At 37.3% G+C, this 110,495-nt stretch overlaps 5 protein-coding genes across 10 annotated transcripts; 3 read left to right on the top strand and 2 right to left on the bottom strand.

Moving 5' to 3' along the window:
• The first annotated feature begins 39,840 nt into the window (after positions 1-39,840).
• LOC141586298 (putative ubiquitin-like-specific protease 2B) lies at positions 39,841-51,690 on the top strand. Its single transcript, XM_074407481.1, has 16 exons — positions 39,841-40,136; positions 42,610-42,932; positions 43,027-43,120; positions 43,236-43,285; positions 43,481-43,675; positions 43,775-43,850; positions 44,036-44,138; positions 44,387-44,458; positions 44,569-44,700; positions 45,849-46,049; positions 46,149-46,204; positions 46,296-46,389; positions 47,280-47,370; positions 48,600-48,719; positions 49,654-50,052; positions 50,935-51,690. The coding sequence occupies exons 1-16, from the start codon at positions 40,010-40,012 to the stop codon at positions 51,442-51,444; spliced, it is 2,643 nt and encodes an 880-aa protein (XP_074263582.1). The 5' UTR covers positions 39,841-40,009; the 3' UTR covers positions 51,445-51,690.
• Positions 51,691-55,837: 4,147 nt separating this feature from the next.
• On the top strand, positions 55,838-60,867 carry LOC141586297 (GDP-mannose transporter GONST5-like). Of its 2 annotated transcripts, none has more exons than XM_074407480.1 (5): positions 55,838-56,341; positions 57,891-58,140; positions 58,237-58,444; positions 59,668-59,899; positions 60,475-60,867. In XM_074407480.1, the coding sequence occupies exons 1-5, from the start codon at positions 56,234-56,236 to the stop codon at positions 60,697-60,699; spliced, it is 1,023 nt and encodes a 340-aa protein (XP_074263581.1). In that variant the 5' UTR covers positions 55,838-56,233; the 3' UTR covers positions 60,700-60,867. The 2 variants fall into 2 exon arrangements, 1 of the variants encoding a protein (XP_074263581.1); XR_012519504.1 differs by having other exon boundaries at positions 55,858-56,341; positions 59,668-60,275; positions 60,358-60,867.
• A 317-nt stretch (positions 60,868-61,184) lies between these two features.
• LOC141586296 (uncharacterized) lies at positions 61,185-72,563 on the bottom strand. 3 transcript variants are annotated; one of them, XM_074407478.1, is made up of 18 exons: positions 72,002-72,563; positions 71,305-71,373; positions 70,377-70,434; positions 69,811-69,980; positions 69,381-69,548; positions 68,965-69,258; positions 68,738-68,799; positions 68,061-68,145; positions 67,694-67,903; positions 66,912-66,971; positions 65,821-65,900; positions 65,409-65,731; positions 65,196-65,287; positions 64,963-65,092; positions 62,898-64,579; positions 62,517-62,809; positions 61,796-61,978; positions 61,185-61,707 (listed from the first exon to the last, which is right to left on the bottom strand). In XM_074407478.1, the coding sequence occupies exons 1-18, from the start codon at positions 72,317-72,319 to the stop codon at positions 61,602-61,604; spliced, it is 4,383 nt and encodes a 1,460-aa protein (XP_074263579.1). In that variant the 5' UTR covers positions 72,320-72,563; the 3' UTR covers positions 61,185-61,601. The 3 variants fall into 3 exon arrangements, with proteins under 3 accessions (XP_074263579.1, XP_074263578.1, XP_074263580.1); XM_074407477.1 differs by having other exon boundaries at positions 68,738-68,802; positions 72,002-72,555; XM_074407479.1 differs by having other exon boundaries at positions 61,796-61,969; positions 68,738-68,802; positions 72,002-72,555.
• A 23,813-nt stretch (positions 72,564-96,376) lies between these two features.
• On the top strand, positions 96,377-101,512 carry LOC141586295 (general transcription and DNA repair factor IIH subunit TFB4). 3 transcript variants are annotated; one of them, XM_074407476.1, is made up of 12 exons: positions 96,377-96,620; positions 96,897-96,988; positions 97,086-97,362; positions 97,455-97,501; positions 97,907-97,944; positions 98,048-98,093; positions 98,691-98,744; positions 98,827-98,895; positions 99,047-99,123; positions 99,258-99,353; positions 100,410-100,527; positions 101,491-101,512. In XM_074407476.1, the coding sequence occupies exons 1-11, from the start codon at positions 96,581-96,583 to the stop codon at positions 100,477-100,479; spliced, it is 906 nt and encodes a 301-aa protein (XP_074263577.1). In that variant the 5' UTR covers positions 96,377-96,580; the 3' UTR covers positions 100,480-100,527; positions 101,491-101,512. The 3 variants fall into 3 exon arrangements, with proteins under 3 accessions (XP_074263577.1, XP_074263576.1, XP_074263575.1); XM_074407475.1 differs by lacking the exon at positions 101,491-101,512 and adding an exon at positions 100,794-100,824; XM_074407474.1 differs by lacking the exon at positions 101,491-101,512 and adding an exon at positions 100,616-100,824.
• A 1,225-nt stretch (positions 101,513-102,737) lies between these two features.
• Positions 102,738-106,368, bottom strand: LOC141586294 (WAT1-related protein At4g08300-like). Its single transcript, XM_074407473.1, has 7 exons — positions 106,050-106,368; positions 105,885-105,947; positions 105,648-105,764; positions 104,441-104,684; positions 104,163-104,321; positions 103,731-103,882; positions 102,738-103,275 (listed from the first exon to the last, which is right to left on the bottom strand). The coding sequence occupies exons 1-7, from the start codon at positions 106,247-106,249 to the stop codon at positions 103,083-103,085; spliced, it is 1,128 nt and encodes a 375-aa protein (XP_074263574.1). The 5' UTR covers positions 106,250-106,368; the 3' UTR covers positions 102,738-103,082.
• Positions 106,369-110,495: the final 4,127 nt, after the last annotated feature.

Below are 110,495 nucleotides of genomic sequence, written 5' to 3'. Positions count from 1 at the left end.
AAAATGGTAACAAAATGGGTTAGTGGAGAAAGGGGACCACATGAATAGTGTTGCAGAGAGAGAAAAAGTGGGTACTTTGTGAGGTAAAATGGTATCCGTCACTCAAGAGTGACGGATATGTGTCGTCACAAACAAGAATTTGTGTTCTTACATTTTCTTTTTATATTCTCGTTTGCTTTTTGAAGGACAAAGTTTTCGAACTTTGACGGTTAATTTCTTGAAAAATAAAAAACTTAAATTTATAGAAATTCAAATTTTACATTTATTATCAAAATATAGTTTGCATGTTGAGGTGGATGTGCAGACATACAAGGAAAGATCGGTTAAGGAATGGGGTGATTAGGAAAAAGGTAAAAGTGGCGCCAGTAGAGGACAAGATGATGGAAAACTGACTAAGATGGTTTGGCCATGTGAGAAAGAGACCTATGGACGCACCAGTTAGGAGGCTGGAGACTTGAGAACGGAAAAGGTCCCTAGAGGTAGAGGAAGATCGAGACAGACATGGTTGAGAGTGATAGAGCATGATATGAGATTTTTGGGGCTTGAGGAGAGTGGTGACGGAGAGGGCACAATGGAGGGAAAGGATACATGTGGATTTTTAGTATTTGATGTTTTTTGACATATTTAGTGTTTTTTTTATTTAATTTAAAGAAATTAAATTATTTATTTTTCTCTTCTTTATTACACTTTTACCACCACTTTCTTATAGATTTTACTTGGTTTACTTTTAAGGCATTTCGGATCCTTAATTCTATTTCGGTTTTTTAATAAAAAATCGTTTTAATCTTTTCTCTCGATTTAAATTTTAAGTTTTTATAAAAGAAATCCGGAATTCGATTTTAAAACCCCTAAGTTTACCTTGACTTTTCATTACATTTTCGTTCTCCCTTTTTGTTTTTCATTTTCCCTTTTTTATTCGCATTTTGAGGCGTGCGTTCACCCATGGACGGTTCAAAAGGATGATTTATGTCAACCGACCCCAAATCATTTTGGGATTAAGGCTCTGATGTTGTTGTTGTATCAAAATATAGTTTGCAAGATATTTTTTTCTGACGAAAAAAAGTTAACATATAGACGTCTAAATATACGGTCAAACTTTCACCTTGGAGAACCCTAATAAAGTAAATGGAAAGATAAAAAATGGAGGACGCATTTGCGTAGTGAGGGTACTCCCGTATATAGAACTGGAAAACATGCTTTTATGATATTCCTCTGTCCCGGTCATTTGTTATCCTTTTTTATATTGGGGAGTCTCAGTCAATTGTTATCTTTTCTATTTTAATAATAAACTTAATCAGCAATTTGATCATTCATACCCAATTTGTTCCACTTGTCATCAAGTAATTGACTCCTTCCTTTTTCCTTGATCTTAATTTGTGTCAAAACCAAAGAATAACAATTGACCAGACGGAGGGAATATATTATAGAGTTTAATAACTCATTTAATTGATATTTTCTAATATACTCCGTATTTATATATTGCTACTTGTATGAGATTATAAGCCTAAAAATAAATTATAAATAAGCTAAATATTTAAGAAAGTAAAAAATATGTACGGAGTAGTTTGTTAGGTTACCAACCAAACAAAAGATGCATGAACACATTACTCAATAGTCAATTCTATTCACCTTCTTGGGGTTCCTAGCATCCTTTTAACTTTTAAGCATTCACTGAACTTGTCTCTTGTGGTTGTTCGGAATTGAAGAAATGAAGACCTATTTGATTGCCTAATTCATACGTAGTACACAAATTCTCATTTGTGATGGGCATATTCGTCGTAAACTTGCGATGGGTTAAGTATTACTCACTTTGATAGAAAAAGACAAGTTATTTGGGATTCCCTATGCTTTGTCTTATCTAACCAAGTGAGATAACTTGACCTATTAGAAGTTTGCGACGGATATATCCGTCGCAAGAGAGACTTATTGTTCATAGTAAGCGGAATTTTCCATAGAACTTTAATCCCTACATTAATGTAAGAATTCATTTATCCATCCCTCTTGGTAAGTTGAAGTTTTCACATGAATCCGAGTTTGCACATCCAGCAACCAAACAACGCTTATGCAGTGCACGTGTATTACAAATTCATGGTAAACCATAAACATCCTAAGAACCATCTTCCCATGGTAAACCAAATATGTCCCAAATCTCTATTTTTTTCAATTCCTATCATTTTCAATGCACGCAAACTTAGAAGATAATCAAACAACCTCTAATGAGCTAATAAATTAATAACATTTGGCACTGGTGGAATTGGGGGGCTAGCAGGGGCGCTCCCTAATTTTCCGAATTTTTAGTTAAATTTTTCGAAAATATTTTAAGTGTGTCTTATATCATTACCAATTCAGCCCCCCTAAAAATTTTTCGCCCGCTAAGTTCGAATCCTGGCTTCGCCACTGACATTTGGTCTCCTTTCAAACGACTCATTTTCGTCTAAAGGTTTCAGACGATCATATGTGACCCATTTACAATCAAATGTGACCCTTTTTTTGACAAAAGTTTACCTGAATAACAAACACTAATTACAATATTTCATCGTTAAATGATTACATTTACCATAAAAATGGTCACATAAAGTTGTTCTAAAACTCTGAAATAAAATAGTCCGTCTAAAATAAGAATCAAGTGAATTAAAAACTTCATCCCAAATGGAAAATATAGAAGAAAACTTTATGTTCTATGATAGAGGTGTCATATGTGTGCTGTACTGCTGTGTTTGGGTTTAACGAGTGCACCAAACCCTGCCCTACGACATGACCATGGCACGGGTTTTAGGGACTTGGGATATAAGGTCAGGCCCAAAAGTTTGTTAAACTAGGTCGAAATATAGAGATTGGGCCACCTGATCACTTTAGTATAAGTACTTCGTTACCATTTAATTACCCAATTGCTAAAGGTCGTCGACACATTATTTCGTTGACAAGTTTTATGAACTTTTATAATTACCCTTTTACTTTGGAACATTTCAATTCAAATACCGACAAACAATTGAATAGACAAATCGAAATTAGTAACTAATATCGAATAACAAATAATTGAAGTACCTTTATTTTGATCCACGATTCGAAAAACGTTAAACTAATCGAAGTAGAATAACAAACAATTGAAGTTAAATGAAGGGAGTAATAATGGTACGTTTATAAATTTGATCCCTCACCTACTTAACAACTCATAAAGTGAAAATTTTCGTAAAATATTGGAATTATTACTTTTTTATTTATTTATATGTAATAAAACAATCAAGGTCACATGAAATATATTGGTCTGGTATTATTTATCCGGCGTTGTAATATCATGAGGATTGATTTACTTTGTTTTTTTTTTTTTGTTCCTGGGTGATAGGGGACCTAGGAAAAATCGTTTAATAATTAGTTTACTTTCGGTTTTCAAAATCGTTTTAATCTTTATTCTCGATCTAAATTCTAAGTTTTTATAAAAGAAATCCGGACTTCAATTTTAAAATTTATAAGTTTACCTGATTTTTGTATTATGTTTCACTCCCCTTTTTTCACTTTTTCTATTCTATTTTTTCGCATTTTTGAGGTGTGCGTTCACCCATGGACGGTTCTAAAGGATGATTTATGTCAGCCAACCCCAATCATTTTGGGATTAAGCCTCTGATGCTATTGTTGTTGTTGTTGGGTGATAAGGGTACCCGCATCAATTACCTCACGTCAATGACGTAGCTACCTTAGGGCCAGACTGGGCCCTTGCCCGGGTAGGTTTAAGATTTATTTTGAGTACTCCCTAAGATAAATTGCATGAGTAGTATAGTGGTTACGTTGTTTGTCTAGTGGAAGCAAGATTGCAGGCATGTTTTTCCAATATTTTGATAGAACTTCTCACTTTGGGCCTTCATGGCTTATGCGTTTTTTGGGCCTTTCAACTTTCTTTTTTCATTTTTTATATTTTCTTGTGGATAGTATAACAGAAAAAACTATTTTAAATCTTATCACTTTGGGCCTTGGCGGCCTATATGTTTTGTAGGCCTTTCAACTTTCTTTTTTCATTTTTTATATTTTCTTGTGGATACTCTGGATAGTATGACACAAGAAACCGTTTTAAATGAAAGTAAAATGAGTAAGTTACAAAAAAGGCACTTATAATAAACTGTAACTTGAAATTTTGAAAGTCCAATATTTCAAAATGACGATAAATATTATACTCGTTGTTGAGCTGTAATGATAACTTTTTTTCAATGTTCGTATCTGTTATGCGCGGAAGCGTGTTGAGACGATATAAAAACAATAGCAAAATAAAGAACACAAGAATTTACGTGGTTCACTATCAATATGATAGCTACGTCCACAAGGGCCAGGGAAATATTTCACTATGTATGGAGAGAATTACAGATTACAAAAGACGAGCCCTCAAACTTGCCTCACCAAGTTTTCTACCTTTCTCTCTCTTAATTAACCTAGAATATAGTCGGGTCTTTATATAGTATTATTCCACCCAAAACTATATACCTAAACTAATTAGGAGACTAATTAAATAAACTTAGGAAACTAAACTTAGGAATCACAAAAGTGACGTCCAAAGTAAACATAAAATAACAAATTGGTGGACCCCGCACACTTCCTAATACCAATCAAAAAAAACCACGTAGCATAGAATGGAAAATAAAGCCAACGCCATATTCCAGGAATACTTGCGACCCGCGAACTCGAACGTTGCTCCCCCTTATTTTCTTCCTCAGTCTATTTTTGCTCTATCTTTTAATCTCACTCTCACATACCCAAAACCGAATACGACTCGGACGAGTCATATTCTAACAATCTCCACCTTGACTCGGACAGTCGGATCTACAAACAACTTCCAGTCAACTGAGCCCTCCATCATAGTCACACTATGATTGCCGATACCAGTCTCAAACCATGAGAAACCGTGCTAGCTCCACCTTAGCCAAGATGAGCTACACTATAGCCGAACCGACCCACGCCGAGTCAAATGCCTACGCCGAGGCATGGACGCCCCCGTCGGGGCTCCCTACCTGTGCTCGCGCCGGAGCACTCACACCCATGCCAGGGTGATCCCGCGCCCTCATCGGGACGCGCTAGCTAACTGGTGACTCCCCATAAAATCACCTCTCAACCCAACATCTTCTGGCTTAGACTTGTTGCTTGAGACAAAATAGCTACCTTTTAGTATATAAGGCTCGAAATTTCCAAACCTTATCATACCACTCCGCAACTGAAAGACTCTTTGTTGTTCTTCTTGACGATCTGTTTTATCAACCCGGCCTTTAGGAGTATCCCCTAACTCCACCTTCCCGTTGACACAATCATCCTCAACACAAGACGAACTCTTCAATCCGGTTGTTGAACTTCTTCTTGTTGATCCTGATCCATCGACCACTAGAGCCTCGGCAAGCTCCACCTCACCTTTGACATCATCAACTATCAAACCAGAAGCAAGATTCAACCCCTCTAGACCAACATGCCTAGTATGACTCACCTCTACATTACCACAATGTTTAGAAGGTGACATCCCCTTAGTCAATGCCTTACCTTGTAAAAGATACAAGTTACCTGCACTTGACTTCACACCACGAAGCAACTCCCATGGACCCTTGCACACACTCAATACTCCACCTTTTCCTTGAAATCGAAAACCCCTCCTGTCTAACATTCCAAGAGAAATAAGATAACTCTTAAGTTGTGGAACATGCCTTACACCCTTGAGATATCTAACCTTTCCATCATGCATTAAAAACTTCACGAGCCTACTCCAATGACCTCACAAACCGCTCCATCACCCATTGTAACAAAGGCTCTATGATGACTATATGTCAGAAATATCCCCCGTTTAGAACACATGTGAGATGTGCATCCACTATCAAGAACCCATCTATCACCTAGATGCTTCTTTTCTTGGACCACCAATGCTAGATCATCCTCGTAGTCGTAATCACTTTTTGATTGTTGTGCAAACCGCAAAAAGAAGCAAAATTTCCCTTCTTTGGCTTAGGACATTCTAACTTCCAATGACCCTTTTCCCCACAATTATGGCAATAATCACTAGAACTTGGTCCCTTTGACTTAGGCCTATAAGACTTCTTCTTTTTCCCTCCAAACAACCGTTTTCTTTTACTCGCTTTAGCAACCAATCCCAAAGCCCGATTATCTACCACAACATTAGTTGCCTTCCGGCGTAACTCCCAGTGTGTGAGCGACGACTTCACCTCCTCTAGGGTCAAAGTCTCCTTACCCACCACAAGTGACTCTACAAAGTTCTCATATGATAACGGTAAAGAAACTAACAAAATAAGCGCAAAGATCCTCATCTTCTATCTTAACATCTAAATTACGTAGATCTAGTAAAATAGAGTTAAGCTTATCTAGATGATCCCGAAGTGACATACCTTCTTGCATTCTGAGGCCAAACAAACGTTGTTTCAATAACAATTTATTGGTGAGTGTTTTAGTCATATAAAGACTCTCCGCTTTTGCCCACAAGCCACCGGTTTCCTCACCCGCAACTTCTCGTAATAACGTCGTCCGCCGGACATAACAAGATTGTAGCATGAGCCCTTTCCTCCATTGTTACCAACTCAGGATCCTCAGTCAACCGTGATGGACGACTCACAACTGGCCACCGCTCCTGCGGTAGTCTTTGTCACCTTTGTGGAGAAACCCGGCGTCAACGGTCTCCAGATACACTGCTGCTTAAGCAAAGCCCTCATCTTTATCTGCCATAGTCCGAAATTATTCCTTCCCGTAAATCTGTCGATCTTTGTAGCTAACTGTTGTGCCATCATCTCTCCCAGATCAAATAACCTAGCTCAGATGCCAATTGTTATGCGCGGAAGCGTGTTGAGACGATATAAAAACAATAGCAAAATAAAGAACACAAGAATTTACGTGGTTCACTATCAATATGATAGCTACGTCCACAAGAGCCAGGGAAATATTTCACTATGTATGGAGGGAATTACAGATTACAAAAGACGAGCCCTCAAACTTGCCTCACCAAGTTTTCTACCTTTCTCTCTCTTAATTAACCTAGAATATAGTCGGGTCTTTATATAGTATTATTCCACCCAAAACTATATACCTAAACTAATTAGGAGACTAATTAAATAAACTTAGGAAACTAAACTTAGGAATCACAAAAGTGACGTCCAAAGTAAACATAAAATAACAAATTGGTGGACCCCGCACACTTCCTAATACCAATCAAAAAAAACCACGTAGCATAGAATGGAAAATAAAGCCAACGCCATATTCCAGGAATACTTGCGACCCGCGAACTCGAACGTTGCTCCCCCTTATTTTCTTCCTCAGTCTATTTTTGCTCTATCTTTTAATCTCACTCTCACATACCCAAAACCGAATACGACTCGGACGAGTCATATTCTAACAGTATCGATTTTGTTCGCAAATTAATATGTATTGAGTAATGTTTTTCTTTAAAAACATGTACTTTGTATATAAACAATAGTAAAAAACGTTACTCAACTTACGGAGTAATGTTTAAAATTCGGCTCCACCTGGAATTATATCTTGACTACGTCCCTGTCTCAGGTGCATACGGGTAAAAGTCTCGGGTATACATAATAGCCTAAAAACCACGTATATCAGGTAAGCCGTTCGAGAGTGACAGGCTCGAAGTGTAGAAAGCGTATACTCAATCCATAAACACTCCACAAAATTGCCTTTAGAAATTTCTCCCAAGTTTTAACCATTACATACACTCCACCCTCGCGGATAACTTTGTTTTAAATTCTTATATTGAAAATTGAAAATAAATGAGCTCAGTAAATTTGAAAAGATAACTAGTTCTATTACTCGTGTAATACACGTGATTATTTTGATTTTCTTCTTTGAATTTTCTCTTAGTTCCATAGCCGCTAGAAGACCACGGAAATCACCTTGTTAGTTGTGACAATTCAACCACAAATAGGATCCTACATTCTGTTGTACAGTAACATTGTACAACAGGCCCATATATTATATATATCTATCTAAGCCCAATAAAAATAAAAATAAGTTATACGCATCTCCTTTTTCCCTAATTCTGATTTCTCTTCAGTCGACAAACCCTCTTCTTTCCCTTCTCTAAATTTCTCTTAAATGACAGTCGACAAATCTCTCTTCTCCATAATTTTGATTCTAAAAGGGTGAAAGGGAAGCAATTTACATCATCATCAAGGAGGACAAACGCATCTAACAATATTTCGTGAACGAGAAGCAATTTATATCATCATCAGGAAGGAAAAATGCATCTAACAATACTTTGAGGTAAATTTCTACACCAATGATACGGACTATTATTATAAGAATACGAACTAAAAAATATGAGCACCAAAAAATACGAGCTATTAAGATAAGAATATGAGCTAATGTAAAAAGAATACGAGCTTAAAAGGATCACAAACTTAAAAAAACGAGCACGGAAGCATACGAGCTATTAAGATAAGAATACGAGCTCAAGTAAAAAGAACACGAGCTTAAAAATACGAGCACATAAGAATGCGAGCTATTAAGATAAGAATACGAGTTAATGTAAAAAGAATACGAGCTTAAAATGATCATGAGCTTTAAAATACGAGCACATTAGAATACGAGATATTCAGATAAGAATACGAGCTAATGTTAAAATAATACGAGCTTTAACTATTTTCATGCATTATAAATTTTGCATAAAAAATTTCCTTCAAGATGATGCTCAGTTCCGCATAGTCAATTAATTATAATAATTTAAAAGGGGAGATGATTCATTAACTAAATGATGGAGGAAGATGAAGAGAAGTTAGAAAAATATGGAAACAGTCAGAGAGAGAATGAGGGATTAGATTGAAAATTGAATAATGTTACCCTTTTTTTTTACAAAAATATTTGAAAAAAGACTAAAATAAACCTTGGATGTACAATGCTCATTGTACATCCAGTTGTATAGTCTTGGATACATCAAATAGTTGTCTGGTGTTTTATATGAAGTACCTAATACTTATTGAAGTCTCGTTTAAGAAAATAAAATCTTATTTTACAATTTTAAGATCTAAAAAATGTCTGAGCCAAATTCTATTTATGATTTTAATTGTGTAAGAGTTACAATTCTACTTGGATTTTTCATTATGTAGAACTTAAACACGATCTTAAAAACCTACAAGTCTATCACTCGATTCTACATTAGTACGGAGTACATTGCAATAAATAATTTTGAATTTTTTTGAGGTACCACTATGTTTTCCGGAATTCTTACATGTACCTTTCGTTTTTTTTTTAAATCATCCTATATACCCTTCAACTTAACAAAGTTTTCGTCAAATAGGCTAATTACTACGGAGTATGATTTGTTTTTTTTTTAGTGATTAACATTTCCTAGAAAGATGGTCGTTGTACAAGTGACCATTCACTTCACGGATCAATATATATTCTGCAGAGAAATCAAGTAAAAGTGTCAAAACATAACTGTTAAAATAGGCATGTTGCAAAAGTTTGGTTAGCTAACGAACATTTTACGAAATTTATAGGTATATCAAATGATTTTTAGGAAATAAAGGAAACATACATGTTAAAATCTTAAAAAAAAAACACAGGATAATATTATTCCCAAATTGTTTTCATGAACTAAATATAATTGGACAGTTACTGTGAAAATGATATATGTTAATGTATCGAGATTTTAATGTGGAGATTTTTTATACTTGTTCGAATTCAAACCAGGTTCGTTAACTTTTCCGTTGTTCTTACTGTGTATGAAGCAAAACGTTGTTAACCAAACTCCTTAGAATATCTACATACCGAGTATGATAATTATAAGACCACAAATAGACAATGTAGGGAACTTTTAGAGAATTAGTTAATACTCTACTAGTATAGATCCCGCGCATTAATGCGCGGTATTTATAGAGTTTTTACTTTTTAGTTTATTACGTATTCATTCCAAATTTATACCTTTACATTTTCATATATGACCTCATTGAATTTGTATGAATTGTATTTTGGTTTAAGAAAAAATTTAAACTGCAAAACTAATAAAAAAACTGAGTATGACATAAAATCTTTTTTTTTTATCAGAAAGTTAATGATTTCATTTTATAACTTTTCTTAAATTTTCTTAATGAATTTTTTTTCACGAAGCTAATAGTATTAGTTTATTTTATTGTTTTATGCATCAAGTGATTTTCTAAGAAAATTTAGCAATTTTGAATTTTACAATTTATACCCTTTTTATTTTATTTTAATTAAAACATTGTAATTACAATTTAGAATTTAATGAAAAAATCGTGCTTAAAGATAATAGTTTAGTTGTACAAAAAAAAGATAGTAGTTTAATGGGAAAATCTCATTTCTTTCCTTATATAAAGGAATTAGTTTAGAGGGAAAACTTTTGAAAATTTTTATTCTCTTAGTAGTAGGGGGATTTAAATTAGTAGTATAGCACAATTATGGGTGAATAACAAATAAATCCAAAGTTGAAGTTAAATACAAATTAACATTAACAACAAATGATGGTTTGGACTTGTTTCTGCGCACGAGTTCTTCTCTTGCAAGCTCATCTACTCTGCTGCTCATGCATGTTTCATACGTAGTTTTTCATTTGTAAGCTTTATTCCATCTTTCTCTATATTTTTTCTTGGTTGCCTTGTTGCTACCTCATGGGAAGAGAAAAAGAAAATAGATATTATTCCGTACAACAATCAAATGAACTTTGGAGAAAATGAAGAACCCAACGATAAAATATTCATATTAGAACAAACGTTTATCAAAAGCATAAAGAAAGACGGATACTTAGCTAATGTTTCGTCCATCTCTCATCCATTTTATGACGTTGTCAGGTGCTACGAATGCTTTATAAATTGTACACGAATGAACCCTACAAATGAAAATAAAAATATGTCAGAAAAACACATGGAAATATATTTCAACAAAATCATAGATTAGACGGAAAAAAATTAACGGCAACAATTTTGAGTATTGGGTAATAATCAATCGATGATATTTTCACAATGTTTACATACATAGTCTTTTTGTATGATGACATCAATCTCCAAATCTATGGAAAGAGTTTAAATAGTACTACTAATAAGTACTCGTAATTAATACTCTATTTACAGTAGTAGTTCAAACTTTTTAAATTATGAAGGAGATGAAAAGAGAAATGAACTAAAGGAAATTAATTGGACTAATATAAGCCTCGGAAGGTTAAAGGATTCATTCATTTAGAGCATTAACTTGCTACGAGGATTGGCGTTTTAATTTATAAAAATCAAAGTGAAGAATTTTTATCATACACAAAAGTAGTAATTAAACCCCTTAACTTTAGTGAATGGTGAAATTTGGCCTCTTAAGTTTGATATGTAACAATTAAACCCCTTAACTTTCACCAAAAGTGAAATTAAATCCTATTTTATAAATTTTACTAAATTTTGATCATAAAATCAATTTATAATCCATTTTATTAACTATATAAAATGTATTTTTTTTTAAATAAGGAATTTTACATTACATATTAAATTTTAAGAATTATTTCTTATAATTTTACAGTATTTAGATAATTTATTACACATGTATGAATATATCTACAATTTTATACCATTTACTAAATATGTATGTAAAAATGATCATCATCAAAAATTAATAAACTGTGTAGAGATTAGTAAAATTGAAATTAGTAGTTTTAGGTATTCAATAAATTTTATAATATTAGAATAAAATTATTTTGGTTTAAATACTTGAGAAAATTTATAAAATAGGGTTTAATCTCACTAGCACAAATACTATCCTACAACCAGTTGTATAATAGGATTGTACAACCGCCTCATAGTTGTTGAGCTCTTACGCAAAGTTGTTGAGCTATTTTACAAGTTATTGAGCTATTTTGCGAAATTATTGAGCTTAATATATATAATTATTATGGTAAGCTCAATAACTTTGTACCATAGCTCAATAATTTTGTTAATGTAACTCGACAACTTTGTAACAACGCCCAGTTACATTAACTAAGTTGTATATACAACCAGTTGTATAATATATTAATTGATCTCACTAGTGGCTTGATTTTGGTGAAAGTTAAGGGGCTTGATTTTCACAAATACTATCCTACAACTAGTTGTATAATAACTATGTATAACCGCGTCAAAGTTATCGAACTCTCACATAAAATTGTTGAGTTATTTTACAAGTTATTGAGCTATTTTACGAAGTTATTGAGCTTAATAATTATTTTGTTAAGTTCAACAACTTTGTATCATAACTCAATAATTTTGTTAATAGAGCTCGACAACTTTGTAACAAAGCTCCACAACACTGAATAAGTCGTATATACAACCGATTGTATAATACATTAAGGCATGTATTATACCTTAACATGTTTTTTTTATAATATTATATAGTAGATATATAGATTTGTTATATACAGTTGACATGTGATAATATTTTTCTATTTATTTTTCCTTTTAGAACCTTAACCGATTCATTAACATGTTCTATTAAAAAATCAACTAAAATGTAAATTTTAATTAAAAATTAAAAGTTACATAACTAACTCATGAAATACTTAATATGCACAATTAATTTAAGAGTAATGATGGTATAATGACGTTTTTGTACGAAATTTTAGTAAAGTCTATGTATATATGGAAGGGTAGTTTAGTAAATTAATTGGTTGTAAGGTGACATCACAACATGCTAGAAAATTGAAATACTTGACAATAAGGCACTCAACATGCCTTTTAATACTCTTACTAGTTTTGAATCCCGTGCAATGCACGGGTTAGCTTTGGAGATTAGCATTTGTTATATACTTCGTATATTCTAGATGATTTGTACTTCGGGGAAATTAGTCATAGTACTCATATTAAAACAAATGATTCTTTCACCTAGCTAGCAGCACCGAAATATTTATTTATAATTCTTTCACTAATAATTATACTACATCAATTAGCACATTTTCGTTCATTACATAATCAAAAGAATAATCTTTGTTCACTACAAACATCCACTTAGTGACCTTCACACAATTTCCTCGGATCATGATCTACCAAAGCTTAAACTCTCTTCATGACTATCAAATATCTTAAATCTTCAAGATTAGAATAGTATCAAAGAAATAATATCATAATGGTAATAAAATAATGTTGGGAAATGGGAAATTGAGAAGCCACCATGCTGTTGTTGGAGTAGACTCAATTTGCCTTTCTTTGGCTTGAATAACCACTCACTCGGATGTCTTCATGTCCGTGTGTAACCCACCGAGGCACATTCTTGTTCATCACAAAATTTAATAAAATAAAACAAAAATGTTTTTGTTAGATAACAATAAAACAAAATTACAATTAGCGATAAATTAGAGAAGAAAAGAAACGCAAAAAAAAAAAATCAAAAATCACAAAGATTTATATATAGAAAACTCACAGAATAAATATTTCATGATGTTGTGAACTATTCAATAGTCACTAAACACAAACAAAAAACAATAAATTTTACTCTACCAAATCGAGAAGTATCAGAAGATTTCTATGCGTTGTATACCATAGGATTGTCAAATTTTAATGGTTTGACGGAGGATTTAGGTAACTAAAATATTAAATTCGCATTTAAAGTTGAGGCATATGGATCAAAGTCTCAATTAATAAAGAAACGGATGTGAGAATAAATATATAAATGGTTATTTTATCCATTGAGCTTCCCCAAATCAATATTTGCTTTCTAAATATTACTATTAATTAATGAATAGAGCCTAATAATTTTTTTCTTTTTTTTTTTAAGTTGAGTAATAGATAAAGTTAATTATTGTATGTTAGGTGGCTTGGATTTAGAGCATGACACGTGTCACTTTAAAAGGCACTCAACATGCCTTTTTATGTTATTATATAGATTTATAGATAATAACTAGTTCTTTTACCCGTGAAATTCACGGGATCGTTATTTCACGGGATCGTTTATGTTGCAGTGTAATAAGGACCGAGATAGTACATGTGCTCTAATTCCACTAAAATACATGGTTAATAGTCAATACATGGCAGTAACATCGTTCAAGAGATTTGCATTTGTTAAATGTAGCATTACAATTTGACCTCCTTATCTATTTGCTCTAACAAACTCCACTATAAATATCGTATAGTATGCAAGACGCTCTAGAAAATGGGATGGACCAAAATTTAACACGTTTCAAAGCCAACGAACTAAAAATTCTCCTTTGTTGCTTAAATTTGCAGCATGTTTGGTTGAACTTTGTATATATCATTTCTTCAAGTACCCGATAATATCCTCCAATAAGCAATATCCTGAAATGTTAAATAAAGAGTCTCACAAAATAACCATAACATATAAGATGATATGCAAGAATGAAATTGCAAGAGATAGACCTAGTTTTTCTCTCTAAATGATATGTGCTTTTATCACGTGTTTCTTGTTTTTTTTGTGTGTATATATATTTTCACGTAATCAGACATTATTTTCATGTAACTTGGGTTTATCATACATAAACATAGCATTCCTCCCATTAACCGATAGATTATAACAGTCAGATGAATAATAATTAGTACTTTAGAACATTTGTAATTTTAAATTTTGTTTCACATACCTGTGATTCAACTATTCGTCACATAGATTTATGCCTTGATTAATGTGATGTACCTCTGCTGAAATAATGTTGTAAAATTAGTATTAGAAGTAAACTGTAAATAAGTTTTGATCATGCTTTCATCAAATTAACTTGTTTGATCCCTACAAACCTATGTAAGATTTTTTTTTATGTTCTTCCCCTGAAAGTCATTTATTGTAATTTAAAATCATAAACTACCCAAAAAAACATTAAATCTAGTAGAAGTAATGGAAAATGAAAACAACGCATCAAGTAATAATTAGTTAAGTAGCCAGTAAATCGTTAATTCTATGAATTTGTTCTTCCTCTACAAGAAGATTACCTTCTAAAACCTCTTTATATTAGTTGTAACCTGTAAACAAACACCCAAAGGAAAGATCAAATATTGATGCAAGAACTTGAGAAGAGTCGTCTAAGAGGTAATTACAAGAGTTTGAATATGATTGTTATGTGCTACCTTGGAATCACAAAACTTGGGTTAACATTAGCGAGAAGTAACCTAATAACGCAATCCAATATAAACAACGCACGGAGTTCATTTGTGCAAGCACTTTGTGGGGGTAATTTACAACTTCAATTTGAAAGAGTAGTCTAAGCAATCGGAAATCGAAGATGAAAAGAGAAAGACGGACATACCAAACACTACGCAGCTACAAAGAAAGGGGAATTGGTAGATATTGATCAGAACACCGACAACTACTGTTGGGGTTGGTGTCCTTAACAGTTAGTGCAAGGACTTATAAACCTCTAAAAGGATCAAAGGGCATACTTTGGTATTATTATCAGTTGATCCACGTTTATCAATAACGGTTGGCTTGCTAGATAAGTTTGACGTTATTGTCATACAGATGGCGGTGATCAACTGGTCCCTAAAAGTCACACCTATAGGATACGTTCGAGAGATGTGACGGTATGAAAATACTGTCATGTAGATGCCAAAATTGACTAACCAGTTAGTCCGAGTTATTTGACTAGTAATTAGTCAAATATGTGATGTTGAGATATTATATTTAATACGGATTAAATATCATGGGCTAAGGCGAATTAACCAGTTAATTCGTAAAATTAAATATACGTGATTTATATTTAATTAAATGTATATTAAAAATAATTATACAATACTGTTTTGTCGGACACGTATTAATAATTCAGCTAACCCGTATTATTAGCTGATGCCTTAATTTCCGATAACCGATAACAGTTTATAATATAAACCCGTCATATACATTTTAGCATTTGGCGAACTGGACCTCGAGCTAAAATTAAGAGGAAGTGGAAGCCCACTTCCCCATGCATGCACTCGGTCCGGCCGAACCAAACAAAAGGAGAGACTCCCTCTCCTTTTGACCTAGACAATTTCATTTGCGAAAAACTAGGGTTTTGAAGAGTATTCTTCTCGAAAAACCCGAGATCTCTCATCTCGACAAAACTCACATCAGTTCTCCCTATATTGCAAGGCAATCGGAGAACACTGTACTAGCACAAGGGCATATCTCGGACAAAGTCTTGGGTGTAACGATTAGGAGGAAATCGCTTTGATTTACTTTTTTCGCCGCAATTTTAAAGGACCCGAGGTTATTTCTATACATTAATCATTTCATTGTGTTTATCGTTTTATGACTATAAATTGCATGTTTAAATTTACGTTATAGTCCTGCAATTTAAGGGGTAGTATACGGATATTAACCCTCAAGTGGTATCAGAGCGAGGCCACGTGAATTTTTCATGTGTTTTTCATAAAACGTTTTTTTTGAAACGATGATTTTCTGCTTTGAAAACCGTGCCTAGTATACACGGCAGATTTTTTTTCAAACCGTGTCATGTATTACACGGTAATTTCATGTTTTGTCAATTGTCAAATTTGTTTTAATGCGTTTTTGATCATATTTGCAATTGATTTTGTATCGAAATATGTTTTCACGAGGGTTTTGAATTTTCCAGAGATTTTAGCACTCGATCGACCATGTTTTTAATCGATCGAGTGGCTTTTCTCAGATATTTTTGCTCGATCGAGTCCTGCCGCTGTACTCGATCGACCCATTCAAAATTTTTTGCTCGATCGAGTCCTTGCCGTACTCGATCGACCGCTTTCAAAACCCTCCGCTCGATCGAGTTGTCCTCGCATCTTGGATCGAGCAGATTTGCTGATATAGGTACTCGATCGACCTCCAGGTTAGTCGATCGAGTACTCCCGATTAGCATACCCCTCGATCGACTTGCGAGTTCATCGATCGAGTTCCTTTGTTCCTCGATCGAGCACTTGTGTCCCTGGATCGAGGGATTTCGTTTTAACACTTTGAAAATTTGTTTCTTTTGATTTAAATTTTCTTTTGGCTTCTATATGTACTTTATACGGATATAGTACACTCGCTTAATAGTGAATCGGTTCACTCACGTACCATATAGTTGTTTTAAAGCGTCTTTAAAATGACGGATTATAATGGATTAAAATTAAATGATAGAAGCGGTTTTATCACATGAATTTTAATCATTAAAAGGTGGTTTGGATAAATTTAACATAATTATGGAATTATGTCACGAATGAATTTGTTTTTAGTTGATGCATTTTTATTTATCGTTAATTTATGAATGCCGTGAATGCCTTTTAATTACGTATTTAATTTTTACAAACGGTTGTAACTTAGTGTGGCCTTAGTAGAACGTGTTACCGTAATGATGGAACACGGTCTTGGTTGTATTTTGAGATCTTGTATCTCCGTTTTGGATTTTTCACTTGTAATTACAGTTTTAATTAGAATGTAAATAGGTTTATATTTTGTAATTATAAATTTGTAATTTTTGAGAAGACCAAAGATGGAGACCGATGCTCACTCCCGCTACTTGGATCAAGATGGAACATCAAGACAAGCTTTTCGGGTCCAACGGTGGATTCCAAAGTTGTATTATGTTCTTTTACTAGGATAGGCCACACTAGGAAATTTTTATTTACGTTTTGCATTACTTTATTTATTCATTGTTACGATAATTTGCATCATTTTCCGCCTAAAAACCAAACCACCTAATTATTGCATGAAAACTGACACATATAGAGGTCACGAGTTAGTTTTCATTGACATTCTCATGTCACACGTTTTAAGCCATCATCCAAATAAATTCATTCACGACAGACGCTAGTTATTCGTTCACTTAAAATGAATTATAATTTGTTGATGGGATCTTCCTCGTATAAACTAAAATTGAGAACGGTCTTTATAGGTCAAACTCCAATGAGTCCCTTCTTCGTCGGTAGGCATACTATGACCCCTTCTACGTCGGGTAAGTTGGAACCAATTGACCTATTTTATCTCAACACTATGGTCACTCGTACGATCCTGTGATCATGGTGGACTATAGATAGGATTTACGGAAATCTATCGACCAAGAGTTCTTCCGGAAGAATTAGCTAAACAGTTGGCTTATCAATTTACTGAAATTGAGTCTTGGGATCACTTGTATCATTCTTGAGGGAGATCAATTATGCAAGTGCAAGAGTCTACATGTTTAAAATGAATTTTAAAATAGACTTAAATCACCTCGATGAGTTGCTTATTTCGTTTTGTTTTTCCTTCTTTTTCAGTGTAGATCACGTATTAAACTGCTAAACAACAAATGGCTGGTTCAAGTGATAACCCAATGCCAAGTGCCACATTGGACCGTGAGTCCTGGCTTAGGATCTTCATGAGTCAGATGAATCGCCTACTCGACAAGAATGACGGATCCAACTTCGCGGACTGGGAGGCGGCATTACGGAATGCTGCCGCTGCTGACGGAAAGCTCAGATATCTGCTTGAGCCCATGCCGTTAAACCCAGGCCCCACGGCTGGAATAAACGAGATCGACAAGTATAACGATTTCGCTTTAGAAGCGGGTGCGGTAAAGAACGTACTCATTTTTGCAATGGAACCCAATTTGCATAAACGCTTCATAGCCCAAGGTGCAAACAAGATTTTCACCACGCTCACTAAGGAATTCTCGAAAGCACCGAGAATCGTGACCTATGAGCATACCACTCGCTTCTTTGATGCGAGACTCCGAAAAGGCCAACCGGTTAGCCCACACATTCTCAAAGATGATTGAGAATGTCGAGAAACTGAGACCTTTAATCGTAACATCAGCGAGAATATTGTTATCGACCGTATTCTTCACTCACTCCACGATGGTTATTCGCAATTTAGAGCGAATTACTATATGAATGATTTGAAGAAAACCCCCATGAATTGCACTCCTCCTCGTACATGCACCGAGAAGGACATGAAGTTCGATGGGAGTTCGAAACAGGATGTTCTCGTTGTGTCAAACAAAGGGAAAGGTAAGGGCAAAGCTCCGGCAAACCTAACAAAGAGGTAAGGCGAAGTTCAAGAAGTCGGGTTCGGGAAGAGTGGTCCTGGTGAGGCGAGTAACTCATCGAGGCATGACAAAGAGCAAGAGTGAAAACATGGAATGCCATCATTGCCACAAGATCTGGCATTGAGACGCACATGTCCTGTTTATCATGAGGACTTAAAGGCAGGTCGTGTTAAACCCGGTATGTCTTCTCTCTCTCTACTTTTATTCATATGATTGAGATTAACCACGCAAGTTACGGAACTTGGGTACTTGATACCGGTTGTGGTTCTCATCTGTGTAATCATGTGCGGGGGCTCCGAAACATCGAACCCCTCGTAAAGGGTGAGGTGGACCTGCGTGTTGGGAATGGAGCAAGAGTAGCTGCCATCTCCAAGGGGACATATGTGATCCAGCTTCCAAGCGGATTTGAGTTATCATTATATGATTGCTATTATGTTCCTAGTCTTTCGAAAAACATTATTTCATTTAAGCTTGATAAACTTGGTTTTTCATTTGTAATAGAAAACAATGCTTGCATTTTCTCATTACACGATATGATTTACTGACAAGGCGATTTCCATGAACGGAATTTATGTTTTAGATCGGACCTGGAAATATTACACGTAATGAATAAAAAGTTAAAGGTTGGTGACAAAGATCAAACGTATCTATGGCACTGTTGTATGGGACACATTAATGAGAAACGCGTAAAACAGCTCATCAAACATGGAGCTATCTCGGCCTTTGATTTTCAATCATTTGGCACGTGTGAATCATGTCTCATCGGTAAGATGACTCCTATTTCCTTCAAAGGTGTTGGAATGCGCGCTGCCGACCTATTAGGACTCATACACACGGATGTATGTGGCCCTATGTCAATCACCGCACGAGAAGGCTATAGGTATTTCATCACTTTCATGGACGATTTGAGTAGATATGGCTATGTCTACTTAATGAAGCACAAAAGTGAATCCTTTGAGAAATTCAAGGAATACCAAAATAGGGTACAGAACCTATTAGGTAGAAAGATTAAAACACTGCGTTCGGATCGTGGTGGCGAGTATCTTTCTCACGAGTTTGATCAACACCTAAAGGACCGTGGGATTGCCCTACGCTTAACTCCACCGAACACCTCAAATGAATGGTGTGTCCGAACGGAGAAATCGAACACTACTTGATATGGTTCGATCCATGATGAGTCACACGGTTTTACCTGATTCATTATGGGGTTATGCTCTCTTGTCACCGCTCTAATACTTAACCAAGTCCGTCTAAAGTCATTGACAAGACTCCATATGAACTATGGAAAGGAACGGTCCCTAACTTGTCCTTTATACGGGTTTGGGGCTGCGAGGCTTATGTCAAGTGGAGACCAAGATAAGCTCGCCCGCGATCGGTCAAGACATACTTTATAGGTTATCCTAAAGGATCACGTGGTCATTACTTCTATTCGCCAACCGAACAACGTGTTTTTGTTGCGGCTAGTGCGACATTCTTAGAGAAGGAATTTCTCGAGAGTGCAAAGAGTGATAGAACCTTCGACCTGTCGGAGATTCCAGAACCAAACACCGAGCAACCATTGGAGGAACCTGTTCCTTCAATCCCGGCTGCGGTGAATATTCCTGAGGAACCTAGGAGGTCGGGAAGAGTCTCTATTCCTCCGGACAGATACATTGGTATGGTCGAGGAACATGATATAGATGACGTTCTACTCTTAACGAGTAGTGAACCCGCAACCTATAAAGGTGCCATGACCAGTTCTGACTCAAAGCTATGGCTTGAGGCCATGCAATCCGAGATGGACTCCATGTATGAGAACAACGTGTGGAATCTTGTTGACTTACCTGCAAAGGTTCGTCCCCTTCAATGCAAATGGCTTTACAAGATAAAGCATTCTGTGGAAGGTCAGCAAGACATCTACAAAGCACGACTAGTTGCAAAAGGTTTCACCCAAGTGCCAGGTTTGCACTACGATGAGATTTTTGCACCCGTAGTTATCTTTGCGTTCCATTCGGATTATCTTAGCGATCGTCGCTTTTCATGACTATGAAATTTGGCAAATGGATGTGAAAACCGCCTTCTTAAACGGCTTTTTGGAGGAAGAGTTGTACATGGTACAACCCGAAGGTTTCATCGATCCTGAACATCCTAAGAAAGTATGCAAGCTTAAGCGTTCCATTTATGGACTTAAGCAAGCATCACGGAGTTGGAATCATCGCTTCGACCAAGTGATAAAAGAAAATGGATTTACTCGATCGGTCGAGGAACCATGTCTATATATCAAGTCGAGTGGGAGCAAGATTGTCTTCCTAATATTATATGTTGACGACATACTCCCGATTGGGAATGACATACCTCTCTTAACTTCGGTGAAAGTATGGTTGAAAAACCATTTCCAGGATGAAAGATCCGGGAGAGGCACAGAGAATTCTAGGCATCCGTATCTATCGAGATAGATCACGACGGATGTTATCTCTCGATCAGAGTCTTACATAGACAAAGTCCTAGAGAGATTCAAAGATGACTAACTCCAAGAAGGGGTTTCTTCCTATGGCTCCGGGGTGCATTTGAGCAAGTCTCGTGCACCGAGACACCGGAAGAGAAAGAGCGCATGACACGGATTCCTTATGCTTCGGCTATAGGATCAATCATGTATGCCATGATATGCACACGTCCGGACGTGGCATATGCATTGAGTATGACAAGTCGATTCCAACAAAGAACCAGGTGAACCACATTGGTTGGTCATCAAGAACATTCTTAAGTACCTCCGGAGGACTAAAGATTGGGCATTGACTTATGGAGGCTCTCAAACGCTATGCGCAACCGTTCTGCAGATGCTAGCTTCCAAACGGATCGTGATGACTCAAATCTCAGGTCAGGATTCGTTTTTACTCTTAATGGCGCTGCATCACCGGAAGAGTTCGAAACAAATCATTCTTACAGCAGATTCTACGACCGAGTCCGAGTACTATGCGTCGCGTCCTGCTACAAAGGAAGCGATATGGATGCGTCAATTCTTACATGGACTATCCGTAGTGCCTAGTTCGAATGACCCGATCACCATCTATTGCGACAATAGTGGTGCCATCTTCCAAGCTAAGGAGCCTAAGTCTAGCAACAAGTCTAGACATGTACAACGGAAAGCTCATCTAATCCGGGATTACGTGGAGCAAAAGACAGTAGTGATAGAAAAGATTGCTACAGATGACAACATAGCAGATCCTCTCACTAAAGCATTACGACAAGATAAGCATGAAGGGCACGTTAATTCCATGGGAATCAAACGTGTTCCTAAGTTGTAGTACTCTTTTATGGATCAGATTCATTCTCCTTTGTACTCTATACGACATCATCGTTTTGATATTTTATATATATATATATTTTGTTTTTCATGTGGAATTGTACGACGATTTTGAACACCACAAAGTGAACTGAACAAACATCATATCTTGTTAGTCCTTAATTGCCCACATGAGCTGATAACTCTGGCAATTATTTTGTGACGTTGGTTGATGGTGGGTTCAACGAGCCATAAGTCAACCGGTTGACTGACCAATCACAGAGGCGATTTATACGGATATTTCGTAGGACACCATTGTGACATCGACGTGGAGTCCTAAATGTTTTATAACATTCGTCCATTTCCCTTTTATAAACACCACACAAGAGTAGTATAATGCCAAAATCGCTGGAATGTGAAAGGTGGGAAATGAGAAGGAATATAAATGTTTAATTTGGAGTAATGGTGTTTCATTGATGGAGACATTGAAGGGGTATAATTAAGGACTGATATATATATTTTTTTCATATAACTACAATGAGGATTGAATGTGCTCAAAACGCATGGTTGGGTAAATGTCTTATTAGATGCCAAGTGTTTAAATACCATTAAGCGTGTAATTTAATTAGGCCGTTTTAGGATGAATGAGTAGACAAACAGACAAATAATCAAGAAGTATGAGGTGTTTAGATTCCAATAAACCTAGAATGTTCTGTTCAAAGTAATGACCTCCTACACAGGGTAAAAATAGCTTCAAGCAGCGCCACGTGGCATTCACATATAACTACTCAAGTTACCCTTTTTATGTTATTATATAGATTATGATTATTATCAATTAAGGATACGAATATCTAACTATAAATGAAAAAAAGGATACGAATATATAGCAACGTAATAGTTGGAATATGCGTTAGGATTCACTAGAGTAGATACTTACTTTTATACTGTATTCTTTACTCGAACCGGTAAAGAAATTAGTTTTTACCTTTTTATATGTATATGTATGTTAATAGTGTCCTATATGCATACCTAAAAAAGAAAAATTATACGGCACACCTTGCATACCATATTATCGTACACCCCAATCAATGAGAATACGTAATTTTTATTTCACTTATATTATGTTTAGTTAATCATGATAATTGGTAAACTGGTAAATATTATCTGTTCCGGGTGTAATTCCAGAGCAGTGTTGTTTATCACGCAAGCTTGGTGAATGGATGTCCTTCCTTGCCTTGACTCTTCCTCTCGGTCTCTCCTGAAACGATGAACAAACTGAGGGCTCGGCTTTGCACCGAGCGTACTCACTTCGACGCTCAAGTCAGTGAACTTAAAGGGATTAAGTAGTATGTTACTTGACAAAGTATATTGTAGAGAGATAAGGGAGTTTTTACCAGATGAATAGTGAGTTTTAGGTTAGATTGTGGATCCTTTCCTCAATGAGGGTTTAGGAGTATTTATAGACTTTCACCTTTTGTCACGTAGTGACCAAGTGGGCCAAGTGGCGTAGCAGGTGGAAAGTCTGTTCTACCCTCGGCCGAGGGACCCATGGCAGGCCGGCTGACTCCATGCCGAGGGGTCTTGGATATGAGTACGCGGATATGTCTCCCGGCTGGCGGTTGCCCAGCCGAGACCCAAGTGACCGGCCGACAAAGTCGCGTTGGTTAGGCGGTCTAACATGTTGACTTGCTGTCTCTTGATCTTTGACCTTGCTCAATATGTTGACTCGGTCAGCGGGTGCAGAATATGCCCCATCAATTTGCCCCCAGCGTAGTCTATGCCGTGGTATGGACCTTCGAAGAGTGTTGAGCGTATTCTGCGCAAGTTGAGATTTCTTCCCCGGCTTCTTCTTCCCCGGCTTGCTCCTGGCCGTACCGTACTATATCCCCCCTCCGCATGGATGTGCAATGGACATTAAATGTGGAAAAGAAGATGTCGCTGTCCGGCGGGTCCAAGGTTGAGAGTGCCGGATGCTTTGATTGCCCCCGACCGGTGCTGCCAAGCTTGGTGGATCAGCTGGCCGTTTGGCAAGTGGATAAGGAGCGTGTTGAAGAAGATACGTCGATTGGCATTCCGCCAAGTAGCGTGTCAAAGAAGATTGGTAACTGTTGTGACGATTGACATTTCGTGGCTGCATGCTTGACATGTGTCTCGTTGTTGATTGGTTGACGCTTCATGGGCTTTGCCCTGATTGGTCGGATTGAGTGGGTTTTGCCCTATAAATAGGAGAGTTAGCCCCTGAATTTGGCCTTCCAAATTCATTTTCTCAAAAAATTTTCTTATTCTTGCTTAATTTTCTTTGACGAAACTTCTCTCTAGTCTTCGAAGCGTTACTCGGCGTAACACTCTTCCCAAGGTAAACAAACAAATTTTCCAAATTTTTAATTGTTTAAGTTTTTGTTGTGAACATGTCTTCTGCTGATACCGGACCTAGTACTCTTGCGCCGGGGGGTTCCCCGTCGCGCCTTGATGAAGAGGTGGCACTAGCCGCCGTCCCTATAAGGTCCGGGGGCCCTAGGTCTCCTTCTCCTGAGGTTGATGATCATTATTTGGATGGTTTCTCGGATGATGACGATGGTGATGATGACGGTGATGATGACGGTGATGATGAGGAGAGGACTCATCCTGCTGAGGAGAGGCAGCAAATCCTGGACCACGGCGACGCCTGTAAGATCGGCCCTGATCGTGCTTGGACCCATAAGTTCGCCAGTTGCTCTGGTCCTGAGTTTTTCGAACATCATTTCTCCTTCGGCAGGGAGTATAAGATTGTTATTCCTAGAGAGGGTCAGGCCGTCTGTTGCCCTCCCCCGGGTTGCATCGGCGTATACATGAGACACCTGGAGTATGAGCTCTGGTTTCCTCTCAATACATACGTTGCTGCAATAATTGGGGCGATGAACGTCGCTGTGGCACAGTTGCATCCGCTGGCCATTCGGACGATTCTTGGCTTTGTGTGGCTATGCCAGTTTAAGGGGGAGGCCCCAACGGTGAACCTATTCCGCCGGCTTCATCACCTTCGACTGAATGTCCAAGGTGGCAGGGGGTGGTATAGCATACAGACCGAGCCAGGTTATTTCACCGTCCCCAAGCTCACTTCCTGCAAGGACTGGAAGAAACGGTGGGTATATGTTGAGGTTCCAGGGGATTATCCACTGCCTCGGTCCTTCCAGCACCAAGTCAATTTGCGGTGTGAGAGCAGAGGGGAGCGTGAGAAATATGTCTCCCGGGGCAAGCTTAAGATGGACGCCTTGAAGGTCCCTCTTAATGCGGACGAAAAACGGGCAATGAAGCTATTTGAGACTGAGAAGGATGGGACGCCGAAGGGATGGATACCCCCGACGCAGATCATTCTTCAAGATGAGCCGCTCTGCCACGTCGGCCTCATACCGGCCCTAGCGCAGGGTGAGTAGGGTCGGTGTGAGGCCCATCTCTGCTTTTAATGTTTCTGTTTTTGAACCTTGATTTATTTCTTTTATCTAACTCTTGCTTCGTTTCTTTTACAGACCGTTTTGGCCCGGATCTGTCTGAGGAAATCCTCTTGAAGATGGGACTTGACAAAGACAAGAACGTTGTTGAGATGCATCCGAAGGCTGATACGCGTGATCGCAGACCGGCGCCAAACGACCTTATGGACTAGCAGTTGAAGGGCCTAGATACGACGGCGGCCCAGGCGAGGGTTGCTGGTAACATACCGCGCCGAACGCGAAAAACAAAGTCTACGGCGGCGACGGCGTCAACATCGCTTCCACCTCCACTCCTTCACCCAAAAGGAGACGGTGGAGATCGTTGATATTACCGAGGAGGAGGTCACCTTGGCAAAGTGGAATCTCCTCTCTTCCGCAAGAGAAAAGAGACTCATCGCTGCCGCTGCTGCTGCTTTCTATCACTACTCTGCTATCGCTACCGAGGCCGGCAAAGAAATGGGTCCTCCGGCCAAGAAGGCCAAGCCTGGCATGGATCTATCCCGTGGCTCGAGACTTAGCTTCGGTTCATTAGGCGTTCCTGGTGACAGCTCTCCGTATGTCCATGAATGTTGACATGGATGCTTTGATTGAATTTTTTGTAGATCAACCGCCGCCGTCTCACCTGGACAGACCGTTGAACGCAGCGTCCGAGAAGCGACCTGCGCAGACGGGTGGTAAAGATGCCACCGTCGTCTCCTCCTTCCCGGCCTACCCCCACCCGCATTAGGTCGGAGGGCCTAAGTTTGTCCAGGATCTTTGTCGAAGTGGGCTGAGGTGGCCGGTGCTCATATTGTGGAGCAAGAAAAGGCTATGGTCAAGTTGCCCCCACGCCTTGAGCGGCTCAGCTTGAGCTCGCCGCTGGCGAAGGAAGCCGAGAGGGCCAAGGCCGAGGGAAAAGGCGGTCCTTTCTCGAGCGAAAACTTAGGGAGGACGCTGAAAAGGCGATCCTTCTTTGAGAGAGCCAAGGTTGAGGTCATGGGGTGGCCGCTAAGTCACTGGAGGAGCGTGACAAGCTTCAGGCCGTCGCCGACTTCAATGCTACGAAGAGGGCCGAATGGAAGTCCATGTTTAAGGCCCAGGGAAGGTGCTTGAATATGAAGGCTATCATCGCCCGTAGGGAGTTGGACATTGAGACGCTCCAAAGCAAGATTCTTCCTAACATGTGCGCCCAATACCGGGACCTGGCCGAAGAAGCCGCCAAGGAAGTGATAGGGGAGCTCTTTCTTGATGGCTCATTTCCGTGGCAAAAGTTTGACGAGCTGCTTGATAACAAGCTTGAAGCTAAGGAGAAGGTCGCGGAGAAGAAGGCCGCTGAGGAGGCAAGGGTGAAGAAGGAGGAAGAGGAGGCCGCGGAGAAGGCGGCCCATGCTGAGAAGGCGAAGGCGGCCAAGGAGGAGGAGGCCGAGAGAATGAGGGCAACCGAGGTCGCCGAGGCTGAAGCCGCCAAGACATTTCGGTCGCCTACCAAAGATGATGTCTTCTTGCGTCGCCGATGGCAAGCAAGAACAGCATAGGGAGACGGGGCGGTCGTCACCAGTTCACCCGGCATCTCGGATAGCTTCAATGTCGGGGCCAATTATTAAGCCTTTCCTCCCTGCCATCTTTTGGCGCTTCAAATGATATGTCTGTAACCTTTTGTTCTTCTTTTCCTTGTTTTTTGTAAAACTTTGGTAGGTTGTGTTTTGGCTTATCCCTATGGGGACGGCCGTCGTCTGTATTCTCCTTACTTGTAATCATTTTCAATAAAGCTTTTTTATTGGCCCTCGGCTTGGCCGGGGCTTTGATCACAATCCTTCACTTGTCTTCTTACGTTATTAATTGAGCGCTTTTTCGTTTTTACCTTCGGCCTGGCCGAGGCAGTTAGAATGCGTATCTCAACTGTGTTTAACGTAAACATGTTGGCATGTTGGTCGCTTCCTCTTTCACTCTCGGTCTGGCCGAGGCGTCCGATTTGCGCTTCCCAACCGCCGCTGTGAACATGTTAGCGTATCGACCGTTGTGTCCCCTGCCAGGCCTTCGGTTGGCCGAGGCGGCTAGAGGTTACGGCTCGACAGCGTTCGTATCTGTAGACATATTGATCGTTTCCTCTGCCAGGCCTTCGGTTGGCCGAGGCGGCTAGAATTGCGTCTCAACTGTACTTATACGTTCCTAAGGCATGTTGGTCGCTTTCGCGAGTATCAATCGTACCAGTAGTGATCGCTGTGGCGTCTACTTCTTGGGGTGACTGCCCGGTTTATACCGTGGCGTCTACCTCGATATGACTACGGGGGAAATAAACACTTTGATGGAAAACTTGGATGATTTTTCAATAGCTATAAACACGCGTGGGGGTGCCAACAACAGTTTTTGGACACCTCCGCCGCTATACAAAGTATTTCCTGAGGTTGTCAGTGTTCCAATGGCTCATCAAAGGCACACCCTCCATATCTCATCACCGGTATGTACCCGGCCTCATTTCTTCAACCACTTTGTAAGGACCCTCCTGAGTTGGCCGTCAATTTACTATGAATGTTTCCTTTGTTGGTGGCGGGCGACTTTCTTAGGACTAGATCCCCTACTTTTAAGTCCCTTTTGTGGACTCTTCGATTTGTAGGCTCTTCTCATTCGGTTTTGGTATCTTTGCCAAGTTGAGGCGTGCCGTATCTCGGCTTTCTTCGACCAGGTCTAGGGAGGTTCTCAGACCTTCCTCATTTTCAACCGGGTTAAAGGTGGCCGTTCCGAATGTTGGCACCGCCGCTTCAATTAGCGGATCGCCTTGGACCCGTAGACTAAGTGGAATGGACTGTACCCGTTGCTTCTTTCTCCGTGGTCCGGAGGGACCACAGGGGACGCGGATAGTTCATCGGCCCATCTTCCCTTTAGGTCTTCAACTTTCTTCTTCAAACCGTTGAGGATTGTTTTATTGGCGCCTCCGCTTTGTCCTTTGCTCTTCCGTGGGTGGGGACGGAGGAGTATGCAAATTTGATACCAAGTTCCTCCAACCAGTTCATTATTGTGTCACTCCAAAACTCTCGGTCGTGGTCAAATACCATGACTTGGGGTAACTCAAAACGAGTTATGACATTTTCCCATATTACCTTTCTTACGGCCGCCGTGGTCTTGGCAGGTACCGCTACAGCTTCAACCCATTTGGTGAAGTAGTCAATGGCGACAATCAAGTACTTTCTTCCTCCGGATGCCGTTGGAAATGGCCCTAGTAGATCCATCTCCCACTGTGCAAAAGGAAGGGGACTAAGTACCGGCTGCAGGTCTCGGGACGGTGCATGTATCACCGGAGCATGCATTTGACAGTTGTTGCACTTTTTGGTTTTGGCTCTGGAATCCTCAAGCATGGTGGGCCAGAAGTAGCCGGCTCGAAGAGCTTTGTGGGCTAGTGTTCTTGCCCCCATGTGATGACCACAGATGCCTTCGTGAATTTCTGTCAGTATGAGTTCCGCGTCGGCTGGGCCGACACATTTCAAGAGTGGCCTTATCACGGACCTCCTGTATAATTCTCCTTCAAACACCAAGTACCTTGCTGCGATCCTTTTTATCTTTTGTGAGAGACTGCGGTCCTCCGGTAACTCATTCATCAGTTTGTACTTCATTATCGGAGTCATCCACGTTGTCTCGGCCTTTATGTCGCCCACCATGCCGACGGTCTCAGTAATGCTTTTGGCATTCCTGATGTCCACCAGCACGGTTCGACTGACATTCTTGATGGTTGAACTGGCAAGCTTTGAAAGAGCGTCGGCTCGGTTGTTCTCAGACCTGGTAATGCATTGTATCTGGAAAGATTTCAATTTTGAAGTGTCAGCTTTTACCCTTTCCAGGTATCTTACCATCCCGTCGTCTCGAGTTTCGTACTCTCCTCTGATTTGATTAGCCACTAAAAGTGAATCTGTTTTCAAAATGATGTGTTCCGCCCCGGCAGCTCTAGCTAGCTAGACTCCAGTTATCACCGCCTCGTATTCGGATTCGTTGTTTGAGGCCGAGAAGGTAAATTTCAAGGCGTACTCAAACTCGTCCTCGTTTGGGTTGATAATTAGTATTCCGGCTCCTGAGCTGTTAGCCGTGGAGGACCCGTCGGTGTATACTTCCCATACTCCGGGGTTTGGCTCTTCTTGATATGTGCACTCGGCCAGGAAGTCTGCAAGTGCTTGTCCCTTTATCGAGGGCCTCGGCTTGTATTGAATGCCGAAGCGGATAGCTCTCGCCCATTTGATGAGGCTGCCGGATTGCTCAAATTTTTCCAATGCTTTCTCCAATGGTTGGTCGGTTAAGACCGCACGGATGTGCGTCAAGTAAGGTTTCGGTTTCCTTGCGGCAACGACGACAAAGAAAGGTCGCTTTTTCAATCAGCGGGTAATTTCTTTCGGCGGCAACAATGTATGGTGACAAAGTAGATTGGGTGTTGTTTGTCTTCTTCTCTCGATGATCACGGCCTTGACCGTGGCCGAGGTAATGCTTCTATGTATAGATATAGCGTCTCCCCAAAGATCGGCCGACAGGGGTTGGGAGAGTTTGAAGATGAGCTTTCAGATTGCACGAAAGGCATGTGCTCTGTTCCTCCCCCACCAAGTCTTTATTTCCCTTCAACACTTTGAAGAATGGGTGCTCTTGTCGGCCGACCGAGAGATAAAACGGGCTAGAGCCGCCATCCTCCCGGCCAACATCATAACCTCTTTTCGATTCCTCGGCTCCGGCAGTCCAGTGTTGCTTGGACTTTTTCTCGGATTGGCATCAATTCCCCTGGCGCCAAAGCACGCCGAGGAACTTACCCGACGGACACCGAAGTTGCACTTCATTGGGTTAAGTTTCATCTTGTATTTCCTTAGTGAACAAAATGTCTCGTGTAAATCGGCTAAGTGCTCGTTTATCGGACTTGCTTTTTACAATAGCATCGTCGACGTAAGCCTCAATGTTTCGCCCTTTTTGAATTTGGAACACTTTGTCCACCAGTCTTGTGTAAGTTGCGCCGGCGTTTTTCAAACCGAACGGCATCATTTTATACATGTATGTGCCGTTACTTATGATGAATGCGCACTTAGGCATGTCTTCTTGCCATGAATACCGATGATACCCGAGAAGGCGTCCAAAGCAGGCTCAAGATAGTGTAGCTGCCGTGGCGTCGATTAAACTATCTATTCGAGGCAAAGGATAGCAATCTTTGGGGCACGCTTTATTAAGATTGGTAAAATCTACACACATCCTCCACGCTCCCGATGATTTCTTCACCATTACAACATTAGCTAACCACTCAGGATAAGTACAAGGCATGATAAAGCCCGCCGCTAGTAATTTATCTACCTCGGCTTTGATGGCCTCATCCTTCTCGGTGAGGAGTTCCTCATCTTCCGCTTGACAGGCGGCGGTGGAGAGTACGTTCAGCTTGTGAACAATTACCTCCCGGCTCACGCCCGGCATCTCGGCTGCTTGAGTAAGCGAAGACGTCTTTGTTCTTCCTCGCAGGTCTGGAGAGAGCGGCCCGAATTTTGGCTCCAGGTTGACACCGACGATTCACGGTGCGCCCTGGGTCAATTTCCACTTCTTCGGTCTCCGCTCCTTTGACCTTGCCGACAGTGGCATCCATGAGGTCGCCCTCCCGTTGTAAGGATGGGATTTTCCCCTTCTCGACTTATTCGCCACTTTGAGGATCGCATGTTGCACCCTCTCGCGATATCCGGACGTTGACTACTTCGTCTTTTTCGTCCTTTGAGACGAGACATACATCGTGTCGGGGCCTGGATGGACATTCTGCATCGGCCTCGCTCGAGTGACTCGCCTATGAGAACGTTGTAGGCGGACGAGCCGTCAATGACCACGAACTCAGATAGGACGTTCTTAGCCGCGTTCCCCTCGCCGAACATCACCGGCATCGATTGACCCCTGGGGTACCAGGCCGACCGGAAAAAGCGTACAATGGATTGGTGCGGGGGCTCAAGTCCTCAATCTTCGACCGAGATTGAGAAAGCACTCTCTCGAACATAATGTTCGTGTAGGCGCCCGTGTCAATCGTGCACTTTTTGACCAGGTGGTTGGCTATGTCCAAGTGGACTACAAGTGGGTCGTTGTGCGGGGCGATGACTCCCTCGTAGTCCTTCTTCCCAATAGTCATATCGGGGATGTTGGAAGCGGGGATCGCTTTTTTGGGCACAAAGTTGATGGCCTGATATAGCTCGTTCAGGTGCCGTTTGTGCCCATGAGCGGACCCACCGTTCTCGTTGCCCCGATGACAACATGGATTACTCCTATCCGTTCAAAGACGGATTTTTGATTTAATGTGCCGGTATTAGTCTTTTGGCCTCCAAAGAACATATTTGCTGAGGCTCCCCTTCCGGATCGCTCTTCAATGGCATTCTTCGATGCCTAGCTTGTCGATTAAGTGACCGGTGTGACCGTGGTACTCACAAGATCGGCTCGTGTCACCGTCCCCGCCTTGGGAGGCCTTTCCCACTTCGACCCTCGTTCTTGCTCGGGAGAAGACCTCGGCAGCAGATACGACCCGGTGTGACCACCATTGTACCGCTTTTGGTAGTAGGGTCCCGAACTCCCCGGCGCCCGCCGAGTTCTTTCTGGCGGACTTGTCGGATCGTGACCTATTATTGTCACGGCGTCCTTCATCCGGTTGTCCTCCCGGCGCTCTTTCTCTCTGGGTGCCGGCCTCGGCTGTGGCCTACCCATGTCTTGTGATAGTCCTCCACCTTTATGGCTTGGTCGGCCATCTTCTGGCGGAGTCTGGGCTCGGCCTCCGCACTTGATGAGCTCGTTCTTTAAGTCCCCTCTTGGGAGGCCTTTCATCGGTCGGCCGCCGCTCATTGTTCGGCTCACGAATCTGCTGAACCTTGGCATCGAACCTCTTTACATAACTTCGGAGAGACTCGCCCCCTCCCCGTCTAATAGTCGAGATCCGATGTCTCGACGGCCTCCTCTTATCGGGAATATCTTGGGCCAAAATGTGTCCCTTAGGTCGGCATAACAGTATACCGACCCATCGGGTAGCCCCTTGTACCAACTTTGTGCCATCCCATGCAGAGTCGTTGGGAAGACTCGGCACCAAACCTCATTAGGTTGCTCCCACACCGACATGTAGGACTCGAAAGCCTCGGCATGGTCGGTTGGGTCGCTTTCTCCTTTGTATGATATGGGTGGCAACTTTAGCTTAGTCGGCACCGGGACCTCAAGGACATAGTCACTGAGGGGCTGTCTGACCACGTGTCGAACGACACGCGCGACGGCTCCTCGCATCCTTAGTCCGGCTCCTCTCCCCGTGGCGGAAGGGCTTCTTCTCCGACTCGGTGAGTCGGACTTCTTTCACTCCTCCGGGGCGGGCCTCGTAGGTGCCGCGGCGACGCCGTCCTCTCGCGAGTGCGGGAAGGACTCAGTGTCCGCCACTGGCACTGGGGTTCCCAGCGTCTTGACATGGTCGACTTCCTCTAATGCTCCGTTCAAGTTTCTGATTCACTTTTTGGACCCTGGTCTCCTGGGGTACCGCCGCTCTTGTCGTCGTGACAAAGGTGTGAGTCGGCGTGCTACCCATTAGGTCCGGGATTAGCTTTAGTTTAGCCGCATCAACCACATGTCCCATGATAGTGACTTGGTCGGTGGCGGTGTTTACGGTATTATTGGCATCCCGAACGCCGGCTGAATTACTCGGCCGGTGGGGGACTGCCCAATCCCAGAATTGTGGACTGTATCATCCTGGCAGAATTCGGTTTCGTCAGTCACAACTATTTCTTGTTGCTTTGACATTTTCTTAGCTTGTTGGGTGGGTTTTGTGTTTTTTTTTTTGTAAGGGATTTGACTAGCTTCTAGTATCTTTTCCCACAGACGGCGCCAATTGTTCCGGGTGTAATTCCAGAGCAGTGTTGTTTACCACGCAAGCTTGGTGAATGGATGTCCTTCCTTGCTTTGACTCTTCCCCTCGGTCTCTCCTGAAACGATGAACAAACTGAGGGCTCGGCTTTGCACCGAGCGTACTCACTCCGACGCTCAAGTCAGTGAACTTAAAGGGATTAAGTAGTATGTTACTTGACAAAGTATATTGTAGAGAGATAAGGGAGTTTTTACCAGATGAATAGTGAGTTTTAGGTTAGATTGTGGATCCTTTCCTCAATGAGGGTTGAGGAGTATTTATAGACTTTCACCTTTTGTCACGTAGTGGCCAAGTGGGCCAAGTGGCGTAGCAGGTGGAAAGTCTGTTCTACCCTCGGCCGAGGGACCCATGGCAGGCCGGCTGACTCCATGCCGAGGGGTCTTGGATATGAGTACGCGGATATGTCTCCCTGTGGCGGTTGCCCACCGAGACCCAGTGACCGCCGACAATTCGCGTTTGATTAAGGGCGGTCTAACATGTTGACTTGCTGTCTCTTGATCTTTGACCTTGCTCAATATGTTGACTCGGTCAGCGGGTGCAGAATATGCCCCATCATTATCAATTGCAATCTTCTCATTATATGTTGAGTATGATTACCTGGTACACAGTTGTACTTTAAAATTTCTCTTTAAATAGTAGATCTCTTTTAAGCGTTAAGACTGTTTTAAATGCAAAACAGGTCTAAAAATGTCTTTACCACTTATCATTAAATGGTCACTTTTTTATTAGAAAGCGATGATATTTTTGGGTGATGCTCATTTATGGACTAATTTTACTCCCTCATGAACGTGAATGAACATTATACCCCTTTTATTTATTTTAATGACTTCATTTTTCTCCAATTCATTGATTATACCACCAGTTGTACGGTGTAGAATTTGAGTTTTGTAAGAAAGAATCCGAGTTCTATTTTAAAGAATACGAGCTTTATTAGATAGTATCTGATTCCATCCATTTACAACAACGATAACATCGGAGCCTTAACCCCAAAATGATTTGGGGTCGGCTGACTTGAATAATCTTTTAGAACTGTCCATGGGTGAACGCACACCTCAAAAATGCGATAAAATTGAAAAACAAAAGGGGAGTGAAACATAATACAAAAGCTAGGTAAACTTATAAGTTTTAAAATCGAATTCCAGATTTATTTTATAAAAACTCGGAATTTAAATCGAGAATAAAGATTAAAACGATTTTGAAAACCGAACTAAAACTCAATGGTCCGGAATACCTTAAAAGTTAACCAAGTATTAATATATAAGAAAGTTGTTGGTAAAACGGTGTAATAAATCCGAAAAGAACAAATAAATTTTTTAAAATTAAATAAAAACATTGAATTTTTCAAATAATGTCAAATACTAAAAATCCACATGTATCATTGCCTTCCATTGTGCCCTCTCCGTTCCCATTCCCTCATCAAGTCCGGGAAATCTCATATCGTGCTGTATCACTCTCATACATGTCTGTTTTGGACTCCCTCTACCCCTAGCAACCCCTTTTTTGTTTTCCAGGTTTACAACCTCCTTTCTAGTGCGTTCATAGGTCTCATTCTCACATGGTCAAACCATCTTAGTCGATTTTCCATCATCTCGTCCTCTATTGGCGCCACTTGCACCTTTTCCCTAATCACCTCGTTCCTTAATCGATCTTTCCTTGTATGGTCGCACATTCAACTCAACATACGCATCTCCGCCACACTCATCTTTTGAATGTGAATGTTTCATGGCCCAATACTCGGAGCCGTAAAGTAAGGCAGGCCTAATCGCCGTGTGATAAAATTTTCCCTTTAATCTTTGGGCCATATCTGTATCGCATAAAAACCCTGTAACACTTTTCCATTTCAACCATCCCGCTTTAATTCCGTGAGCCACATCTCTGTCTAACTCCCCATCTTTTTGAATAATAGATCTTTGATATCTAAAGAAATCCAACCCTTCAACAACATTTCCATCGAAAGTAATACTCCCCACCTCTGTCGATCTCGACCCCGCCACGTTACTGAACTGACACCTCAAATACTCGGTCTTACTCCTACTCAGCCTAAACCCACAAGTCCCCAGATTTTGCCTCCACATATGCTCTGAAAAAATACACATAAGCTCGATTTGTTTTACCTTGGTTGTATTATGCTCATATACAACTGGATGTATAATCCTATTTGTACATTTTCTCTTCATTTCAATCTCAATTGATCATCTGCGTGCGAATCAAAATCATAGTCGTAAACTAATTCCCATAAAAAATGACAAGAATTCGACAAAATTTTCAAACTTGAAATATAATTAGGTTGTTAAGTTACATTAGAACCCAAAAAATTGAAAAGAGGATTACTTGAAACCAAAAAGTTACAAGTTCTGGAAAGAGAGTGAATTGATTTTCAACATTGTAAGAATAATTGTAGTTTTAAATGTATGCATTCTAATGAATTGAGCAACCGCCTTGGTGGTCATGCCCCCTCACATGCGACCATCTTGCCTACCACCGCAGCACATCCATACGACGCAAGACTCAGATCATAAATTTTCAATTGACAATTATTTCTACAAACCATAATTTCATTAGTCTAAATCAATACATATATATAAAGCAGAAACTTTTCGAGCGATATTAGAGAGTCCAGCTTTTTTAGAATTTCTAACAAGAGTAGATTTCGAAAAAAAGATTAATAAAATTATCCTAATAAAATTAGATTTCTTAATATTTTAATAAAATTATCCCAATATAAGTAGGTAATACTCAAAATACACAATGTAACTAATTATATGGCATACTGAAAATTAAGAATGATAATTTAATTGATTAAGTAAAAAATGTTTGGCAAACTAATGAAACATAGCTGGTTTTTTTTTTGGTAAAATGATACTCCAAAAGTACATAATAAGTTCTCTATATTTAATATTTTAAATTGGAGGAATAAAAAACACATGTAACTTATTTCTCACTGCTACTCTTATTTTGGCAAATAATGTATCTATCAAGTATTACAAAAAAATTTAAGATAAGTGAAATTTTGGTCAAAAGCTTATTTCTTTGAAACAAAGCCTAAATATGAGATTTTTCATAATCTTCCGACCTTCCTCATATCTAAGTAATTAGTTCTTTTTTTTTTTCTGCCAATGTTTACTTATTTTTTACCCTATTATTAGGAGTTGATCTCAAGTTCCTTTTTTAATTTTATAATCTCCATTATAGCTATTGGTTCAGAATAAGTTTTAACAATTAAGCATTGTAACACAAAGTACATATATACTCCAAAATCATGAAAAACAGAACAAAAAATTATCGTTAACTCTACAATAAGAAAAAACATTTGTCTTGGATATAGCGAATATAAATCAATCTTTACGCTCAAATTGAATTTTAAATCATGCCAACCATAGGTGTTATATATGGGTAGAATAATATCATAATTGTTTGAGAAAGCTGTAGAATATACGAGTATATGACATTTAAATGGAACAAAACTATTTTAAGATCTCTCCAAGTTGAAGCGGTTATGGTTTTGAAATTTTTTACTTGCGACAACGAGAAGTTAGTTGGTGTAGACTTTGGGAGTAAGATTCATTATCTTTTAGGAATTTCACACTAAATGTACTTTATCCTCATTGCTTCTACACAGTCGTCAAAACGGAAGTTTGACCATGATTTTCGACATATTAATGGTCAAAGTTATAAAAGTTTGACCTCTAAGAAACAAGGTGGAAGATGTTTAAGAAGAGAAGGTAGTATACATGAAGAATTTTTTAATATAACTCATAATGGTATGCTCTACCAAGTGTGGTATACCGGTTATGTTGTTAAGAAACATTAACTCCGTAAGAGGATTATCTAACGGGATCTGTCTTATTATCAATCGCCTTGGAAAATTCATAGTAGAAGCGAATATACTTACAGATTCCAAAGTCGGCAAAAGGTACTAAACCCGAGGATAGTAATGACTTCCTCGGATACAAATATTCCTTTCATTCTTAAGCAGAGACAATATACGTCGAGGCCATGCTATGTAGACGTGACAAACAGATCTGGTCATGTCGAATTCAGGTGTCACATTTAAATGGATCATAAACTCTTCAACAAAAACTCGACCCAATTAAATCTCGTGTCGTGTTCGTGTCGATCCAGTTACATTAATGGGTCATCAAGCCTCAACCTTAACCCCTTAATTTCGTGTCATAGTTTCGTGTCATTTTAATATTTGGAAAGTGTAAGTATATTTATGTAAGGATCAAGAAAAATTGGGATTAATTTAGTAGATAGGTTATTCGGGTCGGGTCCGTGTGTACAATGCTCAACCTAAACCTAGCCCAATTAAATCTCGTGTCGTGTTCGTGTCGACCGGCTTGTATAAATGGGTCTTTAAATGTCAACCCAAACCCGTTAATTTCATGCCGAATTCGTGTCATGGCATTAATTGTCGGTTCTAATGGTGTGCCATGACAATAAACAAGAGTTAGGAACAGTGACAAAATCATGTTTAAATTTATCTGTCAAAATCAGTTTTTATTAATGGCCAGCTTTATGTAGAAGCGTTCATCCAAGAGATTAAGGTTCTACATTGATGATAGAGACCAAATGTATCAAGGCCACAAGAAGGACATTGTTTATAAAGAAGTTTTCACAATTTGCCAAATTAAGATGTTGTATCATATATTTTGCATGAAGTTTTTAAGGATAAGTAGTTAAAGACTATTTCGGTTAAAAACTAATGGTGCTTAGACAGTAAGAACGGTAACACTATAATCCAACTATATCTCTGAATGTTAGTATACAACTGATATAGTTAAATACCAAATGCCACAACACTTTAGTTGCGTTTTTGTTATAGGAACGGATGATTAATTTGTCCTCATCTAAATCAACCTCCGAAATTTTGTTTGCTCCTATTGTTAACATAGTTTGACTTTTTGTTAAATTTAATAGTTTTCTATTACAAGACCATGGAAACGTAAAATAATGTTTTCAACGGTGCCATAAAATATATACTACGAACTGACATTATTATACTAACTTGGTAACCCGACTATTTAAAAAAAATGACATAAACTACTAACTGATGTTGTCACATATGATACAACTAGGTGCCCGTGCATTCTCTGCAATTGAATCAGAGATATTTTAATTGTGTTTAAAGATTACTAGTTCTATTGAAATTCAGTTTGGATTTGATTTTGCGAGATGTTTATACGGAGCAAATACTATTATTTGTAAATAGTCAAGTTAAAATTATGTTGTAAGATATCTAACATTTTGTGTTAACGCACTAAATATATATAATTATGATACATGCTGTTTTTTGTAACATCATTCAGTTTTGTGTAGTTGTAAAATAATTTGAAAACATGTCTCCGTTAAGACCGTTATTAAGGGTTCATATTGGTGAGCTCCACCGTGTTTATAGAGAGAGCGTTTTGTATTTAATTAAAAACCGGTTGTGTATGTAACGATGAAAAAGCTAGCTACATACGGAGTACTAATTACTATAACTATGTTACTTGATGTTATACTAATCGATGACAAAACTTTTATGCTAAAAGCAATAACGATTTTTTTTTTCATCAATGACAATATAGTATGACTTTTTTTTATTAACTTAAAATAGATTTTAAAAAATAATCCTAATGGGAGGCCCGTGCATCGCACGGGCTTTCCAACTAGTAGTTTAATATACCTGTAACATCGTTAATAAAGTAATTACAAGTAAATACAAAAATTTCTCAAAAAAAAAATACAAATTACTGTATTACTTATTCGACATGAGAACTAGCGTCAATAGTTGATTAATTAATTTTAATCGAAAATGGAGCAATCCCAGACAATTATTTCTACAAACCATAATTTGGGGAAAGGGTAAGGTATGAAAAACAACTGATAAAAAGTCCGTGAAAGAGGAGGGTACGTTCATAAATGAACAATTACGATATTTTTTCGTCTTAAGTTAAGACCCACCGTCTATAAGACCATGCCCAAGCAAGGTCAATTGCTAGGTCATGACCTTGCTTGGTCACACTAATCACCACTTAATTAGAAAATTATGGTGACCTTTGGAGAGTGGAGGTCAATTTGTGACCTTTGGTGGAGCAAATTGACCAAACTCGTGACCTATATGTGGCGATATATGATTGGTTGACAATATTAATAATTAATAAAAAAAATATGTATGAAAAAGGTGATATAATGTGGAGAGATGTAATTGGTTGAAAATAAAAAATGAAAAATGATTGAGTTGGTGACCTAGGTCGTAACCTTCTGCGTGGGAGAGTGAAAGTAGGTCAAGATAAATAAAGTGAGATTAAGAGTAAAACCGGGTCGCGACCTAATTAGCGCGACCTGTGCTTGGGGATGGTCTAAGGTGACTTATATTACTCATAATTCTACTTCGAAACGTTTCATTCATTTTCATAAACTTTTCGCAATCCCAGACACACAACAGTCAACGACTCTCGTTCTCTCTCCTTCTAAATCCCCAATTGCGTGCAAAATTAGGGTTTACCACTTTTCCCCAAATCAATTAATTTCAATCGAAAATGAAGCAATCAACGCGCAGTGAAGAAGACGAAGATGTGTTTGAATTCAGAGACGAAGACAATCCGGAACCTTTTCCATGGTCGGCGATTTACTCAAATCTCGCTAGACCTAATTCGAATGATCACGGTATAATTATACTCACACTCCTTCAATTTTGCGACAATTTAATTATGTACAGTATCCTATGTATTAATTGTAGTGAATTTGTGCTTTGTTGTTCTCTCAATTAGCTGCATTCTCAGTTACTTTCTAATTCTAGTGATTCAGGTCGACTAACATGAATCATCATGCGAAACTGTTAAGGCACGGCGACTCTATACTTGTGAAAAGATTGAATGTAGTGTGTAAGACATCTGTGATCAAGCTCAGTTTAGGGGAAAATAATAGTAATTATTGATTCGTGTATTAATTACTACTTCCTCCGCCTCAATCATTTGTTTACCTTTGATTAAAATAACCCTCACAATGAATATAAATGGTAAAGAAATGACTGAGACGGAACGAGTACATTGTTAACAGTTTTCATTGTTTGCTGCTATAAATGAAAGCCAGTCAAGCTTTCCTAGCATTTTCACATCATTTGCTTTGTTTCGCTTGTGATTATTTTGCTATAATCCACACCCCCACCCACTTGCAATGTAAATCCTCGAGGACTTCAGCACCAAATTTTAAACTAATAAAAGGAAGATAATCGGATAGGTTTAATTGTTTATCCCTGCATTAACTTAGTAATGATCATGAATTTATTCATGCGAGCTCATTATATAACTACCATTCCAGGTGAAATCTGGAGTTTTAACTTTTAACTCTCTCTTATCTGCCATTTTTGAATCTTTTATATACAAAGCAACTTTTGAACTCCTAGAGGACTGTTATTTTTTCGTTTGTATTAAGTTTCTATCAAAGAAGATCCTGAGGAAAACGGGAAAGTGCGGGTTCAAACCTAAAAAAAATGTTATTATCATAAGGCGGTAAAAATGTTGTTATGTGCTTATTTTTTTATATTTTTGTTAAAATCAACTGCCTATGCATAGCAATTAGTTGTATTTATAAAGGTTTTATGTTCCCATTTGTCCTTTTGATTAATGCAATGACTTGTTTAAAAAAAATGCTTGTGTTAAGCAATGAGTCAATGCTTTTTAAAAAAAAAAAATGAAAAATTGAAGTTAGCATCTCAATGTTGATGTTAAGAACTTTCTATATTTGTAAAATATCAAGCTAGTAGCTTACCATTGGAATTAGCATAAATGTGATTGGGTTGCAAGCATACTAGCTCTAGTGCTCTACCCAGCTTAAGTAGCATGGTTTGAAGAAAGTAAAAAATAACCTGTCATGGGTGAAAGTAATAAAGTGGGACCCATGCAAGCTACAAGGTTTGTAGCCCACAACTGAGGGAGTATTTAGCTAATAAGCAAAAGGTGGCATGTCAAGCTACAATGTGTTGTAGCTGTCCATTGGAGATCTGGTTGTTGGATGGAGAAACATAGTGTTTAGTGGTGAGTATGTAGCATTTGTGGGGATCTTTTTGGATCATTGCACATGAATCTTGATTAATTTGTTTTTATATCAAACGTGTCTTTGATGGATGTAATCAGAACAGGGAAAAATGGTAAATTTCCTCTTTTTTGAGCTTAAGTGAGAGAGGGACTAAGCGAGGGAAAGATATATGCAACTAACATTTTTTTCATGGTCAACCATCTGGTTTGTATGTCTTTAAGAGACGTATATTTGGAATAAATGGAGGATGGGGTAATCATCATTTTGATTAGTTTGTTTTTTTGACAAATCTTGGTTCCATTAATAGAGAGAGGTATATGGCGCAACTATTGCACCCTCTTCCTCATTTCTGTATATTCCTGCATCATTACTTTCCTTCGTTTGTAGTTTATTTAAGCTCTATTACCCTAGTAACAATTACCTCCACACCAAGCAGGCACTGGTAGTACGAATATTGATGGGTTATGTTCCACATTAGGACACCAGCATTGTGTTTCTTTGGCTTACTCTGTATCTATTGATAATACCATGTCATGGTTTAGAACTTCGTGTGAATAAATGTATTGTTCGTTCATGTTCTAGCTTATTGTTTTAATCTTTTTTTCATTACTCATTTGGATCTTTGAAATTTGAATTCTAAACTTTCTAGTTGATCGGCAACTAGTATAGATCCCACGCGAATACGCGGTATTTTAGATAGAGACATTAAAGAAAATAATAATAAAAATGATATTTAACTCAATTTGAAATTTAATTATAAATTTATTATAATTAATATTTTGTATTAATCGGTGGAGAAGGGAAAACTCAGTATAATCCAGATGTAAATATAATATAATAAAAGCCCAATAACAGATATGATATAATAAAAGCACAATTACAGATATGATATAATAAAAGCACAATTACATATATGATATAATAAAAGCACAATTACATATATGATATAATAAAAGCACAATTATAGCCAAATTCATTAAGGCGGGAAAATTTTGAAGAATTCTTATTCTTTTAGTATAAGGGGGATTTTGTCTGCTAGTTTCTTTAAGCGGGGTCGAGGAACTTATCGGCTTTGATTCTGTTTTCACCTTTTTTTAAACAGAGTCACCTGGGACTGGGGCTCTCGTTAAGGAAATCCCCACTGTTACACTCGATGATGATGACGACGACGACAATAATTACAGTTATTCTACCGATGATAGCTCAGCTGGTCCTCTAGAGTCACCACAAAAACTTGGCTGTGAATTGTCGGAAGGCTTCTGTCCGATGTCAGACAGATTTGTAAAACAGCATTGCGGTTTTACTGACATCAGCGTTGATCAGAAAAATAGACTCTCCAGCATGCAGATGAAAGTTTTCACCCAGCTCGGACCTCTGCCTGATCAGAAAAATAGACTCTCCAGCATCCCAGAATCATCATGCGGTGTAAGCTTTTCTTTGATTCTATTTGTCATGTTCTAAATCATGCGTTTATTCTTGAATATGAATTCATAATTATATATTATATATAATCTTGCAGGATGGTGCTGTTTATTTTGGAGAGTTGGATAGTAATGACATGGTTCAAGACAGCTATCCTTCAACCCCTAATTCTGAGCTGGAAGAGAATAATGGTATTCTTATGTTGCTTGTTGGCCTTTTAACTTTTTTGATACCTCCTAAACAAGTGCACACACTTTGTATTCTTTGAACTTATTGGGCGTTAATTTTGTTAATAATGTATTCTAGATCCAACAGTTGGGCAAGCTCACAGTCAGTCATTTTATGATTTGGATATGGTAATTGCTAAACCATTCTCCCTCCTTTCCACCCTTTCAAATAATAATTTTTTCATACGTTGGATTGGCTTTTCGAAAGTGTGGTTGGTTTCAGAAAAGTAATTATCAGTGAAGATGCTAACATTGTTGGGCGCTCTCCCGATGATAGAGATTATCTCTTACTTTTGTTTGTCTCATGTGTAATATGCATGGCAGGATTTAATTGATGCTATTGCAATTCACACGGACTATGTTGCATATGGTGACAAATATTTTCCAGCATCCCTGATATTGATCTCAGGGGACTCCATTAAATTGAAGACACAGGCCTTAGAAGAGGAGTCTGAAGCATCTAGCTCCGAATGGAAAGTTGATGATATTCTTAATATTGAGACTCAGTGTAGTAGCTTGGTTAGTTTCATTAAACACATTGTGAAATGATATTCTCTCTCACACTCTTATAGTCTTATGTGGAGCATGTTGAAGTAGATAATTGGTATTGCTTTTCAGGCCAATGTAGCAAAAGTGAGAATTCGACTGTTGGCAAAAGATTCATCTCATGCAGAAATTGCCAACAAAACCTCAGGTCTGTCTTTCTTGTCTGACATTTGCTTGGTTTGGCTCACTTTTTGATCTATTTTCATTAGATTTCTTTCTGTATTTTGGAATAACAATCTACTCCCAATTTAAGAACGCTGTGGTTGTGGAGTACCTTAGATTTTGCTTGTGATTGCTCATGAATTATTTTAACGCCTCTTGAGTCATGTGCAGGCGCTGAAGTGGTGGAACTTTTGGTTCCCAATTGGTCCCAGCAGAAACAGCACATTATGTCACTACGAGTGAGACACAATGCCGTCTTAGGCATGGGGAATGAGTGAGTGTTATTTTTACAACATGTGAATGCCATTCGTACCAAATTTGCATTTTTAGTCTACTTTTGGTGTTTGGCATAGTATGTTGTGATTTTGAGGCTTTGTTATTTATATCTCTTCAGTTTGTCACTTACCTTCTATTACACATTCATATGAGAACTAGGAATTAACTTTATGATGATTATTCACGCACATGAACTTTTGGGAGATTAGTTATGACGTTTCTCACGACTGCATCATTGACACGTAGCATTACAATTTACGATGGAGATGCTGATCCGTTAGGGGATAGTGAGTCTTCTTCCGACCCTTATATTCCCAAGTAAGTAAACTTGTTGACTTTTTTTCTTTTCATAAATTCTGTTACCTTTTCACTTTTCTTTTGGAGAATGCTTAGATTTTGCTCTAGTTTCTAAATATGACTTAAATCAGTTTCGAGGAACCTTTTGAAGAAGTTGTCTACCCAAAAGGTGAATTAGATGCTGTATCTGTCAGAAAGAGTGATGTTGATCTATTGCAGCCTGAAGTCTTCGTGAATGATACAATCATCGACTTCTACATTACGTAAGTATTGATGCCTTCTAGCTGGCATTTATTACAGATTGACGCTAATTCATATAGTAGTGCTTTGTTTGTTTGATTGTTTTTTTATTTAGATCACTGGAAGTTACATCCTACATGTTGGAATATAGTGTAGCTTCTTTCTAATCCCATTTTCAGTTGCTTTTATAAAAGCGGAACGTGGTTATTCAGAGTACACAGCGACTTTTCTCACTTGGAAGATCTTATTAATTATCATGAATAGAGGAGTGGATATATCATTCATAGGAGATAAGTATAAATGCACTAGCTTCATACAAAGTTTTTTGTTTATTAAGATACAGAAGGACCTTTCAAGTTTTTAAGGGCTCCTTGAAACAAGGCTTGTAAATGTGAAGTGTGAACACGTGGAGGACCTTTAGTGTTATCTAAGTCAACGAGTATTCTTTAGTTTTTGATATTTATCGGCTCAATTATTGACTTCATTTTCCTTTAGTTTAAAAGAGTGTGCCCAATTTAGACGCTAGAAAAAACACCACGGTGCCTTGTAGATAGGATCAACTAGCGAGACGCACCACTGACCACTGTGCATTTTTTATATTTTTTTTTACCTCTAGCTCTTTTATTATGTCCTTTTCCTTGCCACATTATCCCTAGGTTTATTTATGCCTTCTTTAAAATCGCAAAGCGGTACTCAACAAAAACATTATTATCCTAGCGCCTTGGGGGCCCTTTCAAAGACTCAAATGGTGAGTTGGGGGGTTTCAGATGTGTGCAACCTTCCCCTTATGTCAACAATACAGAGGAGAGATTGTTTTCTGCATGATTCATGATGATAGTTGCTTGAAGATTGCAAAGAATGGCTTCAATGTAACAATATATAAAGTGCAGACTGTCGAGTGAGCCAATTTGATAAACAAAGAATAGGTAATCTTTGGTTCAATTGGAAATGGTTCAATTTGTTTGCAAGAATAGTGCGCCTTGCCTGTTGTCTCTATGAGGCATGCGTTTTTGCCTCGTCCCTCATCGCCTTACAAAACTTCAGATTTTCTTCGATTACGCAAAGCAGAATTTGTTTAGTACAATGCTTTTCAATAATTTATGGTCGTGCAATATCAATTTCCTTTATTTGTGCGTTGATGCATACACTTCTAAACTTGCATCCTTAACAGGTTCTTGAGGAATGGAATTCCCCACGAACGAAGGCATAATTTTCATTTTTTCAGTAGCTTCTTCTTCCGAAAGCTGGCTGATCTGGACAAAAATCCTTCCAGTGTTTCTGATGGTAAGGCTGCTTTTCAGCGGGTTCGGCGGTGGACAAGAAAAGTTAACATTTTTGAGAAGGACTACATATTCATACCAGTTAATTACAAGTATGGAGACAGTCACACTGCTGTGTGTATTAATGGTTTATGTATTTGTTTTGTTAAATAATCTGCTGGGCATTAACCGGATTGTTGCTTGTATTTCAGTCTACACTGGAGTTTGGTAGTCTTATGTCATCCTGGTGAAGTTGCCAACTTCAATGGTGAGTGTCTTGGGGAAGTGTAGAAATATATTAACATCATAGTTTTGGTAGTAACTGTTATGATCTTTACTTGTATTTGGTGGTCACTCAGATGAGGACATAAATGAAGCTTTGAAGGTTCCTTGTATATTGCATATGGATTCTATCAGAGGAAGTCATGCAGGGTTGAAGGATCTTTTTCAGAGGTACTTTGATTGCTGTTTGGTTCATTTAGGCTTTGTTTGTATTCAATAGGAGGAGATAGGGGGTGAGGTAGGGGTCAAGGGTGTTTTAAACACTCCATTTTCGTCAAACCCAATTACATTTCAAAGAAGGGATATGCCCCATCCCCCCCTCCCCCGGTTCCTCCGAATCCCTTCATTCAAACAAGGCTAAGTGCGTGCTTGAGGTAGAACACTAGTGATGTCATTTATGGTTTCTGGTGTGTTTGTTCTGATCTCAAATATCAGCATATATTTGTTGTACCCTAAGCTTTTATGTCGTAAGTAGAATGCGAGTCTGAATTTTGATTATACGGACAATTTAGTTCTGGACCGTGTGCGCGCGCTGGTGCAACACAGCAGCAGTATGAGTAATTTGAGGATCTTTGCTTCAGTATTAAATTTTTTACTGGGAAAAAGCATGGACTTTGGCTAATGTGGCCATTCGTTGAAACATAGTCTTTATCAGGGAAGGACAGCATCTAATTCCTCTAAGCTTCTCATTTTGGTTTGTGGTTGATCTTGTACACATAAGTTTGCTTGTTCCAAATTTTGTTGCCGTATTTTGTTTGCTGAAACTCCTGGGTTGTGGTATTGTTTACTTTGCCTCAAGAATTGTTGTTCGTTCTTCATTTCTAGCTGAAATAAATTTATCAGAAAAGAAATTTGTGCTCTTATATTTTTTCCGGCATTGATATCTATTGTCCATCGTCCCCCTCCCCTCTTCTATTGAGTGCCTTGTTTGTTTTGTATTAGAAAAAGAATGTGGTTACATATCTTACTATGTTGATGAGAAATCCTTTTGCTCTCTTATGAGTTCTATGTAATAGAGTATGTCTTTCTAATGAACATTTGATATTTTGTTGAACCGGCAGTTATCTCTTGGAAGAGTGGAGAGAAAGGGGAAAGGACACTGCTGAGGATATCGCTTCGAAATTTTTAAATTTAAGGTTTCTTTCACTTGAGGTACATCTTTAAACCATTCCTGTTTCCACTTTCTATCTTTAATGTTCAGATTTTTGGGTAGATGAAGTTAAGCTCTTACTGTGTATACCCAAGTTAAGGAGTTAATTTCCCTCAAAAAAAAAAAAGTTAAGGAGTTAATGCTCCATTAGTTGGACAATGTAAGCGGGAACCTTTGAGGTGTTGTGGTAATTTTTTGTATTAACATGTTGGTAGGGGAATGACCTGGAAATGGAAATTAGATGTAACACAATAATTTCTCATGCTCTTCACTCTAATTTTCAAGCCTCAAGAGTCATTAGTCTAGGATTTTGACAGTTACGATTTACAAATTTACGGTTCTCTAGGTGATTTTATGTTTATTCAAAGATGTTTTCATATGTATTAAGTTTTTTTTTTTTTTTTTTAAAAAAATGAACATGGTTCAGAACTAGATGCGATTCTTGGATTTGGTCCATGGGGTGCATGAAATCAACACAATGGTAGTAACAGATCCACGTTTCCGATGGAAATTCAAGTTTTTAAACATAAAAATTTCTAGTATAACTACTAATGTGTCTGACCTTTCCCAGTGTCAAACTTTGTACCGTGTAATTTTTTTTTCAATGCCAACACTCTTTTTCTGTTATGACTCCCAATCTGATTTAAAAGAGAAGAAATTTGAACAATTTTTTTTGTCAATTTCCATAATTATTAAATATATCCCTAAGTGTATTCGGTTCCAAATTTTGCTCATGCTCATCATTATGAGTATAACAAAAATGTTACCATATCAAAGCCACTAAATTGAACAAATATGACCACGCCGGCATGCCCTTACCCTTGTTTGGTTGGGCAAAATATACGGAGTATATAACAGTATAACACAATGGTAATTAATATTATTTGCTCACGACAAGGTTTGAACCCATGACCTCAAACTTAAAGATACTATCCACAACTACTACAACAGAATTAGCATGCTTATTTACTACACTGAATATTATTTATTTCTTAAAAAATAGGGTATGAACTATGAAGTTGCACCCACTATAAAAACGCCACGTTCAAACCAAATCGGACACTGAACCATGCAACATTGCTCAAACTCACTTGTAAGGAAGTCAGTTCACCTGCCTTCATTATTACATGTGTATTAAAGCATGTATATGTTCAAAAAAATTCAGCCATATATATGTTTTTAGACTTGATACATGTCATTGCATTAACTCCAAGTTTATTTTCTGAGCCAGCTGCCACAGCAAGAAAATTGTTCTGACTGCGGTCTCTTCTTGCTTCATTATGCCGAACTTTTTATAGACGAAGCACCTCTAAACTTCAGCCCTTTCCGGATCAATAAGTTTGACCATTTTGTGAGTTTTCTACTCTTGCTAAGTCTTTGCTATTTCTGGTAGCTCTCTTTTATCCAGTTAGTTCATTTTTATGTAATAAATGATTTAAAGTATTTTTAAGGTACTCATGGCTATGATGGGTTTAAAGTTCAATGGGTCTTTGACATCTTTGTTGGTCCATATTTGGCTATCAACTGAACTTCATTCTTTGCAAGACATTAAGAGGAATATTAGAACATTACTTGCATAGTACAAGAACATTACCTCAAAAACTCAAAGGCTCCTCCTGCATATGGCGGGGTAAGGGGGTGGGTCGGATGTACACAATTAACCGTTGTGTTGAAATCACGAAGAAGCTGTTCCACCTAAGTCATGTGAAAATTACATTTAAAATTGCATCCATTTCACAATACAAGAAGTGCAAGTAGCTAAGTGAACTGTTTTGCTTTATTTCATCACATACCCAAGCCAAAATAAAGCGAGTATTTGTATCACTGCATGGTAAATTGGTAATAGACTGATCGCTAACTTTTTGATGGCCACACACTTTTACTTACGGGTTTAATTGGCTCCTTATCATGTGCCCAATGGGCACATGATAAGGAGCCAATTAAGGAAATAATTACACCAATATATCATGAGATTTTGAATAGTGAACTCATAACTACCATACTTAGAGAATTAATGGTGTAATTATTTCCTTAATTGGCTTCTTAACATGTGCCCATTGGGCACCCCTTATTGATATCATTAGATTTATTTCACTCTTTTGCTTTATTGCCTTTACATAGTTACCTAAGATATAGGTTTGTTTCATATACATCCTGCTTTATTATTGCCTCTACTTTTTATTCATTGATATTCTTAGATTTATTTTACTCGTGATTATACTTAGATACTGGTTGTGCAAGTTTCTTTCTGTAAGAGTTCTCTGTTGTTTATGGAACATTTGCAGCTAAAGCAGGACTGGTTTGTGCCTGCTGAAGCGTCTCTTAAGCGTGCACATATCCAGAGATTGATTTATGAACTCCTAAAAAGTCGCTCCCATGAATGTGTTTCATCTTCTAGAAACAATTTATCGCATTCCCCAGCGTTACCGGTTAATAAAGAGAATGACAATGGGATTGAAATAATATCAGAGAAAAGAAGCCCTGAGAAAACTTGGAATGGGAGTGCTTTTTATACGGAACCAGTTCTGGATATGGACATTGGTCTACTTAATATGTCATTACAAAGGCCTTCCGGTTGTATTGATAGCTCGGATTCGGGAATGACAGAGCTTCTTGAGCCTTGTCAACTTTATGGTCAGAGAGCATCCCTTGGGCAATTAGGAGTTTCTCTGTCTTCCATTACGGTGAGTGCTCTGCTGCTAGACATGCAAATTTAAGGAAGTGAATGGAATTTGTATTGTTTTATGTGAAGTTCCCACTTTCTGACATATTTTTCTCACAAAGACTTGTAAAAGGCTTCCTTGCACAAGTTTTGTATACAACTATTTTATTAGAAAAAAAAATAATACTTCATCCATAACTACATGCTGTTCCCGTTTGACTTTATGCAGTCTTCTAGGTGCTACTTTTAACCGTGTGTCTTTGTATGTATATATTATAATTTTTTTGTCGAAAATATATTTTTGAGAAACTTATGGGAACATTACGGAGGAAGTATATCATTAGCTACCCTTTAAGTACCACCGGTGGCGGTGGCCAGCCATCTAAGCCAGTGATCATTTTTCTATTATTGGTAACCATTTTTTGACATTGACCCTGATTCATCGAGTATCAGTTAATAACCCCTTTTACATTATTGTTATAATTTAAACCTTCACGAAAGTGGTAATTAGCCCCCTTAACTTTGGCCAATTGTGAGATTATATGTGACCCTTTGTCTTAATTGTAATGCAGTTCTACATAAAGATAATATAATAATTCCATTATACAAACTTTGACGGTTGATCTCTGGCTTGTTTTGATTGTTGAATCTGATTGTGACCGAAACTCAGTTCCTACTTTTAACCTTTTTAGTGGTTGATCAACTGCTACCAGGGTTTCTTCTGATTTTCTTCTTCTAGTTTTAATAAATTTGTATCTATCACTTAACTTTTTAACAGCAAAGCTGAAAGAATCCCCTCTTTTGCGATGCACAGTTGCGCACAAATGCACGACTTCGGATTTATGAATTTGTCTGTAATCGTTGTATCCCAAAACTGAAATGTTTTCATCTATTGTTACTACAGGAGGTCAAAATTGACGGGGATCTTGCTCATCCCGATCTGGGTCAAATGGAACTTGAGTCAATAGATAGAGCGGAAGAGCCCCACATTGATTCTTCATCTCAAGATCATAACCAAAGATTTCAACGGAATCCTGAGGATGCTTCATCGTCCGACTCTCGCTCTTGTGACAACTCTAGTGAAAAAACAAGGATACGTGAGTGCCAGAATGAGGATAAGGTTCAACCATATAAAACTGTGGATAGTCAAATAGGCTTCGACTCGGCTCCTGGTGATATAATTGAGACCCCACCTGATGATGCTCAGGATCTGGCTGAGATTCCTGAGAAGAATAGCAACCATGATCAGGTGAGTGCATTATTCTCGAACCTCGAGGGAGCAGTCAATGAATCTCGGGAAGAACTCGTCAACAATGATGATGAGAGATGGATAGTTGAGAATTCTCCTGAAGACCAAGACAGACCTGCAAAAAGAGTAAGGTGGTCGTTTGAAAACTTGCCCCGAAAGTGTTAAGATCTGGGCTTATAATAGACGTAATTGTTCATAATTAATATATATTGGTTCTTTTAGTCTGCCATGGAATGTGAATATCTTCAGGGTTTGAAAATGGCAAAGCTAATGCAATTTAAAAAATGTTCAATTTTTTGGGTCAAGGAAATAGTGGTAATCAAGCTTTAGGAAATTATCGTCATGTATATTATGTCTGGTTTCGAAAACCCAGTTAAATCAACCGATAATTGTATGGACCGTTTGGTCTCGTGAGAGATTGTTGTACGGCGTTATGACTTGTTATTGTCATCATTAAGTGAATCAGTGAATGGCATAACACGGTTTAAGACTCCAAGGCACAATGATCTCAGTTGAGTTCGTGTGTGTGTGAAATCGTCTACTCATGAGTCATTACCAATTAATTAATGTAAGACTTTTGCGCATTGTCAAAAAAAAAAAAATTACTCGTATCAATGAGAATTGCATGCCACATAAACGGAAACAATCGGGATTGTCATTCCCAAAGTTCAAGTAAAGGTCAATCATACCTAACATTGCCGCAATTGTGAAGATTTGATGTTCAAGTTTTTCTTACAAAAAGCCTAAGCTTATTGCGTAATTGAGCACCTCCCATAATTTTCACGTGCTATTGTGCTAATGCAAAGTTGTCATTGGAGCTGCTCTTTAACATGTCCAATCCAATTGAACACTTCACACTAATTTCCATGTGTCTTTTGTTGAGGCGGGTGGATCGAATTGACATCTACTATACTCCCTCCCATCCAAACCAAAGGTAACATGGGAGGGAGCACAAGTTTTAAGAAAATGGAGAAAAAGTAAGGGTAATATTGGAATTAAAGTAGGACCACTTGTAGCTTAATTAAAGGAGGGCCACAAATATGATGGTATTTTCTGTAAATAATAAGGGTGTATGAGGGGTCTTTAGTCATGTTTTTTACCAAATAAGGAATGGGTAGTTTGGTTTGGATGGTACGAATAAGGTAAGTGTTACCTTTGGTTTGGATGGGAGGGAGTATTATAGTAGACATTTATAACAATTGGGGCAGTTTCCTTTTAGGTACCGACGATAATTTAATGGGTAGATTACTCCCAAGTTTGGCTTTTTCATTCGCAAGAGCCAAAAATCGTACATCTGAAGTCTGAACACTTGTTTAAGAGCTGAGAGCCCTTATTACTCGCACCAGCTAACTTTGGTATTTAGCAAATTCCTTAAATAACCTTCTTTGCAATAGGTGTGACTGTTGTATTATTGTAACGATCTATCCTATTTTAGTTTGTAATAGATTGATTTCGCTAACTACAAGTCTCGGTCTAGATTGAGTCTGTACATTTAAGAATACAAAATGTTTAATTCACTAACAAAAGTAATTATTATAAGCATTTAATCAAAGTCGACTTGAGGACCAACTTGAGCCATTCGGGTAGACCTGGCAAAACGGGTCACTTGGGTCGGGTACGGGTCGGGTCTGTTTGGGTCAAGTCATTTCGGGCCTGCCACATATTTCGGGTCGGGTTGGGTCGGATCGGGTCACTTTCGGGTTTCGGGTCATTTTCGGGTGACCTGTTGTCGGGTCGTTTTCGGGTATAGGCCATTTTGGGTCGGGTTGCTTTTGAGTGAATGGCTAAGCACTTAAGTTAATACTATTTTGATTACGAAATGCTATTTTGCAAATTTAACCATTTATTAGGGATTATTGTAACCAATGAAACTTTATTTTGATATATATAGTATTAATAGGAGTTAGTACTAGTCGTTTCGGGTCATTTTGGGTCACTTCAAGTCATTTGGATTAGGTAAGTTATGAGTCGGGTCTTTTCGGATTGGGTCACCTCGGGTCGGGTCAACATTGGGTCAGACAATATTCGGGTCGGGTCTGGGTCGGGTCGGGTCAATTCGGGTTTCGGGTCATATTCGGGTCAAGCAAGTTCGGGTCTTGGGTCAGCCTTTTCGGATCGGGTCATTCGGGTTAGACCCATTTTACCAGGTCTACATTCGGGTCATACTTCCGTCATTGAACAAATGAGATACATTGGTCCTATTTCGAAGAACTAGCTAGTTTTCTTTCCTTGAAAAGAAAAAAAAAAATCATTTTCTTGATGAGAATATTGCAAATGTAACTGTATATAAGAATTGGCTAGTCTTGACTCTTGAATCTTGATTGACAAAATCGGAATATTCAGCTGTTAGTGCTTCCACATCAACTATCTCAGTGACACATTCTCTCCTCAAAGTTGACTTGTCCAAATGCATGTCTACACTTTTAGTCTTTTACGCAATGCTACTACACAAAATCTCATTTGTGACGTCACGTATCCGTTACTTTGGAGTGACGGATACCATTTTCCCTCACAAATGACCCATATAGAGGAGAGAGGGAAGCACATAAGAGTGCCCCCACCTTGTCCCCCTATTCGTTTTGTGAGTGACATTATTCATCACTTGCTCCGACCCATTTTCAGCAAGATTTATTGATGCTACTAAACTACGGTCATTGTACATATAACAGAAAAATATGACCACTTTTTAATAAAATATACTTCTACATCAACTAAAATCAATGACTCATTAACAGTTTTATTACACCAGATATAATCAGGGGGTGTTTAAGGCTCTGGGCAATCACGGACGGCAGAATTGAACCTCCATTTTTTGCCATCGAATTTACAAGCTTTACGGATGAAATTCAATACAAACCTCGACGTATAATATACTTGTATATTCATATTTGGAGCCTCATTTTTTTTTATGTTACACCGGACCTTCATTTACTTTAAGACGCTCCTAAAGGAGTTGACAATGGTGCCTCGTGCTTTCCTCCAAAATTGGTCGGCCCAAGCACGGATATTGGGCTGGCAGTGTCGTGCCGTGCTTGTCCCACTCACCCCAACCCCCGTCGCGGCCCGCTTCTGGCATGCCCAATTTCGTGCTCGGGCCATGCCTGGTCCATGGGTTGTTCGTGCCTGACACGTGGCCGGCCCATGTGCCTTAAGTTTATTTTATTTTTTTTAAAAAAATTATTTTATAATTGCTGTATTTTTAGTACTTTTTGTTTAATAAATAATGAATTGTTATATATTTTCTCATATTCTAAATAATCTTCCCTATTTCATTTTTCGTCTATTCACAATATCTTCCCTATTTCTTTTTTTTGGTAAAGTTTTATGTTTATTTTAATCACCCCACCCTACAACAATACCCCACAATTCTTATACTTTATATATTTTAATCACCTCGCCCCATAACACTACCCACAATACCTTCCCTCTCTCTAATTACCTCATCTCACAACAATACTTTATGCTTATTTTAATCAAACCCCTTAAAGTTTGTGCCAATGCCGAATAGGGAAGATTATCCAGAATAGGAGGGAGTAGTTGTTTTATAATTGCTATAATTTTTAGTACATTCGCGCCAATTCCCGGGCCGTGCTGTGCCTGATTCGTGCCGGACCCACTCGTGCTTGGGCACGAAGATTTGAAGAAAATAGCGTCGGAGTCCGCCTCAAGCACGATCGTGTCGGGTCCGTGCTACCTCGTAGAACTCGCCATGCCATGTCGTGCCTTCCCCGGAGCCGTGCCATGTCGTGCCGCCCGCCAGCCCACAGCCTAAATTGCTACCCCCCAGACCTAGATATAATTATCTTCAAATCATACCATCAACTTTAATAATTCTAGACACACATATCTCAAACTCAAACTCTAATCACAAAAAAAGCAAACAAAAAACTAATCTTGTAAGTATTAGACTATTCACTAAAACTTGGGAGAGACGGTCTCTCACTAAGTTATTGAAAGATCAATTTTTCGTACCCTTTTATTTGTATTTCGTACTCCTTTTGTTGTTGATCGTAACATAGTAATTTCGTACCTATTTACATAATAAATGTACCCATTTTATCATTAATCATGATTTGTATCTATTTTATTACCTTTAGTACCACTTTTTCTTAAAATTGTATAATGGTTTCTCAATAAAGCTTATTAAAAGACCGTCTCTCAGGAGACCTACTCTAGACTATTAACATACCAAAATCATACCACCCACCTCATGTAGTCATGTGTCTTGGACTCTTGGTCTCTTGGACTAGTAAAACACAAATTCTCATTGAAGACATGACATATCCGTCACAAGCTGAAGACGGATATCATTTTACTTCACAATGTATTCACTTTTTCTCTCTCTGCAACACTATTCATGTGGTCCCCTTTCTCCACTAACCCATTTTGTTACCATTTTATCTCACAAAATATCCGTCACAAATGGTAACCCGTCACAAGGGAGACCAATTGCTAGTAAAAATTGTTACACATGAGAAAAGAACCTCCTTCTCTTCACCTTCACAATAACGCCCTTCCCCCAAACCCATTAAAATTTGTTTAATATAAATAATTAATTACTCAATTTTATTATTTAATTACTCATCTCCTCTCTCCCCCTTTGCCACCATCTTACTCTCCATGACACTCCCACCTTTATGTTTCTCCATATAAATTCATTCTTTTCATCTTTTTAACAAATCTTCCCTTCTTATTTTCATTTCTCACTCTCATTTCCATGGTGTGATTCAAACACCCACCTACTTAAAACTACAACACCCCCAAAATAATCACACATTCATCCAATTTTTCTTAATTTTTTTTAAAAAAATTCTCTCTTTTTAAGAGAGTGATTACCTTGTTGAATTGGGTTTTTGATTTTAAGAAGTGGGTTTGTTTTACTTTTTGGAAATAACTTTGATCTTAGTATAAAGTTTGGATCTTTTGTTTGATAATTTAGGAGTTTTAAGTTAATATGGATGAAGGCTTGTGTAATTGGGGTGTGTTTCGATCTCTTCTCGCAATTTTGCAATGGTGGGCTTTTAATGTTACTGTTATCATCATGAATAAATGGATCTTTCAGGTTATTTTTATTTAATTTCTTTGATATTATCTGAATTTTGTTATATTTTGTTCTTAATTTTGTTTTACATTTGTGTTCTGTTAATGATGTTCTGATTTGTGTTAAATTTTGTTTCTATTTAGTGATGAATTATTGTGTTTAATTTTGCTTATTTGAGCTGTTGTGGGTTAATCAATCAAATTTGTGTTACATTTTGTTGTTTTAATATATTATTAGGCGTTTTAAATAATGGTTAATTCGTAGAATTGAACAGTTTTGTGTTCATAAAAACTTTTTTTTGTTGGTGATGCGTTACTAATGATATATGCATCATAAAATTTCCATTTTTGTTTGATTTAATGCTCCAAATGAGCTTCTAATGTGTCTGTTGATGACCCATTAAATTGCCTGGCAATACCCCGAGCGAGGCTGGCTCAGCTGTCTGTAGAGGATACTCCTGTCTCTTGGTCACACCAAATAGTGTGTTAGTTGATCACCTCAACGCGTTTCATATTTGTGCTAGACTGACAATATGCGAGTTCCGTTTGGACTTAATTATTGTGCCAGTTTAGGCTTGTAATCAACATTTGAGCGTCTGTAATTTGAAATGTTAATTAAATTTTGTTTTGATATGTTATGCTTTGCGAAGGATATACATTCATTAATATCGGAATGAGGTTACTGCTTCATTTCAATCACAAGTCTGAGTATCATTCTTGGTGATAGTAACCTTGTAAGTAGCCCCTTGTGATTTTAGTATGGCATATGGTGTACTGGTACTAGTTAAGTAAAAAAGACATTCCAAGGGATCTAGATCAACTGGAGCTATATTGTGGTAAAGAATTACAAGTAGACGTTAGCTAGCATAATTGATATATTTTGTAAGGGTGGTATACTTGGGCTCAAAATCTTAACCGGTGAGCATCTTAATTGCTCTTGTAACTCCCTTGACGCTTGGTATTGTGGTATTTTCATAGAATGGTTAGGTCAGGACTCAGGACCATTCTATGCGAAGGGAATAATTCATAGGCAATTGGAAGGTGGACATACTCAATGCTTGTAGTATGGGTGCACTAGAGCAGCTAGAACTATCGTACTATTCTCTATAAAGGCATCATGGTGTGTACATGGGAGGTTTATGTCAGGATCATTGCTTAAAGGGTACAAGTAATAATCATTTAGGAAGTGGGCAAACTAATGCTTACATTAGGAGGGATACTAGAGCAACTGCTGGCTACAGGCTTGGAGACATTATGGGTTTTCACCAGAGAGTTTATCCGGATCATCGCCTTTTCAAGGCATAACATATATGTAGTACTCTGATGAGAAATTGACAAGCTCATGCTTATAGTAGTTTCGTTGATTAAAATGATTGGTGCCACATTTCTGTAAATATATTTGGATCATATAGATTTGTCCATAAGTCGCATTATATCTGTCATGGTCTTCCTGTGCATTATCCTGTATTTTCTCGATTTTCTCAGTGTTCGTAATTCTTGTAAATGTTATTTTGCAAGTTCGATGATCTAATATTATCATTTTTTTTTTGTACTGGACCTTGGTGGATCAGAAACTAGATTTCAAGTTCCCTCTTACCGTATCCTGCATTCACTTCATATGCTCCTCTATTGGAGCCTTTGTGGCAATTAAGATCCTGAAGATAAAACCATTGATAGCAGTTGATGCCGAGGGTCGTTGGAAAAGGATCTTCCCCATGTCAGTTGTGTTTTGCATCAACATTGTCTTGGGGAATGTGAGCTTACGCTACATACCGGTCTCCTTTATGCAGACTATTAAGTCATTTACACCTGCTACAACAGGTTAGTTGGGAACACTGTCTACAACTTTTTATTTATCAGCATTTGTGAAAAAACAAACAAACTATTTCTCGATGATGAAACATATATTTGGAACAGTTATTTTGCAGTGGTTGGTCTGGAGAAAGCAGTTCGACTGGAAAATCTGGGCTGCATTGGTCCCAATCGTTGGAGGGATTCTTCTGACTTCTATTACAGAGCTTAGCTTTAACATGTTTGGATTTTTAGCCGCATTATTTGGTTGTTTGGCTACTTCTACCAAAACTATTCTAGCTGAATCTCTTTTGCATGGATACAAATTTGATAGGTACCATCTCTTTCCTCATTCTTGATCGCCTTTCTTTACCTTCGGCCAGTTTGTTGAATTTTCGGCTTAAAGATTTCGTTTTGTTAGTAGTTTTTGTCCATTTGTTTTGGACATGATGGCCTTCTACTCAAATAACTGGAGGGATTACATTTGACTTAGATTTCTAAATATTTTATCTGAGAATAACATCTAACTGTCTTGTATGGCAGCAAAACATGACAACATTACTGTCATGATAGTTATCTAATTTATCCATCGTTATTAATTTTACGTAATTTATTTTCACAGTACACCTTTTACTCATTACAGTATTTTTGTCACCAAACTTTCCATTTGCATACCCCTCACTACAAAACTTCAAACCTAATTCTCTCTACCTTAATCCCATCCAACTTTCTTCTAATTCTTCAATGTTGAATGATTATTCTAGTATATAACAGGTATTTAATTCATTAATTCATTATTACTAATTAAATTGACTCTTTCTTAATTTTTTTTATCTTTTTTAATTAGAGTTTATGTTAAAATTAATTGGTGTCACCGTCGATATGGGTAGGCGTAGGCGGCGAGAAGGCCAGCAAAGATGATGATGATCACATGGCCGTTCGAGAAAGGCTTACATTTTATAAAAAAAAATAGCAGTCCTCATAGCAATGGCATACGTAGTACTGCAATTAACAGTAGTGCTCTATGTAGTCATGTTTACGCAGTACAAGAATTAATAACCCCCTCCCCAATTAAATAACCTATTCAGTCGACGAACCACGGCAACCACCTCCCCACAACGCCGACAATAATAGTCATTGGATGGTGAAGTTTAGAGGAGAATGGGTGTGTAAATTTAGAGATAATAGATTAGAGAGAAATTAGAGAGGGAAAATGGAAGGGGAAAATGAGAGGGGTATAATTGTCAACAATGTACTGCGATGAGTAAAATGTGTACTGCGGAAATCAGGACCCTAATTTTATTATGATTATAAATTTATAGGACTATGATCAAGGTTTGTTTTTAAATTTCAAGTGGGAATAGTGAGTCGTCCAAAATGGAAAAATGGTAAATTTGTAGACCTGGAGTGAGTATCAGCCAATTTCTTAGCGTGGTCCCTTTTCTTAGCGTGGTTCTGTCTATATCTTCACATTCCCGACATTTCCCGTTCGCCGGTCTGCTTTTGAGTTGGTAATTTGCATGAAACCTGATCCCAGTGCGTTCATTTTGTGTACAGCATTAATACAGTGTTCTACATGGCACCTTTTGCAACTTGTATATTAGCAGTACCGGCTTTGGTACTTGAGGGACCTGGAGTTATAGTATGGCTGAATACATACCCTTCCGTCTTCCATTCCTTAATCATCATCTTTGGCTCTGGAGTGTTGGCTTTCTGTCTCAATTTCTCCATCTTTTACGTCATTCATTCTACTACCGCTGTCACATTCAATGTCGCTGGAAATCTCAAGGTATACATTTACAGTTTATGGCTCTTGGAACTCTCAGTTGTTATCTTGCACTCGAATATACTTGCTTTTTTGGTAGAACCATTTGTTTTTTTTTTCTGTCCCGTAATTGGGAACCATAAGGCTAGTTTCCGTCCTGACATGTTTTGAACCCAATTATAACTTCTATCATCCCTCGATGATTTTACCCATTAAGCTAGCTGACATGTGCAAGTGCGCAACATTGTGCATAAACTTGACACACGTCACTCGGGTCAAGTCATTTTGGGTTTAAGTGTGTTTGTGTGTTTTATTGGGTAGTTTCCACATATGGGTTCGAGGCATGTAGAGGTCACTTCAGGTCAATTTTGCTCATTAAGGAACTATTTTCAAGACTTTGGTAGATTATTGGTAGTCTTGAGTGTCTTGTCTTGAGACTTGCCAAAGTCTTGTCTCAAGACTACCAGTAATTTTACCCTTAGTTCGCATACTGGTCTGGTAAGTTAGCAAGGTTTAATTGTGCATTGTAGACTTGTAGAGAAAATGAAACACCGTGATTCGAACTTTGTTAACATTTTTAACCCTTAACTCGTGTTCAGGTTGCAGTTGCTGTCCTAGTTTCATGGCTCATCTTCAAAAACCCAATATCGGGTTTAAATGCTCTAGGGTGTGGCATAACACTGATAGGATGCACTTTCTATGGCTATGTGAGGCACATGCTATCACAACAATCACAAGGAGGAACCCCAAGGACGCCTAGAACGCCTCGGAGTCGGACGGAGATGGTCCCCCTTGTACCTGAGAAGTTGGATGACAAGGTCTAACCCATTTTCCATGTGAGGCCCAGATGGCTGAAGACGGTTATCCTAGGATGCGGGTAGAAAGTGAGGACGATGATGATGATGGTTCGTGCTTGTGTAGACTAATGACATTCATATATTTGCGATAGGTGTTTTTTTTTACCCTCTATATACAACAATTTTAGTCTCAAATGATACGCTCGAAGGAACAATGAAAAGTATAGAAACCGGGGAGAGCGCTACAATAAACAAACAATATGCTAAGCAGAAATTTATTGGACTTGAGAGGGTTAAAGTAAATCATCATATCACTAAATCTCAGACAATTTCATGATAATCTTACATACACGGTCAATCGCGTCTTTTATTTAAGTCATTTCTAAACGTTTGATTAAAATATACCTTTCATGTATTTAACAAATGAATGGAAATGAAACAAGGAAGGAATATTTTCTCCTCTTCCGGATCAAGGTTACAGAGGACAAACAATGACGACCACCAACAAAATGTGTAAATAACAAAAATGCGACCAATTAATTAAATCTCTGACCAACTTGATTCATATGGAACTTATATTTATGGCTGCTAAGGACTAAAAATACATGAATCGATGAACAATTACATATTTCAACTATTTCTGAACACGAATGGCCTACTGCTATCCTGCTCTCCTTTAATCTCAGCACCTGTGCAGTTGTCTGAACACGAATCGAGTAATGTTGGCCTAATGCTATCTGACTTTCCTTCAATCTCGGCACCTGTGCAGTTGTGCAGTTGTCTGAACACTTTACCAACGGTGATTGCAAGGACTGACTGCTGAAATCAACAGTGCCACTTCATGAAACTTCACTTAGAAGTCAGTGAGCTATCTACATCAACCATCTTGTAATAAACATGGATAACTTGGCTACATCGCGATTTCAAAATTAGGTTGAAATCTTTCCGTATGAATAATACTCTTTCAACAATGAGATGTCATCTGGAGACAAGTCCAGTGCACCACTACTTAAATAGTTTTTAGTTGCACGTACTCTGCAATGCACAAAGGGAGCTCGGGTCAAATTTATTTATCTTTTTTCACTTTAAAATAGACAGATGAGCCAACAAGAAAAGTGCTAACCTTCTCCGTTTTGTCTTCTGAGCAGCTTCTGGTTCAGCCAAACGGGAAGCTTCTGATCTTGAAATGTGAGCCAAAGAAGAAAGGTAATCATGAAGTGCATTTCCTCTCGATGTAAGGTAAGATCTCGAGGGCGTAATCGACTGAACAATATTCGTAAGATGCGTCTCTCTTAATCTGCAGTTTCTGGTAAAAATGTATCTAATCAGCTTCTAAAGAATCTAATCAATGTAATAATCAGCTTTTCAAAAATGAACACTAGCAACCTAGTTCGCAAAGGAATACTGTTCCAGTACCAGCAATTCAGTTCGAGGATTGACCAATTGAACCCTTAACAATGCACAAGTGGACCAAACTATTTTTATTTTTTCCCTTGTCACATCACTTAGCCTCCTTTCTAGCAGTAGCATTCTATACGATATTCAAGAGAAGGCCGTGTTCTTTTTTCCTTTTTCTCTTGTGGGTGGGTGGGTGGGGATGTAAAGGGAGCCACAACCCACAAGGGCGGATTTGATACTGATGCGTTTCAAACCATAGGACATGCGTATCACCTCCCAGTGACGAGCTAAGCTAGCTGATATCGGCGGTCTATGTTCTTAATAGGCAGTTTTTCATCAAATTGAAGCCTTTAATAAAAAAAAATGCTATATAACATGAGCTCTGCTAAAAGCATATATGAAATGTACAGATACAAATTATTAAAGCAGAGAGTTTGAGGCCGGACCTTGTACTTGAGCTTTCAGCTGGTCGAGCTTCTAGTGTTGGTGAGACTTGATTCTTGCTTCTATTTAATCTCAGTAGCTTCCCCAACGTTGCTGAATTATTAATTGAAGTAAGCAACTCCCAGTTGAGATGGAGTGTATAGTCTGCACCCATCTTCAGTTGCAGTGCATTGATATCCTTCGCATACAAGTAATACCCATGTTCTGCAATTACTGACGCCATTTGAACTTGCTGATCATGCCACCCAAAGGTGAAAGTTTCCTCGCTGAAACATATGTCCTCATTATATGAATCCTGCTCACCTTAATAGCATCAGTGATCAAAACATCAACGCAATATACGGGAAAAGAAAAACAAATTGAAACAACTTTTTAAATCTTACATTGATTACTGACTCACAGTCATGGAGCAACAAATCACCCTCTGAAATGAGATTGCTGACCCCAAAAGCAATGTCTAGCATTTGCAACGCATTTTCATGTTCAGAGATATAACGTTGTCTTAAATCTGCAAGTTTGAGTTCATTCCATCTATCCTGCACTGGAAATTTTAATTCCGATCGGGAGATACGAAGACGCTTGGGTTTCTTACAAAAGTCCATGCGACTACACTCATCCATAACCTGACAGCCAGAAGTACTGGCTATAAGATGTTCACTATCGCTTTGAGAATCATCTATATCCTCATTCTGTACGTTCAAATTTATGTCAATGCCAGTTCGCTCAATTTCCGGAACGTCTGGCATCCGAATAGATGTGTCAACATCGGCAGTAGTCAATGGTGATACAATGTCCATTTCCTTTCCCGCCTGAATTTCCATTCCATCATTCACTTCAGTCTCCGGAACAAATGTTGAATCGGGTACACAGGACACGTCAATTGACCAGCACGGATCTATCATGTACTTGACATTTGTTGCATCCGAACATTGATACTGTTGCTCCTCTGATTTTGCCTCAAAAAACTTAAGACCCTTCCCACCCAAAGGGCTCATAGAGTTGCTGTTGCCATCTGGCTGAAAGCCAGTAAAATTGGTATTACTCGTCTTCAGAGATTGATGGATGACGCTTTCTGTTTCTGTACGGTCAATTTGTTTTGTAGAGACACCTGGCATCAGACAAAGAGTATGGTTGCTATAATCACTTCCTGAATGGTTGGGTTGGTCAGTTTGATTCTTAGCAGTACCCATGGTAAGAATTTCCTCATGAACATGAGGCGCTGTTGGAAATTGGCTCACGCTCACTTCCATCAGTGTCTCATGGGTCTGTGAGAACTCTCCATTGAACTGGTTAAAGGAGTCCCTTGGTTCCTCACAATAGCTGTGGTTCAAATCTAACAATTGTCGACAATGATCCTTAATTTCTGGGAAATTAGCCTCCGTAGAACGAACAAAAAAGTCAGTTTGTTTGTTACAAGAGTTACCCACAGCCAAAGAGTTGATATGATTAGCATTAGATGCTGCTGAGAAATGATGCCGGGTTTCTTCTACATCTGCTGTTCCATAGTTAAGTATACGGTCGCCAAATTTATTTGGCATGCCCTCAAAAACCGGACTAGTGTCGGGAAAGTTATTATTAACTGCAGGTAATAAATTATGGTTAATTTGAAGAGAGAAACCATTTGATACTGCTGGTTTTTCATGACTCGGAAATTCCTCTTCCGAATCTGAGAACACAATATCCAATTTTCTTCGGGTATTGCGCCGTGTGAAAGCAATCGGAGAGCCTGAGCAGTTGGAGAACTCAGACAAGCTGCTAAAAGCTATATTATCGTCATCTACGTGTAAGAAGCAGTTTGCCCTTATAATTGCCTCCTTTTTAGCTTCAATGATGCCTGCTTCACCATCATCAATATCTAATTTATCCTGCTTAATACCCTCATCTTCCACAAGCTTGTCCAACAAGGATTGATCTTTTTCCACTTTGCAGAGCAAATTGGCAATCTCTGCTTCAATAAATTCAGATAGAGAGGAAGGTAAACCCCAAGGAATCAGTTTTGGCAGTGTATAATGCATGGCTGCAAGACTGAGAATCGATGGACTATGCATACTCTGCTTTTTCCCATCTGAACAAATAATGATAATTGTCAATGAGATATTCAAATTTCAGATAAGAGACAGGATGCAAATGCACCTTTCAGATCAAGCTTACTGATCAATAGACATGAACACAGAACATGGAAAGTAAGAGAATCACTATCATGCAACTAGTATAGCAAACAGCCGCTTCTGGGAAAAATCAAGTGAATTTCAGAGGCACCGATGATTACTTACGATAGAACACAACTAAAAGTAGCATTGCTAGTAATGAACCACAACAGACAGTATTTGGCAGTACTCTGATCACAGCTAACGAAGTCTTCAGGTTATGGGATATCAAGGACCAGTAAAATATAACAATGATGACAGCCGATTATAAGGGAAAAGAGGAACACTGAATCTCTCTGACCTTTGATGCACCCTTTTCTCTGACACCAAAATTGAAGAAGCATCAAACTTTTACGAATGTCACCACCACAAAAATCAATGCATCGTTCAATTAGATGAGGATGTACATTGGCATTTTCAGCAGTACAAACCTGCATTAAATGACATCCAAGATGAAGAGCGCAATATCGAAACTATAACACGAAATAATGAAGAGGGAGCCCTTGCAAGAATAATGACAAATAAATCACTTACCAAACATATATGATGGACCAGTTCCTTCAATGATGGAAATCTGAAAGAAATTTCTTCCCTGTCTAAATTGTTTGGCAGTTCAGGATTTTCACCTGAAAATAATTCATCAAGACTAAGTTTTGACAAGAATCAAATTCAATAACACACTGATATAGTATGTTCACAACTTTTAGGATGAGAAACAGGGGATTAATCAACAAAATAATTTCTTACTGTTACTGGTCAAAACCATGGGTCTCCTTCCTGTATCAGCAAGTTGTTGAATTGTGGATATGAACCCACGATCCTCACATAAAGTGGCATCCACGTCTTCAAAGAGTAATAGGGTTTTAATTTCATCCTGATCAGTAGAAAGTCTACCATCACCATTGGTTTGGATTCCCGCTCCAATGACAGACTCCTCTTCTGACAGTGATATCACTTCCACAGCATCTTCATTCAAATCAAGAGCTTGTACTTCATGTCCAAGCATAGATGAAGACTTGAAATCGAGCTTCCTCTGAGAACCCTGAGAACCCATCGGAGTTTCCTGTGATCTGGGAAAATATAGATGGTTGATTGTTAGTTTTAGGGGACTAAGTTGGTTTAATATGACTAGTCAAAAAACTTGGCATCTAAGACAGACCGCTTGAGCCAATGCAACCCTACCGCCTCCCCAAATTTCTGTTTAAGGATAGCTCCACTTCTCCAGTCTGATGCATTCACCTTGAAAAGAGAAGAAAAATACATAAACTTATTGAGAAATCAAATACTTTAATTTAAAATACTTACGGCAACTAGTAACAACCCACGCTGGACCCAGCCATTATCAGGGTGTGGACGCAATCAAATGTATGCAATCTTTCCCATACCAGATGCTGTATTCTATGAGATTATGAAATAACCTAGCCTAGACTAAAAAATCAGGCAGGAAATTTTTCACATTAATTAACATATCCTGCAAACAAGAGGTTTGGCAAAATAGAGGACAGTGGCTAGGCAAAGCAAGTGAACAAGCTATTTGGGAACTGGTGAGCACCTTGAGACCACGGCAAAATGCTTTTGCACAACAACACATCGACTAACTCATGCTACTGACAAGTCAAAACTCGAGAAAAAAGCAGAGTTTTACATAGAAATTGTTTCCTCGACACTCACATCAGTCATCACCATCCGCATAAACAAACTTTCAAACAATTATAGCTAACATTTATTGTGATCTTAGTTAAATGGTTCAAGTAAAGACAACAAGGCACTGTCACGTATCTAGAAGTAGCAAAGTGCTTGAATAGTTCAAGTGAAAACAACGAGGCACTGTCACATATCTGGCAGTATCAAATGCTTCTATTCGATAGAATTTATTCAAAACATCAAGTAATACAATAATATAAAAGAAAAAGACATGGCAATATGAGATCTTAACTAATGCTTCAAAGTGAATATGGTTGAGGGTTGAGAGTAGACTACTAATCAGGGTTAGTGAACATAGAAAGATAACATCTTGAAATGCTAAAATGTTATTTTAGTTCTCTACATAAAAGGATTTCTACAATAGGAGCCTTTGTATGAGCTTGAGCAGCATATACCTGAGTGGCTGAGTGGCTATCTCATAAATTTCAGAAACAAAAAGCTCAACTGAGATGATAAATATTTTCTTCAATGCGCATAAAATAGAGCAGAGATGCTTATTTTTAAATTTGAAGAGATGAAGTTGTGACATGACAAGCATCTTCTTACCTCAATGACTTCAAAACCTTGCTCCTTTGCACAAGCATATATGGCCGCAGACTTTCCACTCTGCATGTACAATAAAAGAATTAACTATAAACTGGAAAATCATGTGCACTTTATGTATACAACAACATTACCCCAGTGCCTCAATGGCTCCCGCAAATTGCGGGGTAAGGGGGGGTCGGATGTATGTTGCAAAAAATCATGTGCACTTTATGTATGTTGCAAAAAAAAAAAAAAAAATTGTACTTAAATTTGATGAAAATTAGAAACCAAAAGAGGAATGGATTTTTAGAATCAGTATGCTTCTAAAAATGCCATTTCATAGAAAAGAAAGCATAGTGCATCTGGGACTGAAATTTCAAAGTTTCACAGATTAATAAAACTCGAATAGGAGTTCTATAGTTTAAACTAATGCAGGACCTACGTGATGCTTTTGAAGTGTCCATTAATTTAAATTGTCCAAGCAGTCGAAAAGGAATAGAGACAGAGACACTCTGAGAACCGAGTAGTTCGAACATTGAAGCCAAAACTGACAAAGAGGTCAAAGCACAGCTGCAATACACATCCTATGTATTTTGATTTTTTTTTTTTTTTTTTTTTTTTTTTTTTTGTTAAGCTGTTACATTTACCATCATTGTAATAGGCTTATTGGAATATTGGATACCTATGGGAACAGCGATTGAACTTGCGCAACGAGGTCAAAAAGAAATTGACAATTAACATGGATTTCAATGCCTAGAACTTTACTAAAGCACTCAAAAAGGTCAAGAGGAGGAGGAACATACCCCAACAGGACCTGAAACCAAAAGAACATTTTTCAAACTCGATTGCTCATCACCATTTTCTGGATCCGAAGCACTATCATCTGAGTCATACTCATCATCTACCACAAAGCTGTCAGAATTGCAGGACTTTTTCCTGACTTTAAAATCTTCTGCATGCCAAAGTCGTAGCCAGTCGTTTATAAACTTGACTGCTTCACCATTTCCACAAACCTGCCCAAGTTACTGAGAATAAAAAAGATTTCTTTCCGTGCAATAAATATGGGATGGAAATAACTATGCAAAGAAACAGGCTATTCCACAATGGGAACGGCAACAATTTTATTACATATATAATAAAATACAGAAACATTTGGTTTAGATTCCAGACCTCTGATGCTTTTTCAGGCTGATACTTCTTTGTCCATAGGCTATTCTCAGGCTGATTAGCACGATTGAGATAATGTGACATCATACTGCACGTAAAATAAATTAGTTACAGTTTGCTCTAAGGGAATATCCTTGAATCCGAACAGTGCAATGCCAGAGAAGACTAGTCAATTTAAAAGCAACAGCACTCTGCTACATTACAATCAAGTCAGATGAAATCAACTGGGACTTGGGATAACTGAAGGTCTGAAGCTAAATGCAGCAAGCTTAACAGTAAGGTTCAGTGAAAAACAAATCAGGCGACAAAATGAACATGCAGAAAAAAAGATGCACTTCGTTGTGTCTGAGCACTGATCCCCGAAGATTCAACGGCTTCTAGCATTGCTACCTCGGTTCTATCTTGCTGGTTCACTTTTTTTCTAAAGCATGTCTACTATTATTGCTACTTCTGACTGATAATTCCAACTTTACTGTTGAAAGGTTACTCCATAAACTCCTTCACAATAAGTACCTTGAAAGAGCCTCACTAACAGTCTCCACTTTCTGGGAGTGATTCTTTTTATATTTAGGCTCTCAGCCAAACGGAAATTCGTTGTTTTGTTCAGTCAGATGACATTATACCGGAAAAACAAGAATAGGAAACTGCATATCTGCTAAAAGGAAAGAACTACCACCCACCTATCCTGTAGAAGATTTTGCAGTTCAAGATCTGAGTTGTGCTCATCGCTGTCACCAAATTCCTGCTAGAATATCAATAATTAATGAAAGCAGTATGCAAAGCACAAACCTAGCACGAGTTCTTAACAAAAACAAAGCTTTGTTCCTGAAAACCAAGAATTCTTAAAGCAACGAAATGTTTTTATTGTCGACAAAGCCTCAGATGTTACAATTATGAGTAGCCTCACCCTTTCTAAATTCTGCAGCAGATCAATTGGTGCTCCTTCATCATCTACCACCACTGAGGACACGGGTCTTGTTATCACTGAAGTATGCTCATGTGTATCATAAAATTGGCTAGAAGAGACATCTTTGCAAAGCAGTGATATTCCACAAGGATTTGAAGCAATGCCAGCATCAGGATTTAGTGAAACATAAGTGCCTTCAAGGGAAGGCGTCTTTGATGCTTGACTGGCAAAATCCTTGCTGAAGGGCCCATCGAAAAAGGTCCAGCTGCTCCAATCATGGAAATCCACATTATCCTGTGAAGACAAATGTTACAAAGACAGAAGGTCTTAATGCACTATAGTAGCGTACAGTTAAGTCAAGGAATTTGGAAACAGAAGCTCGAGAAACGGAGTATGAAGTCATGGCACTTTCATACCTTATCATCTTCAAACACGTGAATGGGATTAAACTCAGCACGTCTCTCCTTCCGCTTATCCAAACACTCCTCACTCTCAAGCTCAATTATCTCCTGATCTTTCTTCCCTGCTTTAAATGAAGAGAAGAATGGGTGTATCTGTTTTCCGGCAAATATACGTGAATTCTCCTGAAAAGAAGCAACAGGTCTAACCATTCATTGAATAATCAAATTATTAAAATAATGACATAAAAATTTAAAAAAAAAAAAAACTCATGATTCTCAATTCTCGATGACCAAACTTAAGCCTGGCAACAGGCAATGCATCAAACAGACGAGAGAAGCTTTTGGGGGCATCGATGAAGCACGAGCAACCAGTCTTAGCCAACTGTAGCCATAAAATCATCAAAGTCAAACTAGAACATAAGAGTGGAGGCATGTAAAAACAAACCTCGGCTGTTTTTTTGGCCTCCTGCCACAGATCAGGAACAACTTGTGGAACTTGCTGGGTGGATACTTGACGAGTTGGTGTTTTAGTAGGTGTCTTTTTGTTGCTACTAGTCCTTCCTCTTCTTGCAGGGGTGCGTTGCTTCTCTTTCAGCTTTTGTGGGGTTCCATCATCTGCAGCAAATAATGAAAATTTACAAATAAAGCCATTGCCAAAGCCCAAGTCACAGACTAGCAGGAGATAAGGATCACTAAATTTTTGCTACAAGAAGGTCAGAGTGGTTCATATGAATGCTGATTTGCCCCTGAAAACTAGGGAGTGCATCTAACTTCTTGCCGTGGGGGAAATTAAGGAAAGGCAATGGGCAGACAACATCTTGCTGTTCAACAAATTCAACTACCACTGCCACGGATTATCACAGTTCCCCTGCAATACTTGATCACTTCACATCCTACATTGCTATATAAAACCAAGTTTTTTTCTTTTCTAGTCCCCGAATGGTGTCAGTTGTGACACTAGATAGAGCTACAATGTCACGTGTAACAAAGTGTTTCCAATTTAAAGCTCACCTGGAGACTCAGTATCATCAATAGACACCGGACAATCCTCTTTTCCACCATCAACAACCTGACGGAGGATTAAAAGCATTAGTACATATCAGCCGTATTCACATTTGGGTTCAACCCATGTCCAACAGAGAATGTAAGCGTTTACAGAATTACAGCTTAAATAAATATAGTCCAGTAAAAAAAACATGATATGGCATGTGTTAGATTGACAATGCTTTCTATCAAACCACAACGATCGACGGAGGCAAGAAGAGTAATGGCAAAGGCTGAAGGCTTTTTATCGACCCTCTACCGATTATGAAGCTATCCTAGCGACTTGCAATCATCCAATTGAAGCTAATAACTGTTACATCAACAACAGTATGGAGAACATTCCCCAATTTCTCATGCTTTTAAATGTTAGTATGTTACATCAACAGTAACAACGTGTCAACATTCCCCAATATTCTAGCCTTCTCTTTTCGACTTTCTCCTCTCACAAATAACAACATTACCCTAGTGTCTCAATCCCTCCAGCAGATTGTGGGGTAAGGGGGGTCGGATGTATGCAGTCTTACCCTTGTGTTAGCAACACAAAGAGTGTTTTTGAATGACCCAAGATGACACAAATCTATAATATAACATTAGTCTTGCCCACTTGCTACCAATTAACGATGGCAAATTACGTTGTATTATAATGCTACATTAGAGAAGGTAGGAGAGAATGTCAAAAAGAGAGAGTTTGTAGTATTGCTCCCCACTTTCTCAAAGACAAGAAAAAACGGTCGAAATGTTGCCTAATTTAAGAAACATTGTAATTTCTAGCAAACACAATATAAACAAATCAAACAACAATAACAAGTCAATAAAACTAGGGTAAATTAAAGATAACAAACAACAAAACTCAGCTCAAATAACACAAATTCAACTTAAACCCCAACTATGATACCTTCTTAGATCGTCGTTTCTGAGGAGTAGAATTAAGCACCGGACCATCCTCTTTCCCGCCTTCACTAACCTGATGGAGAATTAAGTGTTAGTATATATCAGCAGGGACCAGGGCGCAGCATTCCCAATTGGGATTTAAACCATGTCATACTGATAAGGTAAGCCTTGATAGCTTGAATCAAATTAACTCAGCGAAAACAATACACAGCATGCATAAAAGTAACAACGCTTTCTATCAGACCACCCAGCCCTTACAAAAAAGGCAGGTGAACACTACAATCGACAGAGACGAGAAGAGTAATGGCAAAGGCCAAATAACTTTTAAGTGATCCTCCCACCGACTATGCAGCAGGATTATTCTTTTTGCTGATAGGGAAGCCTTTTCTTCGGACCACAATACGGGGACTCCCCATCATCCAATTGAGGCTATATCCCCAATTTCTCAAGCTATTAGCTGTTACATACTTACATCAACAATAACAACATACCCCCAATTTCTTCAAACCCTAAGTACACAGGCAGTAATCAATGAAGCAAAACGGGTCAAAAACTAGCCCAATTCAAGTTGAATTTCCTCAAACACATCACAAACCAATCAAACAACAAAAAATCAATAAAATTAGGTCAAATTAAACATAACAAAACAACAAAATTCAGCTCAATTACCACTAATTCAACTCAAACCCTAACCAAAGTACCTTCTTCGATCTTCGTTTTTGAGGCGTAGAATTAAGCTTAGGTTTCCCTCGCTTTTTCTTCCCACCTTGACTTCCACAACACTCAACAACATCATCATCATCATCGACATTGACAACATTATCAACAACCTTAATTTCCTCGACCTTTTTCACCTCGTTTTTAACGGAATTGTCGGATTTGTTGCCGTGAGGTTTAAGCGGGAAAAGCGTAGATTGAATGAATCGTTTGCGAGGTACTTTCTGATCCGGAGATCGGAGATCGACGCCATTGTTGTTGATTGTTGCTTGATTAATTGATTCGTCAGCTGGCTTATCCATCAATTTTGGGGATTTAGGGTTTTGGAGAAATTGGGGATTTTGTTTATTGTTTTATGTTTATGTTATTTTTTTAAAGAGCGTTTAGGTGTGTGAGTGATGGAGGGAATTAAACGTTTGTTCCCGCGCAATTTTTTGGCCATCGGAATATTGGCATGGTAAGTCGGAAAGACGGGAAGTGTTTAGGGGTATTAGTTTTGGGTAAGTTGGTGAAAAATCTTTAATTTAGGAAAAATAGTATCGGACCCTTGCAAATTATACGAGTTTACTTTAAAATATTAGTATCGGTGTCCGACCTTGTCCGGTCGTCCGAGCTACCTCTGTTTAGCATTTATAGTTGCATAACTCATAAATTTATCATTAATATATTTTTCTATGACCTAACTTAAAATTACGATAAAAATAAAGGATTATTTCATAACAATAAGTCATCCTATCGGTGGTTTGCATTAATTTACTTCATCCTATCAATAATCTCAATTAAATCCAACATATGCATCATACCTTCTAATAACGAACTCACTTAAATTGATTACCAGTTTCATCATGTTATCCCCTTCCTCTTTATTTAAGTGTTCTATTTTTTTTCTTTTTACTGAACATCTCCGCATTCCTCTACAACGGTCAATTCTCCTTCTCTTTCTCTGCTAATTTCTTCTCTCTTCTCCTTTATCCTTTCTCCCTACGTGTTCTTTTTATTCTTCTTCTCTAATTTTTCCCAAATTGATGGGGAAAAACTCTTATGCATCCTCATGTAATTCATGGGGTTCAAAACTCGAAAACAAGGTTTTGAGTAAACACAATATTGGGGCAGTGTTGAAGCTAGCGAATAAGGGATAAAATGCAGGTAAATGGTTCTATGATTGTTCACTTTGGCCGATATGTTAATTGATTTCATTAATTTTTTATGTTAATTGAATTTGAGTATATCTTAATTAATCCAATTTCTTATCTTAATTGAATTGTAGAACAATCATTGTGGGTTTTCAAATTGGCGGATGTGTGTACAAAAAATGAAGATTTAGAGAAGAAGATGTTGGTAGAGAAATTGAAGAAGATGGAGATGAAGAATGTGCAATTGGAGACGGTTGTGGTTGAAGCGTTGAACTAAATTATGAAATTAAGAAGCATAGGAGAAGCGAGAAATTAGTGTTGTATACCTTGTTGGTTTCTTGGGTAGTTTTTGCAATTTGGTGTATGGGTAAAAAAAATTGATGTATTATGAAAGTTTTCAACCTTTTGCATATAATGAATTCAGGTTTTCAATACAAGGAGAATGTTTTCAATTGAAGGAGAATGTTTGTCATTCCATTCATCTTCATTCCAAAGCCAAAATGAAGTTGCTTACTTGTTTTTGAATACGCAAATATCAGCTAGGTTATCCAAAAACTATCAAATAAACCAAGTACTTGATTCATCACTTGAAAATATTACACATGAACACTTATGGGGCGTTTGGTTAGACAAAGGAAAAGGGGAAGAAAATTAGAGGGGGGAAGGTAAGGGATTACCTAAAACTTAACTAGTTGTTTGATTACATTATCAAGAAAAGGAAATAACGGTCAACCCACTCTCTCTCATACCACTAACACACACCCCCACAAACAACCACTTATCCACTAAAAAATGGTTGCAATCACCGTCTCCCATCCCTGCTGTTGAGACCCCACCGCGTCGCCGCACTTGACACTGTCTTCCACTTGCCGTCGTCACCCCACCCCACCCCAACAGTACCACAACCGTTCTCTTCACCCTAAAAAAACCCTCCTTTACTCTTGAAATCCCCTTATCCACCCCCGAAAACACTAGGATCTTGTGCTGTTCCGGCGCTCTGGGTGGGTTGTCGGCGCTCTGGGGTACTTGGGAAGAAGATTGGTGGGTTGTGGTTTGTTTTGGTTTGCGAGTGGTGGTTTAGGTGAGGTGGTTGTGGTGGTGGTGGTGATGGTGGTGGCGGCTTCATGATGGTGGTGGCGGTGGTGGTGGTATCCCGGTGGTGTTTTGGTGGTGGCTGGTGTGGTGGTAGTCGCAAGTGTGGTGTGATAGGCTATCGTACACCTATGCAAAGATAATTACACTAGACACAAATTAATGTAGTAATAGGGGTCGAACACAAGGAGACGGGAATTGCGTTTATGAAATGCTATGGAAAGATTCTTATTAAGGTCGATTTCGTCTGGTTTTGTTTGTTGTTTGGTTTGATGACTAACAATTATGAAGATGTAAAATATATGATGAAAGGGAGTCTAGGGGAGTCGGGTCACACATGCAAAGGTAAATATATGTTCATGTTAAACTCGATATTAATAACATTGTCAATTGTTTAGGCTTAGAGACACCCATCTTACGATATTAGTGTCAACTATAGACCGGGTCCTAGAGAAACTCTCGTTTATGACTAGGTCGTCCTACAACACATGCTTAGTCTAATCCGATTCATGTCTCTCGACTTTTAGAACGAATTAACAAACTTAATCAATGCATAAGGCAATTAAACAAAGATTAAACGTTAAGGTGCAAACATGTGATAGAAATAATTAGACAATATTATCTCAACCTAGTTTATCATTTTATATATATTTGATTTTGCATGGCTTCCCTAGCCCCTAAACTAGGGAACTTAACTACTCATGACGAAATGTAAACTATAAACTTTGTTAAATAAAATGCTAAACATGATTGTAGAAATGATATAAACTAAATGATAAAACATAAAATAAGAATAATACTAATGTGATATAATAAAAGTGCTAATGACAAACTATGTGATAACTAAAATAGAAATGTAAAATAGCAAGCTAGAATTAGGAATACCGTAATGGGAATGGAACTTGAATTGCAAGGAAGAACAAAGTAGAACCAAATGCTTGAATAAATAACCAAATGTTTAACAGTCAAATGCTTAACAATATTGAAACTAAATATGAAAACTAATGAGAGAATTTTGTTTAAGGCTAATATAGTGTATGAAAACGTGAGAAAAAGATATCCTTAACGACGGATTAAGGTCCCTATTTATAAGAAAATAAGGGGCATAATTTAAAATTCCAAGAAGGGGTCAACCCCGATAGGGGGCGTGGTTATCCGGCCATTTTTGCTTCAATTCTTGTTTTAATGCTCGAGGGATCCAATGTTATGTCTTAATGCTCCTTTAATCACCCGATAATGCTTCTTAATCTTAGCATCCAAAGCTTCCATCTCAATTTGGACTTTCATTTTGGGCTTAACTTTGCATTTGACTTCATTTGTAATTCTTACTTCAATCCATTAAATCTTCATGCAAAAACCCATGCAACTTCATACACTTAGTCCAATACTTGCTCTTGCTTAGCTTTTGCACTCTAGCTTACATCTTTGTTGGATTTTAGCTCCTAAAAGCGTAAACTCCTACAAAACATGTGGAAACAAGCAATTGCAACTATAAAAACAAATATTAGCTCAAAACACTATGATAAGTGCTAAATGACATGTAAAATGGAGCTAATCTAAGGGCTAAAACTATGTAAATTATGCACTTATCATGGTGGTCGGTGAATAAGGTTGTTGAAGAGTAACAAGAACAATGAAATCTCATACCTTGGGGATGAGGAGTAAGGAATTAGATGGATTGGGGGGTAAAGAAGGGGATTTCATTTCCTTTGTTGTGTCAAACAAACACCTACAAAGGAAATTAAAAGGAAATTAATAACTTTGTTTCTCTTTTCCTTTCTTATAGACCCCAACCAAACACCTCTTAGATGATCTATTATTGAAGTCTATAATGAATGGTTTGATAATTACTCACTTATCTTAGAAAAAGTAATATTAAAATTATTCATCATTATAAGTACCGGTCATCTTAAAGTGGATAAATTTCAAAATGTCAAGTTTTAGGATCGGTCTCTAAAGTCTTACCATTTCAGAACAATTTTCAATATGAGCATATATATTTATTATGTTGCAATCATTTTTTAGATGTCTAAAAAAAATTGTCAGGTAGAGTCATAGGACATAACGACATCATACATAAGGCGAAGAAGTATAACTTTTTCAAACTCTAATAGTATAGTTCATTGGCTATAAACATATGTACGTAATCATTAATCATCTTAAATAATTAATTAACTAAATGATTTTTCACTTTTAATATTTTACAATTTAAGTATAACTTAAATAATTCACAAAACTTGACCTATCTTAAGGTAAAATGATATCGCTCGCAAAATTGGTTTTATCAACGCATTCTATTTTTGTCTTATTTATAATACTTGACCTATCTTAAGTAAGGTTAAGATGGATATGCCCGTCTTAAATTGAAATTTGTGTTTATCGAATTGCATTGAAATTTTCCGGAGTTTTAAAAGTTGTATCTACAAATTTAAGTATGTGAGTGTGGTGTAAATGTTGTAGGTGGAGTAAGATATTGTTTTGATAGTGTATGGAATTTCATTGGTGACAAACTCAGATTTTCATTTGAATGTATGTTTTACAAATGCTATGATAAATGCGGAGTATTATGTATTCATATATGACATTATCCGGGTAACGCCCCGACATGAAATCTAGTAAAACATAAAACTTATATGTGATTTGTAGAGTTTACACTTTACATCACTCGTGAAAGTTTTTAACTCATGAAATATTTAATGTACATAATTAATTTAATAAAAAATATAATGACATTTTGGTAAAAAGTTTATTTAATTTATGTATAATGTGGAAGGTTTAGTTTAGTAATTTCACATGATGATTAGGTGGTATCATAATAAGCTAAAAATTGTGGAAATCTTTGTTAATTAGGCCATCAACATGCCTTTTTATATTATTTATTTATAAACATTAATAACGTTAATAGGTGGCTCTTTATGTAATTGACACGCACAATATTCTTGCTATAGGCTTGCGTTTTAGTATCTTAATCTATTAATATTTTAACTCAAAACTATTCACTGGCCAAAACACATAAATGGGTGAGTTTTAAAAGGAGAGAGGGGGAAGGTGAAAAGAGACCAACCCAATAATTTGTGTTTGCGTTTTTATATATCTTGTTATAGTTTATTTTTTGTTATTTTTTTTTAAGCAAGTTATTTCTATAGACTACCACGTAGGTTTTTTTTATAAGAGGTTGCTATGTAAACTCCTTAAGCTAGCTTTTTAATTAAATTTTTAGATAATAAATCCCTACCCTTTAAAAAGAGGGAACTTTGCTTCACTGTTGCTATGAATAGTGCCTCCTCAGCATAACCCTCTGTTGTTGATTTCGCCCTTGTAATCCCAGCCCCCCATTCTCTTTCCCTCACAACCACATCTTTTCGAATTATTTCTAAAGCTCTACTCCAGTCCACTCATTCGTGGCTTCTCGTCCATCTTGTGTTTCTCACTGCTCAATACAACTCCCTCAGCAAAACCTAGCATCACATATTCTCAAAGGTATTTACTCTTAACCCCATTTTTTGTTTGTTTATTTCAATTTTATTTCGCTATTATTATTGGTAGGGGGTTACAACATGTTGGTGATCTGCGAGCACCGTTTTCATAGTTGTTTAGATCCCAATTTTGCCGAGTGAATTGTTTCTATTTAGGATTTAGGATATTGTAATTAAGTCTTGATTTGAAGATCAAGTGTTATAGTGTTGTTGCCATTGATGATTGTCTGGTGTTATTCTTCTCATTATTATTAGTATTGTTGTTGTTGTTGGTTTTGTTCATATTTGAATCACTTCCTTTCTGGGTTTGGGAGTTCGGCTACTGTGCTTGTCTTTAACGTTACCGTTGCTGCTTGCAATTCAGTCGTTCGTACTGGTCTTTTCTTGGGTGTTTAGTATACCTCCTTTTCATTCCATAATATTCCAAAGTCAAAGAAGCTTTGTGTTATTTTGTCATCTAATCTCTTACTGTTTGCTGGTTTGCTGCTGTCGTGGTCAGGTACAATGCAGCTTCAAACACAGCTTTTCATTGTTGTTTATTGATTTGATATTGTCTCCTGGAGTTGGCTTTTATGGTGCTGACCATGGCAGCTTACATGGCAGCCATAAATTGTTGTCTGCTACTCGGTAATTGTCTTAATCTGTTTATGTACATTTAGGTACTTGTGGTATCTTCAAATTGTATGTTGATTACATGTGGTGTCTTGGGGCTGATGGTTTTCTGTTTTAATTTGTTTCCATATGTTTTCCCTTGATTTCATTGGTTATTACTTTGATCTTAGCTTTCTTGGTTTGAATTTACAGGTACCGAACTTTGCAGTTGGGCGACAAGTTGGTCTCGGATGCGCGTTAAGATTGGCAATTGTTTGTATGGAATGCATGTGCCGTGGTTTCGGATTTGGGAAGGTTTCTCAGCTTATATTATTTGTATATTGCGGCGTAAATACTATAAAGAGCTTGGCAATGAGCTAGGCAATGCAGGGCAGCGATGTGCACCCCCCCCCCAAGGTTTGTTTGACGCTTTTGACCTTTAAAATGGTACCTTTTAGTTAGTGAATATTAATGCGGTGTTGGTTGGACTGATTCTAGGAATTTATTGGAGTGGATCCTTATTTAGTTAGGGTGGGATGCTGTTGTTTTCTGGTTGACCGAGTCATTGGTGTTTGTTTGGGGTCTTTCTTTTTGAGGTTGAATTGGGGTATACTGGGATATTGTGTTTATTTAACGCTTCTCTTACTTTGTATTGTTGGTTGTCGTTTTAGACAGTGACCTGGGGAATGCTTATTATTTTTTGCCGAGTTTTTTGCTGGGTTATTAAACTGGTCTATTTGTTGGCCCTTTGTTGAGATTTGATGATTTGGTAGCCGTCTTAGTGACGGGTTTGTTGGTACTCCTTAAGTGTTTCATGAGCCCATATATGCCGTTATAGTTTGCTCTTTTCATAATTGGATAGACATGATCCTCACCGTGTCAAGGGTTCTGAATTTATAGGTGTAGCAAAATCAGTTGTTTTTCCGTGTAGGATGTTGTGTAATTTATTTGCTTCTTTAACTGTGTTTTCCAGTGTTGTTGGTGATTTGCGTGGAGCGCTTTTGGTTCGGCAGTTGATGGTGAGTTCACCAGCTTGGTTAGGGTTCCACTTTAATGGGTTTAGTTAGTTTGGTTATGCGACAGAACTGGATAGCGAGCATCTGGCTATTCATCTGTGTACGCTGCAGATCTCCTCGTTGTGAGCAGCACTATGTGATTATTCGGGCATCCATCATTTATGGGCTGATGATGTTTTACTACCTGAGGCACTAGCTTACCTGGACATTTGGTTTGGGTGAGGTTATTAACTTCCTCCTTGTAATTTATTAAGGTTAATTACTGTTGCCATGTGTTGCTCTTTTTATCTGCCTTCAATAGAGTTGTATGAAATTGGTGTACGCCACATGTGGAGTATTGGTTAGGTCCGGTCATTTGTTTTTGTTTTTGTTTTTGTTTTTGTTTTTGTTTTTGAGTTTGTTAGGATTGTTTTGGCTTCATTTATTGTCCAGTTGATTGCTTATTCGGATATTATTTTGGGCAGGATGTTAACTAGCTTTAACAAAGGAGGGATTCCAGAATCTGGAATGAATAGCATACTTGGATAATGGAAGAGGGCGATTGATGAATATGTCATCGAGTAATATGCTTATTACTCCAATCTAATGGCAACTTAACACGAATTTATGCGTTCAATTCTCCTTACCAATTGGAACCTTAATTGTGCTCATGGTTTTGCTACTTTGTCTCAAGGTTTGTTTATTATATGCTTTTATTTTAATGGGGTGTAGTTTTTTTTTTTTTTTTGTAGGGATTGTTGTTTGAATTGTTGGTTGTATTAAAAGTTTTGGTCTCTTTTATTTGTTTGCTTATGGGTGTGTGTTTTCCGGTTGAGTCTCCCTGTTATTTAACAAAAACAAATAACTACTATAGATCTATTGGTGCGAAAATGGTATTTTTGTTTTTGTAAGAAACTTGTCTTTCAATACTAATTTTAACTTTTGTGTTCGACTTTATACGATTTAATCACCAATATGACTGTATTTTATACGGATTCCAGATGAGTGAAAAACTATTTCCCCCTTTCTATTCCGAAATTTTGTCTTTGTGAACCCTTGACTTATTAATTAAGGGAGTTTTGGTGGTTGATGTTTTTTGCTTTCATTATTTGGGCTAGGTATTGATGGATTAAGCTGTGGCAATGGTATTTGTGATTAAATATATATCGATTATTTTGTAGTTACTTAAGCTTGAATTTTAGTAATTTAGGAGTTGGGTGGATTGGGTAGGCACTACTTGTAGAACATTAGTGATTGAGGTTTGTTTGTGTTGGGGAACTGAATTGAGATGTTACAGAATTTGGATCCCTCTTTCTTTGGAAACATTTATACTGGAAGGGGCGATTGATGTTTATGTTATTAAGTAATTGGGGCATCGGTTCAATCTCATAGAAAGGTAACAAAAAATCTTGAATTCTGATTTGTCTTAAAAAATCAATGCGTGAAAATGGTGGAGGCCAGTTCCAAGTGAGGAGAGGAGGGAGAGCGTATGTACATGATTGGTTTTTTTCAGAGTGAAGGAGGGGGGTGGATAGATGGTCGGAGTTAGGGATATGAAGGGTAAGGGAGAGAGGAAGGGAGAAGGAATTGAGTGAGGGGGAGATTACCTCTGCTTTGTTTTGTTGAGATTGGAAGGACGGGGGTAGAGGGAGGGAAAGGTTATCTATGCAAATTACCAGTCTCTCCCTGCAAATTACCAGTCAAGCCGGAGGGAGTAGTTTTATTTGATGGAGGATTTTAGTCAATGCTATCTATGATGTTATACAATTTAATCGCATATAGGAATTTATTTTATATGGATTTCAGAGGAGTGTAAAACTATTTCCCCCTTACCTTTCACAAATTCGTATATGTGAACCTCAGAATTAATTAGTTCAGTGCGTTTTGGTGGTTGCTGTTTTTTGGGATCATCATTTGGGCTACATATTGATGGTTTAAGTTGCTACAATGAGTTTTGTTAATAGATATGGCTTATTTTGGAGTTACTTAGGCCGGAATCTGAGTAAACATGTAGATGTTTAATTGGTTTATTCGTTAGCTGTGTTTACAGGTTTTGAGCGCTGTTGGGTGCTATAAGTCGGAGGGTGTTTGTTCAGTAGTTTACGACTTTACGTTGAGTTCACCTACTAAGTTAGGGTTTCACTTTAATGGGTTTCGTTACTCTTTGTTGCGAGTCTTTAGTATATAGTGAGAAGCTGACTATTCATCGGTGTACACTTCGTACTGTATCCTGATTCTAAATGGAGATAGCCTACAACTTATTCTAGCAGTTAAGGCGATGGTAGGGCGTGGTTCAGATCCTCTTCCCTTAGATTGTAATGCCTTGTGGTTTGCGGCTCATATGACACATAGAAAAAAAACCTTATTATACCATACTGGCCATGGTATTCGGTGGAGAGCAAAATGAGCCATTTTGATGTTTCGCTTTGGATTAATTGGTGAAGGGTTCTTTTCATTCGTGGACAACCTCCTTGTTTTGTAAACACATTGGCATGTTGCCTAGCTATAGCCGATGGGTTGGTAGTCTTTTATGACATTGAAGTAATATTGCTATACTATAATATGCTGAGGCGGAATTGTATTTATTCGGGGTTAATCCATTTGGATACGTGTTTTGGAAGATAGTATTCTGATTTGTGGAGTTAAGCTATAAATCATGAGCAAGTTGTATTGCAATGTGCTAATTGAGGGTATATGAGCAAATCGATGGACTTTTGAAAGTTTTATGTTCTCTATTGTTGGCGTTAGTTCCTCTTATCACGCACTTAAATAACTATGCGAATTTGAACTCGGGAAAGTTTGTGGATAAATAACATATTTTGCAGGCGAGTTTTAGTGATGGATCTTTGGCTTTGTAGGTTTTATATGTATTTTTTTTGCTATGCCTCATAAGCTTATTTAGGATTGAAGTGATGTTCTAAATATAAAGTTTTTCCGGCTCTGTTTTGCATTAATTGCCTACCTCGTGGTTTAGTTATGGATTTATTGAAGATTAAATCGTGAACTACGTCAATGTATAATTGTTTTCAACAAGCTTAATTGAATAAACAATCTTCGAGACTTAGGAAATTTTGACCAGTTGAAAGATTTTAGTTCATTTACGTGTCACTAAAGAATGTCATTGCTTGATGGGTAAAAGACTTGGACCTAAGGTTTTGTTACTATGTTATCTTGTTTTCCACTGTTACTTTTGTAGGTTCTTATCATATTATCTTCTATTTAATTAATATTTGATATCAACGCAGTTAATTTTATTATTTTTCTATAGGAAAGGCTTAAGCTCACTCTCAAATTTTGATATGTTCATGCTACAATTAGTATCAAATTTTTATCAAAGACCATTTATCTTGAAGATCGTACTGTGCGCCTTCAGTTGTGGCCATATTCATTCTCACATTTGCACCTTTACAGTTTACCTGTTATATAACAACTCCCTTTGCCCCAAGAGAGTGACTACATTTCCACATTGAATCGTCGTAAATTAATTAACCATCTATCGGGCGGTAAGATTCAATGGTAGCAAAACCACATTGTTGGTAGAATATGACGTGAAAAGGGCATCTTAGGTATGATCTAACTAAAACTGTTCATATTTAAAAAAATTGCCTGGAATCTGAATGACTTGTACTTTTTAAAAGGCTACCATTGAATCTGAAATCTGGTTATGTGTAGAGTCTGAAATCAGAATTTAGGGTTTGGGTATAAAAGGCTATGTTCTAATCATCTATTTAAAAAAATATGATGGATGGTCAAATTACTCATTGTCTTGAGGGCTTGAGGCCATTCACATGTTGCAGGGCTGAATTGTAAGGCGCTATATGTATTTCACTTGTGCCACTGTGGATGCGCAAACGGTCCCAACCTAGAAGTGCTTAAGGTGGTTTCCCAACAAAAATAGGCAAATGAGCTCGCATTTCAAAATGGTCAAATGTGCAGCTTGTGCTTGTGTTTTACATTGGATTTTGTTGGTTAACTGTATTTCATTTCGTTTTGAATTTGTACCTTGTAGAGTTTCTGCTGTATATTAGAAATTTGACTTTTAAATGTCGAGCAATACAATCGTTATTGTTTTACCATAGATCCTCAATGTGTTGTGTATTTGAATTTTTCCTTTAGATGCCGAGAATGCAATACCTTTATTCTTCACAAATCCGGAACGTGTAACTTTAAGCTGCAAGGTGTTGTGCCTGGTTTAAACAAATTCCTGTTCAAGATTCATATGAACTCAAAACGCGACAAATAGTGGAAATCAAACGTAAAAATGAGTTCAATAGATATACCAACTACAAAGTTCGCCATCGACTAAGATAAAGCGTTTATTAATTACGATGAAGTGTATTAATGATGTTTCGAAACCTCCATTGTATCTGTCGGATTGCACAACCAAAAAGTCGCCCTTGGTAAATTTGTTCGAAGATATTAATTTCCATATCATCACGCATTGTGATATAAATTTGTTCCTTTATTTCTAAGACACCAATTGCAATTATGGAAATTCAAAGTTGTTTTATCCATGTCCTTGACCACACTCGAGAAGGCTGTTACATATCCAAAGATCTTCCAGGAGTGCGTAATGCCCTTAATGGTTTAGGCTACCCTGTAAAAATTATTAACACCACCTACACGCCCAAAAGCAAGCAAGCGGAAAACGCATGTTCGCATCATGTACATCGTAACAAGTATGGTTACTATGTACATCCATAGACCAAAAATATTCATTTCCAATTACGATGCTTACGTATGCTTTCATCCAAACGGTTTTCAAATTGGAGTTTCGCGCCCGGCACACACTTTCAAGTATAAGAAGGAAAAGTTTCGAGTTAGGTACCCTGGAGACAGTTCCACGGATATCTTCAAGAGCGGGCATAAAAGACAGATCAAATCGGGATGTAGCGGATAATTAGTGACATATGACAACTAGACAAGCACTACTTTTTTTTGTGTATAAGTATCTAGCTTTTCTGCAAACCTATGTTTTACTACTTGTATGTATTCCTCACTTTGTCCCAACTGAATCCTATCTAGACGATATCATCCTACCTTTATTATGCCTTTCCGGTGCAGCCCACTACTACCCGATTACTGACCCAATTGTTAGCATACGTCCTCGCACCAACGCTATACTATAACATTTAGCCTGCCCAAGGTAGTAGTGTGAGGCTATCGTTCTGTTTGCTAAATGGTAGAATCAAACTTCGTAAAGTAATTCGTCTGCCATTCTAAGGCCAAGTACACATTGACTGAACGTGATTAACGTAAGCATCATGTAAGCGGTTTGTCAAATTGGGGCTCCGTGCCCGGGAGGGCGCGGCGCAACGACTAGTTTAAGAAAAAGGTGAAATATAAGGTTTTGTTTGTCGCGTGGAATAAAATTTAAGGATTTAACTAGTTTTTTTTAACTATATTGTATAGATAGAAATATATTCCAACGTGGACATCATTTCAATCCAAAGGATTTTGGCAAATAATTGGGAAAAATTATATTTTGAAAATTGTAAAGGTAGTTGATTCATGTGAGTGGAGCAAAAGAAGAGGGGTTACTAATCTCATTTCAGTTAGTTTTTTATTTATTTTTAGAAAAATAAAAATTTAAAAAAAGGGAAAAGGAGGAGATTAAGAAATAATTATTTAAGGCAAATATGGTGTATGTGTGGATGTTGGTAGGAGATATTGGTGGGTCGGACAATATGTGTAGCAGGTGGCGTGGCTTTTTTATAATGCTACGTGGCATCTTATCCTTTTAGTCAATGTCTACGTGACATTTAATGGGTGTTTTAAGTAGCCTTTTAATAAGATTGTATATATGATTTTTTTATTTACACAAGAAAATAAAATTATATTATATATTATAATTATACTATAATATAAAATTATACTACATATTTTATATTGTATAATGCCATCGGGTTTGCTAAAACTCGTGATTAATTGTGATTTTAAGAAGTCAATCTTATCGATTATTTAGGACATGCCAACTATGTAACTATCAACACGTCATATATTCAGTATTACTAAATTCGTGCTTTTCTTTAGCACTGACAAAGTAATAAATTGAATTCACTAATAAATGTCATAGATAAAATTGTAGACATGTTCTCGTTGTTGTAAGACTGTAGCAGATAAAAATATAAACTAACTAACTAAAAGAAATTTAATTATTTATAGATCATTTGTACTGTAACTAAACCACGAGTTCTTCCATGTCCAACAAGAGGGTTATATCGAAAGCTTGAACTGGATGAGGGGGTTTAGGCTTCGACTTGTCAATCGCCCAAAGCCCATGTGTTGTTTATGGTAATGCATCATTACGAAATGGGGTAGTTATCGTTTTATTAATTGCAATAACCAGTTGGCCATATAAGAGTCATTCCATACGATAACAATGTTTCGATAAAGAGGCGTGGGACATTGGAGTGAGTAGTTCTATTATTACTTAAGAGGAACGTTTCAGCTTGAGATAAATATATGGACGTTGAGACTATAAATAGGGTATGGGTAAACATCATTTTAAGAGATTTTATGTCGTTAGATAGGATTTCAAGTGGTTCTTTGTATAATTTTGTGAGTAAACGTATTATGTTGTTTGTTAGAGTTTTTATTAATAATTGAATTCCAAGAAGTGACGGGAAGACTCTTTGTATGCATATTTTTAGATCATGTTCACATACAAGTTAACAATCTTCCAATGCGTTATTTTTTTTTTTTTTTTTTGTACAAATGCGTTATTTTGTCTTGTAAAAACAATGTTAAATTTAAAGATTATGATAGGAGTGTTAAACAAAAAAGTGTGTATCAAGTAATATAGATGTACCATATAATCGCGTAAAATACCATGTATGCTATTAAATATAATGTTCGAAATGTGCAAACATATATTCCCGACTTCACATCTTGCATGCTAGTATGAATTATTATTGTCGTCAATTACTATAAAAGTAGAGTTAACTTAAAATGGCGACATTTAGACCTCGTTTGGTTACTCTTCTAATTCATGGGAGTTTTAGAATCCCATGAATTGTGTTTTTGAATGCTTGTTTGGTTACCCTAAATCTTGTAAAATGGTGGAATTTAAAACTCCCTTGGAGTTTACAACTTATACATAACGGGGGAGTTTAATTACCCACCCCCTCATGGTCATTGGAAACTCCCACATCCATTCCCCACTAAATTTACTAATTTGCCCTTAAAAAAAAATTTATATCAAATAAGGGTATATTTGTATTTATTGATCAAAATCATGTGAATTGAAATAATGTAACCAAACAACCCATGGAAGTTTAATTCATGGGAAGAAGAAATTCCCACATAGCAACCAAACATACTTTTTGCAATTCATGTGAATTGTGATGTAGTAATTAAATTCATGTGAATTGCAAACTAACACATGAATTTAATTCCTCCATCAACCAAACGAGGTCTTATTATCTTAGGGATAAATTGTTTCATTTAGTATTTCAACATTATTGTACTCAGTTTATATGTCACCAGTGATTGGTTGTAATACCATCACAAATATGTTTTCGTAATTAATCTATAAATCAATACTATATATTAAATCCAGAAACCAAAGGACTTCAATGTAATTAAAGAAAGTTATACAAATTAATTATATTATATAGTTTTAAATCAATAGCATCGTGTGATGGACCCGATTAAGGGATCTCAATGCAAATCAATACTATATATTAAATCCAGAAACCAAGGAACTTCAATGTAATTAAAGAAAGTTATACAAATTAATTATACTATATAGTTTTAAATCACTAGCACCGTATGATGGACCCGATTAAGGGATCTCAATGCAAATATTATATAGTTTGGGTTAAAATTAAATTATATAGAAGCTTGGTAATTTTCCTAAACATTTGTAAGAGACTAAAACATGGTCAATTTCCTTAAAATAAAATAATTAATTAAGATGGTCAATTTTCTTAAAATAAAATAATTAATTAAGATGGTCAATTTCAAGGAGTCTAAACGAAATAAGATGCTTAGTAATTTTCCTAAATATTTATAGAAGACTGGAAGATGGTCAATTTCCTAAAAATAAAATAATTAATTTGTATAAACATGCACACTTATGGTATTAATTATTATCATCATAAAATTATATATTAAATTTAAAATCTATGCAATTTTATTAAACTTCATAGTTTATTAGATGTATAGAGATGTTAATTATTTAACATACAAAAATATAATATAAGTAGGTTATAAATAATTCAAGTTAGATTCCATAATATATAATATTGCATAATTCTTTCGATTTGATTTAATGCATATATGTAATATATTTATATAAATATATCATCCTCTTAAAATTCTATGCTTAAGTCGTAAAAGTAATTTCGTCAGTAAAAAAAAGAATTGTAGTAATATTTGATATAGTTATATGATAGTAATCACTCATTTGATTAGTAAAAGTAACAATATTATCAGCGAGATTAGTGAAAGTGATAGAAACAACAACGGGAGTAGTGAAATAATTAATATTAATGCGACAATAGTGAAAGTAACAATAATTACGGCGGGAGTAGTGAAATTATCAATATTAATGCGGCAGTAGTGACAGTAATAATAATTACGGCGGGAGTAGTAAGAGTAACTATGATTACGGGGTAAGTAGTGAAATGTTATTACCATTGTTTCATTAATAAGAGTAAAATATTAATAGCGAGAGTAGTGAATTTGTCTCAAAATTTATTTCATTGTAATTTTAGGATATGTCATAGAAAAATATATTAATGATAAATTTATGGGTTATGCAACTTTAAATAATTTTATTTAATGAAAAAAGAAATTAATGGTAATTAGAGGTAGCCCGGGCGAAGCCGGGCACCAATACTAGTATTATATAGTTTGGCTTAAAATTAAATTATATATAAGCTTGGTAATTTTCCTAAACATAGTCAATTTCCTTAAAATAAAATAATTAATTAAGATGGTCAATTTTCTTAAAATAAAATAATTAATTAAGACGATCAATTTCAAGGAAACTAAAAGAAAGAAGATGCCTGATAATTTTCCTAAATATTTTTAGAAGACTAGAAGATGTTCTATTTTCTTAAAATAAAATAATTAATTAGTATAAACATGCACACTTATGGTATTAATTATTATCATCATAAAGTTATATATTAAATTTAAAATTTATGCAACTTTTTTAAACTTTATTATAGTTTATTCGATGTATAGAGATGTTAATTATTTAACATACAAAAATATAATAAGTAGGTTATAAATAATTCAAGTTAGATTTCATAATATATAATATTGCATAATTCTCTCGATTTGATTTAATGCATATATGTTATATATTTATATAAATTTATAATCCTCTCAAAATTGCATGCCTAACTATTAGAAGTAATTTCACAAGAAAGAAAAAAAGAATTGTAGTAACATTGGATATAGTTATATGATAGTAATCACTCATTTGAATAGTAAAAATAACAATATTATCAACGAGATTAGTGAGAGTGGTAGAAACAACAACGGGAGTAGTGAAATAATCATTAATGCGGCAATAATGAAAGTAACAATAATTACGGCGGAAGTAGTGAAATTATCAATATTAATGCGGTAGTAGTGACAGTAACAATAATTACAACGCGAGTAGTGAAAGTGACAATGATTACGGGCAAGTAGTGAAATGTTATTACTATTGTTTCATTAATAAAAGTAAAATATTAATAGCGGGAGTCTTGAATTTGTCTCAAAATTTATTTCATCGTAATTTTAGGATATGTTATAAAAAATATATTAATGATATATTTACGGGTTATGCAACTTTAAGTAATTTTATTTAATGAAAAAAAAAATAATGGTAAGTAGAGGTAGCCCGGGCGAAGCCGGGCACCAATACTAGTATTATTAAAAGGCTAGACATTAAACGTCACGTAGACAAATGTGACATGGCAACAATTAATTGTGACGTGGCAAAATATAGTCCACGTGGAAATACTAGCGTAGTAGTACACATGAAAAAAAAATTATCAATTTCACATTTAAAAGTTACTCTCATAATTAATGGTAAAAAACTAAATTTAGATAATTTTAATTTCATAGGATAATTTTTAATCACTCTCATGCAAAGTGGATTTAATAATAATAATAATCTATAAATATAATTAAAAAGTAAGCCAAACTATCAACCATCAACTATATGTTTTATTTTAATTTCATAAGATAATTTATAAACCACTCTCTTGCAAACCTTTTACATTACATTTCTCCTTGCTCCATATTTATGTATGTGAAATCAATAACTCTATAATCTAAATACAAAATCTATATATTTAACTTAAAGGCATGCTAAATTATCTATCATATCTACATGTCAATCTATACAATAATATAAAAAATCTACCTTGAGCATATGTATAAGACATGCGACAGCGTAGAATCACTAAGAAACATTCATTTGATAATATGTGACTAATTAATAATATTCATTTATAGAATTAAGATAGAATACTTATTATCACGTTTATGACTCCTTATTCATCTCTAACTCTTCATTTTCTCTTTAGCTCTTCCTTTTCCTTTTTGATGATTCTTTCTCCCCCTAAAATTTAACTCATTATTTGATGCTAAGTTAATATAAGTAAAGTCTTTAAAATAAGCACTTTTATTTTTTACCCTCTTTTTCTAACCTTTTGGCAAATTCATATGTTATTGAAACTTTCCATTGCATATAATTTTTATTAATCATTTGCATTTGTGAAAAAAAATAAAGTTATATCATACATAAGATTTGTGTTTTATTTGGTATTGTTTAATAACTTTTATTGATGTCAATTTGTATTTCTCACCTTGATTTATTTTTGCAGATGGAATTGTACAATTTTCTTATTATTGCAAAGTTGGATTGTGCAGTTAATTACGTTATACATAAGGTATGTTCTACGAGTTTTGTTTGTGCAATTTATATAAGCTTATTGTAAAATGCACAGTTTCTTGTAATTTATCCACTAATATTGCTTTGTGGTAGATTTATTTTATACTATCTTTATTTAAACCCTCTTACAAGATTAATTGAATTATCGTTAAATGTATGTTTGTTTCTTATTCTATTTTTGTAGGCGATGCTTCCTTTGTCTTCTCATAATATTAATATAGTGTGTTAAAAAAACTACATGGGAAATGTGTAGGCAACATAAGGATTTAGTTGAACAAAAACTTGATATCCGTCCTTGAACCATGTTCTAATGATATTAAAACTTATTTGTTACGCAATTGTCTCACTTGATACAAAAACAAAACATTTTTAGTTTTTAATTCGAATTTAGAGAATCTTAGTAAATTGTTTTTTTATAACTCTGTTTTTGTAAAAATAAAAATAAAAAAATACAATATAGTTAAAAGACTACTTAAAACATCTAATTTTAATTCACATGTCATTTTTATATTGGTTAATATTAAGGCTAGCTACTTCAGATTTATTTATTAAAATTCTTCATAAGATTTACTAATATTTTTTTATGGAAATCATAATACCGATCATGATTTAAATTATAAAAATTAATTAACAATTTACTCTCATCATTTAAATCGTACAATTTGTCCATCTAACTCTTCATTAACCATAGAGATAGTAGTTAAAAGGTCTTATATGTAGTAAATAAAAAGTCTAATAATTTGGATTATAAAACTACTACTAATATTTTTTAGTGGAAACCATAAGATCATGTACTAAATTACAAAAATAAATTAAGAATTACTCTCATTATTTAAAATTTTAAATCGTAAAATTTATCCATATAATTCCTCATTAGTAATAAAGATAGTAGCTAAAAGGTCTTATATATGATATGGTAAATGAAAAATCCAATAACTTGGATTATAAAGCTTCACAATTTCTCATATTGTTACTTTTGATTTATTTCAAAACCATCTTAAATATTGTAATTAGCACACTTGCGGAAAAGTGAAAAATAAGGTGTATATGTGCATGTGATTCAAACGTTCATAGTCTTCTTAAAGTACTCCATATTTCTATCTTTTAAGATTTTAAAATTTTAAACGTTTAATAAGTTGTATAGTTAGTTTTGTAATTAAAATGATGCTTATTTACATTTAATTTTAATTTTAATTTTAACTATCTCAATTTGCAGATTATTGATTGTGATCGAGGAGGTTATTAAAAAGTGGAGATTACATGTTTGGATCTAAATGTGAAAAACGAAAACACATTTGTTTACTCTTTTAGTTGGCTTACAAAGCATCACCATTCATCATCGGCGAGATTCTCTATTTTACATGTATATTTTTGATAAAAAGTATAGATTTTGAGGAAAAGTTAAATTAATAGTATCTATTTAACTTTCTTAAAAAAACCTATCAGATATGTAACCGCGATATTGGAGTGCTTTGTTTATCGACCTAACGACGCAACCGTTTTTAGCTTAATTATTTATGACGTACGTCATAAATACATAAAAATAACAAATTTGTAAAAAATTTAAACAAACATTTATAGTTATAAATTAGCTACATTAAATTGTTGACTATAAAATATTCATAAATAATATTAACATGTATTAAAATATATGGAAATAAAATTCAAATTAAAAATTCTATCTATATTACTATGATCATGAAAAATAATGTAAAAAGAAAAAAATAGTTACAAATTTTTGGTTTATAGCTTATTCGCGAAAAAAAAAATAATTATATTTTAGTTAAAGATGAACGTCAACAAAAGCAAATAAATGGGACAAATAGAACAAGTCCGCGATTTTCGCGGGTACAAAACTAGTTAAGATCTTTAAATATCTGACATTCAAGTGTAAGAAATTTTTACCTCATAAAATAATTATATATAAGGATAATTCACGTGGTGCACCTGAGGTTTGGCTTAATTCACGTGGTACCCCTGCCTTTAAGAATGTGCACATGGTACCCCTGAACTTTCAGTTTAGTGCACCATATGCCCTTATTTGTTTTTCTGTTATAACACTGTTAACCCATCTTTTCTTTTCCCCCTCATCCTTACTTTATTGTCCCCCATTTCACATTTATAAAGAAATTCCAATCAATCCACCCAAATTGAAGACTCCCGACTCCTTGCTTCCTTCGTTTTTCCTGCAATCTCCACAATTACTTCCACCAGACTTCTCCAAATTTAACCCATCCTTCCTTGCACAACAATTATTTGATTATTTGAGGAACTAGGTAATTATTGAAATTCCAAAAATTGGATTTGAAGAATTAATTAAGTCGTCGGTTTCTGAAATTGTGGGATATTTTCTTTGATTTTTGGAAGAAAACTACTGAAATTGAGCAAGCAAGTGGTAATCAAAACCTCAATTTTTGATTGATTGAATGAGAAATTGTTGATAAGGTTGGCCCGTCTTTTTTATTTCTGAGTTAAATGGGGAAAAATAGAGTAAGGATGAGTGGCGACGACGGTTGAAATACGGAGCCATTGTGGTCTCGGCTTGGATGCAACAATGGACTTCTGGTGGTGCGAGTCTGTGGCGACGGAGAATGGTGTTGTTGCCCTCGGGTGGTTGTTGTTGACGGGGAGGATCAGAGGAGACTTGTCTTGGTGTTGCGGTGGCTGTTGGTGAATTGGACTCGGGTTTTGATTCCTAGTTCAGTATTGAAGATGGAGATGATGAATGCAGGTGGCTGTTGTGGGGCTCTAATTAAGCCACGGTGATTGTGAGATGGTGATACTGCTGTTGCTGCACCGACTCGAGCCACAGTGACTGATAGTGGAGTTTGTCGCCATGGATGCTAGGAATTGACGCATCTGGTGGTGAATTTAGTTGCTGATGTCGGGTTCGGTTTCAGCACCGCATCGAAGTGGTCGATTAGCGATTGTGGTGGATTGCGGTGTGGGAAGTCGTGGTGGTTGAACTTCGGGCTGTTTCTGGGTTGATGTCGTAACAAAGGGCTGCCATGAGAGGTTTCTTTAATAGTGGGAGAATATGGGTAATGAGGAATGTGAAAGGTTATTGGTGTTAGATGGTAAACGCAGGTAGAAGAAAATGGCAACGAAAGTAGCAAAGGTTGAAATGGTTTGGTGAATTGGTTTTTCAAGGTCAAGGTTGACCTTTGATTTGCTTTGCTCCTCTGTTTCTTTCTTTTAACCTGCTCTGACCCAATTTTAGTCACTCGAATTTTGCTCCATTTATTACCTACGAGATAAACGAAACACGAAAGCAATACCAAATTTCCGCAAAATAGTTGAATTGGTGATTGATGTCGTGAGCCGAGAAGTGTGAACCATGGTGGTGAATTTGGTGGTTATTAATGGAGTTTGTGGAATTATGGATGAATTTGTGAATGGTGGGGTTAGGATGATGAGAGGGAAAGGGAAAAGGTGTTAGGATGAGGAGGGAAGAGGTGGGTTTAACGGTGTTATAACAGAAAAACAAATAAGGGCATATGATGCATTAAATTGAAAGTTCAGAGGCACCATGTGCACATTCTTAAAGGCAAGGGTACCACGTGAATTAAGCCAAACCTTAGGGGCACCACGTGAATTATCCCTTATATATTTGTTGGAGAATATACACAAGATTGACGAGGCACGTGACAAACATGCATGTGATAAGAGATAGGACGAGCTAAGACCTTTTGTCTTTTCAAGCACATGATCGAATGCATGACCCAAAATTTTAGACTCACTTTCTTTTCCTAGATTTTCTAATCATAGTTACTTTATTACATATATGCACTGGGTATGTATATCTTTGTGTTCGTTATTTCAGCCACAATACACAACACAAACTTCCACTTGTCATTCAATCTTTATTTATCTGCATTTATTATCAATCATTATCATTACTTTCATCAATGAATTCAAGCTTTATCATGGTATCATAGCAGGTTAATAAACCGTTTGTGCATACATCATCAGGTTCTATCATTTTTTAGTTTTTGCATTATATCATTGAATTTTTTCTTTGTTGAAGTAGTTTCCTCTGCTTTGTTTCCAGTGACAAACCCATGTGGAGACCCGTAGAGGCACGTGCCCAACCCAAAAAAAAAAATTATAAAAGTGTTGTGTACTTCTTGCGCAGTTTTAAAAATTGCAATAAGTATAAAACATTGTATGTAATAGTCAGATACTAGCCATTGGTGTATTACGTTTGTCTTTTTTGATGGTCGTCCAGATTTAATCCTTATCGTGGACGTTTTATTTTATTTTTTTAGACTTAAGAGTTTGAGACTTTAAACTTAAGTACACTATCAACAAGTTCCAATATTTTAACATAATATCTATTTCTATAATTGTACGATATATATTAGTAATACACAAAGTAATATTACTTTTGGAGTGACATTATTTATTGATCTAAAAGATAAAAAAAATGTGGTTTTTGAAGGACACAACAACCGTCGGAGAAAAATAGGCAAAAAGAAAACGTATTTGCTAAATCCTACACACTAATTTACTTAATCCTACACATTATGCCTCTTTTTTCCCATATTACCCTTCACTTTAAAAAAAATAAAAAAATCCTAAATGCCCCAAATCCCAACCCCGACAACTCCCTGCCTACCCTTCCCCTCCCTAGCGCCGACCAACTCTACCACCACCGCGCCGTCTAACCCATATCCACCGTCAATTAAACCTCTTCCCCGCTCATCACCCACAAACGTCGTCGACCTAACCCCTGAACCGTCGCCGTCTACCCAATCCCTAATTGTCGTCGTCGACCTTCCCTTACACAGTTGCCGGTTTTCTAGTGGGGCGGCTTGAGGGGCGGCGTCCTAGTGTAGAGAAGGGTTGAGTGCGTCGTTCTGTGCAAGGAAGGGTTGTGGCGGCGTTGATTGCACGGAGGGGTAGTGTCGGCGTCGACTGGTAGTGTCACAGGCGTACCGGTCAGCGCGAGGATGGGCATGAGGAGGGATGGTCGCCGATGGTGGAAGGTTGTAAGGGAGGATGCCGGAGCAGGGAGGCGACTCTGCCGGTGAAATTGATTTATTAGGGGTTTTCATTTCTCTTGTTTTTCTCTCTGGTTTCACTCTTGTTAGGGGTTGAGAAATGAGAAGGGTATATTCGGAATAAGGGGGAAAAAGTGTACGGGATTTATCACGTCCCAAAGAAAATTGTGTCCACTCCCATCTCGAACATATTAGGTCCGCCACAATCTGCTTCATTTTTTTATTTTGTTTTTTGACAAACATTTAAAGTTTTATTCTTTATCAAATTCCAACAACATTGAGAAAGCAATGAATCTAAATGACCCTTTATTTTATTCACCAAGCTCATGTTCCAACTTTCAACTACACTAAATATAGCCTATTATTAGTCATTAGGGGGAAGATTTTGTTTCTTGAAAGAGGTTTATGTTCATTGCTTTGTCAGCTAAGGATTCGATTGACTTTATCAAAAAAAGATGACAAAATCCAAGGTAGGAGACTCCACGTTGAAAAAAAATGGGACAAATACAGTTACTCTCAACTAAAGATACCAAGGATGTGATTCAATCTCGGCTTATTTCACTGAACTAAAGAAGTTATGAGAATAGTTGAGAAACATTTATTCTTCCCCTTTGTGTGCTTGCGGATGCACAAGTTTGACTAAGGAGAAAGCTGCAAAACTTGAGGAGAACCAGAGGTTTGTGAGATTTTTAGTGGAGTTGAATGAATCTCACAACACCGTGAGAGTAAACATTCTCATGATGAACCAGGATCAGTGGAACACTCTCTTTGATATAGTTAGAAAAACGAAGAGAAATTTTCATTCAAATCCCACTTAGTTTGGAGGCATATGTAAATCTGCGATGGCTTCAAGGTGTGGAGGAACAAACAACACAATTTCAACAGAAACCCTAAAGATCAGATAACTGCATAGTGCATACACAAACAATTTCAAGAGAAACAAAAACAACAACGGTAATAATGCTAACAACAACTACTTAAATACTCCTTTTTTGGGAAAGAAAGACAACTATTACTGCAACAACGATCAAATGGAAGGACACAGATATACACAAGTGATCTGAATCGTTAACACTAAATCATGTATATGACACCGAAACAATCCAAATTCAAGGGGTGTTTGGTTAGACTTATTGAAATGAATTTTTGCTCAATTTCAATGTTTGATTAGAGTGTTTAAGAATGAAGTTAGGTATCTAATGAATTATACTCTCTCGAGCCACTCCATATGAAGTAACATCTTGACTTGAAATCTACTTTTTTCTTTATGACCCAATTAAGACCCTCCTAAATCCAACCCGATTACTCACATCCGCAAAATTCAAATTCCCGGATCCAAGTCAAACCTTCAATTAAACTTCAACGGTCAAGCAATGCCGGCCATGGCTTCCTCTGCTCCCAAAAACTTCGCCGGTACAATTCCAAACCCTAATTTATCTTGTTTTTCGTCTGATTAATTTTTCCCCAAATTCGAAACCTTAATTAATCATGTTTTTAATCTAATTTGAAACCCTGATTTTTCCCCCAAATCCGAAACCCTAATTTATCTTTAATCGAATTCGAAACCCTAATTTAACCCCCAAGTTGAAAATCGTTATATGTTTTAATCTAATTCAAAGCCCTTATTATCCAACGAAATTCGAAACCCTAATTAATGTAATTTTTGATCAATGTGATTTGATTTTTCAGACGATGTTAGTTTGGTGGTAGTGTTGCTGGACACTAACCCTTTTTTCTGGTCATCATCAACTTCTCTCTCATTCTCCGCTTTATTCTCTCATGTAATTTACCCTAAACCCTAATTACCCTAATTTATGTCTCATTAATTGAATTTCTAGTGTGTTATTATGTTTTTTTGATTGATCTTTGTGATTGCAGGTGTTGTCATTTGTGAACTCGATTCTGCTGTTAAATCAGCTGAATCAGGTGGTGATCATTGCGACAGGTTATAATACTTGTGATTACATTTTTGATTCGTCGGTATCGGGTTCGGTTAATCAGAGCTCTGGTGATGCTAGAATGCCGGGTTTTTGTGAGGAAGTGATCAGGAATTTTGAGGAGTTTTTGAGTGAAGATGAGAAGTTGAGCGGTTCTGATGTTGTTGACGGTGTCGGTTCGTCGCTTTTGTCGGGAGCATTGTCAATGGCAATGTGTTGTATCCTTTGGTTTTGTTTCTTTATGATTGCTTGTAGTATATAAGTTGATTGTTGTGAGATATTGCATTGTTTGAATTGATTGTCAAAATAGATATACAGCGTGTTTTTCGATCAGGGCCGCTTCATCCACAGCCAAGAGTGAGTGTTTTAATTAGTTGCTGTTGGCTTAAGTGTGCTGATTGTCAATTTTGTTGCTTGACTTGCTTCAAATGTTAACTGTTGGAATCTTTCCAGTTTAATCTGAAACTTGTAGGTTATAAGATAGACTTTAAGCTTGGTTAAAATTGTCTTAATTAGCATGGCGGGATTGGTTTGTTTCTCATAGTTGTCATTCGAACCCAGGCATGATACAAATCTCCATAGTTGTAGGTTGTCTGTAACTTATTGTGTTCAATCTTAACACCAATTGCCATAGCATTGTGACAGTATTCCGGCATTATTTGTTTGATGTGCTGAAAATTATGTGGAAAACTAATTAATGTACATATATCTTCATATAAAAATTCAGATTAGGTTAACTGATGCATGTGTTTTGATGGGCAGATATTATGCCTGCATGGCTCTCCTGATGGACCAGAGCAGTATGCGCCTTTCCCTATTTTCCCCTATCCCTTTCATGTTTGAACTCTTCATTTCTACATAAGATTTAGTTTTTATAGGTTTTTCTTTTCTGTACTGTTTCAGGTATGTTTCGGTGATGAATGCCATCTTTTCAGCTCAGCGCTCTATGGTATTTCTATTTATTTTTGCATTTATTGATATGCTTATCCTATTGGTTGTGTTTTAAAAATTGGTATCCCTCAATGGTAGCTTAATCTGAGGTTCCCGTGACAGACTGTGTAGATACTAGGGTCTAGGTAGTACTGAAGTTTATACCCTATCCGCATTAACTTCCGTAGGCTAGTCTAAAATGCAGAGTCCTACACTTTTATTAACAAGAGGATTGTAGATTTAGAATCGGTTTGGGGCTTATAAATTAAAATGGAGCTTTTGAAGGCAGAGGTGTTTTGTTCGAATCTCGCCATAGAATGTGAAAAAGCAAAGAGAAGGTTGACAATATTTCTAGATATTTTTGCCAAATGCCTTTTTACTGGCTGACATATGTGTCCGCTTAGTTGTTTCAGCTTCACTTTATTTAAGCTATGGATTATAATGCCACTGAATTCTGATCAATAGAACAACTTTTGCTCAGCCACAATATAGTTAACAGTGATACTCTCAGCTTTTGGAAAAATTCACCCTGTTTTGCCAGAGTCAAATTTAGTAGTGTTAGCATCTCTCCATTAGTGCCGTGGAGTTTTCAGCTTTTTTTTGATATAAAATGCAGGTTCCTATTGATTCTTGTGTTGTCGGAGCACAGCATTCTGCCTTCTTACAGCAGGTATTTGGCATTGTTTTCGTTTGCTTTTGAAATTTGTGATTTGGAGCCATGAGGATAGTTTAATTGGTGCTTTGCTATGTAGGCTTCTTATATTACTGGTGGTGTATATCTGAAACCGCAGCTACTAGATGGACTATTTCAATATCTATCTGTAAGCTTATACTTTTTCACTAACATTGATTCCATTTTCTACTATATTGTATTTCACCCCCTCGCCCCTCATTCTCTTTATTGTTGAAGCTTTATTATTACTCCGTATTATACTAATCACTATGATAACTCATGATGCTACTGGTGCACAGACTGTTTTTGCAACGGACTTGCATTCACGGAACTTCATACAACTACCCAAACCTGTTGGGGTTGATTTTCGTGCCTCGTAAGTTGTCCATCCTTTGCAGTGAGCGCAATCTCTCTGTTATCTTTGTGTCTAATGATGTGTTATTGGTGCTTTGAAGTTCTTTGTAGCTATGCTGCTTTGTTCTAATTCTATTGTTCATGTAAATTTTGTAGCTGTTTTTGTCATAAGAGCACGATAGACATGGGTTTCATATGTTCAGTATGCCTGTCGATATTTTGTACGGATCAGAAGAAGTGTACAACATGTGGGTACGTAGCTCTCCTAACTTTACGAATTAATTCTGCTGTTATGCTTACTGTGTGATGCTATTTTGACTTTGTTGAAAGATAGCATCTTACATCGAAATTATGATTGTGGTGAAATCAGTTCCCTTATCAGCCAGCTATAATGAAATTATTCTTCTGCGCTCTCTCTTTTCTTACTGGGTCTACCGCGTACGAACATTGAAAAGGACCGTATATGCATCAGCTAAAGATGTTTACTTATCATTGGGTTCTTCTGTTTCTGTGTTTACTCGTCGATTCTGTGCGTCTACTTCTTACACTTCTATGGTTACGACTACTTTACACCTCATCTAATCCATCTGCTTCCAGTAGCTGTAGACTGTAATCAGTGTCAATCGGCTAATAACATGGCAATTTGCTGTAGGTTATATTTTTTTTTTGGTTCGGGGGATGTTGTTGCATAATTTACAATCCCGATGGAGGCAGAGACTCACTTTTCTATAATAATATGGCAATTTGCTATAGGTTATTTTTTTTTGAAGGTTTGGGGGATGTTGCGTTATTTACAATTCCGATGGAGGCAAAGACTCACTTTTCTATCATAGTCTAATTAAAATGGTTCCTTAAACTGGTTGTGTTTTTCTTTTTGTAATATAATAATATCATGTCAATTCTCCAGCGCTTTCTATCATGGTCATTAAGCCTGGTACTAAATCGATGCTCTCTCAAACCCGTTATAGAAAACCTGATCCAGATCCATTATCATTCCATTTCCTATCTGAAACCGACTTGGACCAATTAATACACTGTATATAAATTCTTGATTTTATAGGCTCTTTTGGTCGAGAAAATATAGTTTTATAGGAAAATAATCGGGCTGATTCAAATTTTGATCGGGTTTCATCAAGTTGTTGACTGTGGTTGGTTTCTATGTTTTCGACTATGCCTCCTCTTATATATACAAGATTAGGATGTTGAATTAGAAATACCTAGATTTGATACCAAAAATCATGTCAAAAATACACTGCTTAAACATTCATAATTTTGACAATCATTATACGCCGTAACATGTCATTACAGTTCTGTCTATGGGCGAGCCAAGGCTGATGCTTCTTCAACAATAGGTCAGAAGAGGAAAGATGCATCTTGAGTATGCTTTTTCGCGCTCCCCTCTTTCCGGCGGAGACAATACAATCTGGTTAGTCCTTGACACCTCTATAAGCTCCTCGTATTCTCTTTTACATAACTTGTATTACCTTCTGAGGGCGAGCACATATTCTTTCCAGGGGAGGCAATACAATCTGCAGTGCAATTTGCAGTTTATAGCCCTCAGAACCATCTATGTTTAGTTTGATGAGCATTGTGATTCTTTTTGTTTTCCCCTTTTCTTTGTCGATGTGTTGTATCATCAGTGCCCTTATTACATAGTCTTTTCAGGGCTCTGACAGGAAATTTTGTTGGCAGTTCTTTTATTCAAGTTATTCTCCTGTGTTAACTGATAGCCAACGGAACATAGACTCAACCGATAACTATATGTAATTACTCCGTACTTCATCGTTGTTAATATGGCGCCTGACACTGTTGCACAAGAACAACTGGTCGTGAGGAGTGTTATTCACGGGAGTAGGTTCGAAATACATTTTTCTGATGATTATATTTTCTGATACTAAAAAGGGCAGCCAGGGGGACGATGGCGTCCCCTCTAGGCGAGGGTCCGGGGAAGGGTCCCACCACAAGAGTGTAATTGGGGCAAGCCTTCACTTGCCATTTTGGCAAGAGGCCGCTCCAAGGACTTGAATCCGTGACCTCCTGGTGCGCCAAGGCTCCCCTTCATTATATTTTATATTTTCTGATACTACTTGAATTTATTTGCTGTCTGTCGGGAAATTGGTGGAAGTTGATCAACATTGTCGACATCAATTAGGCTAAAGTCGAATAAGTTATTAATCTTCTCATTTGTGATAACTTGATGAAGATGTTGGTGGAGCTCCTGTATAAAGGGTACTTGGTATATGGCTGCAGGACTTTATTTGGGAAGTAATATTCCCAAATAATCCTGAAATGACCTCTTGGAATCAGGTTCAGTGCAGTTTAGTGTACAGACTACAGTGTACATGTGTGTCACTACAAATAATCAGTAATGGTCATCTCATGTATGCAGAATATAATTCTGGATGCCGACATTCGAAACTCGATCAGACATCTCATGAGTTTGTGCATGCTAAGAGTTCAATTAGATTTGGTGTATCGTCACTTGTACACCCCACCCACCAAGTGTCGATTTTCAGCTGTAAAACGAATGGGGTGATACTAAACGGCAGGATAGTCGTTTTTTTTTTTCTACTTTTTTTACTTGTTACGTATTCTTCTATTATCCGACTTGTCAAAGGGAATGAGATAGTACCATATCGGCGAAATATGGTAGAAGTAAGAGTAAACTATTATCAAGCGAACATGTATCAACACTAGTTGTACTCCGTAACTAGTAAGAAGTATTTATTCTCTATATATACATACATACATACATAAAATTTAAACAAAATGCTAACTAGTAAGAAGTATTTATTCTCTATATATACATACATACATAAAATTTAAACAAAATGCTACAACAATATTGTAGCGTGCAAAATTATAACCACCCGACCTGCCACCGTCGTAACATGACCCAATAAGATGGGATGTGCATTGTTGGCCCATTATTTGTCCTCTTGTAAATCCAAAAGTATAAGGCCTCGTTACTAAGTGGTGTGTGGAATCCAGTGGCGGAGCCAGGATTTGAACTTAGGGGGGCGAAAAATTTTAGGGGGGGCGAACGACTAATTTCATAAGGCACCCTCGAGAAAATTTCGAAAAATTTAACTAAAAACTTCGAAAATTTCATCCGCCAGGGAGGGCGACCGCCTCTGCTAGCCCCCCTAGCTCCACCACTGGTGGAATCCTTTATAAACATATCATAAGCTCCTTACTTTCCCGTTGTGGCACAAATCTTCTCTCAAACTCTTGGGGTGTTACAAAAATATCCGTATTGAATGATACTCAATGAGATACCAGAATACTCTATAAGAATACAAGAATACTCAAAAATATAAATCCTACAATATTATTTTCAATAATATCTCTCTCAAACTTTGCATGGTATACCATATCAGCGTACACCAAGTCCATCGAAATAACCTATTCTTAATATTCCTTACTCTCATAGTTATTTGTGAATGTTGTTGTTAACATCAATTTTCTCATTGTAATTTGTATGTGACATACGGTAGCATTGTTTACTAAATGTATATACATGTTCTTATATATAAAGTTATATACGGTGACATTAATGCATATTTTATATCTTTTCGATAATATATTGTAATATACGAGAATATATAAATTACTCGGTAATAACAATTACGATAACACAGGATTAATAGCCCCATCTTAATTATAAACTACAACCAAAAAAAAAAAGGATACAAAGGTAGCTAGGTTACAGATTAGGAGGCATATACAATGCTCCATTTTTGCCAAATAAAAATTAACTCTAATTAGTAATTATAAGTTCCCCTAATAAAACAACAAAAAAGATTTTACAAAGAGAGACCAACAATATTAGATTTTACATCCAAAAATGGATTATAATTTCAGAATATATTTCTAACCAACCATTTCTTTTTCTTCAACTTTCTTGAGTTCAAATATTCTCCGACGTACCGGCTTCTTAATTAATTAATTCTTATTTTTCATTTTCATTTTTTCCAATCATCAAATAATATCCAAAGTATTTTTGTCATTAGATTTGTTGGTAGTAATGGTGTTTATAGTGGTGGTGTCATTATTGATAATTGGCAATTCTTGAATTTTGCCTTTGTCATTTGTTGTTGTTGATGAAGAATCCTTGCTTTTTCCCCATACAACTGTGTATAATCCTAACACTATGATCACTGCTCCTATCACACTGCATCACAAAATTAACAAATTTATTGTTAATATACTAATATATGCAATATTATCATATAATTTTCGCAAATTGTTAACCTCATCGATTTCTCATAAATATGATTATTGATCGACTAGCGTAGATCCTGTGCAAATGCTCGGTTTTTTTAGATAAAGAAAATACAATGATAATATATGTTTTATGTCATTTTATAACTCTGGTGGAACATTAGTTGTAGTACAAAATATAAGATAAGTGGAATAGTAGGCAAAAAGTATACATTCAAGTAGCCAATTTTTGTTTTTAATATAATTTCACAAACAATTGAGAATGGTGGGGTTTTAATTTTAAAAGGTACTTTACTAGAAAATGTCCTCAAATAATTTTTAAGTTTTGACGATAATGAAGCATAAAGATTACAACTTTCATATATAATCACGTTAGTATGTAAAGTCAAACAAGACAGTTCGTACCTGCCAAGGTGAAGAAGCTCATGCAAGATAATAGAACCCATAGCAGCAGTGATGATCATACATAAAGGGCTAAAGACTGTCACAAACACTGGCCCTCTTTCTCTATTCACCACACTTTGCACATAATAAGCTATTCCAGAGCATACCACACCCTAATTTTCAACATAATCATGCATCATAAACTCAATTAGAATACAATTTATACTAATTTGTTTACAGTTAGTCTTCCTTAAGACGGAGATATCCGTTTTATAATTATAACATGACAAATTAAACATTTCCTATTTTCTAGATTATTAGCTTTTGTCCTTATCTATTTAAATGACTACCTCTGATCTGTCTTAAACGAGAATTTGTGATTGGTTAGATATATATTTAGATTTTAATTAAAAAAAAAAAAAACTAATACCATACGATGATATGGTTTCTTACAGTGTAAACAGAAGCAAGAAGTCTAGAATCCCAGCCAAGAGCCCAAGCTTTCATGTCCCTAACCATCACAAGCGAAACGACACCGCCTTCCATTGATCCCATGAAGCATATCCATGCTGTTAGTGATAGTTCAGCTGGGTACTCCTTTACTGTGTATGACTGCATCCATAAGACCATAAGGTGCATGAGATCAATATTAGGGTTTTATCTTACAAGCGGTTTTAATTCTTATGTGAGACGGTATCACAGTAATTTATTAAAACATAAATTGGACATACTTGGAGGATGAAGAAAGCAGACCACCCAAAGCAACTACCAAGGACAAAGAGAGTTCCAACAACCCAATGCTGACCGGAGTTAGCAGCGGCCGTCGTGGCAGCGTGATCGGCTGCCACGTGTGTGCCGAAAATGTTAACAACAGGACCTCTGTAAATGGTCATTAGCATGGCTCCTGCTACTGTTACTATTGTTCCAATTATTTTTGCTTGGCTTGGTATCTTCCTTATGTCAACTTTCTCCAACCTATCAAATTATATTCAATTATATTTAATTTAAAGTTTTAAACTATCTCGAACATAGAAATGCATTGGTAATGAGTTTCAGTACCACTATACTCACACGTATACTCTTTACTAACATAAGCGAAGTCATAATATTTTAAATATCGAACAATTATACATGCGTGTGGTATTTAATCTGATAACACGTAAATTTTGGATAAGACAGTCTTACGACAATAATTTATTTTGTTCCTAGCTATGTGGTGATCGATAATGGTCATTTTCATTGATACCACGTCACACGCATTATAATAAAGTTTCATATACTTTAATTAGTATGATTATTCAATCAAAATAGAAAGAAATTTAAATGGATTATCATTTAAATCATGAAAGGATATACAGAACACTAGAAATTAGTGACTTCACTCCACACTAACGTTATTGATATGATTGCTTGGAAAGTGAAGCATTTATAAAAGTAGGATTATATTCATATACTCTTATTATTTTTATGACCTCATATATTTAATTTCAATCCAACACATGCACGTACTAAAGCGAGAAAAACGAGTAAGTCTCATTTAAAACGGTTTTACAATATAACATTTTAAAACTATATGACCAAGATCTTTATGCCCTTATATCTGGAAAAGTGATGGTGGTTGCAAATTATTTTAGTGGGGTAATTCAGGTGAATAAAGCGGTTTTATACAAAAATAATTATTAATTTAATACGGAGTACGATCGAAATTGTTAGTTGAGTGAGCTTATCATTATGGACGTGACGTACACGTAAATTAGTACTAAGCCTTGCATGGAAATGCAAAACAGCTAAAGTTTAAAATGTTTTTAGTACGTATTTTACATGCATGCACAGATAACGTGTACGTATTTTCTTAGGTAAAGCACGCATAGTGTCACGGCCATGCACTGCCCATGCTTATTGCTTAGTTAGTTAAAAAGTGAATAAATAAATAAACACCTGAAAATCGTTGCCATAATGAAAGTAATTGCAGGAAGAACATTGACACTAGCGGAAGCGAAAGTCGCCGATGTATATTTCAATCCAACGTAGTACAGATTTTGATCCAGCACCGGCCTGAAAAGTATCATAGAACGATATAATTATGTGAGATTTTGGGTTATGTTACGTGTATTGTTCCAATTTAATCAGATGTCTGTGAAGATGGTAATGCAGAGTAATTGACAAGAGACTTACTCAAGGAAAGCAAGCAACATTATTTTCCAGAAGATCGAGAGAGTCATTTTTGGTCGGGTTTTCCTGAACAAGATATCATCGTTTTAAAGGATGTTATTAAAATGAAAAAATTAACAAATGAATCGGAATTGAAAGAAAATAAATATGTCAAAGGGGATGGGAAACCTTTCAAATATAAGGGCAAAAGGGGCGATAGCAATGGTGGCCGCAATATGACGATAAACTGAAAGAACAAAGTGATTCATTCCATGTTTTAAACAAACTGCGGTTATTATATACATTCCAGAATATCCGAACTGAAGTGAAATTATAGCCAAGTAGACCTTGGCCTTTACTATCATATCACAAATTGATTTGCACCCCATTTTTGTATGTTAACAAAATGATTAATTTCTCCTTTGAACTTGTTGTTTTCTTTGAAGAATTTTTTTTTTTTTTTTAAATCTTTAAAGATATAACAAGAAGAGCAATAATATTTGGGATGAGGAACACTTGATGGAGCAACGGCCCTTCTTATACACATGAAAAGTAGACTTAGCGTGGGACCATAACCTTTCATACGTATGCATAATGCATGTCCTTAAATCTTCACATAGAAAATAAGATTCCTTACACAAATGAAAATTGGTGTAACTAACTTTAAGAATTAGTACATATTTTATTCAATAGTCATAATGGAACCTTTACATGACTCATTTGTCTAAAATGAAAGTACATTAATCTTTCCGTTCCGAACAATAATTATCTATTCATTTTTATTATGCGGGCGATTTCGGGTAAAGATAACTACATATTAATCAGGACAGAAGGCGTAATAAATTTTAAGTTATTAAAAATATCACAAAATCTCATTATAGATGACACATATCCGTCTATAACTAAAGACGGACCAAATACTGTAAAATATATTGAATGTAAACATTGTATTATTGATAACCAAAAACTTAAGAATACAACTTGTGATATCAAGTATATATATACTACTAGCTACACCGACCTATGTTAGGTTATAACTAACTTGTAACCAACTTATAACAAACTAGTAACAAACCTTGTAACCTAACTAACCATGCTATAGTCTAACATCCCCTCCTCAAGGTGGAATGGATGGGAAGGACAATCCAAGCTTGCGAGAAAAGAACATATGCTGATCATACCCCAATGGCTTTGTCATTATATCTGCCAATTGTAGCCCAGACTTGACATGCTTGGTTGCTAGGAATCCTTCTTGTTGTTTGTCACGAACAAAATGGCAATCTATACTGAGATGCTTAGTCCTTTCATGGAATACCGGGTTCTGAGATATATGCTCTGCAGCTTTATTATCGCATAGCAAAGACATAGGCTTGGGTACTGTAACTCTCATATCCTGTAACAAATTTGACAGCCATACTATCTCTGAAGTGGTGTATGACATACTGCGGTACTCAGACTCTGCTGAGCTTTTACTGACAGTAACTTGTTTCTTGGTCTTCCAAGAGACAAGAGATTGACCTAGAAATAAGCAATAACCACTCAATGATCGACAGGAAAAGGCACATCGACCCGAAGATCCAATATCTTTGTTAGCTTAATCGGAATCTTTGAACTATAAAAAAGTCCTGTATCAAGAGTAGCTTTCAGATATCTGACTGCATGCATAGCAGCCTGCAGATGAGGCTTTAAAGTGGTGATGATAAATTGACTTAAGTCTTTGAATCGTAAGAAAGGTCAGGTCTTGACATGTTTAAGTACAACAACCTGCCTACTAACCTCCTGTAAACTTCTGGTTGATCAAGCAATTCTCCCTCATCAATTGATAACTTTAACCCTCTTTGCATAGGGAACTTAGCTGGTGTAGAATCTTCCATGTTCAAATCAGCTAGTATATCTAAAATATACTTCCTTTGATTGATCAAGATACCAGTCTCATTCCTCGAAATCTCAAGACCCAAAAAATACCTCATAAGACCCAAATCTTTTATGGAAAATGCTGTATCAAGTCCTTTCTTCACATTAGCTATCTCTTTATCAGAATTTCCCGTTAATAAGACATCATCAACATAAACAAGAGCCAAAACAAAAGTATCCAGGACTGGATTGTATCTTGTATACAATGAATAGTCATATTTTGATTGCTGAAAACCTAGGCTTTGCAGATACTTGGTTAACTCTTTATTCCATTGTCGAGAAGCTTGCTTCAAACCTGTTCCGGGTATAATTCCAGAGCAGATATTACTCCGCCGGTGGAGGGCTGCACGACTCCAGAATTGTTGAAGGTATCGTCTTGGTAGAGTGCGGCTTCGTCGGTCACGACTGCGTCTTGTTGTTTTGACATCTTCTTAGCTTTTTGGGTGGGTTTTTGTTTTTTTTTTTTTTTGTTTGGGAATGAATGTGACTAGCTTCTAGTAGCGATTCCCCACAGACGGCGCCAATTGTTCTGGGTATAATTCCAGAGCAGATATTTGTTACCACTCGTAGCTCGTAGAATGACGTCTTTGCTTGAATCCTCCTTTCGGTCTCCTGAAACGATGAACAAACTGAGGGCTCGGCTTGGGGCCGAGCGAACTCACTCCGACGCTCAAGTCAGTAAACTTATGGGATAAGTTGTTGTTACTTGACTAAATGTATATTGTAGAGAGATAAGGAAGATAATACCAGATGAATAGTGATTCTTAGGTTAAGTTGTGGATCCTTTCCTCAATGAAGGTTGAGGAGTATTTATAGACTTTCACCTTTTGTCACGTAGTGGCCAAGTGGCCAAGTGACTAGCAGGTGGAAAGACCGTTCTACCCTCGGCCGATGGACCTATGGCAAGCCGTAGGGGTTCTTGGATATGAGTACGCGGATATGTGCCCCTGCCGCAGGTTGCCATGCCGAGACCAGTGACAGTAGCCGATGGGTCGATCGGCTAGGCTCCCAAGTCGTTGACTTCTTTGTGGACATCTTTGACCTTGCTCAATATGTTGACTTGGTCGGGTGCGAGAATATGCCCCATCAATTTGCCCCCAGCGTAGTCTATGCCGTGGTATGGGCTCCGATGTATGTTTGAGCGTATATTCTGCGTAAGTAATTTGTAAAAAATTTTCTGCATCGGCTTCTTCTACTGCATCGGCTTCTTCTAGCTCGGCCTGGTCTTTCTTAGGCCGTACCATATCCCCCCTCCACATGGATGTGTAAAGGGCATCCGATGTGGAAAAGAAAGGGACGCTGGCCAAGACCAGGGTTGAGAGTGCCGGTTGTTTTTGATTGCCCCCGGCCGGCGCTATCTAGCTTGGTTGATCATGTGGCCGGCAGAGAACGGATGCTTGGGAATTTGTTGAGGAAGGCGAATAGGCGGAGAGATGTGAATGGGCGTGTTGAAGATGCTTGGTCACTGTTGCATTGATTGACGTTCAACTGTTGCAACGATTGACATCCCGTGGTTGCATGTCCGACACGTGTCTGCACGCTGATTGGTTGACGCTTCATGGGCTGTTCTCTGATTGGTCCCTCTTCATGGGCTTTCCCCTATAAATAGGGCAGTTGTTCCGTGAAATTGGCCACCAATTTCATTTTCTCCAAAATTTCTTCTCTCTAAACTTTCAAGGGCTTCTTTGTCTTCTAATTTTTAGAGTTTTTACTCCGGCGAGTGTTTTTCTTCAACGTAAACAAACCAACTTCCCAATTTCTTAACTTTGTAAGTTTTTATTGTAAACATGTCTTCTGCTGATGCCGGGACTAGTCAGCCGGTGCCGTGGGGTTCCCCGTCGCGTCTTGGCGAGGAGGAGAAGCTGGACGCTCTCCTGATAAGGCCCGGGGGCCCTAGGTCTCCTTCTCCTGAAGTTGATCCTCGAATTTTGGAGGAATGGGAGGATGACGATGATGTCGACGATGACGCAGACGATTTTGGTGATGATGTTGAAAAGGCTCGTCCTAATGAGGGGAGGCAGTACGTTATGGATCACGGCGACGCCTGTAAAGTCCGCCTTGACCGTGCCTGGGCCCATAAGTTTGCCAGTTGTTCCGGCGAGACGTTTTTCGAGGGCCACTTCTTCTTCGGCAGGGAATACAAAATTGTTATCCCTGAGGAGGGTCAGGCCGTCTGTTGCCCTCCACCGGGCTACACCGGCGTATACATGCGACACTTGGAGTACGGGCTCCGGTTTCCGCTGAATGAGTATGTTATGGCCATTATTAGGGCCATGAACGTTGCCGTTGCCCAACTGCACCCGTTGGCTGTGAGGACCATAGTCGACTTTGTCTGGCTTTGTCTCTTCAAGGGGGAGGCCCCAACGGTGAATTTATTCCGCCGGCTTCATTATCTCCAGCCGTCCATCTCTGGCCGCGTCGGTTGGTACAGTGTGCACATGGAGAAGGGTTATGTCTCTGTTGACAAACTTACTTCTTGCAAGGACTGGAGAGATCGGTGGGTGTACGTTAAGGTGGCGGATGACTATCCGCTGCCCCGCTCCTTTCAGCACCAAGTGAATTTGCGGTGTGAGACTAAGGCGGAGCATGACAGATGGGTCACCCGGAAAAATCTCAAGATGGATGCCAGCAAGGTCCTTCTTAAAGAGGATGAGAAGCTGGCGATGAGGCTTTTTGAGGCGGACAAGAGTGGGGTGCCGAAAAGATGGATTCCCCCAACGC

The sequence above is a fragment of the Silene latifolia genome, chromosome 6 (assembly GCF_048544455.1).
Source record: "Silene latifolia isolate original U9 population chromosome 6, ASM4854445v1, whole genome shotgun sequence".
Taxonomy (NCBI): Eukaryota; Viridiplantae; Streptophyta; class Magnoliopsida; order Caryophyllales; family Caryophyllaceae; genus Silene; species Silene latifolia.
Note: the sequence above shows the minus strand (reverse complement) of the source record. Positions and strands in the feature narration are given on the sequence as shown.

What these genes read in the sequence shown, in the direction of transcription:
- LOC141586298 (XM_074407481.1), top strand. Translation starts at nt 40,010, where the DNA reads ATGAAGCAATCAACGCGCAGTGAAGAAGACGAAGATGTGTTTGAATTC. An exon ending in TAAGGTTTCTTTCACTTGAG is followed by an intron (nt 47,371 to 48,599) that starts GTACATCTTTAA and finishes TTTCTGAGCCAG; the next exon opens with CTGCCACAGCAAGAAAATTG. An exon ending in TTTCTCTGTCTTCCATTACG is followed by an intron (nt 50,053 to 50,934) that starts GTGAGTGCTCTG and finishes TTGTTACTACAG; the next exon opens with GAGGTCAAAATTGACGGGGA.
- LOC141586297 (XM_074407480.1), top strand. Translation starts at nt 56,234, where the DNA reads ATGGATGAAGGCTTGTGTAATTGGGGTGTGTTTCGATCTCTTCTCGCA. An exon ending in CATGGATACAAATTTGATAG is followed by an intron (nt 58,445 to 59,667) that starts GTACCATCTCTT and finishes TTTTGTGTACAG; the next exon opens with CATTAATACAGTGTTCTACA. An exon ending in ATGTCGCTGGAAATCTCAAG is followed by an intron (nt 59,900 to 60,474) that starts GTATACATTTAC and finishes ACTCGTGTTCAG; the next exon opens with GTTGCAGTTGCTGTCCTAGT.
- LOC141586296 (XM_074407477.1), bottom strand. Translation starts at nt 72,319, where the DNA reads ATGGATAAGCCAGCTGACGAATCAATTAATCAAGCAACAATCAACAAC. An exon ending in ACGTGTTTGAAGATGATAAG is followed by an intron (nt 69,259 to 69,380) that starts GTATGAAAGTGC and finishes TTGTCTTCACAG; the next exon opens with GATAATGTGGATTTCCATGA. An exon ending in ACTGTGAGTCAGTAATCAAT is followed by an intron (nt 62,810 to 62,897) that starts GTAAGATTTAAA and finishes TAAGGTGAGCAG; the next exon opens with GATTCATATAATGAGGACAT.
- LOC141586295 (XM_074407476.1), top strand. Translation starts at nt 96,581, where the DNA reads ATGCCGGCCATGGCTTCCTCTGCTCCCAAAAACTTCGCCG. An exon ending in GACTATTTCAATATCTATCT is followed by an intron (nt 98,896 to 99,046) that starts GTAAGCTTATAC and finishes ACTGGTGCACAG; the next exon opens with ACTGTTTTTGCAACGGACTT. An exon ending in AAGAAGTGTACAACATGTGG is followed by an intron (nt 99,354 to 100,409) that starts GTACGTAGCTCT and finishes ATGTCATTACAG; the next exon opens with TTCTGTCTATGGGCGAGCCA.
- LOC141586294 (XM_074407473.1), bottom strand. Translation starts at nt 106,249, where the DNA reads ATGGGGTGCAAATCAATTTGTGATATGATAGTAAAGGCCAAGGTCTAC. An exon ending in ATGTTGCTTGCTTTCCTTGA is followed by an intron (nt 105,765 to 105,884) that starts GTAAGTCTCTTG and finishes GATACTTTTCAG; the next exon opens with GCCGGTGCTGGATCAAAATC. An exon ending in CTGCTTTCTTCATCCTCCAA is followed by an intron (nt 104,322 to 104,440) that starts GTATGTCCAATT and finishes TTATGGATGCAG; the next exon opens with TCATACACAGTAAAGGAGTA.